The following is a 144179-nucleotide window of genomic DNA, read 5'->3' on the forward strand; positions in this document are numbered from 1 at the left end:
TATGACCTCCCTACAACACCTGGGCATGCTCCTGATGAAGTGGCAGATGCTCTCCTGATGGATCTCCTCCCAGACTCCAGGACTAAAGCATCTGCCCACTCCTGGACATTTTGTGGTGCAGTTGGTGGATGGAGCGAGACATAATGTCCCAGATGTCCTCAATTGGATTCAGTTCTGGGGAATGGGCGGGCCAGTCCACAGCATCAATGCCTTCGTCTTGCAGGAACTGCTGACACACTCCAGCCACATGAGGTCTAGGATTGTCTTGCATTAGGAGGAACCCGGGGCCAACCGCACCAGCATATGGTCTCACAAGGGGTCTGAGGATCTCATCTCAGTACCTAATGGCAGTCAGGCTACCTCTGCCGAACACATGGAGGGCTGTGCTGCTCCCCAAAGAAATGCCACCCCACACCAAAACTGACCCACTGCCAAACTCATGCTGGAGGATGTTGCAGGAAGCAGAAGGTTCTCCACGGCGTCTCCAGACTGTCACAAGTGCTCAGTGTGAACCTGCTTTCATCTGTGAGGAGCACAGGGCGCCAGTGGCAAAGTTGCCAATCTTTGTGTTGTCTGGCAAATGCCAAACATACGGCACTGTGTTGGGCTGTAAGCACAACCCCACCTGTGGACGTCGGGCCCTCATACCACCCTCATGGAGTCCATTTCTGACCGTTTGAGCGGACGTGCACATTTGTGGCCTGCTGGAGGTCATTTTGCACAGCTCTGGCCTTTCTTTCCTACCCCACAGTACCTTCCCTTACCATTTGTTTCCTACTCTTTTACTTCTTCTTTGATGACGGTTGTCTTTCTAGATAAGCAATTTCATTTGCTCTGGGGCGAGTCAATGGCTCGGGTGCATTCTGGGACTGTCAGTTCACCAGTGTGCTGGCATGCTTCTTAACAAACACACCACTACAGCAAACATCTCAGTTGTACTTGTTGATTTCTTCGACAAAACACTGAACAAAAAATTTACTTGTGAGTGTGCTGCCTGGTGCTTTTAAATTTTGTGATTATTTGAGCAGCCCAGAAAGCATCCCATAAATTAAATTATGTTATCGTATCTGAACATGTACACTAGTCATTAAATTAGATGGGAAAGAATGATTCAGGGTAAACAACTGCACCAAGGAAATTCCATTTTTCTTCTCAAAATGTAAAATGTCTGTTGAAAAATCACATTGAACAGAGATGTGATTAACTTTTTATTTTACCAAACATAACATCAATGATGACACAATCAGTCTTCATCAGAAGTGCTCAAATCACTCTCAGTGGCATCGTCTGGAATGTCCTCCTCCTCCTCCGAGTCCATTTCCAGGAGTGGTTGGTGGCTGAGGATTCTCTTGTACATGTCCTTTACTTTGAGCATTTCAGCTTTCAGTTCACTTTGTTTTTTTAAAACCAGGCTACAGAGTCCCTTCTGTGCATCCTCCGACATGCCAACAAAGGAGGCTGTAAAAAGAACAAAACAAATAAATATGAGAAAAGTAAAAAAAACAAACAACAAAAAAACATCACCTCATAAACACAATGAATTAGGATGCTGTAATTAAACATTTTTTTAAAAGGGAGAAGGCAGTGTTAGCTAGCAATCTAGATATAGGTAAAAGATCCAGTAAGACTTTAGCATCTGCTCTTATTTTCAATCGATTCATCAAAAAATTAATAAATAAATAAAGTGCTTACAGTCTGAGGAGATTGTCCCCAACACCACAGAACGCATTCGCAACACTGTCCAGTGATGCCGCATCTCCCTGCAAAGGATCATCTCCTCCTCTCTCAGGCGCCTCACAGCCATCACCTTCTCAAAGACCTTTCTCTTTGTCCGGAGGTCAGCAGCAGCTACAGTTTAACAACATCAGATGGGAAAACATAGCAGCATATTATGATTCAAGAACAAAACATTCAACTACTGCTCAGATACTGGGAGCTTGTTTAAAAAGGATATTTATAAATCAAGAGCTTACGTTCACTTGTGCTCTGCCAGGGCCAAATATCGGTCTGCATGAGGGCATCACTGGATACGATTTGCTTTGTTGGTTCAGCGAGCTTGTTGTAGTCGTCAACAGCAGCCGCCAAGCGTTTCTTCTCAACTAAGATGACCTTGCGAATTCTGTGTCGCCTCTTGTTGCTATCTGTAAATAATCATAAAAAATTCACACCTTCACATAATGTATATAGTTTCATTTTAATCTACACTCATCAATTTGTTTGCTAGAACAAATCACATCCAGCTTAAACAAACCTGGATCTGATTTGATTCTGTTTACAAAGTAGCTGTACAAGCTGTACAAACTGAGCATCAAACGGTCCGTTTCAAAGAAACTGGGACGTACCATTTTGTCTGTAAAGACTTTGTGTTCGCACTCTGATGATGACGACAAGCTCCTCTATTCGTGCCTGCAACGCTCCAAGGCTGCCATCAGTTTGATCACTTTCTAAGTGAGAGGAATATTAATCAGAATACAGGATGAGTAACAGTCACCAAACTACAGTGGACTCTGTAATCACTGACTTGATGACATTCATTATAAGACATCTGGAGCCTTCATGTGCTGCTATCTCATGATAATCATGAGATAACAAGTATGTTGGTGTTCAGGTTTATAAAACCAACTAGTACGACATCATTTCAACCCAGGTTCTATCCAATTTGATGAAACGCAACAACTCTGCCATAAATTTGCTTTTCCAAGGCTTATTTTTCATTGTTTGTTGACACTGTCAGAAAGATCTTAACTCTAAGTTCTTTAATGAGGCCATGGTGGGTCCTATTGTTAGACATGAGTGCATTATATTGAGACTCACCTTCAGCCCATTTCTGCACATCGGCCACCCATTGCTGCAGTGTGTCGTCATCCACACCCAGCTCATTTCTGGTCGCATTCAGGCTCTCCACTTGTTCTCTAAGGATCCTTATGATCTAAGAATGCATTCATAAATGTCATTCATATTGACATTAAAAGAGTACTGGTGTTTTCCCCCCATTACCACACACATTAAAATGGGTGTTGAAAAAATGACCTTTAGATATCGCTGGCTCAAAGTGCGGCCCAGTTGTTCCACTTTCCTTTTGTTCCACCCCAAAGCCAGGAGGGTCAGCATGTCTGTTCGCCCTGCATTTCAGTTAGTATACAAATTAGAATTAATGAGCAGGAGACTGAGTGGAATCTCAGACACGGACACACACCTGCTTTAGACATGTACTTCGTTGTGATGGCCGCCCTAGACAGGAAACTGTTTACTTGTTCCACCTCTTCTCCAACTGTTGAACCGGCCCCATCCTGAAACGCACCTCCCCATTTGATCTATAGAAAGGAGGTCACAATACATGACTGCTGAATTCATTCAACCTTATAACAAAATGTCTCAAACTAATCCAAAACTACAAGCTGCAGTATACCTCGCATTTCCAAGTGTGAGCCTTTGCATGCATGACGGAGAGAAAAGGACGCATTGACAAGAGGTTCCTCAGCTCAGGGCACTGCTGAGCCACCTTGGTTAAATAGGGGAAATATTTACAGGCCACATCGGAGCAAAGGAACGTAATATGTCCTGGGATGCTAGCTGCCAACTTCCTCTGGAGAAAAAGGGGGTAAGCAAAGATCTCCCCTCGAAACATGTTCAATGCAGCTAAGAGGACTCCGTGGCGACAAACAGCTATTTCCATGCCCTCCTCATCCAACTTCCCAGTGGACTTTTTGGACGACTCCTTTGCTGCAGTCCAAGATGAAGATCCGCACAACCCTTTCCCCGGGACCTATACACTCAAAGATTTTAACATAAAAGACATGACATGATTAAGCCCTATCAGGGACAAACTTTTTAAAACAAACGCATAACAATTAGCTGAATTAGCCTCGAGTCACACAAGACCTCAGATCTCCCCAGGACAGCACTGATAACACAAAATAAAAATCATGTTGTTTTTTTTAAATACACATGGTGACAAAATTAAGTAAACATTAAGATAAAATAAAGTAAATAGTATTACGACAACACCAAGAGAAAAATAAAAAAAATATCGACCCATCCATATATGTCTACACACACACACACACACACACACACACACGTATATGGTTACGGCATTAACGTCATTTTAACAAGATTAACGCTAACAGCACTAATATATATATGTGTATCTTACATGATTTGTGTGTCTCTGGATGTATTTCACAAACTCAGCAACTTCCTCATCTTTTTCAATGAAGACACCTTCAAAGTTCCCCTGCTCTGAAGTGCTGAACGAACACAGTGACAGTTGTTTGAAAAGAAACATTAAAATACATTTTTCTACAAATCCATATTTGACTTATGTACACAATGCATAACGTACCTTGCATTAGACTGAAAGCGATAAAGCTTGCGGTTTCCATCAACTGAGACGGCAAGCATGTCTGGAGTGCAGGCAGGGCAGCTAAAGCATGGCTCCTTGCACATCTTGTCCACCTCAAACTTTACAGCACTCCACTCCAAGAAACTTTTACTGAAGGCATCAGCTGATATTCGGCCATTCTTTTACATAGAGGACATACAACAGAATATTCAAGGACAGTCATCATAAACATTGATTTGCACAATTTCCTTAAACTTAGCAAATTTAGAAACTCACCCTTCCAAAATGGGCTGTTCGTTCATCCAGCATTTTGACAAATGCCTTAAGTGACATCCCTGGTGCAGCCTTCTTAATGTCATAGAAAGACTGAAAGACATCCATTGAAAACAGGGTGCAGAAATTTAAGGTGCCAGGCCAATATCCACTACCCAGGATGTCCTTAACTGAGGGGGACCACATTAGGCCACAGCTGGTGCAGCTCACCACTGGCAGTGCAAGGTTATAACGGCCTTTAGAAAGGATAAGGATAAATTCAGTCATGGCTCAAAGCATTCATTTTTTTCATGTTGTTTTCAAATCGGTCTGGTAAATCCAAATGACCTTTGACAGGTGCCCACATATACTGCGGGCCGAGGGTAATTAAAACCAAGATAGCAATGCACAATTTGCAATAAAACCTCCAAACACATCTATTGTGTATGTAGTGTGTGACAAAAGGGCAACTTACCATTTATGGTTACAAGAGCCACAATTGCGCCGGGTGAAACCTCAACGTTACCTGCTGGGCAGTCACACACATGGTCTGGCCTTTGCACAGGCAACAGCCGAACTAACATTAAAACACACAATATATATAAAAAGAATTAGAAATTAACTGATACACAATAAATATACAATAACAGCACCCACTCATACTCATACATAGCAAGAAATGCATAAGACTTAAAAACTGTACCTATTGGCTTGTGAAACTCTGATGAAGGCTGCAAAAACCCTCCTGTTACTGCCTCTCTGTTGTGCAGGACAAAGCGTGTGTGAACTGCAATATCACAGTCAGCACAAAGGAATGGAAGAGGCAGGCAGTCCAGACACCTCACAACTACTTGTTTGCCACACTGACACACACGGTGTGACTGTGGATCCAGAGTAGCTAACATATTGTCTATAAGACAAGGCCTGGCCTCTTTCCACTTTTGCGAGGACACCATATTTCTGATCGCCCAGTGAGTAGCAGCTGACTCAGACGACGTCTCACAAGTCATGGCTGCGTCCTCTTCTCCATCCTCCAACAACTGAAGGAGCTCCTGACGAAGCACCTCAGTTCCATACACTAACAGAAAAAAAATAAAGAAAGGAAGAAACTCTGAAAAACACTCTAGGCAGTATGTTTCTTAGGACTCCACAAAAGCCCTGCATAACTCAACTATAACAACAAATATAAAAGTAAACAGAAATCACAATATATACAAGAAGGTAAAGTACCTTTTGTTGGGTTGACACTGGCAACATAACTAGGTTCTTCACGTGGACATTGATGCTGCTCTCTGGACACTGGGGGGGGGGGGGGGGGGGGGGGGGGGAATGAAGAATATTTACTTACTGAAATTCTTTGGTGAAAACAAGTTGTGAGATAAAATCAATGGTTGTGTGAACACTGACCACGTGGCATGCAACTAGTACTTCGACTGGTTGATGGTCTTTGAGGAATAAAAGCTCCCTGTCTGTCACGTTTTTTCCAGCGCACTGGTCTTGGCTGAGGTTCACTCTGTGCATCATTCTACGCAATTAACAAGGAAAAAAGGGAACACCTAAAATACAGTCTATGATTAAAGCAAAGATTATCAAACATCTTAAGTTAACCAACTTAATTTGACATAAACTTTAAAAAAAATTCAAATAACATAACGTTTACTCCGTACAAAATATTAGACAAGCGTGTTCCCTCTTTAACAACTGTTTCCACTAAAAATGTTACCTGCATATCTTGAAGGAGTTCGTCAGCAGCCTGAAGCTCTTCCTCCAGCTCGGGATCCTCTGAATCACTCATTTTCAAGCTAAAGAGGAAAGAGATTTTTGCAGAACTCAGTGACATAAACACATAACTAACGCAATTCAAATGATTTTCAGTCTTGGCGCTCCGGTTAATGTTAGCAATTAACGTTAGCATCATCAGTTTGTAAAGAGCTAGCAGAACTCTTAGCGCAAAAACTGCTTTACGCACCATGTGAGGGTATTTTGCAGCACACAAGTCCTTTAACGTTTGTAATAGATTTAATCCATCATCGTTGGATTAAATGGCTAATGCTGCAGTAGACAGTGTAGTGTTACCTAGCAAGCATGCTGACGGTAGCTGTAGCCATTTTTAAATACATTACACCGTTTCCGAGATCAGTCACCTCTGTTTGTTTGAAGCGTTTATGAAAAAACAAGCTTTGAAACACACATCAAGGTATTACTTTAAATATATGTATTTTTTACATACCTGCATTAGAATCAATCAGTTCCGCCTTGAAGGAAAAAATGTCCATCCCGGTTTTCCCTCCAAGGCACGAGCGATAAGCAGAGTTCTGTCCTTTCCTTCTAAGATTCCTAATTATTTAAAGTAACACTCAGGTATGCCATTCAGCTGGGTTAGTTACGACGTCGGGAGCAGCTTGGGAGAACAAGGAAACACAGACTGCTTCAGGTTGTCTTCCCAAATCGACTCAAAGGTTTATTTAGTACATAACAGCTTATATAGAGAAAAAAAAGGTTCGTGTGTCAGCAAGTTCTCAGTTCAAACCGGTACAGACCAAATAAGGAAACGTCTTCCTGCCTTGTGAGCAAAGAAGTATCCTGTGTGTAGTTTATCAGTTCAGCTACAATTTATGATCATCCCAGCAAAATACACTCCTAGACATAGAATACAGAGTTCTTTCATTAGTGAATTCTGAAACAAACCACCTGGCCTTTAACGAGCCTTTTCCAGGAGATAAAGAAAAAGGGAGGATGGGAGTAAGGAAGTGGTCTCGTCTCTGTGGTGTTTTCGACCTTGGGGTACCAGCCTGTGAGTCTTACACATTAATTCTTGGGTCACAGAGAAAGAGAAAAACAACTAGTAGATGGGCCTTATTGAGTAACAGTTTTCCTGTATAAAACAATATCCTGTAAATGCTAACCGTGGTATCAAAATATCACAACAGTTCTCTCCTTTTATCATGAAATGATAACATAGTATAAAGACAGAATGTAATAACATAATATAAAGACAAATCATAACTGTAACTGGTCCTTCGAGCAAGCTTAATATCAAAAATTCTGAGAGCGTATACATGGTATCACACAACAGACAATAATCATCAAAAACATGCTGCAACGGTTACAAAGGCTACAATTAGTTCCTTCCATCTTCCAAACGTGTCCTGTAGCCACTTATGTAGCCACTGACCGTGGCCTGTATTGGCAATTAGTTCTATCTTCAATGCTTCAAGTCTATTCATAGCTTGTGTGAATGAACCGTTAGGAGCGGTATTATTGGGAATGAAAGTACAGCATACATCAACGGTTACTAGACCACAGGTACCGGTCCAATTAACAGGTAAAGCTAATCTAAGGGTATTATTGCACAACCAATAAGCATGTGGGATTGGTCTGGTCAGGCGCGTGACCATGTGTGATTTAACTAACTCCCCCCAGTCAGTGTCATTTAATACACCGTCTGGGGGAACAATGATCGATTCTCCGCTCGAACTTGAACTGTGTGTGTGTTCCTCCAGATATGATACAACTTCAGCCATAGAGACAGCTAGCCATGTCTCATTACAGCGTGCACCTGGGGAGTCAGAGAAAAATGTATAGTTATCCTTTGTATAATCTATGTGTGTGTCTGGGCCAGTTAACTTTAGTCTGCGCAGACATATCATACTAGTATTAAAATGGAGAGGGATCTGTCCTAAGGGCAGTGAGGGCTTTAACCTATTCTTGGGGCGTTTCATTGGGGCGCAGGTCCCTGCGGTGTCATTAGATAACTTCAATAATTCGCCTAATGGAGTCTCAGGGTTAGTTGGTGTGTGTGTGTGTCTAAGTAGGCAGTCGAGAGGGCTCAGAGTCAACTGTAAAGCGTCTTTAAGGAGAGCATTATCTCCGCCGATTTCCTCTAGTCCCTCAGTGAGGGGGAAACCGGATATGGGGTATCCTACTATTACCTGTTCTGGATTAGCCTTTGAACAGACATAACAGTTACTGTTTCCTAAATCACGAGCGGCTGTTCTGGCATTTTCATACCAGGCGTTAGCTCCTGCTCTATGGGGTGCATAAAATCGTTTATTAGTGGCGTTTATGTTGTCATTTACTGATTTTAGGGAACGTGAGGAGTGCATTAAGTAGGTGTCTTGCAAAATAGAGCATGAGGTATCGTCAGCAAAATATGACCTGCAGAAATATGAACATGGTTGCAGTTTACAATACAAAATAGCAAAGAGAAATCCTAAGGTTAATGCGATAGATATGATAGATAACCTAAATATATAAGAAAGACAGTTCTTCAGTCGTCTTCTGGCCTGGTCCCAGGTTCGAGAGACACAGAATAAGCGTCGTGTGATGACAATGGGCATTTCATTTTCTCCATTATCAGGATGGAATGAGTCTAGCTTTATCAGGTTAGACATCATGTGGTACTTTTAGCTTTCTGTTCCTGCTGGATGTTTGAGTACCTTGTTGTTGTTCTTTCAGACGTTGTGTGTTAATCAGTGATTGCGTGTGTGTGTATGTACATTGGATCCGGGCGCTGGCTCGCCGGAGATGTCGTCTACCCGTGTGTGTTTATTTGCTCTAGTTCCGGGCGTTGGCCCGCCGGAGATGTCATCTGCTTGATCCGACGCCTGAGATGGTCCGATTGGGCTGGTCTTAACCCTGCTGGCATGAATCCACTGAGGTTGTCCGTCTGTGAGGATGCTGGTTCTTCGTCACTGCCAGTACAGTCTGGGGCTGGAACACGCGCGGCCTCCCAGAGTGTCCTTGGTTTTAGTGACTTCTCCAACACGCATCTCCTTGTCTCCACTGGTGGAACTGTGGAGGGGAAAGGCTGAGAGAGACAAACTTTCTGATAGTTATTATTCAGTGTTTCTACCAGGTTGTGAACATCAGTGGACAATGCAATATACATCACCTTCTACTAGCGGTGCCCCTCTGGAAGCTGACCATGGTGTTGGAAATAATCTTATTTCAAATGGAGATAATTTGGTTACTGCAGATGGAGTCATTCTAATCTCACAGAGGACTTGAGGAAGTAATTTGACCCAGGTCATTAAAGTTTTAGCACACTTTTGAATTACTTCTAATGTGAATGAAGATCCTCTATCACTGTTAATCTGGTGAGGTATTCCGAATCTGGGTATTATTTCATTGCTCAACTTTTGACAGACTACTTCTGCAGTTTCTTTTGATGTTGGATAAGCTTCTACTCATTTACTAAATTGATCCACTATTACCAGTAAGTACTTGATGCTTCCTTGCGCTGGCATATGTGTAAAATCAATTTGTAATGTATGAAATGGAAAATCTGGTTGTGGTAAATGCTGATGTTTTGCTTTTGATTTTCCTACATTAGTTCGTGCACATGTTAGACAGGTTGCTAATATGCTTTTTACTGCATGCAATGTTTTCTCAATTACAAATCTTGATTTTATTGCCCCTATTACCCCTCTTTGTCCGACATGACTCACACAGTGAAAATGTCGGGCAAGGACTGGCATCAGGGAATATGGGAGGGCAATCAAACCCTCAAGGTTTTTATATAGGCCATCTCTGTCATCTAAGGTACAGTCATTATTCTATGCAGAGGCTTGCTCTTGTATGAATTTTAAATCAACATTTGTTTCTAAATAGTCTGGGAGTTTAACAAGTGACAGCTGTAGGGGCACAGATAATACTTCCTGCGGAGGTGGGAGCTGTGATGCAGCTGCAGCTTTGGCTGTCACGTCTGCTAGAGCATTACCTGTTGCTTCGTCTGTGTCAGCTGTACTGTGTCCTTTCGTTTTTTTACAACTGCAACGGCCGATGGCAGCTGTATAGCCTGAAAAAGTCTTTGCACAAAATCAGAATTTAGCAATTTATTTTCCATCAGCAGATCTAAATCCTCTTTGTCTCCACAATGTGCCAAAGTCATGCACAACGCCAAATGCATAGCGGCTGTCTGTGTAAATTGTCACATGCTTATCCAAATGTAGCTCACAGGCGCGTATTAAAGCCATGAGCTCTGCTTTTTGTGCTGAGTGAAATGGTAATGAGTGAGCCTCTAGTATGATGTCAGGCAATGTCACCACTGAATAGCCACAAAGAAATGAGTTGTCATTCGGCCTTGAACAGGACCCGTCCACATAAACCGTGGCTGAGTCTGGGATAGGTGTTTGCTCTAAATCTGGACGTGGTGCTGTGGATTCCTGTATACGTGTCATGCAGTCATGATCGTCAAGCCTGTCTGAGCCATCCTGTCGGTCATAAGAACACAGCATAGGATCAATAAATGTGCTGGCGAATTGGGTGTGCTGCTCGCTTTTATAGTGAGATTTGCATATGTTGTGTAGTTATGTTTGCTAGAATGGTCGTGACCTGGTGATTGGTGTGTAGAATAGTGTCATGTGAGAGTGTGAGCTTCTCGCAGTCCCTTATCATGATAGAGCAAGCTGCTACTGCCCTCAGGCAGGCCGGCATTCCCTGAACAACCACGGACAGCACCTTTGAGTGGCGGAGATCAGCACTCCCTTTAATGCATTGAAAGAGGCAGGCATTTCTGTGGACCACAGTATTCGAGGAGGCTTGTCTTTTTTACAACAGTCACGCAGAATGTGGTCATGAAAAGAACAGTCTGGTATCCACTGTCTGCAATAGTTCACCATGCCCAGGAAGGACAACATTTCCTTCTGTGTAGTGGGACGAGGGACGGAGGTCACAGCTTTGACCCTGTCTGCAGTCATGGAACGTTTTCCGTGAGACAGTGTGAATCCCAAATATTGAACAGAAGTCTGACAGTACTGCATTTTCTTTGCTGATGCTTTGTGGCCAGTCTTTTGGAGGTGCTGGAGAAGCATGTGTGTAGCAGTTTGACATAGTTTTTCACTTTCAGCACAGAGGAGGAGGTCATCCACATGTGGATCAGGGTGCAGCCCTGGAGGAGTGAAGCACCATTGAGAAAGCAGCAGAGCTGTCTATCATGCCTTGGGGCAAACGAGTCCAAGTGTACTGCTTATTTCTATGTGTGAATGCAAATAACGGCTGTGTGTCTTCATGCACAGGTACTGAGAAAAAGGAGCGGAGCATAAATCCACCACGGTAAAATGTGTATGCAATGCATGTCAATATGCTGTGAACATCTGAAACGAGAGGTGGCAGAAGAATGTTGACTGCATTAATTTGCCTTAAGTCTTGTATGAAACGCCATACGCCAGGTTTGTTAGGCTTTGGCACAGGATTGACAGGAGTGTGGGCTTTATTACTCCTGTAGTCAATAAATCTCCTATCATGACATCTAGGGCTGCGGCTTTTTCGGCAGAAATGGGATGTTGCTTGACATATACTGGCTTGTTGTGTTTTTGTACGTGATAAAGTGTACAGTCAATAAATCCTATATCATTCTCACTTTTAGACCACAATGTCATATTCTGGTATTCAGCTGGCAACGTAAGTGCAGAAATAGTACAGTCGATAGGGTAGGTTAGATCTATGTGACGACATGGTGTAGTTATGTCATAACCTATGTCTGAGTTATGTGACAAAATCACTGTTTGACCTTCACTTGTGTGAGCAGTTATCATGTTGTTGAAAAGTGTGAGAGAAACAAAAGTGTGGCTCCCAGTCATGGGATTACCTGGTAGTGGCGTCTGTACACGTTTTTTTGGCACAGTGTGTGACATAGAGTACCGGACAAAAAGGATGTTGAGTTCATTCTCTGCTGAGGGTCCAGCTGACACAGAGGATGTTCCTTCTCCATCATGTCGGTACATAGGGCAGAGAAAACATAAGCTGTTATCAGTGTCAGCAAACATTTCACCCTTTATGTTAAATGAAATACACAAATTCATTTTTGCTCTGGGTGTCTGCGGCTGCTGGAAAACTGAGCTAAATTTGCACCTGTGGGGCCATTATTGCATGCTTCCCTTTGTTGCCAGTTACCTTGTCTGGAAGAGCTCCGCTGACGCCTAGTGGCAGGAACTTGTACTGCGTTCTGTGGTCGAGGCGCGTGTGCCCTGTTGGTGGCTGCAAAGCGACATTCTCTGGACCAGTGTCCTACCATTCCACAGCAAAAACACACATCTCTACTTTTATCCTTCCGTCCTCTGAAACTTCCTTGCTGTGCTGGAGCGGGTAATCCTGCATACATTAGTTTCTCACTTTCCTCTGAGCCTTCTACATCAAAATTCAACATTATCTTAACACTTTTAGCTTTCGTGGTAGTATCTGCACTGGCCTTCAGTTTTACTGACCTGTTTTCTGGCGATAATCGTTCGGGATAGGGCTCCGGAAATAAATTAGAATGCATTGAACTTACAGTCCGTAAGTTGTAAACAAAGTCAGTCACATAAGCACTTCCGCATGTTCTGGATACGTGATCATGGACGTCTTCACCGATTCGCGGACGTAGGTTACACGTAACCGGAAATGGGAGGCGCACTGAGCCGTTATTTGAGACTTTATTTTGTATTTTATTAATTTTTGGTTTTACAGGTACTTTAGATTTTTTATCGGACCTGTCTGTGGTCTTTGAATTATTCTGACCCATGTTCAGTGATTTCCAGAGGGGTTTACACGCTAGGAGGATTTAGGTTAGTATTTTCGCTGCGGCACAGCTGAGGTCACTTTAAATTTATTGCTAGCAATTTTTGTTTGGGTGAGCAACTCTCACTTAACGAGCAACTTCTCGCAAAACAACAGGCAACTCCCTGTGTCTTTCTGCTTTTAATTTACTGCTTTTAACCCTTGAGACCCGTGTTTTTTTTTTGTTTTTTTTTTTCAAAAGAAAAATTAAACAATTAATTATTATTATTATTATTTTTACGTATAAATGTGTTGTGTCTTTCCACTTGATTATAACTGATTTATTTATAACATTTTATATAAAAGAAAAACGAGAAGCACATTAATTCATAGTAATTTAACATAAAATTGTTTGATAGTGTTAATTTGGAAAGCCACAACTAGCGGGTCCACCAACACCACACAAGGGTTAATTTACTTTATTCGGGGACTGAGGAAGTCGTCAGTGTATCTCTCTGGATCACTAAGTGAAACTTCGTCAGCATATCCCGTTTTTTTTATGGATCGATCACTGAGAGAGGTATAATACGGTCTTTATATAAATATGAAAGACGCATATTTACCTTCTGTCAGTCAATCCCACTTCTGACGCCAAATTGAAGGAAAAAATGTCCATCCCGGTTTTCCCTCCAAGGCACGAGCGATAAGCAGAGTTCTGTCCTTTCCTTCTAAGATTCCTAATTATTTAAAGTAACACTCAGGTATGCCATTCAGCTGGGTTAGTTACGACGTCGGGAGCAGCTTGGGAGAACAAGGAAACACAGACTGCTTCAGGTTGTCTTCCCAAATCGACTCAAAGGTTTATTTAGTACATAACAGCTTATATAGAGAAAAAAAAGGTTCGTGTGTCAGCAAGTTCTCAGTTCAAACCGGTACAGACCAAATAAGGAAACGTCTTCCTGCCTTGTGAGCAAAGAAGTATCCTGTGTGTAGTTTATCAGTTCAGCTACAATTTATGATCATCCCAGCAAAATACACTCCTAGACATAGAATACAGAGTTCTTTCATTAGTGAATTCTGAAACAAACCACCTGGCCTTTAACGAGCCTTTTTCTAAGAGATAAGGAAGGGAGGATGGGAGTAAGGAAGTGGTCTCGTCTCTGTGGTGTTTTCGACCTTGGGGTACCAGCCTGTGAGTCTTACACATTAATTCTTGGGTCACAGAGAAAGAGAAAAACAACTAGTAGATGGGCCTTATTGAGTAACAGTTTTCCTGTATAAAACAATATCCTGTAAATGCTAACCGTGGTATCAAAATATCACAACACGCCTCATTTTCTTATTCTTATAAATGGGTCTCTCCGTTCTCCCATCAGCCTTTGCTTACACAGGTTGCGTCTGATTGGCTGGAGCCGAGCGCGTCCAAAACTAACAGGAGTGGTGAATGAATCTATAAATGTGTTTTACGTGTGAAATGAAAATAATAAACCTAACAAAGGATTATGTACGTTAAATCTGCGCACTTTCAGATCGTGAATCAGTTTGGAAAACACTGTGTGATGGCCACAACATGAAGCGATTTTATTGTTGAATTATCAGTGATACTTTCGTGTTTTTGTTGAGAAATGTTAACGATGTCATTAAAAGAAAGCATTAAATTAGGGAGAAAAACCCGTTCGCGGAGAGGGTCCCCGGTTCTCCAGTTAGATTGTGCTTCACGGCGTCATGTTTCGCCGTGACGGGGTTATTATTGGAGTAAATGGATGGCTGGAGCCTCTGCTCGAAGCGTCTCTGATCGCCGCGAGCGGGTTCATATTGGAATGAATTGACAACCCACAGCGTCACATAAAAACGTGGAAGGGTACCTTAGGCGTCAGCATGAGAAGTTAAGGGACGTGACAAATCGTCATTATTTTACGCGTCGGGAGTGAGAACGGGTTGGTGTTCGCTCAGACACATGAAAAATTAGAGGGAACATTGGACCCAAGCTTCGCCCCCACAACAGGGTCCTCAACCGTCCTGGAAGAAAGTCTAGTGTGGTATTCTACTGATCAACTGAGCATGCCACCTTTCCCAGTTTGTGTCCATAAACCTCTTTGTGTGCTCCCCTGTTGATCTTCTCTCATTCCTACACTGCTCTTTTGATGGTCATGTGATCTGTACACCTAAATACAGCCCAGTTATTGTTGTTGTTCACACCTGACGCCTGGGCTCATAAGTTGTCCTCAATATCTTGCATTTCCATCCCCCGTTTCTGACTCCCTGCCATCTGTCTTCTCCTTGATATTCTTCTATAATGAAACCTGCAATCATTGCAATCACCAATGAGTCAGCTGAATGGCTAGCTTATCACTTTAACTGAAACACTGTTCAGTCTCAACTTTGCAGTTACTATTTTCATCATTTATGTTACAAGCATTTGTAAGTGCAATTTGTTTGGAGGCACAATCGTCTGATTTTTGTGTGTGACAACATTTCTGCATCTCAAGAACGGTTTAGTTTGGACTACTTGCACAATTTTGCGCTTTAAACTGACCTGCAGTTTGGTTTGGCTAAAAACTTCAGAGCAGACATTTGCCCAAATTTCTGGGCGCTTTCTTGGGTCAGCACAGCTTCTCAGTTTAATATATGAAGTGCCAGATCTTTTTGCATGTCCACTTAATTTCAGAATTTAAGAAACAATCCATGTGGCTGAGGCCTGGTATCAGCTTGGCATCCTTTCATCTCTCTAGCCTTTTAGTTAATTATGCCTTACTAAAAACGTGTAAAACAGAGAGCACAATCTGTGATTAGGTATTGAAACAGCTGTTTACTCCCCAGATGTTTGTGTCCTCAAAGAAATTCCATTTTGATTTATGTGAATGTATTGTGCAGGTACTTTCTCTGCTTCGCCCTCATTGCTTGCTTTATCTGAGAACATAATCTGCCTTCTTTTAGCTTGGGGTAGGCCTCACTTTATGTTTTAAATTAAAACGCTTGAAGACAAAGTGAACTCTGGACAAGCGTGCGACCTAACTGAAGTCCAGGTGGGCTTGTTGATAATCACATTTTCACACTCATCTCGGGGCAGACCTGTGGTGTTCTGGTGCCAACCTGTCCCCTCCGTTTTTTGAGTGCCCCCCCCCCCCCCCCCCCCCCCACATATAAAAAGAGACGGTTTATTTTATAATATTTTAGACAACAGCATATAAAACACCATTTGCTTGCACTTGTGTGTGTGTGTGTGTGTGTGTGTGTGTAAAAACTGAGATGTTCAGAGGTCTTGCTTCATGGTATCGAGCAGCTCACACAAAACAGGGTCTTTGTATTTTAATGTAGGTGCTGATGTAAACCACAATTTTCAGCAAACATCTATCAGGTCATTGCACTTTTCTTTATTTTTAAAGCTTAAGTATGCGTACATGGGATATATTAAAAACTGACAAGTTGTTTGAACATATGATGTGAAATCACTTAATTAACCTGCTGGATTTGCTAAAAGTTAAAATATTTATACTACTTTGGCTAATGGGTTTTGCACATTACTCTTAGCTTAGTAAGTGGCTATTAGTGAGGGTCATGATAATCAATTCAATTGCGTAATGGGCTGACTAAGTATTTCCAGACTAAGAGAAAAAGTCAGTGAACATATCCGTTGGTTTAGGTGTAGGCTTAATCCATTTCTGAGAAAACTGAAGAGCATAAGTGACGTTCTTACTTCGATTCGTCCAAATTCATGTGAGTTTCAGTCTGTTCAGCCTGTTTCTGTGTAGCACCAAGCAGTAGACCTAAACCTGGATGTGCTTCTGGGTTCTGCCTCTAATGAAAACAGACGAGTGTAAAATGCAACCATTGTTTGTAGTTTGCTGCCACCTACTGAGTGAAAAAAGAACTGAAGCTGTAAAAAGCAAACACGTTACAATAAAGTTGCTCCTAAATTCCTAATGATAGGCTTTATTTTGTTTCAGTTTCAGCTCACCATTCAGCTCATCAGACTGTTTTCCCTTTACATTTTGATATAATAATGATGGATTGCATTTATATAGCACTTTTCTAGGCACCCAAAGTGCTTTACAATTCCACTATTCATTCACTCTCATATTCACACACTGGTGGAGGCATCCCCAGAGCCACGGTCGCCCCATAATAGCTTTTTTGTACTACTGATACACATATTGTTAATTAATTACTGCCTTTTTCTTCCATTAGAGTAATATTTTCTTGAGCTGTGTAACTGGATTTGTTCAAATATTGTCCTTCAAGAGAAGGACATTTGCTCTCAACTCTTTCCTTGTTGAAATGTTATTCCAAGGAAGTGAGTTTCCTACAGGGTATGGAGGGTTAGTATGTGTTAATGATTTCAGTGTCATGCAGGGGAAAGTAGCATTCAGTGGAAGCTTCTCGGTGATTGTTTTAAATCCAAATGTGACCCTTATTTGTGGCGCATGTTAGCATACAGTCAGCTCAGGAGTTAGTATCAGTGATCTGGTTGTAAAATGAGTAAAAACAACCTCAGATTATCACATATTGACTACATCTATGTTTATGTAGCAAAAGTTGAGTCAAAATGCAGAAGCAGTATGTGAAAAACTATACTGTTACTGTTTCCATGGGAATTAAAAGGGTAAGAAGCAGTCATTTGCTGCTAATAATTTAATGCAAATGCTCTAGATTGACTTGTTGCACACTCTGTGCATCTGTCTTTAATAAAGAAGTGGAACAGCCTGACTCCTCGTTTCTCTCAGATGAGTGACATGAGGGGGTGGAGCTTCATTCAGCTTCCACTTATTTCACTCAGGTGTGCCCACATCCTCATTTTAGGTTTGACAGTGGCTGTATCCCAATTCAGGGTCTGCACTCTGCAGCCTTAAAGTACGCAGCCTTAACGGTCCACAAGGACCGCGTACTCAAAGACCGCTAAGGCCAGAAGTGCGAGGCCTGTGAAATGGGACGGTCCAGCCTCTGTCTCGCTGCCCAGGTTGCCCAGCAACCATGATACGAACTGCTGGAAACGTTTCAAACAGCTTTGTTTGACAGAAATGAAGGAGAAAATCTTTTGTTCATTTGTTTGTTTGTGTCAACATGAGCTTTGCGTGATTTGATAAGTATCTGAGGCTGAGACCAGAGGACTGTAAAACATGATTGTTGGGCTTCATGTTTGTACTGAACAGTCATTTTAGGATTAGTTAGTAAATAACAATTAGCTAATGTTGTTCATGAGACTAAAGTCATCTCACTTTGGTAATGTAAATATAATATGGCCAATATTAAAGTTAGTATTATATTAATCAATATTAGTTATTACAGCTTCAGTAAAGATTCAAGTTGCAGTTATTTATATTTCCTATCACCTTAAATCTTCACTCAAAGACAAGTATCTCTCACAGTTTATATATACACACACATGTATTATATATAAGAGACAAATATTGTTCTTTTAACATGTTGGCTCAATGCTTACATTAATGTGTAAAAAGAAAATGTACGAGCTGTGATAACTGTTTCTGATAGAATGAAGAGTAGACTGATATATTAAATATTCCTTTATTGGGTGAGAAAATCAGACCATGTCATAACTGCTTTAAGTCACACAGAATAGATATCAGAGCCTTAAACAGGCTGACTTCTGCTAAATGGGTCTAACTGGGCAGAAAGTATACAAACACATAATATCCTTATAGAATATGATGTAACACTATAGATCAACTTACCTCAGAATATATAAAGCATATAAACAATTACAGTAATGTGATGCAACAAACACAGCAGTGCTACTAATCCAAAATACTCAAAGCTTCATAGAACTGAAACAAACATTTATTTTTAGGTCCATTCTGCTGCTGATACATACTTTATGTTTCTGAATATTAAACTTGTTGCTGCCTTTCATAGTGTGTAACTTGAAGGCCCTGAGTACTTTCTCCCACACTGAAAACACTGGGATGATAACATTATTTGAACATTACCTAATAAGACTGATTCAGGACAGACAATTAGTTATTTTAAACTTTTCTAGCAGTCCTTCACAAACAGGGAACAGTCTGTCTATTCTCTCCATCTGTCAGCTGCTGCTGGCTCTTCCTCCTCTGCTTCCTCACACACTGCTGAGTTTGTCCTGATGGATCATCAGGGGTGCAAAGCCTCACAGATGATGTGCAGCAGTGGGTCCCTCAGTCTGTCTGCAGTTGTCACACATGGAAATCAAATGTGTGAGAAGCTGCAGGATTCAAACACAAGTGTAACTTATAAATACATGTTCATACTTTTATTACACAATCAGAAAGAAAGACAAAGAGAGAGAGTGCAGGACAGACAGACAGGTGACAGTCTCAGGTGTACACACTGCTACAAACAGCACAAGAGAAGGAGGATTTGGTGTTTGTGTTATTACAAGTGCTAAACAAGAAGAGTTCCCAGATGATTCAGTGGACACATGTGTGACTCCTGTGATTAAAGCATCTTTCTTTCAGCTTAACGAGTGAACCGCCAGCTCGTTCAAAGACACGTTAAAGTCTGTTTGGTTCGACATCACCGAACAGAGGCAGCAATATAACATAGCTAAAGTTAACAGTGCAGTGAATCCTGCTTGTGCCGTGATATTCAGGACTGCAAACCGAGCAGCATCACTGACTTTCAGCTTGTTGTGTTTGTGGATATATGACTGACTTTAATTATCCATAAAAACATCAAATTCTCTGTAAGACTAAGGTTGACTGTTGAGCGGAGTATATTTGAAAGCTTCAGCCGTCTGCCGTTTTTTCTGGCAAAATTATCCACACCCACCGCCATGCTATGAAGTCTGGGATATGTTGGGCCATGAAGGATACACATACCCATCCTTAAAATTCAGGGAAATGAAGGATGCATTTGAGGGCCGCATTTCGAGCTGCCTTCGAATTGGGACAGCCTTTGTCGCGTCGCTGTGACGTAATTGGCCTTAAAATGAATTTGAATTAATGATGGTGCCTTGTATGTGGGGCTGTCCAAATTCATGGGCTGCATCCTCCTGAGGCCGCATTTGTAGGCCTACAATCACTTGACCCATCCTTCAAATTCGGGGAAAAGGAGGACGCATTTGTAGACTGCATTTGGAGGAGTCTACGAATTTGGACAGTCTTTGTCGCGTCGCTGTAACGTAATAGGCCTACAAGCCGGGAGCGAGCTGGAAAAAAGCACACGCATTTTTGAGAAGGAGGCGGCTGCTCAGCCCCGGCTGTGTAGTCCAGAAAGGTCAAGTCAAGTCAGAAAAGCTGGTCTGTTGAGTGCAATTACCAAAGTCACCTTGAATTTGGTTTTTATTAAACCTTTATTCATCCAGGTAAAAAAAATCTCATTAAAAATCTAATTCCCAAGAGAGATCTGGCATCGTGGCAACAAAAGTCAAAATACACATACGACATAAGGATAAGGTTGCTACTTTTATTATCGAGATTACGGTAAGGGTGCTGAGTAGCTGAATAAGAAGTCTGTGCTGCAATTTTGAAACTGTTAATTTATTTGCAAAAGTTTCATTCTGCTACTTAATTCAATACAGGTTTTTATAATAAATTATTATGCATACATTATAAATCATAACTGTAGTTGCAATTCCTTTACTTTTGAAAGATCAAACGTCCCACAACTTAAAGTCCACAAGCCACTGCTGCATTGAGGTAATATTTCGTACGCAGGCAAAAGAAGTCCATTGTCCAAACATTTTAGTTGAGAGTTTTGGTTTATTTATCCATCTTGGCAAGCAATAACAAGATCCTTCCTGCTGCTTCTCCTGCTCTGGTAAAAAACCACAGGCCCACCCCAATGCATGCTGGTCCTATACCAGTCTCTTTATTCATAGAAACAAAATGGCCCTACAGCTCTTACTAATTTAACAAAATAACAACAAACAAAACAAATCATTTAACCCTTGTGTGGTGTTCATATCTTTATTACTCAGCCAGTGTTCATGGGTCTGGTGGACCCGCTAGAGTTTTGGCTTTCCAAATTAACACTATCAAACAATTTTATGTTAAATTACTCAACAGATGTTTACTTCATCCCAATTACAAGCCATATGAACAGCAAACATGGTTAATTTTTTCCCTTTACCTTTGTTAGATCACATTTATGAATTAATGTGCTTCTCTTTTTTCTTTCTTTCTTTTTTTTATAAAATGTTATAAAAAGCCCCTCTCTCTTCCAAAATCAATTGGATGGCCCTCGCCATCTTTTGCCATCTTGTTCAGTTGTGATAAAGAACCACACTGGCAAAGTATTATTTATAATATTTATGCCCCTAATTTGCCAGTGTGGGACAGGGTATGAGAGAATAAAATTTGGATCCCTCAAGAAAGAGGGTAAAATGTGTGAGGTGTAAGAGCAGACGGTGTTGATAGTTGAATTTTCAACAATGTTGCAACTTTGTGCGGGAGCAGGAGGGGAAGAAAACACTATCAGCAGCACCAGAAAGGAGGAAGACAGAGTGTGGGAACACAGGACCTGCACTTTCAACACTTTTATTAGACCTGGGTCCAGTGGACCCGAACACCTTGTATGTAATGTAAATGTGTGGGGGGAGGTACAGTATGAGGCCATTGAAAATTAGTTCGGATTTATGTTCTTCACAGAAAATAAGCCAAAGCCAATGAATTTCAGGTTGAAAAAATAATTAATTGTTTAATTTTTCTTTTGAAAAAAACTGAAAACGGGTCTCACAGACCCGAACACCATACAAGGGTTAAAACAAAATATTAACCGACAAATAAACCCCAAAATATAAGTAAACTAACAACAAACTTTAACTAATTTAAAAAAAAATAAATAAAGAACAAATAGCTCCAACAATAACAAAAATGTAATGAGTCATAAATCATGTAATACGTAAATCCTTAAGAGCTGACGACAAATCTGTAAAGAAATTCCATTTTGACTTTCATTCTATCGACAATTACTATTGATTGATTTTCATTACAAAAAAGATTTAATAGGTTCCTTTAAATAATAATAATAATAATAATAATAATAATAATAATAATAATAATAATAATAATAAAGAAGGAAAGAAGTCAAAAGTTATCTCGATGAATTATCAGATGAGTGCGTCATAAACTTTAACTCACCAAACTAGCAGCATAAATTATGAAACCAGATAAGGTTTTATCAAACTTAATTTAAATCTCTTCTTTCAGCCAATTGGAAACTGTCAATCACATGCTAGCTTTCTAAATTGCCACTCAGCCACCAAAACAAAAATGTTGTAAAAGGGCAGGGAGATGCAGAACTCAAGAGAAAAACTTTATCGCTCTGTTTCTTTTGAAGCTGATATAAAATTGTATCAAAAACTCACACAGATGCAAAAGATTTGGACGTTTTTGGAATTCTAGCAAGTGTGAAATGACTTGCTATTGTTGGGATTTCTGGTTTATATATTGGGGATTTTACCTTGCAATATAAGTCCTTTCATACAACACAATAAAACACAACAGAAATCAGAAGGTTTTTGTGATTTGGATTTTTATTTATTTATTCATTTTTTCTCTTCTTTTTTGGTCAGGTTAGTACGGTGGCCCTCAGAGGCCAAACGGACTGCAACTTTAGAAAACACCAGCGATAAGAAAAATGCTGTTTTGTTTTTCCTATTTCCGTTGTGTTTTGTGTGCTTTTGCAGCATTTTTCTTACTGCTGGTGTCCGTTTGGCCTCTCAGGGCCACCGTAGGGTTAGAGATTTTGATTAATTTCATTGGAGTATACTTTAGTTTTATTGTTTTACTTTGATGCTATAATAGATGTTTAGAAAATTCAGTTATATTTAAGATTATATAGCATCATGGCAAAACAACAGTCTCCTCAAGCTGCTTTATACTGTAAGGTGAAAACACTACAGAAAAAGCCAGAAAACCCCAACAATCCAAAGATCCCCTTTGAGCAAGCACTGGGCGACAGTGGGGAGGAAAAACTCCCTTTAGGAAGAAACCTCCAGCAGAACCAGGCTCAAGAAGGGGCGGCCATCTGCTGCGACCGGTTGGGGGTGATGGAAAGAGAATAGAGGGAGACAAGATGAAGTATACTTCTAATGGCCTATTCCAATTGGTGGTAATACATCATAAGAATTGAGGAAAGGTGGTGTTGATGGAGACTCTGGGGAAGGCCTTCGTCTGCCAGGGTGTTTTGGAGCCACTTGAATAAATTTAGTTTGCACTGGAGGTGGACGAGGTTTAATCTGTGGAAAGATCTGAGACGGAGTCTCCCCATAACATCTCCCCATCACGCCTCTATGGACCAACGGTGCGAGCTTTTGTCCTTTCTGTTTTTCTAATTTAAGCTGGAGTTGAACGTCTTTCACTCTAGATTTTAGATGACCTATCTCTTTTTCTTCATTGCCAGCTTTTCTGATCATCTGGTTCACTGGTCCAATGAGCTCCTGTTTTTGTTTGAATAAAGCGTATTCGGAAGACTTTACCATATCATTGTACTGCTTTTTAAATGATTCCAGCTCCCGTGTTTTATCTAGTAAAGCTGCATCTAGATCCTTGCATCTGGTACGTAGACAGTTCAGCTGTTTTTCAAGAAACAGCTGAACTGTTCCAACAAAGGGGATGCCTTCCACACCGTCTACGTATTTCTTTTTCAAGTTGAGGAATTTATCCCTAAATTCCACCTTTTCTTTTTCTCTGAAGTGACCTGCATGTGGAAATGCCTTTTCAAAGGACAAAACGCACTGGTACAATTCCTCTTGGAAGTGGCGCTTTTTCTTTTCCAGGCAATTCGTTTTGTGTGTGAATATTTCTGTTTGCTTTTTTGTGGCGCGCAGTTGCTCTTCCAGTGAGATCTTTTCAGCCAGTGCCTGATTGTGTGCCGTTTTTACTTTATGCCTGTCCACTGCTGTCTTTCTGTGGTTTTCCTGCTCTGTGCTTAGGGCCTTTTTTAGGTCTTCATTTTTCTTTTTCAAAGAATCAACTTCATCTTCGACCATAGCCTTCATTTTCTTTTCAAAGGCCAGAGCCCTAATATTTCTCTGACATTTCTGTTTGATCTCCATATTCTGGGCCTTTTGGTTGTCTATTACTTTGCCCATTTGATCTTTCTCGTCTGTTAATTCTTTCACGGTTTTATCCATCAATTCATTTTTGTCCTGTAACTTTGTATTACGTGTCAGAAGACCCTCAATCCAACACTGCGAGGATTGATGTTGTTCCTCGCGTTCTTTAACCGCATTGACGGCCACACCTCTACTATTTTTTACTGTTCTCTCAAGCTTTTCTATTTTGGAATCATACATTTCCATGACCTCTTCTAACTTTCTGTCTGCAGCATTGGCTTTGTCTTCGAGTTTTTTTTAGTATTTTCCTCGTAAAATTGCTGCATCTTATTTTTTTTCCTCTTTGTGGCGTTTCAATAATAATTCAACAACTTGGCTGTTGTGAAATTCCTGACGTACCACCTTTTCTTTTGCTGTTTCCAGCAGTCCTTGCAGGACTTCGACTTCGTCCTCATCATCTGTGATTAGGTATTGAAACAGCTGTTTACTCCCCAGATGTTTGTGTCCTCAAAGAAATTCCATTTAGATTTATGTGAATGTATTGTGCAGGTACTTTCTCTGCTTCGCCCTCATTGCTTGCTTTATCTGAGAACATAATCTGCCTTCTTTTAGCTTGGGGTAGGCCTCAGTTTATGTTTTAAATTAAAAAGCTTGAAGACAAAGTGAACTCTGGACAAGCGTGCGGCCTACCTGAAGCCCAGGTGGGCTTCTTGATAATCACATTTTCACACTCATCTCGGGGCACATCCGTGGTGTTCTGGTGCCAGCCTGTCCCCTCTGTTTTTGTGGGGGTTTTCCCCACATACGAAAATGGCCGCTTCTGCCTGGAGGGAGTTTTTTATTTTTGCTTTGCAGCTGCACAGGATCTGTATAGAAGTTTTAAACACTTCTACTTTAGGCAAATTTATAATATTTTAGACGACAGCACTGTTACGAGTTCAAAAATTGGGGATGGAGACAAGAGGAAAAACCACAATAACAACACTGGTCCGGCCGGGTTAAGTCAAACGATGATTTTAATGATCACACGCGTGGGAGATGGACACTGTATGCAGACAGCCTCAGATCTCAAAATGGTGGAGCATTGATCAAACTCTTATAGCCTCTGGTGCCCCCACCTTATCATAAAAGCCTAAACATTCACATGCTTTCTCTCACACGGCGCCTAAGCTACGACCTTGGCTCCCTGTTTATCTGCTCCTGCTGAGATGGGGCAGAAAACTCCAGCATGTTCCGTTCTCTTCTAATCAGACAAATAAGGCGATGACTTTTCTGCAAACAGTATTTCTTATAACTCAGCAGTATAATGCATCATGAAACAATATCATCCATTCACAATAAATCAGCAGTGTAATGCAAATCAGTTTAATAAATGCAATAGTTATCACCCTCTCCTAATTCAGGAGAATAATGCAAACTAAAACTACATAATAATTCACAATCTTTAATTAGGGGTCTAACATGGCATAAAATAATATTATAAACCTCACAGCACATAAAACACTGTTTGCTTGGATGCGTGTGTTTGTGTGTAAAAAGTGAGATGTTCAGAGGTCTTGCTTCATGGTATCGAACAGCCCACACAAAACAGGTTCTTTATGATTTAATTTAAGTGCTGATGTAAACCACAATGTTCAGCAAACATCTATCAGGTCATTGGACTGTATTTTTTTAAAGCTTAAGTATGCGCACATGGGATATATTAAAAACTGACAAGCCGTTTGAACACATGATGTGAAATCACTTAATCAACCTGCTGGATTTTCCAAAAGTTAAAATATTTATACTACTTTGGCACATTGCTCTTAACTTATTAAGGTGGCTATTAGTGAGGGTCATGATAATCAATTCAATTGAGCAGAAGTGACATTCTTACTTCGATTCGTCCAAATTCATGTGAGTTCCAGTCTGTTCAGCCTGTTTCTGTGTAGCACCAAGCAGTAGACCTAAACCTGGATGTGCTTCTGGGTTCTGCCTCTAATGAAAACGGATGAGTGTAAAATGCAACCATTGTTTGTAGTTTGCTGCCACCTAAAGAAACTGATGGACATTATGAACAATGCTGGGCATCCTCTGCACACGGCCATAAACAATCAGAAGAGTCTGTTCAGTGACAGGTTGCTTCTCCCCAAGACAAGAACTAACAGACTTAAAAACTCCTTTGTCCCACACGCCATCAAACTGTTTAACTCCTCTCGGGAGGGGAGAGGGAGGGGAAACAGGAGGACAAAGGAGGGGGGAACAACTAAGCTGTAGTGCCTCTTCACCTCACTGTACAATACCTTGTGCAATACTTTTTGTAAATAGTCAACAGTGCAATAGACTCAATACTTGAAATGTGCAATTCACTTGTATTTTTATTTTTTATTCCTATTTATCCCCTTTGTATATTTTATTTATATTTGTCTCTGTATTTATATATATGTGTGTGTGTGTGTGTGTGTGTATATATATATATATATATAACAATTCTGTAACTGTAACTTCGGTCGTTGCTGTGCTTTTTGGAAGTCGAATTTCCCAGAGGAACCCACCCGAGGGATTAATAAAGTTCTATCTTATCTTATCTTATCTCTTACCTACTGAGTGAAAAAAGAACTGAAGTTGTAAAAAGTCACTATTCCTAATGATAGGCTTCGTTTTGTTTCAGTTTCAGTTCACTATACAGCTCATCAAACTGTTTTCCCTTTACGTTTTGATATAATAGCTTTTTAGTACTACTGAGACACATACTGCCTTTTTCTTCCGTTAGAGTAATATTTTCTTGAGCTGTGTAACTGGATTTGTTCAAACATAGAGGTAGTTTGGATTCACTGACACAGGAGCCATACGCCCTTTCTGCAGTTTCTATGCTTCCTTAGCTCGTTTATGTCGCCATTGTTAATCCTGTCCTGTGCAAAGAAAAGCCCAAGCTACACTTGTCTGACTGACAGAAGGTTCAAGAGAAGGACATTTGCTCTCAACTCTTTCCCTGTTGAAATGTTATTCCAAGCAAGTGAGTTTCCTACAGGGTATGGAGGGTTAGTATGTGTTAATGATTTCAGTGTCATGCAGGGGAAAGTAGCATTCAGTGGAAGCTTCTCGGTGATTGTTTTAAATCCAAATATGACCCTTATTTGTGGCGCATGTTAGCATACAGTCAGCTCAGGAGTTAGTATCAGTCATGTGGTTGTCACGAGGTTGCGCACAGCATCACCGGCAAGAGGGCTTGGTTTGAGAGGTTTTTGGCATCTGTGATGTGATTTACAACCATCCACCCATGTACAGTAAGAAGCTGCACTCACAACCGTGGGCATCAGCAAGTTGGTGAAATTTAAACAAAACAGCATTACATCTGAAACTCTCTTATTGTACCCAAAATACAAATTTTAGTGATTACATGTGGCTTCATTAATTATGTTCAAAAGGATGAATACATAACGCAAGTAATAACTTTATGATCAGTCAGTGAATGAAGGAGCTCAAGAGTGCAAATATAGTTGCAATAAAGTGACAAATATGCCCTTTTATGTCAAAGACCGAAATAAGTGGCATCAGTGTGAGGATGAAAATGAGCGATCCAACCTCACACTGCAGATATCAGGGCAACGCACAGTGGGGGGGCGGGGGGTTGCAGTCTGCGCGCACAAGAGGGCTAACAACGCTGTGAGTGACAGAATCCACCCAAACTGAGGAACAGCTTCTTCCCCAGAGCTGAAGCCTGCACTGTTTGCACTATAATATAATATAATATAATATGTTGCTATTTAATGTTTTTTGTTCGTGTTGCAGCTGCTCTGTGAGCCAAGCTTTCGTTGTCTAAATTCAATGGAAATATATCTCTGCACCACACGATGGCGATAGATTCTCACAGTCTGTGCTCTGCTTCCGCCACCAGTCATCTTTAAATCTTTTTTTTTTTAATTCAATGAAACCTTTAACTCGCAGCATTACTTTAAAAAAAATCATATTTAAATACAAAAAAAATTAAATACATGAACGACAGTAGTAGAAAATTGATAAAATAACACCAAATAAATATATTTACAAATGATAGCAACATCAATGGAATAAAAGCATGAACACCAGCAGAAGGAGAAAGAGGCCTGTATCTACATTATTACTCTGGCAGCTCTCAGGCTCCATACAGACAGGACACGTTGCAGCGTAATTGCAGACAGGTGCGTGGGCCTGAGCTCCGCCCAGGCAGAATGACGAGTGGAAGAAAGCAGCAACACAATAAACATATGTAGCCTTGCGGAGCCGGCCGGGCAGACATCGAGACCGTGACAGAGTGCAAAACTTTTATACTTGACAACTGTTAAGAGTTCAAATATTGAGGAAGGAGAGTAAAAACAACCATGGTCCAGAAGAGCTTGGTCAAACAATTGATTTTAATGAACACACGCGTGGGGGGAGTAGTCGGAGTTTCCTGTCACTCTGACTTTGCACAGAGTGTACTCAGAATCAACAGAATCAGCACATACACACTTAAGATTATAACAAGCATTCAATCAAAAGCATTTATTATAGATTCAACTCAACAGTTTAAATTGGTTATAACTGCACCTGTAACAAAGGCTAATTGGGTGCCAATATGTTTAAACATCTGAATGCAATATCAGTGCTGTAGATTATATTATTAATGCAATGGTAATGATGATGATTATTAACAATAGCAATAACAATTAACAATAACATCCTCTGGCTCAGCAAATCAGACAACCTCATGTCATCTAGGTGGTCCAATAATAAAATGCCAGCTCCCACTTGAGAACACTCCATGCGTAAGATTAGGTTTTTTCTGCGTCCCTCTCGTGGTCCATCAGGCCTCGGGCCTCCAGGATCCTCACCCCCCTGTGGTCGCCGAGATCTTCTGCAAAGGAAACAAAACAGCTTTTCCTGCGCCTCCCTAACTTATCATGTTTGGGACTCTTTAATCAAAAGCATGATCCTAATTATGTTCTTGACTTATTGACTTGTATATACACACACACACACACACACATATATACTCTTCAACGTTACTCATTTTAAGCGCTGCTTTCACGTCCCTGCATGTTTCCTATTGCTCGCCTTATCTGATCATCAACATCCTGTACACAAAACTGTCGCTGCTGCAAGTGCCTTAACTCTGATCTAAAGTCACCTTTCACAAGAAAATCATTATAAGCGCCTATTCTACTAAAAGATCCAAGAGAGAACAACCATTTTAATCAATTAAGTTTAAGCATATAAGCAATTACTCATGCATACATTTTATCATAGCTAAACGCTGCCTAAAAACAACTCCTGTGTGTTAACACCAACTTCATTTTAACACTCACATTTCCTATGTTATAACCCGTTTTTGGTATAGCCTTTTTATTTCATTTTGCTCCTTTTAATGTAACAATACCTTCTAATTCTAGTTTATCAGACTTAACCAAAATAAATGCTTTCCTTCCTTTGGTCCTTCTTTAAAGCAAGAAACTCTTATCCAGTTCCTCTTTTCTGTCACTTGTTACAGGGCCAGCTCAAGTTCAGTTACAAGCTAAATGAATTTCAGGCCTCTGGCCTGACAGGTTTATGGATTCTATGTGTTTGTAAGCATGTGCGGCCTTCTATGCTCCAGTCACTTAGCACAATAGATTGCCTGGACATTCGCGCCAAACAAAGCTTTTGACCTTCATTTTAATAGACTGAGCCACAACTCCTTAATAAGCATCAAAATGCAATGTATATAAAATCATTTCTACGTATAAGCTCTCCCCTCTATCCTAAAAATAAATCTGTAATAACATTATAACCACTTCTTCTAGAAATCAAAAAGAACTCAGACATTTTCTACTCCTACAACTTTCACTAGTTTTCCCCAAAGCATATCTTTTTGTCAAAGTGTCCCACAATTTCCCTCTAAGATTTGTATACAGCTTTAAAAACACCGGCATTGTATCTTCTAAACAGGATTCAGTTCACTTTAATCCTTTAACCTTAACATAAAAATAACAATTTCTGCTTCAGTTTTACCATATCTAAATGATCAAAAACCCCAAAAGTTATAAAATAATCCTAAAACCCATTTCAAATTAAACCTTAAATTCCCCCTTTTTTGACACATCTCATGTGTCAAACTAAAAATGCTCCACCCAAGCTTAGGAAATTAAAAGAAAAATACAGTTAGTCATATCATCCCTCAAAACACCTCAGCAATCCTCCTCTCAGGTATATTTGCTCCGACCCTGCAAACCTGTCTTTAAGGAATGAAATCCATTTAATCATCATGTCACATCTTTTCGAACTCCCAGCTCTATCCACAGCCTGCATCCTTGGAACTTCCTAAAAACAAAACCTGAACTTCACATTCCATACTCAGTTTTCCCCCTTATGATCCAATCTGTGTTATAAAAATAAACTTAGAACAGTTATCAGTCATGTGTTTCTTCAGTTAATGGTAACATGAGTTATATCAAAAAAAATGTTTCCCCTTTAGCATTCTCCCAACAATATACTATAATACCATAATCTAACCCCAGTCAATAAAACAGAAATTTTCTCAAAGCAAACATCAGCAACCCAAAATCAACATCGCCAGAATTAAGCCTTCCACTCCTCCTGCTTATGGCAAAAGCAAAGCAAAGCATACCCTTTCTCTTGCTGGCATGGCAAGTGGTTTGTCCACATTTATTCATCCCCACCGTCATCCAGTCACACACATCCACACCATGTATTCACACCAGGTATTGCTAATAGTGGAGCCTCCCGCGCAAGTAATCAGATTCTCCACTCTCAGCAAAATGAGCTCATTCATTTGTTTTATTTGTCATAGTAAAATAGTTCTTTATGCTTTTGGACTGGATTGACTCGCTATTATTGTCCCGATTCGTATTTTGAAGAAAAGACAAACGACTACAAAGTCCCAATAAGGTGCGTCAAAACAAGGATTTTATTGAAATATATATGGGGGGGGGGGGGGGGGGGGGGGAGTAGAGCACGATCACTCAAACAGCGGCGATCTTCCCCGAACAATACTTGGGGTGTAACATGCATATGATGACCAGTAATATGCGTCACCGCAGATGAAAAACAACATGCATGTTCCCCCCCAGTTGTTCTGCAAAGCCCACCATGGCGTCCCTGGTAAGGTTTGAGAGCCTCAGCAAATTATAATGAACATAATTAATGCGATCAACATTTTTATTTGGAGTTATCCATAGGAACACACTTTCAAATCCTGCTGCTATTTGGTTAACTAATTTATATTCATCAGGAACTCCCCTGGGAACTCCAATCGAGTCAATCCAGGTAGGCGAGTCAGTTCTCGGGTCATAAATCTGTGTACCCGTTGTGCTTCTTTCCCTCAACATGCGTCTCCTACATCTGACTGTCAATGTACGCGTGTCATGTTGTGGAATGGCTTTTACCCTACTCCCTATTAGCATCAATGGTGCTCCTAACAGCACCATAGCACGTCCCCACACTCCCCAAAGGAACACGCACCAAAAGGGTGTGATGTCCACAGTAATAATACAACCCACCTCTAGCCCATGTACCTATTATGGTGTTTGGGTCACTTACATTATTTGTGGTCCTTCCCGTGAGCGTCCTCTCACACCAACTAGGGTCAATTTCTCCCAGAGTGTATTTCACGGCGTCCGTAGAAAATTCAAAACATGTGTAATTATTTTGTTTAGGTATGAATGAACCTGTCTGCGTACGCTTGTCAATTGGTGGATATAAACTTGACAGTGTGATGCAGTCACCCGTGGCCACAGCTTCTCTAGTTAATCTCAACATGCAATTATAACCCCACTCATCCTCTGGATACAGAGGCGCAGGCTCAGTAAACAAACGAGGTCTAGCTGTAGCACAGGCAACACAATCATCTACATGCTGTTCCCTAGCATTTTGAGCCACCCAATCCAGCCAGAGATTGCTGTCACTGAATCCGGTGGCACGTTCAATTAAATCTTTTCAGGCAAGTGTAGTCAACTGCAACTACCTTCCTATCTGAGTTTTGGTTAATTTTTATCAGTGATGTCCCATTGTCCCTTACTACAGGCCTCATTGGTTTAGCTTTACTAAGAAAATTAACTTTTATTAACCTTTTTGGATCTATCCCTACAGTTTCCACACCCAGAACTAAATATAAGGAATTTTGACGCCACCAGTTCCCCATTGACAAGGTCAATGGATTCTGGGCCGGACTATAATCTCTCTGAAGTTTTAGCTCATTCTCTGGCCCCTGCTCTGACGCCTCCCAATCTTCCCCAGTGTAACCTTTTACCTGATCCCAGTTCCGACACCAATTGGCATAAGGACGACTTCCCCTTTCACAATATGTGTTCACAGCATAATCCCAACACACCCACACATTAAATCCCCTCCAGCTACTGTCAGCTCCCTTACAGATAAAAACGTTGCACAAATCAAACGTGAATGAAGTGGTGGACCCATTAACATAGTCTAATTCTAGTCCACCATATATGCTGAGGCACTCATCCCTTTTACCTGAGACTTCACGCTTAACCTTCCTTGGCAACGCAATCAATTTGGACTCTGAAGCGGGTAGACCTCTGCGTCTGGGCAATTCACCTGTCTGCCAAAAAACAAAGAAACATTAGAACACTCACGCACGCCAACACCCCAGTTATTTTCCAATCTCCCCACAAGCCCATGGTTTTGGTTCCCCTACTCTCCTCTAACTCTAGACTGGAGCCCCAGCCTATCACGCTTCACGCCTCTTTGGCACCTCCTCTTTGAGTGAAGAGACGCCCCGGATCCTTCTCTTCTTTCTTCGACTTCCCAGGTAGACTATTTGGGGATGAGCTTGTCTCCACCAAGCTCTCGTCTGCCACTGCACATTGAGACCAATGGAACCAGGTCTGGCCTTTCCCCTTCAACTGGACCGCTGTTGTGGTACGAGCGTTCACTTCAAATGGCCCCGTCCACCTCGGGTCTTTCCACTTTCGCTTGATGACCTTCAGCCACACCACCTTGGCGTCGGGTGCGGACCTGTCCACCGTGGTCACTCCTGCTGCAACCTGTTGTGTGAAACTAGACACAAGAGCTTTTAATTCTTTCCAATATTCTGCATGCGTTCTGTTACTTTTTATACTCTCTTCAGCCGGGACTGCCGTCCAGGGACCTGGAAACTGTCGTCCTGTCAACAGCTCGTACGGCGTGAAGCCTGTGGATTGGTTAACAGAACATCTTATGATCATTAATGCAATGGGCAGGGATGCGACCCAATTTAGCCCCGTCTGAGCACAAATTTTGTTCTTCAAATTTAGATTCATCCTTTCTACTTTCCCTTGGGACTGAGGATGATACACAGTTCCAAACGTGTGTTGCACCCCCAGCCTCTGTTCTGCCTCCGCCAAATCTTTGTTTTTAAAATGGGTCCCATTATCTGACCGAATTCGCTTGGGGAACCCATACCTCCTTTTAGACAGGGACTTTCAATCTGATCAGGTCCCCACTGGTAGCCTTCTCCTCAGCCAGTTGTAATCTGGAAAGCCCACCTTATATTTGCTCTCCCGAGAATTTGTCACCGCTGTTATTCACTGTTGCAGGCCTGCTTAGAACAAAAATGAGAAAAAAAAAGAGAGCTGATTATTAGCTCATCAAAGCACCTGACAGGTTTTCTTTAAGTGCACTGTTACAAAAATAATGGGCCCCTTCTTAGACGTCCATGTTTAATAAAACTCCCTCTATTAAAAACAAAAACAACCCAAACCTAACTGACAGAATCAACCCATCTCCACAACAACCTCAAAAATCTTAAACAAAAAGTTGTGCCACCAGAGTCCTGACACTCCCAGGTCAACTCATGTAATTTCACCTCCTCAATACACCGAAAGTCTTGTTAAAACCACACAATTTGCACACAACAATCGCCCCCTTTATGCACTTTAACATACTTAGATTCAGCATAAGATAACCCCATTACAACAACGTATCAACACTAAACTATAAATTTCCTATCCAAATCTGCTATGCTTCCTCTCCTGAAAGAGAGGCGCACACACACACACACAGTCATCTCTCAATAAGTTGCTGTGACAAGACAAATACATGTTCAAACATTACCACCTTGTTAAATTATTTTATTTCTTTCTACAGTGATCACTGGTTTTGATCACTCAGTACGAGGGCACTCCTAAGTCACTCTTTTAAAACTACTTCAATCACTTTTTCTTTTTTCCATAATTCACTCCCTTGTCATATAGCTTCTTTTGAGTTATTCCTCAACTTCAAACTCAAGTGCATTTTATTCTTTTTTTTTGCCTGTCCCGTTTGGTTCTTTGGCCATCAGAATTATTGTCTGAAGGCGAGAAAAGATGCCCAACGGATTTACTTTACCAAATTGACCATCCCAGCCTTGCCGTAATGGTCTATTTGATTCATCTTTTATGGTTTATTTTCACTCGCTTTGCCCATTTGCTCTCTCATCTGTTAAATCTTCAGTTTGGTCCTGTAACTTTGTATTACAGGTCAAAAGACCCTCAATCCACACTGCGAGGATTGATGTTGTTCCTCGCGTTCTTTAACCGCATTGACGGCCACACTACTATTTTTTACTGTTCTCTTAAGCTTTATTTTGGAATCATACATTTCAATGACCTCTTCTAACTTTCTGTCTGCAGCATTGGCTTTGTCTTCCAGTTTTTTAGTATTTTCCTCGTAAAATTGCTGCATCTTATTTTATTATTTTCACTCGCTAGATACGGGACTGACTTGAATGAGGAAAAGAAAAGGGAGAAAGGAAGAGGGGGGAGAAACAGTGGAGAAGAGGGACGGGGATAAAGGGCAGAAAAAACCTCGCGTTTTATGGTGACTCCTGAATTTCCTCCACTTCCTCCTCATCCTTAAAATACTCCGGATGAGTGTCCACAGCATTGTTCAGTCTGATGGCATCCTCCATGACCTGGACAACATGATACCATTAGAATGACATCATAGAATGAGGGGTGTGACCAGAGCCAGAAATGCACTCATTGATCCTTTTGTTGATTTATTGCTATCATACACTACTAATCAACTAATCGAAGTGCAAGTGTCACAGTCTGTTATTTATTCTCCCTCCATGCAAGGCAACATCCAGGGGTGGTGCTGTGGGTTCAGCATGGCTGGCAGCCATTGTTCAATCATGCCTCCCCTATTTCAGTTGGAACGCTGGGGCCTGGAGGAGAGAGCTGCGGACTGCCATGCACCATGAGCAGCCGATGGGAGCGAGAACAGTCGCAGTTCTTGCTTTTTCTGTTGGGGAGGCCCAAATAGTGCCATTCAACCTTCAGCAGCAGCAGCAGCAGCAAGGGGCTGTTTTTACAATGTCTGCCAGGTAATTCTACACCGACTGGGTAGAGGGCATCAGAGGGCCACTACTGCCATTTCTGAGGAGGACAGATGGAGCTGGGGGACAGGCCCTTCGCATATGCTAATGCACAATGCAGTAGCCAAAGACCACTGGAAATTAAACCAAGGGGCAAAATATACAGCCCAAGGCTGCGGTTCGCTCCTGCGTGTGTAACGGAGCAAAGGTGATTTTATTTTTTCCACAGTGTTTTTAAAGGAGGGAAACCTTCCTCCAAACGGACAGAGCAGTGGAGTCGCCAAGGGAAAGCACACAAATTAAAAACTGTGGAGCCTGCGGCTTAATTTGACTCAACATGGGAAACCTCACCCGGCCACGGAAAGGATTGACAGATTGATATTTATAGTTAAAAATATAAAATGAATTAAAACAACCCTGGCCAGGGGACAACACAATAAAAATCAATAAAACACAACATTAAAAGTCCAGTGGCGTCCGCCACGGTACACTAAAACAAAAAAACAACTCTTTAAATGAACAAAAAAAAAAAAAAAAAAAAAAATCATGGAAAGAATTTCCACGTGATTAAATTGCTTTATTTTAGCATTATGCAATTCTGTTACTCCAACTTAATGCACTCAAGTCGGACCAACTTAATTAAAGATTGATTCATCAATGTATTTACTGCATTTTGATCCAATATATTTTAATAGTGTTGATCCAACAAAGAGTTTTGTTCCAACTCAATTCAGGTTTTCTCCAACTAATTTACTAAATTTGGTCCCAGCTTAAGTTAATTGAGTTAAACCAACTCATACAAATTAAGTTATTCCAACACAAGTCTTTAATGCTAATAGAAAGCACTTTAATCACATGGAAATTCTTTCCATGATTATTTGAAGTTAATTTAAAGAGTAATTTTTTGGAGCATTTAACAAAGTCTAGAGTCTGGTTAACATACATTTCACTATTACATCTAAAAGGTAAATACAAATTTGTCATACACATCTTTTTGTTTTCTCCAATTTCTAGCAAATTTCAGGTTCAGTGAATAGACCAGACCAAGCAACATTGTCACTGCAAAAACTACATTGCCCAACTCACCCATCACTTCCACCCCCTCTAGAACAATCATAACATCCTGAGGGTCATCGCCAGGCTCCGCACCCTCTGACCGAATGACACAGATTCCAAAGACTGTCTCTGCTATGGCAGTGGCCATGCTTTCTATCAACTTCCTGTGACAATAAAACAAACAAATTTAAAAAAAAAATATAATGATTTCTCACTAATGTCCATTGCAAACAGTTTTAAAAGTACATCTGTTTTACATTAATGTAAAATACCTAAAAGCTTTATTCATTCAAGCCTTATAATAATGTAAATGTAATCAAAAATGACTGCCCGATATTTTTCCTCACTCAAGAGAAGTTCATTCAATACCTCAACAATGTTCTGTCTTTCAAAATCTTGAGTTGTGATAGGGGTGACTGTGGCACAGGAGGTAGAGCAAGTTGTCTACTGCTTTAATCCCTGGCTTCTCTAATCTGATACTAAAACTATCAATGGGTAACACACTGAACCCCAAGTTGCTCCTGATACATCCATTGAAGTGTAAATGTTACATAAAAATCTTGTATGAATGAGGTTGTTATAATGATATTATAATAATGATAGTATAAAACACTCAAGAATGCTGCGTGTAGTTAGGGCTGCTCAATTAATCGAATTTTAATCACGATTACGATCTGGGCTTTCAACTAGGGCTGAACGATATATCGCATTTGCGATAATATCGCGACATGATCAAGTGCAATTTTCTAACCGCAAAGGCTGCGATTATAAGGCTGTCCAAATAACTACCATATCCCAGAATTCATAGCGCGGCCCAGCCAAACTCCAGTTTCCAGCAATGGCGGCCGCTACTAAGTTTTAAAATTACTCATACTAATCTTTCTGGGTCACAAAATAAACTTTTAACATATTTTCAGGCGAGAAAGTAGTTGTGTAAACATCAAATATCTGCTCGGTTTATCAAGATATCCCATATTTGCAAAAGTGCTTCGACGTTTTCAGAGGCGTCTGCTACCCACCAGCTCGACAGCTAGCCGGGAGCTCGAGGATTACTGATGCGGCCGAGAACGGCACAACTCCCGGCACATTATTTTCAGATCACCGCGGAGTTTCGCTGCTCGGGTTAAACGTAATATATAAGTCACTTAGACAACCTAAAAATGTTATTGTTGGGCTTTTTTCAGTGTTTTGTTTGTTCGTGAGTAAATCGGTTTGGCTGAGATTAAAGTTATTAGATTAGATAAAATAAAACTTTATTAATCCCCCGGGTGGGTTCCTCCTTGGTTTTCACACAGCTGACTAAACGTCAAACAGAAAACTTATTAAACAGAAGTATGAGACAGTCGAGAATTTACACCAGTGTCTGGTTATATTTTAGATAGCAAGAAGCAGACGTCCGAGTTTATTAAACTCCACCGAGACAGCGGTGACGCTAATCAGAACTAGCCTTCTGATTCAGAAGGCTAGACCGTCCAATTTCACGCCTTTAAACTTTAAAGGCGTGTTTGTGTGTGTGTTTATACAATTGCTATTATGTTTGCACTTTATGTGTAATGTTACTGACTGCAGAGATCAGTAAGATGTGTGTATTTTTTATTTATTAGTTTTATTTATTTAATATTATTTTTTAATTGAATGACTGTCTAGTAGTTCACAGATGTCGAAAAACTGAGTGTGGTAAAGCCACTGATTTTTTTTTTTTATGTATATTTCTGCAATCTGCACATTGTACTGACTTTCATTTTAATGTTTACACCAGGGTTCCTTGTCAGCACTTTATGCTCAGATGTTTGTAAGCTAAAAATAAACTATTGTGTATGTTCAAATATACTGTTGTGATTGAAGAAGTTAAATAAAAATGTCAGTCATCAATTCATGCATCACCTCATGTCATCATAACAGAGGTCTGTCTTCCAGGAAAGAACAGTTTAAAATTAATGTAATATAGTATTGGCCATACTATATGATGTATTGCTTGTCTTTGTTTAATAATACAGAAGACAAAGACCTTTAAAAAAATAATAATCGCATCGCAATCGCAGTATTGGGGCAAAAAAAAAAAATCGCAATTAGATTATTTTCCATAATCGTTCAGCCCTACTTTCAACGATCATTAAAAGTGACTGAGCCGATTATTAGCCCCTCCCTCGTGCTTTACTCTCGCGCTGCTCCGTGTGGCAAATCGAGCGCACCTCTTGTTTCCAACACGTGTCACAACAATTAAGAGGACCCGAGGGAAGCTCGGAAAGCTAAGCAGAAGTTATTTGGAGAGGAGAGTGACTGCCGTTGGTTGAAAAGAGGGGTAAAAAAACAAAAACAAAAAAAACTTCAGTGGTGTGGAAACATTATGGGTTCGCCGAGTCAGACATCGTGTGTAAACTTTGCTACGGTGTTGTAGCTGCACCACTGCAAAGTTCACTAAACAGATGTTCACATTTATTTCTTATATTGCAAACATTTGCACTGTTATCAGTATTTGCACACTATTTTATATTATTTGTTAAAGTCATTATTCAATACATTGTTATTGTTAACCTTTACAGTCAGAGCGGGCATGCTCCGTTTTGCGTAACTATTTTTAAATCCCTGTAGAACCGGAACCGCGTAAGCTAGCGCAATAATTTTTTGCATATGAAACCAGAGGAGTTGTACTTACATCTTATGCTATCAGCTTGTCCTAGGTCACGGTTGCAAAAATTGCACAAAACGCACTAGCAGGAACAAACACAATATTCCAGAAACACGCTTTGCCGATTTGATCAGCTGTTCGCAACACTTCCCACATTGAAACAGACGTCAGCGCGAACTATCGCACGTCCGCCATTTCCTGCCAGAAACCCGAAGTGACGTCATCTTCGCGGAAACTGTAGTTTTTTTACTTGTAGGCCTTAAACACCTATACTGGTGTTTTTATAAGTCATGTTAGACTTTACTGAATAGTTTCTGGGATGCTTAGAACTCATATTGCACTGCTGGAAATAGTTTATTTTGATGCACATGCTGTTTTCTTTGCAAATTTGAATCATAGGATTGTTTTTCCTGCAGTATATAAAAATTGCTTTATCTCCAAAATAAAACTATGAAGACACTCAAAATAAATTTCCTGTTGTTGTAAACTATTTTTTGCATTTAAAGTTTTGAGGGATAAACCTCTTAAATTTCTCCAAGTAGAAATATATGTAAAAAACCATTTTCAATTTTTTTGTAGTTTATTGCACTTTTTGCAATTAATCAGAATCAGAATACTTTATTGATCCCTGGGGGAAATTATTTTTTGTTACAGTGCTCCATTTTAATGTAGTTACTATGGACTTAATGCATACATATTATTAAAATATGGGCTATAACAGTTGTATTGATGTATAGCAACTTGAAATGCTCCCAATGGCACTATAACATGTAAAAAAATAATATAAGCTCTGGCGGACTGTTCTATAGTAGGTCTTAAAGGGTTAAATATCGTCAAATAATCGAGACCTCAATTTCAGTGAAAATAATCGTGATTATCATTTTTGCCATAATCGAGTAGCCCTACGTGTAGTATCCAGTGAGAAACTTAAAGCTCTTACTTTTCCCATTTTAAAAGCTATTTTTTTACAGCCACCGGTAATTTATAGGAAAACCCCATCCCCTGAAACTTTTTGCATGTAGTTCAAGCTTATCTTTGATCATCTCCTTAGTTAAGGATACAGGCAAGTTAACATACCAGGTAATCCTTCACCAGCTCAGGATCTTCATTCAGGTACACGCAAAGACCTTTGGCAATGTATTCTCTTCTGATTTCAACAGCATCAGTACACAGAGTGGGGGGGGGAGGGGGGGGGGAAACAAATATATACGGAAATCCATCTCAACGACCTAGCAGTGGGATTAAAGAACTTTTAACTGAATTACCAGGAATTTGTGAGAAATACAGAGGCTATTGTTTTACAGTCTTAATCTTTTCAAATAGTATTCATGCATTTTAGACAATTCTGTCATTCTAATATTGTTTTTTACTTTGTATTAATTTAATCATGCCATACCCCCAATTCAAGAAAGTTTAGATGTGTACATAAAATCAGAATGCAATGTTTTCTTGGTCTCAAAACTATGTCACTTACAAATGAATATATTAAATTTTTAACATGGGAATGTGATAATTTAAGAAAAATATTAGCTCACCATGAATTTGATGAACGGGCCTGCCAGCTCTCCAGACCTTTCACCACCTGATAAGATTAAACATTTATTATCTTTACAGGAGGGAACTGCAAGTCTAAGTTTAAGTAGAAAAATATTTAATTTAAAAAACAAAAAACAAAACAGGAAAACATATCTGTTCATGTTTTGTCTTTCCTCCTCAGTGTACTAAAAACACAAGTTGTTAAATAAACCACTCTCCATCAGTTGCAACTTACAAATTTCAACAACCCACACGTAAAATGTAAATTTATCACAACAGTCTCTGTGGTAGAGCCAAACTAGCTTATGTGCAGAGTTTAAGTTATAAACAATATCTATATTTGGAGTAGCTAAGTCTTTCATATTAGGCTATCATGACATTGTGCTATATTCTTGCACTAATGTGTTAGCTAGCTATCCATCCATCCATCCATCCATTCGCTTCCGCTTATCCTTTTCAGGGTCGCTGGAGCCTATCCCAGCTGTCATAGGGCGAAAGGCGGGGTACACCCTGGACAGGTCGCCAGTCTGTCGCAGAGCTAACACACAGGGACAGACAACCATTCACACTCACATTCACTCGCACATTCACACCTAGTGGCAATTTGGATTATCCAATTAACCTATCCCCACAAGCTGCATGTCTTTGGACGGTGGGAGGAAGCCGGAGTACCCGGAGAGAACCCACGCAAACACGGGGAGAACATGCAAACTCCACACAGAAAGACCCCGGCCTGATGTTGGAATTGAACTCAGGACCTTCTTGCTGTGAGGCAACAGTGCTAACCACCGTGCTGCCGTGTTAGCTAGCTAGAATGGCATAAACAGATTTAAAAAAAACAACAACAACAGAACAAATGTGAATAAATAGAACTGAAAAGAATCGACAAACTAATGATACCTTTGTGCAAAAAGTATTTTCATCAAGATGGATGAAGATAGATTCACTCTTACCTTTCCAAGATGACTGTGGAGCAAACCATGTGCTTTCCTGCCTCTTGTTTAGAATCTCACGTGATCTTGTGATATCGCGAGTCTTTAAGGCAGCTAACCACTCTTGTTAGATTTTATCATGTCATATCAACAAGAATTTAAGAGGTGCTAGTTGGTGAATTTCATGTAGATCTTATATGATTTTATTACGTTCACCTTAGAAACATAAATTCATTGTGTTCAAATTACATGTTAGAGTCTTGTAAATGCAATAAACCACCAAATTTCACTTTGAGTGTATAAGAGTCACTAAGAATTAAAAATCCAGTGAAGCGGTGCAGGAGGGAAACCCGGCGGCGTCCTCGCCTTCCTCTCCGCGTTCTGCGCCCCGGTGCGCTAAAGAAAGGAAGGCAGCGGTAGTCACTATTCTTTTAGGCAGCTATAATTCATTAAAGGGGACAAGTCAAAAGACTTACCCCGGGTGGGCAGAGCTCTTAACTCTGCCCGCCGCTTCTTTGTAACCGCCAATCGGCACCGGCCCGCCTCGCCGCCTCTAATTCCCTGCAGACACGTAATCTGGCCTCCTGTTGCTGCAGCAGTCGGACCGCTCGCTCCGTGTTGCTGGCACTGTATCCTCCTCTCCTGAACGCCAAGCTCCACCAGCCCTCCGGGCTTGCAGGCGCCGCCGCCTGACACCACTCACGCCTGCCCGTCTCTCAAGCCTCTTTCTCCATGGTCTGCCAGGCCCTCTTATTGGCCTCTGTGACCTCCCAGGTGTGATCAGGTTTATAATCAGGTAGGGGCGGAGTCTTTCCAGGACAAGTCACCAAATAAATACCATAAAAAACATGCAGTAAAACTCATAAAAATAAACCAGTGTACAATATTAAAATATTGAAAAGGTAAAACACAGCAAAACATGCATAGTAAAAAACCCTAGATAACTTGTCCCTTTCCACCCCGTGACACGTGACACACACCTTGACTTTGGGAACAGATTGATGTGATTGCTGTGATTGATGCGATATTTGGCCACATTGCTATAACGACACCACTCGATTACTTCACACGCATGCTACCAATAATCCATAAATTGCTGCTTAAGGAACTAAGGACAATACATTTAAATGCAAGTTCTTTTTTCTAATGTGTTGTACAACTATCAAATTCATTTTTTTATGTTACATAGTAATATGGTCCTTACCGATTGTGAAACTAAATTAATTCGTTTCATAGATCTAATCCATACTGCTCCTTTAAGGCAGCAAACTCGCTATATTCTATTCATTATACCAATTAATAACACCAGTGGTAAACAAAAACACTACTTTAAAACAACTCAGTGCAAATAGGCATGGATGTTCATTTGCTTTCAACTCACAACAACAACTCAACTTCCAAACCAAAACACCAACACAAAGGAGTGTGAGTTTAGACAGCACCAGTTAGCTAATCACATAGAACTGTAATCTTTGACATTTGTTTACCAAGTGAACAGCTTTAACATTTAAGCAGCTGTAACTGTTAGTGCAAACACTGTGTATTTATAAGGAAAGAGCTTCAAGTCTCCAGATCTACTAGCTAACAAAAGACACATTACGCTTTCACCTGCTTCTCTGCTTCAACAGCAACAATGTTCCTCTTACGTCAGAGGCACAGCTACAGCAAGTGTAGAGCCAAGCAGCCTCACCAGCGTAACCAGTGTTGCTCTTTTAGCTTTGAATGTTTTAACTTAAATGCATTAACAACTTGTGTAATAATTCTAAAAAAAGGTTTCTAACTTTTATCTGTTTGTAACCCTGGGCTACACAACATCCATAAACAACATGTATCCATTCAATATCAATCCAACCAACAAACCTGCATTAACCCAACTATCCATAAAGCCAGCAACCATCCAGCCAACATGCATCAACCCAAAACTCCAACCAGACAGCATGCATCATAGTAAGACTAGGTGGACTGCTGTGGATTCATTTGAATCTTACTCTGCACAGCTGCAGAACACTGTTGATGTAGCTCTCGTCCTTTTCGACCTTATTCCTGAAAAGGCTGGTTTGTTTCTTGTCAGCAGGGTCGATGTCCTTGGGCCACCCCCCTCCACTTGGTTTACTCCACAGCTTCTTGTCTTGTGAAGTTTTGTGTTCACCTGAAAACAACAAGTAGCACCTGAGATTCACACAGACAGGCAATTCACACAGTGCACTGTTAATCAGGAGGTAGAGCAGGTCACTAATCAGAAGGTTGGTGGTTCAGTCCTTGGCTGCATCCCTTGGGCAAGATACTGAACCCTGAATTGCTTTCTGATGCATTCATCAGAGTGTGATAAAAAACACAGAAAAGTTGCTTTTATGAATGGGTGAATGAGGCATGTTCTGTATATAAGAACCACTCTCTTTACTCTGTATGTAATTTCAACCCTTTTGGCAATCCAGTTCAAGCTGTGTGTAGGTGATCAGTTACTGCAGGAGCGTCACACTCATTTTAGCTCATGGACTGCTTCTAGCTTGATTTATCCTAGCCCAATACTAATAAGATAATAATAATAATGAATACTGTATTGATCCCCGAGGGAAAATCCCTCTCTGCATTTAACCCATTCACTCAGAGAAGGAGTGGGAAGACACTGGGCACCCAAAGAGCAGTGCGTAGAGACAGCACCTTGCTCAGGGGTACCTCGGGGGAGCCGTTCAGTGGATTCGAACCCCCAACCTTCCAATCATAGGGCCACCACTGTACCTACTGAGCTATCCCTGCCCATAACTCTAGAGCATTCACATTTCTCTGTGTAAAGGCAGCTGATCTGTACGGAGCCCCTCTGATGACATGGTACAAAAAATAAATAAATTGTGGCCACGAAATACCATTTCAAGGCCACGAAATAGGTATAACGTGCCCACGAAACACTTGATGATATATATATATATATATCATCCCAGGGCACATTCACTAGAGCCTGCGTCAGCCATAGTACGGAGTCCTTGCTGTTGGTGATGTCCTTAAGGTGAGTGTATTATATTTTATATTTATTTCATATTGTTATCCCGCAATTCGGCAGTTATTTATTCAGACCTATATTGTTACTATGTTCTAAATTGTATCTGCTGACGTTTCAAATGTTGTATCCTCATGTTGCTACTACACGTTGTTTTGTTGTGCTAATATGTAGCCGTAAACTCATTTTTAACTGTAGGACGTTTCAAAGTAGAGCAAGGCTGAAGGCTACTAATAAACGAGGTATGTTCAACATAAAACCTTAGTTCTCTGTGTCACGAAGTTGTCTCTCTTTTACCCTGGCCACATCACCATACTAGCTGGTGCAACTAATCTGGTCTGGACAATAATAACAGTTTTAGACGGAAAGCATCTTAAAATTGCCTCTTTTTTTCGCTGAACATCTCCTTTGAAAGTAGCATCATGTGAGTCACACTTGTCAAGGTAATGCATGCTAAATGAGCCGTAGCTTTCAATGCATCACCGGATGAAGCCTTGCAGTTACAGTAGCTCACTGCAGGTATCACGTTGCCAAGGGAACTAATAAAGCATACAGTGATCAGAATGATTTTGTATTGATGCAGGTTGCCATTGCTAATACTGAACTACTTAAACTCCAAGTAGACAATCGCTCCATTCCTCATTACCATAGATAATATCTAAGTAATAAAACAATCATTATCAAATTCTGATTTGCCATATATAAAGTGATTTTATAGGTAGGCTATCATGTAAAAATCTGCTACATAAAATTTATAACCGAGTGTAAAAATACTAATTTCATTTTCATGTGGTTTGGAGGTCAGCTATGGATACTCGGCTGCGAGAATTTTTAACAGAGCGTAAAGTTGAAGAAGATGTGATCAAGAAACTTGAAGATGAGAATGTAAGCCACTGCAGCTGTTGCTGTGTGCGTGTGTCTGTGTGTTTGTTTTTGAACGGAGAGCCGCAATCCACAATTTACTATGCACATTCTAAAATAAATTATTGAATTTCATATTTTGGTTTAATCAATGACATTAATTAATGACATGATATGTTTAAAGAGTAATTTAAAAAGTAATTTTTGTTCATCTTATGTTGGACAAATGTGTACCACATTACCAAAAGTATCTGTTATCAAAAGTAGATAGCAAAAAACAACTCTAAAATATGCAGTTGTATGTATTCATTGTTTTTTTAATATTGACACTTTTATTAATTTGTTATTTATATTTTTCAGATTGATGAAACTCTCATTCCCTTAATGACAGACAGTGACCTGGCAAAGTACATCCCCAAAGTTGGCGATAGAGTCTCCACTGTGGCCTTCTGCAGACAAGCAACACGTCACCATCCAGGAAAGAATCTATACTCTCAAGGCTACGACAAAGACTGACAGGAGCTGAGGGAATGCCTCCTAAAAAGAAATTGTCTCAGTGGGCAGAAAATACAAATGCAAAACGAACAGTGAGACGAATTGAGGTTGGCTGGATGGATTTTGATGAGGAGAAGGGTGGGTTCAAACAGGTGACGTGTGTAAGTGGTGGTGGAACAATAATGGATTGGATTTATATAGTGCTTTTCAAGGCACCCAAAGTGCTTTACAATGCCACTATTCATTCACTCTCACATTCACACACACTGGTGGAGGCAGCTACAGTTGTAGCCACAGCTGCCCTGGGGCAGACTGACAGAAGCGAGGCTGCCATATCGCGCCATCGGCCCCTCTGGCCAACACCAGTAGGCAGTAGGGTAAAGTGTCTTGCCCAAGGACACAACGACCAGGACAGAGAGCCCAGGGATCGAACCGGCGACCTTCTGGTATCCCAGATACGCTTCCCAACCCCCTGAGCCATGGTCGCCCCAACAAGGCATTTATCTGTAGATAAAAATGAAACAGTGTCAAATATCAAACTTATGGCTGAAAATCAGTTTTTCCCCAATGGCACCTCAAAAAAAACCAAAAGTCTTTCACACTATTCAACTCATATTGAGAGCTCACAGATGCATGTGGATGCTTCCAGTACAGTTGATGAGTTGTATAAGCAAAGTAAGGTCAAAATTCTGCGACTTTATCTGTGTACCAGAAAGAAAACACAACAGCAGCCTCAAGACGTAGAGGCCGATCATGCAATAACCCAGCCCTCTGTGGTAGATCTCACTGACAATGAACCTAATCAGGCCGCTGATGATCTGTTGGTGGAAAACGTGAATTCAGAACCATCAAACTTTGTAATTAATGATGGAGCTTCCATAAGTGGATATTTGGAACTGAATGACACATTACCATGGGATGGTCTGCCAAATGTAGGTGAAAGTGAAGATTCTGATGCAGTTGTTATTATTAGTGGGGATAACAGGGTGGATATTAGTGTGGTTGAACTAAACCCTGAAACACTGTTTACAGAAAAAGAGTCTGATCCACCTCATCACACATTGTCTCTCTCACCGGGGCTGACAGGAGAGGCCAATATTCCTGACCAAGCACCCCCTGAACCACGATCTTGTCCCGTAATACTAACTGTTAGAAGAGGTCATTGTCTTACTGATTTGATCAGTGCCTTTGAGGACTCAAACATTATTTCATCTGAGGTCAATATCACAGATAGGACACAAAGTACTTATTCAGGCCCCAATGTTTGTAATCAAGTGCTGGCGTCCCGTTGTGGGTTCTGTAGCTGGTTTACTCCCACCAGAAGGACTGCATCATTTCATTGCAGAAAAAAAACCAACTGTAAAAACAGTGAAGGAGCTTCTAATCTTTCCAGAGGAGATGACAGCTGCCCAGTCAACAGTTTCTCGTTACCTGAAAAGGTACATTGGAGAAATTGATATCTTCAGCTTTTCCTGCGGTTCTGTACAGGATCCAATCTGTTCGATAAAGCCATACTAATTGAGTTCATAGAAACTACAGATTTCCTCTGCAGACCACAATCCCACACATGTGGATGTGTGCTAAAGCTGCCCCTTGGTTATCACAGCTAACCAGACTTTCGCAGTGAATTTAACAGCATTCTCGCAAGCTCTATGTGGGTGATGGATGTGGTGTAGGTCAGTGTTACCCAACCATGGTCCTCAAGGCACTCTGCCCTACACGTTTTAGGTTTTCCACCCTAACAGTTCATAGAAACACGGGTGTAGTTAACAGTAACATGAAGGAATGAATGTGAATGTTCAATAGACTGGGCCGTTAAGTTCTCTTAACGGTGTAGCCCGTTGTGCCTTTTTCATGTGCAGCCTTTTTTTTCATCTGGTCAGTAAGTGCTTTCTTAGTTTCTCCCGCTAATTAAAATAGTAAGCTAAAGGGAATGTTCAGGTTATTTGAAGTGGAGTTGCCTGTAGTAGACAGCACTTAGCACTCTGACTTTGCAGAAGCAGCAGTTAGATATTGGGGACAAAATAAGGCAACAAATTGCTTGGGGAATGAGACCACAAAACAACACCAGTTGAAAATACATATACATATTTAAATGATTTTAATTTTCAGTGCTTCACCTGGCAGGAATCCGTACACTAAACATAGAAGTGCATCTGTTCCTGCTGCACACATTGTTACTGTGTTTTTGGCTAGTGCCAAAATAAATGACTAATTTTAACATTCTAATACTTTTTTACTACAGGAAGAGTAACAAATATTTCCAATATAGCATACAGTAACAGTTCTACAAACTGGAAGATTGCTGAGTGCTGTCTACTGTATATACAAACATAAGTACAACACCATTACAAATACCATATTCCAACTGATTAAGCATGTTCTATATTAAAGTATTTCAGATGTTTGCAGAAATCTTAATAGAAACAAGAATGTGAACCTTTATGTTCCTAATGGGTTTAGAAGAAAAGTTGTCAATTACAGAGATTGGTTACATTGTGAAGAGGTTTGTATAACCTCTTCACAATGTAACTGTTATTTTAGCCTGTTATTATATGCAAAATACAACCTGTTTTTGAGTATGGTGTATTTTGAAAGACACCAGTAAACCATTCTCATTTGTACAAAACATTGTCCTCTCTGTTACATTCTATACATCTTTAAACATGAACATGTCTAATGACACCGCTGAAAGTTATTTAATTACTCATTCTATAATGTCATACACGTGCTGTGATTTTTAAGAAAAGAAGCCGTTCTTTATCAAACATGGGATTGCTTTAATCTATTCCACAATAACAAAAATATAGGCTCAAGAAACATTTGGAGCATTGGTGACACAACTATGATTCTACACTTTAGCCTACTTGGTCTTCTTGTCTAATTGATCACAACATTAGCTATATTGCCAGTCTATGTGGTTGTTATCCAAGGTGCTCTTGTTTTTGTTAGAAATGAACACATTTTTGCTACCAAAAACTATTATGAACAACTTTTGATGCTTTAACAGTTTGATAAGTTTAACTCAATCCCAAAAGGATTTATTTTTTTCTAACCTGTATCATATTTTAGTTTAATACTCCACGCTTTGTAGCTACTGTGAGATTATTCTGTTATCATATGTTATCTTATATCTGTAGTTAAAGTAGTTGAATTATGTTAACAGCTGTAGAACATATATGTATCCCTTAGTCTAGATTGTGTGCAAAGTATGTAGCTTAGTTTCCCTTATATTTTTAGGTTAAAAGAATGTGACCATTTTTGGATTTGTTAGACAGGTGTGGATTACCCTGTACCCTTGATCTGCTGTGAATGTGTTACACTGTTTCTTGACATTTCATACTGCTGAATCATGAAGAGAATGTTGTGTGCAGAGGACCTTGTGCCGATAATAGAAGAGACAGACCACATTCCATACCCCCACCTTTACAGAGAGCAGAAAGACAGGGAGCCGAGGTCATAACTTAGGCGCCGTAACAGAGAAAGAATGTGAATGTTTAGGCTTTTACGACTAGGTGGGGGCCACTAGAGGCTATAAGAAGCGGAGTAGCCCGTCACCATTTTGAGATTTGCTGTGACCCTCTTCATGCATGTCTCCCCATCATGATGGCTTATGCTCATAAAGTGTTGGATTGTATGGAAATAAAAGATTGTTGATTGAGCATTTATACACCGAGTATTGTCCTTCCTTCAGCCCAAAGATTCAAAGAATTGGGAGATTTTAACACTACCAAGAGCAAGCAACACTTCATGATGAGTTAATTTACTGACATGGATAAAATGAAAATTATGTTATACAGTCTTTTCTGATAATTTTGATACAAAGACAAGATAAGTACACACTGGAGAAAAATAATTACTTAATAATAAGTACATTAAGCTGTAGGAATACGTACTGAAGTACAAAATGTACTACATTTGTATGTTTGTGTCCATTTAAGTAGCCTCAAATAACTGTGAACGAACTGTATCCCTGAGATGAAAATATAAATCAAGGGCCTGGGACATGGTAGATGGGAATTCCAAGCTTGATTCCTCCATTATTATTGTGCACAAATCAAACACTTGCACATCACATGGGCCTGAACTAACAAAAGTGCAACTATTTTTACACAAGGTCAAATCTTCTGTCAGTGGAACGAGACAGTCTTCTGCACCCCAAAGGTGAGGGGCCATGTACATGACATCAGGTATCCCACAGGGCACGTTGTTATTCTTTGAGGGCCTTATACGGTGAGCATTCCAAACACTCCGGATGTCATTCAATACCTCCTGATGAAGAAACAAGAATTAGGTCAGAGCTGTAATACAAGGCATTTTTAAAATGGTCGACAATAAGTGTGGTGCATCCTTAAATGAATTGAAAAGCAGCAATGTTTGGATGCAGTTTAATGAAAACCAAAGGAAGAGGGAGTGATTGCAAAAAAAGAAAAGAAAGAACTGAAGGAAACGGTTTCCAGGGCCTAATCCGTGGATCGACTTCCTTCGAGGCGTGGACGTCTATCAGCAGAGAATGTCCCTTAGTCTGTAACACAGTCAAATATATTCTCAAGCAATATTCAAGCATGCCATTCAGCGTGTTAGTACGAGCTCGGGAGCAGCTTGGGAGAACAAGAAAACAGAGACTGCTTCAGGTTGTCTTCCCAAATTGACTCAACTTTATTCACAAGTACAACAGTTTATATAGAGGGTAAAATTCATGAGACAGCAGATTATCAGTTTAAACCAGTACAGACCAAGATAAGGCAGCGTCTTCCTGCCCTTGGGTGAAGAAGCATCCTTTGTGTAGTGTATCAGTTCAGCTACAATTGTGATTATCTCAGCGACATATTTTCAAGGCACAAAACAAAGAGTTCTTACATTAGTGAAATCTGAAACAAACCATTTGGCCTCAACAGGCGTCTCCTAAAAGATTAAGAAACTAATGTAGCTGAGGGAGTGATCTCTGTGGTATTTCAACCTTGTACCAGCCTGTGATTCTCACACATCAATTCTTGGGTCAAAGAGAAAAATAACTAAAACAAAGGGGCCTTATTGAATGACAGAGTTTTCCTGCATAATGTCACTATAAAACAATATCCAGTAAATGCTACCATGGTACTAAAATACCTAACAGTTGTCGTCAGGTTTCCGTGTGACAGCAGACTTTCAAGGCGTGTGTTACAACCAGCAGCGCGTCTAGCCGAGCCCAGGCGGATAAATGAAGAGCGCGCACCCCAATCTTTTCTGGCAAGAATTTTGTGTTTTTGTTGTTTCCTTTATCTTTTCTGAGTTCTCTCTTTGTTACGAGAAAATATTGTTTGGTTTCTTTAAGTACCCCATGCACAGGGAAAACGAATTTTATTTCATTAATTTATTGATATTATTGGCTAAATTTCATACACATAAGTCGAAATTTTCTAACGCAAAACCATCCTTTCAGTGCTTTTTAAATGAAACCAAACAATATGTTAAAACCATACAACATTCTCAAAATCTAAACGCTGTCAAAACCATAAACTAATGTTCCCTGTTCAATATCATGTGATTCTTTAATAGACTGTCTATTTTGGGTTTTTTTTTATACAAACCCCCTGAAATTGTGTTTGCTATTTTGTATTTGTATATCTGTATTTTGTGCTTTGTCAATAAAGTGTATTCAAAGAAAGAAAAAAGGGCGCACCCCGCCCGCGTTAGGTGTCGCGCAGAGGCGGAGGAAAGGCAGAGTTGATGTTCGAATCTTTTGTTTAACAGTCTTACTGTACATGGGTGGATGGTTGTAAATCACATCACAGATGCCAAAAACCTCTCAAACCAAGCCCTCTTGCCGGTGATGCTGTGCGCAACCTCGTGACAACCACATGACTGATACTAACTCCTGAGCTGACTGTATGCTAACATGCGCCACAAATAAGGGTCATATTTGGATTTAAAACAATCACCGAGAAGCTTCCACTGAATGCTACTTTCCCCTGCATGACACTGAAATCATTAACACATACTAACCCTCCATACCCTGTAGGAAACTCACTTGCTTGGAATAACATTTCAACAGGGAAAGAGTTGAGAGCAAATGTCCTTCTCTTGAACCTTCTGTCAGTCAGACAAGTGTAGCTTGGGCTTTTCTTTGCACAGGACAGGATTAACAATGGCGACATAAACGAGCTAAGGAAGCATAGAAACTGCAGAAAGGGCGTATGGCTCCTGTGTCAGTGAATCCAAACTACCTCTATGTTTGAACAAATCCAGTTACACAGCTCAAGAAAATATTACTCTAACGGAAGAAAAAGGCAGTATGTGTCTCAGTAGTACTAAAAAGCTATTATATCAAAACGTAAAGGGAAAACAGTTTGATGAGCTGTATAGTGAACTGAAACTGAAACAAAACGAAGCCTATCATTAGGAATAGTGACTTTTTACAACTTCAGTTCTTTTTTCACTCAGTAGGTAAGAGATAAGATAAGATAAGATAGAACTTTATTAATCCCTCGGGTGGGTTCCTCTGGGAAATTCAACTTCCAAAAAGCACAGCAACGACCGAAGTTACAGTTACAGAATTGTTATATATATATATATATATATATATATATATATATACACACATACACACACACACACACATATATATAAATACAGAGACAAATATAAATAAAATATACAAAGGGGATAAATAGAATAAATAGGAATAAAAAATAAAAATACAAGTGAATTGCACATTTCAAGTATTGAGTCTACTGCACTGTTGACTATTTACAAAAAGTATTGCACAAGGTATTGTACAGTGAGGTGAAGAGGCACTACAGCTTAGTTGTTCCCCCCTCCTTTGTCCTCCTGTTTCCCCTCCCTCTCCCCTCCCGAGAGGAGTTAAACAGTTTGATGGCGTGTGGGACAAAGGAGTTTTTAAGTCTGTTAGTTCTTGTCTTGGGGAGAAGCAACCTGTCACTGAACAGACTCTTCTGATTGTTTATGGCCGTGTGCAGAGGATGCCCAGCATTGTTCATAATGTCCATCAGTTTCTTTAGGTGGCAGCAAACTACAAACAATGGTTGCATTTTACACTCATCCGTTTTCATTAGAGGCAGAACCCAGAAGCACATCCAGGTTTAGGTCTACTGCTTGGTGCTACACAGAAACAGGCTAAACAGACTGGAACTCACATGAATTTGGACGAATCGAAGTAAGAATGTCACTTCTGCTCAATTGAATTGATTATCATGACCCTCACTAATAGCCACCTTAATAAGTTAAGAGCAATGTGCCAAAGTAGTATAAATATTTTAACTTTTGGAAAATCCAGCAGGTTGATTAAGTGATTTCACATCATGTGTTCAAACGGCTTGTCAGTTTTTAATATATCCCATGTGCGCATACTTAAGCTTTAAAAAAATACAGTCCAATGACCTGATAGATGTTTGCTGAACATTGTGGTTTACATCAGCACTTAAATTAAATCATAAAGAACCTGTTTTGTGTGGGCTGTTCGATACCATGAAACAAGACCTCTGAACATCTCACTTTTTACACACAAACACACGCATCCAAGCAAACAGTGTTTTATGTGCTGTGAGGTTTATAATATTATTTTATGCCATGTTAGACCCCTAATTAAAGATTGTGAATTATTATGTAGTTTTAGTTTGCATTATTCTCCTGAATTAGGAGAGGGTGATAACTATTGCATTTGTTAAACTGATTTGCATTACACTGCTGATTTATTGTGAATGGATGATATTGTTTCATGATGCATTATACTGCTGAGTTATAAGAAATACTGTTTGCAGAAAAGTCATCGCCTTATTTGTCTGATTAGAAGAGAACGGAACATGCTGGAGTTTTCTGCCCCATCTCAGCAGGAGCAGATAAACAGGGAGCCAAGGTCGTAGCTTAGGCGCCGTGTGAGAGAAAGCATGTGAATGTTTAGGCTTTTATGATAAGGTGGGGGCACCAGAGGCTATAAGAGTTTGATCAATGCTCCACCATTTTGAGATCTGAGGCTGTCTGCATACAGTGTCCATCTCCCACGCGTGTGATCATTAAAATCATCGTTTGACTTAACCCGGCCGGACCAGTGTTGTTATTGTGGTTTTTCCTCTTGTCTCCATCCCCAATTTTTGAACTCGTAACAGTGCTGTCGTCTAAAATATTATAAATTTGCCTAAAGTAGAAGTGTTTAAAACTTCTATACAGATCCTGTGCAGCTGCAAAGCAAAAATAAAAAACTCCCTCCAGGCAGAAGCGGCCATTTTCGTATGTGGGGAAAACCCCCACAAAAACAGAGGGGACAGGCTGGCACCAGAACACCACGGATGTGCCCCGAGATGAGTGTGAAAATGTGATTATCAAGAAGCCCACCTGGGCTTCAGGTAGGCCGCACGCTTGTCCAGAGTTCACTTTGTCTTCAAGCTTTTTAATTTAAAACATAAACTGAGGCCTACCCCAAGCTAAAAGAAGGCAGATTATGTTCTCAGATAAAGCAAGCAATGAGGGCGAAGCAGAGAAAGTACCTGCACAATACATTCACATAAATCTAAATGGAATTTCTTTGAGGACACAAACATCTGGGGAGTAAACAGCTGTTTCAATACCTAATCACAGATGATGAGGACGAAGTCGAAGTCCTGCAAGGACTGCTGGAAACAGCAAAAGAAAAGGTGGTACGTCAGGAATTTCACAACAGCCAAGTTGTTGAATTATTATTGAAACGCCACAAAGAGGAAAAAAATAAGATGCAGCAATTTTACGAGGAAAATACTAAAAAAACTCGAAGACAAAGCCAATGCTGCAGACAGAAAGTTAGAAGAGGTCATGGAAATGTATGATTCCAAAATAGAAAAGCTTGAGAGAACAGTAAAAAATAGTAGAGGTGTGGCCGTCAATGCGGTTAAAGAACGCGAGGAACAACATCAATCCTCGCAGTGTTGGATTGAGGGTCTTCTGACACGTAATACAAAGTTACAGGACGAAAATGAATTGATGGATAAAACCGTGAAAGAATTAACAGACGAGAAAGATCAAATGGGCAAAGTAATAGACAACCAAAAGGCCCAGAATATGGAGATCAAACGGAAATGTCAGAGAAATATTAGGGCTCTGGCCTTTGAAAAGAAAATGAAGGCTATGGTCGAAGATGAAGTTGATTCTTTGAAAAAGAAAAATGAAGACCTAAAAAAGGCCCTAAGCACAGAGCAGGAAAACCACAGAAAGACAGCAGTGGACAGGCATAAAATAAAAACGGCACACAATCAGGCACTGGCTGAAAAGATCTCACTGGAAGAGCAACTGCGCGCCACAAAAAAGCAAACAGAAATATTCACACAAAAAACGAATTGCCTGGAAAAGAAAAAGCGCCACTTCCAAGAGGAATTGTACCAGTGCGTTTTGTCCTTTGAAAAGGCATTTCCACATGCAGGTCACTTCAGAGAAAAAGAAAAGGTGGAATTTAGGGATAAATTCCTCAACTTGAAAAAGAAATACGTAGACGGTGTGGAAGGCATCCCCTTTGTTGGAACAGTTCAGCTGTTTCTTGAAAAACAGCTGAACTGTCTACGTACCAGATGCAAGGATCTAGATGCAGCTTTACTAGATAAAACACGGGAGCTGGAATCATTTAAAAAGCAGTACAATGATATGGTAAAGTCTTCCGAATACGCTTTATTCAAACAAAAACAGGAGCTCATTGGACCAGTGAACCAGATGATCAGAAAAGCTGGCAATGAAGAAAAAGAGATAGGTCATCTAAAATCTAGAGTGAAAGACGTTCAACTCCAGCTTAAATTAGAAAAACAGAAAGGACAAAAGCTCGCACCGTTGGTCCATAGAGGCGTGATGGGGAGATGTTATGGGGAGACTCCGACTCCGTCTCAGATCTTTCCACAGATTAAACCTCGTCCACCTCCAGTGCAAACTAAATTTATTCAAGTGGCTCCAAAACACCCTGGCAGACGAAGGCCTTCCCCAGAGTCTCCATCAACACCACCTTTCCTCAATTCTTATGATGTATTACCACCAATTGGAATAGGCCATTAGAAGTATACTTCATCTTGTCTCCCTCTATTCTCTTTCCATCACCCCCAACCGGTCGCAGCAGATGGCCGCCCCTTCTTGAGCCTGGTTCTGCTGGAGGTTTCTTCCTAAAGGGAGTTTTTCCTCCCCACTGTCGCCCAGTGCTTGCTCAAAGGGGATCTTTGGATTGTTGGGGTTTTCTGGCTTTTTCTGTAGTGTTTTCACCTTACAGTATAAAGCAGCTTGAGGAGACTGTTGTTTTGCCATGATGCTATATAATCTTAAATATAACTGAATTTTCTAAACATCTATTATAGCATCAAAGTAAAACAATAAAACTAAAGTATACTTCAATGAAATTAATCAAAATCTCTAACCCTACGGTGGCCCTGAGAGGCCAAACGGACACCAGCAGTAAGAAAAATGCTGCAAAAGCACACAAAACACAACGGAAATAGGAAAAACAAAACAGCATTTTTCTTATCGCTGGTGTTTTCTAAAGTTGCAGTCCGTTTGGCCTCTGAGGGCCACCGTACTAACCTGACCAAAAAAGAAGAGAAAAAATGAATAAATAAATAAAAATCCAAATCACAAAAACCTTCTGATTTCTGTTGTGTTTTATTGTGTTGTATGAAAGGACTTATATTGCAAGGTAAAATCCCCAATATATAAACCAGAAATCCCAACAATAGCAAGTCATTTCACACTTGCTAGAATTCCAAAAACGTCCAAATCTTTTGCATCTGTGTGAGTTTTTGATACAATTTTATATCAGCTTCAAAAGAAACAGAGCGATAAAGTTTTTCTCTTGAGTTCTGCATCTCCCTGCCCTTTTACAACATTTTTGTTTTGGTGGCTGAGTGGCAATTTAGAAAGCTAGCATGTGATTGACAGTTTCCAATTGGCTGAAAGAAGAGATTTAAATTAAGTTTGATAAAACCTTATCTGGTTTCATAATTTATGCTGCTAGTTTGGTGAGTTAAAGTTTATGACGCACTCATCTGATAATTCATCGAGATAACTTTTGACTTCTTTCCTTCTTTATTATTATTATTATTATTATTATTATTATTATTATTATTATTATTATTTAAAGGAACCTATTAAATCTTTTTTGTAATGAAAATCAATCAATAGTAATTGTCGATAGAATGAAAGTCAAAATGGAATTTCTTTACAGATTTGTCGTCAGCTCTTAAGGATTTACGTATTACATGATTTATGACTCATTACATTTTTGTTATTGTTGGAGCTATTTGTTCTTTATTTATTTTTTTTTAAATTAGTTAAAGTTTGTTGTTAGTTTACTTATATTTTGGGGTTTATTTGTCGGTTAATATTTTGTTTTAACCCTTGTATGGTGTTCGGGTCTGTGAGACCCGTTTTCAGTTTTTTTCAAAAGAAAAATTAAACAATTAATTATTTTTTCAACCTGAAATTCATTGGCTTTGGCTTATTTTCTGTGAAGAACATAAATCCGAACTAATTTTCAATGGCCTCATACTGTACCTCCCCCCACACATTTACATTACATACAAGGTGTTCGGGTCCACTGGACCCAGGTCTAATAAAAGTGTTGAAAGTGCAGGTCCTGTGTTCCCACACTCTGTCTTCCTCCTTTCTGGTGCTGCTGATAGTGTTTTCTTCCCCTCCTGCTCCCGCACAAAGTTGCAACATTGTTGAAAATTCAACTATCAACACCGTCTGCTCTTACACCTCACACATTTTACCCTCTTTCTTGAGGGATCCAAATTTTATTCTCTCATACCCTGTCCCACACTGGCAAATTAGGGGCATAAATATTATAAATAAGACTTTGCCAGTGTGGTTCTTTATCACAACTGAACAAGATGGCAAAAGATGGCGAGGGCCATCCAATTGATTTTGGAAGAGAGAGGGGCTTTTTATAACATTTTATAAAAAAAAGAAAGAAAGAAAAAAGAGAAGCACATTAATTCATAAATGTGATCTAACAAAGGTAAAGGGAAAAAATTAACCATGTTTGCTGTTCATATGGCTTGTAATTGGGATGAAGTAAACATCTGTTGAGTAATTTAACATAAAATTGTTTGATAGTGTTAATTTGGAAAGCCAAAACTCTAGCGGGTCCACCAGACCCATGAACACTTGCTGAGTAATAAAGATATGAACACCACACAAGGGTTAAATGATTTGTTTTGTTTGTTGTTATTTTGTTAAATTAGTAAGAGCTGTAGGGCCATTTTGTTTCTATGAATAAAGAGACTGGTATAGGACCAGCATGCATTGGGGTGGGCCTGTGGTTTTTTACCAGAGCAGGAGAAGCAGCAGGAAGGATCTTGTTATTGCTTGCCAAGATGGATAAATAAACCAAAACTCTCAACTAAAATGTTTGGACAATGGACTTCTTTTGCCTGCGTACGAAATATTACCTCAATGCAGCAGTGGCTTGTGGACTTTAAGTTGTGGGACGTTTGATCTTTCAAAAGTAAAGGAATTGCAACTACAGTTATGATTTATAATGTATGCATAATAATTTATTATAAAAACCTGTATTGAATTAAGTAGCAGAATGAAACTTTTGCAAATAAATTAACAGTTTCAAAATTGCAGCACAGACTTCTTATTCAGCTACTCAGCACCCTTACCGTAATCTCGATAATAAAAGTAGCAACCTTATCCTTATGTCGTATGTGTATTTTGACTTTTGTTGCCACGATGCCAGATCTCTCTTGGGAATTAGATTTTTAATGAGATTTTTTTTACCTGGATGAATAAAGGTTTAATAAAAACCAAATTCAAGGTGACTTTGGTAATTGCACTCAACAGACCAGCTTTTCTGACTTGACTTGACCTTTCTGGACTACACAGCCGGGGCTGAGCAGCCGCCTCCTTCTCAAAAATGCGTGTGCTTTTTTCCAGCTCGCTCCCGGCTTGTAGGCCTATTACGTTACAGCGACGCGACAAAGACTGTCCAAATTCGTAGACTCCTCCAAATGCAGTCTACAAATGCGTCCTCCTTTTCCCCGAATTTGAAGGATGGGTCAAGTGATTGTAGGCCTACAAATGCGGCCTCAGGAGGATGCAGCCCATGAATTTGGACAGCCCCACATACAAGGCACCATCATTAATTCAAATTCATTTTAAGGCCAATTACGTCACAGCGACGCGACAAAGGCTGTCCCAATTCGAAGGCGGCTCGAAATGCGGCCCTCAAATGCATCCTTCATTTCCCTGAATTTTAAGGATGGGTATGTGTATCCTTCATGGCCCAACATATCCCAGACTTCATAGCATGGCGGTGGGTGTGGATAATTTTGCCAGAAAAAACGGCAGACGGCTGAAGCTTTCAAATATACTCCGCTCAATAGTCAACCTTAGTCTTACAGAGAATTTGATGTTTTTATGGATAATTAAAGTCAGTCATATATCCACAAACACAACAAGCTGAAAGTCAGTGATGCTGCTCGGTTTGCAGTCCTGAATATCACGGCACAAGCAGGATTCACTGCACTGTTAACTTTAGCTATGTTATATTGCTGCCTCTGTTCGGTGATGTCGAACCAAACAGACTTTAACGTGTCGTTGAACGAGCTGGCGGTTCACTCGTTAAGCTGAAAGAAAGATGCTTTAATCACAGGAGTCACACATGTGTCCACTGAATCATCTGGGAACTCTTCTTGTTTAGCACTTGTAATAACACAAACACCAAATCCTCCTTCTCTTGTGCTGTTTGTAGCAGTGTGTACACCTGAGACTGTCACCTGTCTGTCTGTCCTGCACTCTCTCTCTTTGTCTTTCTTTCTGATTGTGTAATAAAAGTATGAACATGTATTTATAAGTTACACTTGTGTTTGAATCCTGCAGCTTCTCACACATTTGATTTCCATGTGTGACAACTGCAGACAGACTGAGGGACCCACTGCTGCACATCATCTGTGAGGCTTTGCACCCCTGATGATCCATCAGGACAAACTCAGCAGTGTGTGAGGAAGCAGAGGAGGAAGAGCCAGCAGCAGCTGACAGATGGAGAGAATAGACAGACTGTTCCCTGTTTGTGAAGGACTGCTAGAAAAGTTTAAAATAACTAATTGTCTGTCCTGAATCAGTCTTATTAGGTAATGTTCAAATAATGTTATCATCCCAGTGTTTTCAGTGTGGGAGAAAGTACTCAGGGCCTTCAAGTTACACACTATGAAAGGCAGCAACAAGTTTAATATTCAGAAACATAAAGTATGTATCAGCAGCAGAATGGACCTAAAAATAAATGTTTGTTTCAGTTCTATGAAGCTTTGAGTATTTTGGATTAGTAGCACTGCTGTGTTTGTTGCATCACATTACTGTAATTGTATGCTTTATATATTCTGAGGTAAGTTGATCTATAGTGTTACATCATATTCTATAAGGATATTATGTGTTTGTATACTTTCTGCCCAGTTAGACCCATTTAGCAGAAGTCAGCCTGTTTAAGGCTCTGATATCTATTCTGTGTGACTTAAAGCAGTTATGACATGGTCTGATTTTCTCACCCAATAAAGGAATATTTAATATATCAGTCTACTCTTCATTCTATCAGAAACAGTTATCACAGCTCGTACATTTTCTTTTTACACATTAATGTAAGCATTGAGCCAACATGTTAAAAGAACAATATTTGTCTCTTATATATAATACATGTGTGTATATATAAACTGTGAGAGATACTTGTCTTTGAGTGAAGATTTAAGGTGATAGGAAATATAAATAACTGCAACTTGAATCTTTACTGAAGCTGTAATAACTAATATTGATTAATATAATACTAACTTTAATATTGGCCATATTATATTTACATTACCAAAGTGAGATGACTTTAGTCTCATGAACAACATTAGCTAATTGTTATTTACTAACTAATCCTAAAATGACTGTTCAGTACAACCATGAAGCCCAACAATCATGTTTTGCAGTCCTCTGGTCTCAGCCTCAGATACTTATCAAATCACGCAAAGCTCATGTTGACACAAACAAACAAATGAACAAAAGATTTTCTCCTTCATTTCTGTCAAACAAAGCTGTTTGAAACGTTTCCAGCAGTTCGTATCATGGTTGCTGGGCAACCTGGGCAGCGCGACAGAGGCTGGACCGTCCCATTTCACAGGCCTCGCACCTCTGGCCTTAGCGGTCTTTGAGTACGCGGCCCTTGTGGACCGTTAAGGCTGCGTACTTTAAGGCTGCAGAGTGCAGACCCTGAATTGGGATACAGCCACTGTCAAACCTAAAATGAGGATGTGGGCACACCTGAGTGAAATAAGTGGAAGCTGAATGAAGCTCCACCCCCTCATGTCACTCATCTGAGAGAAACGAGGAGTCAGGCTGTTCCACTTCTTTATTAAAGACAGATGCACAGAGTGTGCAACAAGTCAATCTAGAGCATTTGCATTAAATTATTAGCAGCAAATGACTGCTTCTTACCCTTTTAATTCCCATGGAAACAGTAACAGTATAGTTTTTCACATACTGCTTCTGCATTTTGACTCAACTTTTGCTACATAAACATAGATGTAGTCAATATGTGATAATCTGAGGTTGTTTTTACTCATTTTACAACCAGATCACTGATACTAACTCCTGAGCTGACTGTATGCTAACATGCGCCACAAATAAGGGTCACATTTGGATTTAAAACAATCACCGAGAAGCTTCCACTGAATGCTACTTTCCCCTGCATGACACTGAAATCATTAACACATACTAACCCTCCATACCCTGTAGGAAACTCACTTCCTTGGAATAACATTTCAACAAGGAAAGAGTTGAGAGCAAATGTCCTTCTCTTGAAGGACAATATTTGAACAAATCCAGTTACACAGCTCAAGAAAATATTACTCTAATGGAAGAAAAAGGCAGTAATTAATTAACAATATGTGTATCAGTAGTACAAAAAAGCTATTATGGGGCGACCGTGGCTCTGGGGATGCCTCCACCAGTGTGTGAATATGAGAGTGAATGAATAGTGGAATTGTAAAGCACTTTGGGTGCCTAGAAAAGTGCTATATAAATGCAATCCATCATTATTATATCAAAATGTAAAGGGAAAACAGTCTGATGAGCTGAATGGTGAGCTGAAACTGAAACAAAATAAAGCCTATCATTAGGAATTTAGGAGCAACTTTATTGTAACGTGTTTGCTTTTTACAGCTTCAGTTCTTTTTTCACTCAGTAGGTGGCAGCAAACTACAAACAATGGTTGCATTTTACACTCGTCTGTTTTCATTAGAGGCAGAACCCAGAAGCACATCCAGGTTTAGGTCTACTGCTTGGTGCTACACAGAAACAGGCTGAACAGACTGGAACTCACATGAATTTGGACGAATCGAAGTAAGAACGTCACTTATGCTCTTCAGTTTTCTCAGAAATGGATTAAGCCTACACCTAAACCAACGGATATGTTGACTGACTTTTTCTCTTAGTCTGGAAATACTTAGTCAGCCCATTACGCAATTGAATTGATTATCATGACCCTCACTAATAGCCACTTACTAAGCTAAGAGTAATGTGCAAAACCCATTAGCCAAAGTAGTATAAATATTTTAACTTTTAGCAAATCCAGCAGGTTAATTAAGTGATTTCACATCATATGTTCAAACAACTTGTCAGTTTTTAATATATCCCATGTACGCATACTTAAGCTTTAAAAATAAAGAAAAGTGCAATGACCTGATAGATGTTTGCTGAAAATTGTGGTTTACATCAGCACCTACATTAAAATACAAAGACCCTGTTTTGTGTGAGCTGCTCGATACCATGAAGCAAGACCTCTGAACATCTCAGTTTTTACACACACACACACACACACACACACACACACACACACACACACACACACACACACACACACACACACACACACACAAGTGCAAGCAAATGGTGTTTTATATGCTGTTGTCTAAAATATTATAAAATAAACCGTCTCTTTTTATATGTGGGGGGGGGGGGGCACTCAAAAAACGGAGGGGACAGGTTGGCACCAGAACACCACAGGTCTGCCCCGAGATGAGTGTGAAAATGTGATTATCAACAAGCCCACCTGGACTTCAGTTAGGTCGCACGCTTGTCCAGAGTTCACTTTGTCTTCAAGCGTTTTAATTTAAAACATAAAGTGAGGCCTACCCCAAGCTAAAAGAAGGCAGATTATGTTCTCAGATAAAGCAAGCAATGAGGGCGAAGCAGAGAAAGTACCTGCACAATACATTCACATAGATCTAAATGGAATTTCTTTGAGGACACAAACATCTGGGGAGTAAACAGCTGTTTCAATACCTAATCACAGATTGTGCTCTCTGTTTTACATGTTTTTAGTAAGGCATAATTAACTAAAAGGCTAGAGAGATGAAAGGATGCCAAGCTGATACCAGGCCTCAGTCACATGGATTGTTTCTTAAATTCTGAAATTAAGTGGACATGCAAAAAGATCTGGCACTTCATATATTAAACTGAGAAGCTGTGCTGACCCAAGAAAGCGCCCAGAAATTTGGGCAAATGTCTGCTCTGAAGTTTTTAGCCAAACCAAACTGCAGGTCAGTTTAAAGCGCAAAATTGTGCAAGTAGTCCAAACTAAACCGTTCTTGAGATGCAGAAATGTTGTCACACACAAAAATCAGACGATTGTGCCTCCAAACAAATTGCACTTACAAATGCTTGTAACATAAATGATGAAAATAGTAACTGCAAAGTTGAGACTGAACAGTGTTTCAGTTAAAGTGATAAGCTAGCCATTCAGCTGACTCATTGGTGATTGCAATGATTGCAGGTTTCATTATAGAAGAATATCAAGGAGAAGACAGATGGCAGGGAGTCAGAAACGGGGGATGGAAATGCAAGATATTGAGGACAACTTATGAGCCCAGGCGTCAGGTGTGAACAACAACAATAACTGGGCTGTATTTAGGTGTACAGATCACATGACCATCAAAAGAGCAGTGTAGGAATGAGAGAAGATCAACAGGGGAGAACACAAAGAGGTTTATGGACACAAACTGGGAAAGGTGGCATGCTCAGTTGATCAGTAGAATACCACACTAGACTTTCTTCCAGGACGGTTGAGGACCCTGTTGTGGGGGCGAAGCTTGGGTCCAATGTTCCCTCTAATTTTTCATGTGTCTGAGCGAACACACAAACTCTCTGAGCGGTCCCTTGGACCACTGTGAGCAACAGCAGGCGTGTGCACTGTGGTCACGTCAGCATTGAATCCATCCAAGTTACATGGTTTATTAAAATAATCAAATTACAACATTTAAATTTATGTTAGACTTTTTTTTAATTAACTCCTTTAGCCCACTTACAACAAAAATTCAAAAAAAAATCTTGTTCATGACCTGTGTAGTATGTTAACACTATTGGAAGTAAAAATAACTTGAACTCCAATTTTGAAAACGCAACTTTCTTTTTAAAAAAAAAAAAAAAAAAAAAAAAAAGCTCTGACTTGTATTATGAGTATGAGTCTGTGGTCTGGGAGAGAGTCCTGTAACTCTCTGTCTGCAAAATACAGTATATAATGACCAATGTTGGGCAATTAATTATATAATTACGTCTTCAAAAAAGTAACTGATCTATGCAAACAAAGTTTTTTGCAGCTGTTTACTTAAAATGCAGCCAAGGCGTTTTTTTAAATAAACATTTCAAACTATTTACAGAACAATCAGCTGTTCTGCATCAAATTTGATGCCACACAAATTATTTGTGCCACTCCAAAAATAATTTCAAATCAAGATCAAATCAAATCACTTTTATTGTCACATCACATGTGCAGGTACATTGGTACAGCACATGTGAGTGAAATTCTTGTGTGCGAGCTTCACAAGCAACAGAGTTGTGCAAAATACAATAATGTAAACAAGCAAAATACAAGAATGGCTACATCTGAAACTAATAAATATATGTACAATATATAATAGTATATGCATTTCTGGATGTGTATACTAAATATTTTTCTACGTGTGTGTGTGTGTGTGTGTGTGTGTGTGTGTGTGTGTGTGTGTGTGTGTGTGTGTGTGTGTGTGTGTGTGTGTGTGTGTGTGTGTGTGTACACATATTTTACAAATTAAATAGAGTCAACAATAAATAAAATATATAAAAATATACAGAGTTGAGACATGTGCAAAACAGTGGCGTTACTGTACAGTATGGAGTGCATAATGTTAAAGTTCCAGTAGTGAAGGTGAGGTGTCTATGAAGTGTTCAGCAGTCTGATGGCCTGATGGAAGAAGCTGTCTCTCAGTCTGCTGGTACGGGACCGGATGCTGCAGAACCTCCTTCCTGATGGAAGCAGTCTGAACAGTTTATGGCTGGGGTGACTGGAGTCCTTGATGATCCTCCCCGCTTTCCTCAGGCACTGCTTCCTGTAGATGTCTTGGAGGGAGGGAAGCTCACCTCCAATTATCCGTTCAGAGCACCGCACTACTCGCTGGAGAGCTTTGCAGTTGTAGGCGGTGCTGTTGCCATACCAGGTGGTGATGCATCCAGTGAGGATGCTCTCAATGGCACAGTGATAGAAGGTCCTGAGGATGCGGGGGCTCATGCCGAATCTTTTCAGTCTCCTGAGAAAGAAGAGGCGCTGCTGCGCCTTCTTCACTGTTTTGTTTGTGTGTACTGACCACGTAAGATCCTCAGCCAGATGTACACCAAGGAACCGGAAGCTGCTCACTCTCTCCACAGCAGCGCTGTTGATGGTGATGGGGGTGTGTACTTCTCTGCACCTCCAGAAGTCCACTATCAACTCCTTTGTCTTTGCGACGTTGAGTGTGAGATGGTTGTCTTGACACCAGTGGGTCAGGGCGCTGACCTCCTCCCTGTAAGCCGTCTCATCACTGTTGGTGATAAGACCCACCACTGTAGTGTCGTCCGCAAACTTCACAATGATGTTGGAGTTGTTAGTGGCCGTGCAGTCGTAGGTGTAGAGTGAGTACAGGAGAGGGCTCAGTACACACCCCTGTGGAGCACCAGTGTTCAGTGTGATGGGGGATGAGGTGATGCTGCCCATTCTGACCACTTGGCGTCTGTCAGACAGGAAGCTAAGGATCCAGCTGCAGAGGGAGCTGCTCAGTCCTAGATCCTGCAGTTTCCTGTCCAGCTTCGAGGGAACGATGGTATTGAATGCTGAGCTGTAATCTACAAACAGCATTCTCACATACGTGTCTCTCTTCTCCAGGTGTGACAGGGCAGTATGTAGTGTCAGGGCTATGGCATCATCAGTGGACCTGTTGTGGCGGTATGCGAACTGTAGAGGGTCCAGTGAGTCGGGTAGTGCAGAACAGATGAAGTCCCTGACCAGCTTCTCGAAGCATTTGCTTACGATGGGGGTCAGGGCTACAGGTCGCCAGTCGTTCAATGAGGAGATGGTGGAGGATTTGGGTACAGGGACGATGGTGGCCATTTTGAAGCAGGCTGGGACTACAGACAGAGAGAGGGAAAGGTTGAAGATGTGCGTGAACACTGCAGCCAGCTGAGCCGTGCATGACTTGAGGAATTTCTGTCCACTATGAGATAAAGGAGAACAACAGGAGATGTATCACTCCTGTAACACCTGTAACATTCAACAGTCGCCTCATTGTTCTGACACACACAACAAAACTATTGACTACACTACACAAGTTTTGCGCTAAATGTCTCAAATCTCTCACATTTCAATGGTTTGATTTTTGCTCACAGGCTTTTGAACGTTTTCCTTATAAAACGCAGTTTTTACTGTTTCTTTTTGCAGTAAATATAAACAGCGATAGTATTCAGGAAGAAAAACAAACATTGCATATATTTTTAGCATAACTCTGGTTTTACGTGGCCTATCAACACAATTTAAAAACTAGTATAAAGTCCACACTTTTCCATCAATTGATCTGTCTGTCCTGCTCACATCTCCAATGGTTGTACACGGTGTCATTAACGTGGTTTCACAAACACCGGTTTTAGCCTTTGCTGCATTTTTAGGTAAAAGATTGCATGTAACTTTGTTGTTTGCAAAACTTGTGGATACATTTTTAAATTAAAAATTTCTATTTGCATTTCAAGTTATGAAGATATTTTGTTAAAAATGTTTGTGGTGTTACAGTAAAAACGTAACTTTTTTTCTACTGGTCTGACATGGTTGCTGGCGACTTCAACCACACCAACTTAAAGACAGTCCTCCCCAGATTCCACCAACATGTCTCCTGCCACACCAGAGGAGACAAGACTTTAGACCAGGGCTGCCCAATCCCGGTCCTCGAGAGCTACTATCCTGCAGCTTTTAGATGCATCCCTACTCCAACACAGCTGAATCAAATGGTTTGATTACCTCTTCAGCATGCCATCATGTTTGGCAAAGGCCTGATAACAAGCCATTCATTTGATTCAGCTGTGTGGGAACAAGGATGCATCTAAAAGCTGCAGGACGGTAGCTCTCGAGGACCGGGATTGGGCACCCCTGCTTTAGACCATGTGTATTCCAACCTGGCTGGAGCCTACAAAGCCACACCCCTCCCCCACATTGGACAATCGGACCATCTCTCCCTGTTCCTCACACCTAGGTATTCACCACTCATCCAACGTGTGAAACCTGCTGTGAGGACAATTAAAGTGTGGCCAGAGGGGACAGACGAAGTGCTCCAGGACAGATTTAAAAACACAGACTGGAATATGTTTACCCACACAGACCTGGACCAGTACGCCTCATCTGTACTGGATTACATCTCCGAAACCACAGACAGTGTCACCACCCAGAAACGGATCACCATGTACCCCAACCAGAAGCCTTGGATGAACCGGGATGTTCGTCTCCTCCTGAAGGCCCGCAACACCGCCTTTAGGTCAGGAGATGCACACGCCTACAGTACAGCCAGGACTAATCTAAAGAAGGGCATCAAAAAAGCCAAACACCATTACAAAAAGAAGGTAGAAGAACACTTCTCCAACTCCAACCCCCGACGCATGTGGCAAGGACTCCAGACCATTACAGACTACAGGACCACCAAACCCTCCCCCGCATCCTCTGATGTCTCCTTCCTCAACGAGCTCAACAACTTTTATGCTCGTTTTGAGCGAGGGAACCCCACAACCACAACCAAAGCAGACGTGACGCCAGACCACCAACCTCTGACTCTCTCCCCTACCGATGTAGGAGCGGTGCTGAGCAGGATCAATGTCCACAAGGCTGCAGGTCCTGATGGCATCCCCGGGCGTGTTCTCAGAGTGTGTTCTGGGGAGCTTGCAGGAGTGCTGACAGACATATTCAACCTGTCCATGGCCCTCGCTGTGGTACCGGCCTGCTTCAAATCCACCTCCATCGTCCCGATACCCAAAAACTCCAACCCATCTTGCCTCAATGACTACCGCCCAGTAGCACTCACCCCCATCATCACTAAGTGCTTAGAGCAGCTGGTCCTAGCACACTTCAAATCCTGTCTCCCCCCCACCCTGGACCCCCACCAATTCACATACCGCCAGAACAGGAGCACAGAGGATGCAGTCTCCATTGCACTGCACTCTGTCCTCTCACACCTGGACAACAACAACACCTACGCCAGAATGCTGTTAATAGACTTCAGCTCAGCATTCAATACAATCCACCCCTCACAACTCATCAGGAAACTGACAGACCTGGGCATCAGTTCCCCCATCTGCAAATGGTTACTGGACTTCCTGACCAACCGCCCCCAACATGTCCGGCTGGATAACCACTGCTCATCTACCATCACAATGAACACCGGTGTACCACAAGGCTGTGTGATGAGCCCTTTCCTCTATTCCCTCTTCACCCATGACTGCAGACCTGCTGATGGTTCCAACACCATCATTAAGTTTGCAGATGACACCACGGTGATTGGCCTCATCAGTGACAACGATGAGGCTGCCTACAGGGAGGAGGTGGATCGTCTGGCTGAGTGGTGCGACAGAAACAACCTGCTGCTTAACACCGAGAAGACCAAGGAGCTCATCGTGGACTACAGGAGGAATGCTGACCCACATCCACCCATCCACATTAAGGGGACGGCTGTGGAGCGTGTGAGCAGCTTCAAGTTCCTGGGAGTCCACATCTCCGAGGATCTCACCTGGACGACCAACTGCTCCAAGCTGGTCAAGAAGGCTCACCAGTGCCTCCTCTTCTTGAGGACTCTGAGGAAGAACCACCTGTCCTCAGACATCCTGGTGAACTTCTATCGCTGCACCATCGAGAGCATCCTGACCAACTGTATAACAGTCTGGTACGGGAACTGCTCTGCCTCGGACCGGAAGGCGTTGCAGAGGGTCGTGAAAACTGCCCAGCGCATCGCCGGAGCACCACTTCCTGCCATGAAAGACATCTACAGGAAGCGGTGTCTGAAAAGGGCTGGGAAAATCATCAAAGACCCCAGTCACCCATCACATGGACTCTTCACCCTCCTGCCCTCTGGGAGGCGCTACAGGAGCCTCCGGACTAAGACCACCAGGTACCGGAACAGCTTCTTCCCCACAGCTGTCAGACTCCTGAACTCTGCCTCCTGACATCTGACCCACGTTAAACTCATGGACTGAACACACACACACACACACAATGGACAACTGTACCCTCAAACACACAATAATAACATGGACTGAACCACCACTCACAACCACTAGCACTTTATATAGCCTCTGTAGGAATTATATCTCACTTATCTTAACTGCACTACTGTATAGTTCTGTGTAAATAATCATTCTGTACATTCGATAATTTTTAACCCTACAACTGTTTACAACTTGCATAGTTCCCATTTCTGTATAGCTGTATATCTCAGATTTCTGTAAAGTTATTTATTTCATATTCTGTATAGTTTTTCATATTTATATCCTGTTCATATCCTGTACATAGCTTGTACTCACTACAGCCTGTACATACTTATAGTTATAGAATATTCACAACATAGTTCATACCGTGTACATTATAACATACCATAATAGACCCATTTCTGTAATATACTCACATATCTATATTATTGCTAATATATATTGTAATATATCTATATCACTAAAGCACTTCTGGATGGATGCAAACTGCATTTCGTTGCCCTGTACCTGTGCATGTGCAATGACAATAAAGTTGAATTCTATTCTATTCTATTCTATTCTATTCTATTCTATTCTATGACCTCAAACTCTGACAGGCGATAACTTCCAGTTCAGGTTAGACCCAATCTCTCTGATTGGTCAAAGCAAGAGTCTGCCTACCTGAAATTGCTCTATTGATCACTGTTGTTTTTTTTTTTTAATGGTAAAGGGTAGGGCCACCTCTAGTTTAAATTGCTTTATCGCTGGATCGGGAGGAGGAGCCACAGCTCAGGGTTTGCTTCGTGAGTCAACGAGATTGTCATTTTTACCTACACTGGCCGATCTGTGAAGACGCACCTGCCTCTCTTGGGGATTCTCGCTCCAATACAATCACCTCACAATGTGTTGGAGCATGTGTAGACTGACTAATTCAGATTTTGTCATGGTCGGGTGAGTTCTGGATTTTTCCAGCGTGCCGGTTAGTGATGTGCGGATCGATCCTGAAATATCGATTCCTCCGATACCAGTCATTTATGTTCTAGAATCGATTCTCACATTAAAATATCGATATTTTAGTAATTTAGGGTAAATTTGTAGTTTATCATTAACAGGAACACAGTGGAAAGAAACTATCCGGTTGTTCAGTCTGACGTCACTAGCCGTGTCTGGGTCTAAACTTCGCTGCAGGTCCATATATCAAACGATCACTATGGCATTACTGAGAGTTGAAAAACTGTCTAAAGTCTTTCATCTTTAATAAAATGATCAGTGTTCTGCTCTACCGGGTGTAACAATTGAGTTTAACATCCAGGCATCCATGAAAACGGAATTTATGACATTTAACGGAGTTAGAAGTTAGCAGGGAGTTAGCTCGCTAGCTTCTATCTAAATACAATATAGCATGTCCTGACTGCGGGGTTTTGGAAACAAATTCAAACATACAGCTCTGTTATCACTTCCAACATAAATGAAGACAGAAAACTAAACAGCAGTGACGATTGTTGGGTTACTGAAGTTTGGCTAGCTGGTATATAATGATGTGCTACGTGACCGCTAGCGACACAGCTATGTTAGCATAATATAAACAAGCTAACTTTTTTTCCACTCGATAAAAGTTAACGTGAGTGTTCTCGGTGGTCAGGAAGAAATGTAATCGCATGGCAGGATGCTGTAAAAGGACCAGACTTCAGCCAGGAGAACAACTGAGATAATCCATCCACAATACGAGGTTAGTCATTCATATACTGCTGCATGGGCTGGGCTGTAGCTAGTTTTAAAAACTGAGCTTAAATAAATGATTAGTGGTAATAAAAGCCGAGGGAGGTCAACAGTGATCACTGACTGTTTTAGGAGCTTTTTGAGACTAAATAGAAGAAAATACATAACATTAAACATGTTAACAACACAAAAGCCATATTAAACGCAGACTACTTTAGACCCGGAAGTAGGATTCGTCGCGTCATCACTGAACAACCGGATAACATTCGGATTGTCTACACTCAAAGGAACTACTTCCTCTTCCGCCTTTCATAGTCATTTGCGAAATAGGCTGTCTGTCTTGCAGCCCCTTGGCGTGCGCACTCACAACAATGGCTGAGCGTAATTGGAGTCATGTGCAAACCTATTTTACCTCCACAAAAACTGACACGTGGTTTGCGATACATGTGGCAAAAACGTGAGGTGTCGTGGCCACACTAGGGAGACAAAGGCTGTTGGGGGGATAAATACATTTTACAGTGTTTATTTATCGGATAAAATACATTAAATGTCCGGAAACAGCGGGGGTGTCCAAATTCAGAGGCTGGTTCCACCTGAGGGCCCGGCCTTCGTGGTCTAAAGAAAGCTGGGTAGTACGGCACGAGCTCCCTCGGTGGAGTGAAACTGCCGTCAGCTCCTTGCTATCTAAAATATAACCGGACACTGGTGTAAACTCTCGACCGTCTCACACTTCTGTTTAATCAGTTTTCTGTTTGACGTTTATTTAGCTGTGTGAAAACCCTCCTGAGGGATTAATAAAGTTACATTTTATTTAATCTAATCTAATAACTTTAATCTCAGCCAAACTGATTTACTCACAAACAAATAAAACACTGAAAAAGCCAAACAATAACATTTTTAAGTTATCTAAGTGACTTATATATCATGTTTAACCCGAGTAGTGAAAGACCACAGGGGTTTGAAAACAATGTGTCGATGGGCTCAGATATTTTGAAGTTTACATTCTCACCTGAAAATATGTTAAAAGTTTTTTTGCGACCCAGAAAGAGAAATAAGAGTAATATTAAAACTAAGCATTGTTGGAAACAAGTACTCTGATGTCCTGTAGTCATTATGATGCTATAATTTGAGATACAATCAATAAAATAAGTTTTTGTACAAAGTATCGGTATCGGATCAGTATCGTCGATACCACCCTGAATGGTATCGACGATACTTTGTATCGGATCGGAAAGGAAATCAGTGGTATCGCACATCACTAGTGCCGGTGTTCTCAAACATTCAGTGCCAGGATGTCGACTAACCCTCGTTAGTGAAGGCTTCAGTCATAGAACCTCGTCATAGTTAAACTCTGTTTTAATTGTTTTCCCCTGTGCTCTCAGCAGCCCGCTGGATGCCAGCTCTTCACCTCCATATTCCTGACCTCAGTCCGACGCCGGTCTGCTCGCAGCTTCTTTGTTCCACGCACCTGCCTCTCTACCCAGCTTGCAACAGTTTTTGTGTTTTCGGACTCCATTCACACCTCACCCGGACCCCTCTCCTTTCCCATCTACGTCTCGCCTCCGCCTGCACAACTAAGACTGTTACTAATTACTGCCCATCACATACCACAGAACGTGGTGACGTTTAATGACATTACGTCACAGAACGTGGTGATGTCATAGTGACAGTCCTTTCATCCTTTGATGTTCAAGTCCTTAAATAGACGAAACCTGTCAAAGTGGATTGATTATTGAGCTATCGTTTTGTTGGAGTGATACAGCACATAAAAAGCAGAAATGAGTTTGAAACCTAACAAAGAAAAAGATGTTAATTTCTTGAAAACAATGGTTAACAAAAGTGAAAAAGAAACATATGCCAGACAGTTCGACCACAGACTGCATCCAATGATCGATGAGGTTGAAAAGCTTAAAACTGAGCTTGACTGCTTCAAAAAACTCCATACAGTCAATAAGAAATGGATCGAGGATCTAACAAAAGAAAACAATGAACTTTTGCAGAATAATAAGATGCTGGGTTCGGTCTGTGTGCCCTCTATGTATTTATGAGCCCTCGTCTCCCTTTGTGGTTGTTTCATGTTTTCCCAGCCCGTTATGTCTGTGTTTTCCCCGTGCTCTCTCTCTCCTCCTGTCTGAACCTCTGTGCACTTCCTGTTTACTTTGTGACTCTCACGCCCGTACATGTCATGTTCAGTTCACCCCGCCCTGTCTCGTTATGATTATCAGTGTCACCTGTGTTCCCCGTGTGTTCCCACTTTCCTCGTTAACCCTCTGTGTATTTCTGTCTGCGTCTCCCTCTGTTCAGCGTGACGTCGTCCCTCATGCTGTGTGTGATTCCCCCGTGTTTCCTGGTGAGCTTTATGTTAGTTTTTCCCAGTTTAGTTTTGTATCTCCTATTATCTTTGGTCAGCAATAAAGCTGCTTTTTGAGTTCATCCCCGTGTGTGTGAGTTTTGCATTTTGGGTCCTCCTCCTGCCTGCCACACAGCCGAGCCTTGACATTTGCTGGAAACAGAAAAAGAAAAGGTGGCACGTCAGGAATTTCGCAACAGCCAAGTTGTTGAATTATTATTGAAACGCCACAAAGAGGAAAAAAATAAGATGCAGCAATTTTACGAGGAAAATACTAAAAAAACTCGAAGACAAAGCTAATGCTGCAGAAAGAAAGTTAGAAAAGCTCATAGAAATGTATGATAACCAAATAGAAAAGCTTGAGAGAACAGTAAAAATTAGTACAGGTGTGACCGCCAATGCGGTTAAAGAACGCGAGGAGGAACATCAATCCTCGCAGTATTGGATTGAGGGTCTTTTGACACATAATACAAAGTTACAGGACGAAAATGAATTAATGGGTAAAACCGTGAAAGAATTAACAGACGAGAAAGATCAAATGGGCAAAGTAATAGACAACCAAAAGGCCCAGAATATGGAGATCAAACGGAAATGTCAGAGTAATATTAGAGCTCTGGCCTTGGAAAAGAAAATGAAGGCTATGGTCGAAGATGAAGTTGATTCTTTGAAAAAGAAAAATGAAGACCTAAAAAAGGCCCTAAGCACAGAGCAGGAAAACCACAGAAAGACAGCAGTGGACAGGTATAAAGTAAAAACGGCACATAATCAAGCACTGGGTGAAAAGGTGGGTCTCGAAGAGAAACTGTGCTCCACAATAAAGCAAAGAGAAAAATTTATACACAAAGCTAATTGGCTGGAGAAGAAAGAGCACTACTTCCAAGAAGAACTGTAAAGTGCATTTTGTCCTTTGGAAAGGCATTTCCAAATGCAGTTCACTTCAGGGAAAAGAAAAGGTGAAATTTAGGGATATGTTCCTCAACTTGAAAAAGAAATGCATAGACGGTGTGGAAGGCATCCCCTTTGTTGGAATAACAAAGGAGTTTCTTGAAAAACAGCTGAACTGTCTATGTACCAGATGCAAATATCTAGAGACAGCTTTACTAGATAAAAAACGGGAGCTGGAATAGTTTCAAAAGAAGTACAATGGTATGGTAAAGACAGGAGCTCATTGGACCAGTGAACCAAATTATCGAAAAGGCTGGCAATGAAGTATAAGAGATAGGTCATCTAAAATCTAGAGTGAAAGACATTCAACTCAAGCTTAAATTAGAAAAACAGAAAAGACATAATTTCCCTTACATTGCTTCACCCATCAAAAAGTCACGGAAGCGAATATATATATCAATTTTTTAATGAATAGTTGGGTTGCGGTCACGTGGTTCTGATGACGTGCGGAGGCAGCGCGATTTTTGAGTGGAGGGCGGAAGTAAACATGGAGGACACTGTGGAGAGTCAGGAGAGCAGCTATTGTGCAACTTTAGACCCCGTTTCTCGGGAGAGATATAAACAGATAGTTAAAAAATATATCGGACGTGATCCGTATTCTTTGAAAATGTCCGAATACACCACAGAAGTAAAGGATTTGCCTACTATCGAGGCTGTGGATATCACCAACTACTTGGTCCTCCAGACTTCTTACTACACTAGGCAGCAAATGAAAGCTTTCAAGAGTCTGGAGGCGTACAATTTTTTTGTCAGCGGGTGGGTCCACAACCTTGGAACAAAACGTCTCCGTGATGGATACAGTTTGGTGTTTGCAAGGGTGAGTGTTTGTTCTTATATTGCTTTATCTTAAACACGCTAACAGTTAGCGGTAGCGGCTTTAACGTCAACAAACATGCCACATCCTTAGGACTTCGTTAGAGTGACTGAAGGAAATTGCCTTCCCGGGTTTCCTCCGTGGCGTGAGCGATAAGCAGAGTTTGTCCTTTCCTTATAAGACTCCTAATTATTCAAAGTAACACTCAGGTATGCCGTTCAGCGGGGTTAGTTACGATATCGGGAGCAGCTAGGAGAACAAAGTGATACAGAAACTGTTCAGATTGCTTTCCCAGAATCAACTCAAAGGTTTATTTGATACACAGCAGTTTATATAGAGAAAAAAAAGGTTCGTGTGTCGGCTTTCCCAGTTCAAACCGGTACAGACTAAATAAGGAAACGTCTTCCTGCCTTCTGAGCAAAGTATCCCTTGTGTAGTTTATCAGTTCAGCTATAATTTATGATCATCCCAGCAAAATACACTCCTAGACATAAAATACAGAGTTCTTTCATTAGTGAATTCTGAGACAAACCACCTAGCCTTTAACGAGCCTTTTTCTAAGAGATAAGGAAGGGAGGATGGGAGTAAGGAAGTGGTCTCATCTCTGTGGTGTTTTCGACCTTGGGGTACCAGCTTGTGAGTCCTACACATTAATTCTTGGGTCACAGAGAAAGAGAAAAACAACTAGTAGATGAGCCTTATTGAGTAACAGTTTTCCTGTATAAAACAATATCCTGTAAATGCTTACCGTGGTATCAAAATATCATAACAGTTCTCCCCTTTTATCATGTAATGATAACATAGTATAAAGACAGAATGTAATAACATAATATAAAGATAAATCATAAATGTGAAACAAATCATAAATGTAACTAGTCCTTCGAGTGAGCTTAATATCAAAATCTTAAAAACAAGAAAAGAAGAACAAGAAAACGACATTCTCTTCTTGGACAATCGAGTAATTCACAATCTAATGCTCAATACATACATCAGGATCATCACCGATGACATCTGACACATAATCTGGGTCAATTTGTGCCAATTGCAAATACATTCAAGTAGCTGTACTAGTAGCTATACGGGTTATCATTGAACGTACACAGGGTACCACACAACAGGCAATAATCATCAAAAACAAAATAATACATGCTACAATGGTTACAAAAGCTACAATTAGTTCCTTCCATTTTCCAAACGTGTCCTGCAGCCACTTGTCTATCCACTGACCGTGACCTGCATTGGCTCTTAGTTCTATCTGCAATGCTTCAAGTTTATTCATAGCTTGTGTGAATGAACCGTTAGGGGCTGTATTATTGGGAATGAAAGTACAACAAACATCTCCGAACATCGCGCAAACACCTCCTTTCTCAGCTAACAGCATGTCTAAGGCCATCCTATTTTGCATGGTCATTAAAGAGGTAGCCGACATCTGTTCTCCTAGGGCCTTAAGGGCCGTATTGGTCAAATTAGTAAGTCTTTGCTGATTGTAATAAACATAATTGATCCAGGCTACATTTTTGTTTACCTGTATATGCGGTATTAGTGAGACAAACCCTGCGGATATTTCCCCTTGTGCCTTCAATTCCCTTGGTATCCCGCGTGGAACCCCTATAGCATCTATGTAAACGTTATGTGAGTAAGTGGAGCGTCTTGTACGTTTGCTGGATACAGGCAGATCTGAGGTTTGTTGTATTAGTAGTTCTTGAGCTAAAGTTACTAGACCGCAGGTACCGGTCCAATTAACAGGTAAAGCCACTCTAAGGGTATTATTGCACATCCAATAAGCATGTGGGATTGGTCTGGTCAGGCGCGAAGCTGTAAAGCCTTTTAATATGCCTCCCCAGTACGAGTCGTTTAGTGTGTTGGGCGAATGCAGGATTGTGGAGTTATCTGAATGCGTACTTATATATGCATATAGATAAAAAAACATATGTCTATGTTGTGTCCTGTCAACACTCGCTGCTAGCCATGTTTCGTTACAGCGTGCTCCTGGAGAGTCAGAAAAAAATGTATAGTTTTGCGCGTCATAATTTATGTTTTCAAGTTTTGGTCGGTGTATGCATGTCATCAAGATATTTGGGTGATGGCGCACCTGTTTTGGGGGCGAAAGAGGTTCAGTGCGGTCTTCGGGGCGATTCATTGGGTTACAGGGGTGGGTAGAGTCGTTAATCATGCTAACATCCTTACTAGAGACTTGTCCTGTGTATATGAGTAGACAATCTAAAGGACTTAGTTCCACTCGCACCGCTTCAATCAGGGTTACTGTTAAGGGCCCCTTTTCATCATTTTTGAATAGCATCTTTGTCAGGGGAAAACCTGAGATTGGGTATCCCACTATAACCTGTTCTGGATTACCCTTTGAACAGACATAACAATTGCTGTTTCCTAAATCACGAGCAGCTGTTCTAGCATTTTCATACCAGGAGTTGACTCCTACTCTAGAGGGTGCATAAAATGGTTTATTAGTGGCGTCTATGTTGTCATTTACTGATTTTAGGGAACGTGAAGAGTGCATTAAGTAGGTGTCTCGCAAAATAGAGCATGAAGTATCGTCAGCAAAATATGACCTGCAGAAATGTGAACATGGTTGCAGTTTACAATACAAAATAGCAAAGAAAAATCCTAAGGTTAATGCGATAAGTATGATAAATAACCTAAATATATAAGAAAAACAGTTCTTCAGTCGTCTTCTGGCCTGGTCCCAGGTTCGAGAGACATCGAATAAGCGCCGTATGATGACAATGGGCATTTCATTTTCTTCATTATCAGGATGGAGTGAGTCTAGCTTTATCAGGTTAGACATCATGTGGTACTTTTGGCTTTCTATTCCTGCTGGATGTTCGAGTACCTTGCTGTGGCTCTTTCAGACGTTGTGTGTTAATCAGTGATTGCGTGTGTGCACTGGATCCGGGCGCTGGCTCGCCTGAGATGTCATCTACCCGTGTGTGTTTATTTGCTCTAGTTCCGGGCGCTGGCTCGCCGGAGATGTCGTCTGCTTGATCCGACGCCTGAGATGGTCCGATTGGGCTGGTCTTAACCCTGCTGGCATGAATCCACTGAGGTTGTCCGTCCGTAAGGATGCTGGTTCTCGTCACTGCCAGTACAGTCTGGGGGCTGGAAAACGCGGCCTCCCCGAGTGTTCTTGGTTTTAGTGACTTCACTAGCACCGCGTCCCCTGGTCTCCACTTGTGGGTTGGATCTGTGGAGGGGAGAGGCTGGGAGAGACAAACTTTCTGATAGTTATTATTCAGTGTTTCTACCAGATTGTGGACATAGTCGGACAATGCAGTGTCTATGTCCCCTTCCAATAGCGGTGCCCCTCTGGAAGCTGACCATGGTGTTGGAAATGGTCTTCCCATGATTATTTCAAATGGAGATAATTTGGTTGCTGCGGATGGAGTCATTCTAATCTCACAGAGGATTTGAGGAAGTAGTTTGATCCAGGTCATTCCTGTTTCTATCATTGCTTTAGTCAGGCGATTTTTTATGGTCCTATTCATTCTTTCTACAACTCCTGAACTCTGAGGATGGTATGGCACATGATATTTCCAGTCTATTCCTAGAGTTTTAGTACACTTTTGAATTACTTCTGATGTAAATGAAGGTCCTCTATCACTGTTAATTTGGTGAGGTATTCCGAATCTGGGTATTATTTCATTGCACAACTTTTGACAGACTACTTCTGCAGTTTCTTTTGAGGTTGGATAAGCTTCTACCCATTTACTAAATTGATCCACTATTACCAGTAAGTACTTGATGCTTCCTTGTGCTGGCATGTGTGTGAAATCAATTTGTAATGTATGAAATGGAAAATCTGGTTGTGGTAAATGCTGATGTTCTGCTTTTGGTCTTCCTACATTAGTTCGTGCACATGTTAGACAGGTTGCTAATATGCTTTTTACTGCATGCAATGTTTTCTCAATTACAAATCTTGATTTTATTGCCCCTATTACCCCTCCTTGTCCGACATGACTCACACCGTGAAAATGTCGGACAAGGACTGGCAGCAGGGAAGATGGGAGGGCAATCAAACCCTCAAGGTTTTTATATAGGCCATCTCTGTCATCTAAGGTACAGCCATTATTCTCCCAATAGGTGTAATCACAGGCAGATGCTTGCGCTTGTATGAATTTTAAATCAACATTTGTTTCGAAATAGTCTGGGAGTGTAACAAGTGGCAGCTGTAGGGGCACAGATAATACTTCCTGTGGAGGTGGGAGCTGCGATGCAGCTGCAGCCTTGGCTGTCACGTCTGCTAAGGCATTACCTGTTGCTTCGTCTGTGTCAGCTGTACTGTGTCCTTTCGTTTTTACAACTGCAACGGCCGATGGCAGCTGTATAGCCTGCAAAAGTCTCTGCACAAGATCAGAATTAGCAATCGGTTTTCCATCAGCAGATCTAAATCCTCTTTGTCTCCACAATGTGCCAAAGTCATGTACGACGCCAAACGCATAGCGGCTGTCTGTGTAAATTGTCACACGCTTATCCAAATGGAGCTCACAGGCGCGTATTAAAGCCATGAGCTCTGCTTTTTGTGCTGAGTGAAATGGTAATGAGTGAGCCTCTAGTATGATGTCAGGCAATGTCACCACTGAATAGCCACAAAGAAATGAGTTGTCATTCGGCCTTGAACAGGACCCGTCCACATAAACCGTGGCTGAGTCTGGGATAGGTGTTTGCTCTAAATCTGGACGTGGTGCTGTGGATTCCTGTATACGTGTCATGCAGTCATGAACATCAAGCCTGTCTGAGCCATCCTGTCGGTCAGAAGAACACAGCATATGGATCAATAAATGTGCTGGCGAATTGGGTGTGCTGCTTGCTTTTATGGTGAGGTTTGCTGTGGAGGTCAGTGTAGCTTCATAACCTGAGCGACGTTGTGCAGTCATGTGTTGTGTAGTTATGTTTGCTAGAATGGTCGTGACCTGGTGATTGGTGTGTAGAATAGTGTCATGTGAGAGTGTAAGCTTCTCGCAGTCCCTTATCATGATAGAGCAAGCTGCTACTGCTCTCAGGCAGGCCGGCATCCCCTGAACTACTGCTGGCAATACCTTTGAATAGAAGGCTACTGGACGGTAGCCACTGCCATGCTCTTGGGCCAGTACACCTGTGCAGGTCGTGCCGTTCTCTGTAACGTACAGATGGAAAGGTAAGTGGTAGTCAGGCAGACCCAAACAAGGGGCGGAGGTCAGCGCTCCCTTCAATGCATTGAAAGAGGCAGTCATTTCTGTGGACCACAGTATTCGAGGAAGCTTGTCTTTTTTGCAGCATTCACGCAGAATGTGGTCATGAAAAGAACAGTCTGGTATCCACTGTCTGCAATAGTTCACCATGCCTAAGAAGGACAGCATTTCCTTCTGTGTAGTAGGCCGAGGGACGGAGGTCACAGCTTTGACCCTGTCTGCAGTCATGGAACGTTTTCCGTGAGACAGTGTAAATCCCAAATATTGAACAGAAGTCTGACAGTACTGCATTTTCTTTGCAGATGCTTTGTGGCCAGTCTTTTGGAGGTGCTGGAGAAGCATGTGTGTAGCAGTTTGACACAATTCCTCACTCGGAGCACAGAGGAGGAGATCGTCCACATACTGGATCAGAGTACAGCCCTCAGGAGGAGTAAAGCTGTCCAGGGTAGCACGGATCACCATTGAGAAAGCAGCAGGGCTGTCTATCATGCCTTGAGGCAGACGAGTCCAAGTGTACTGCTTATTTCTATGTGTAAATGCAAATAACGGCTGTGTATCTTCATGCACAGGCACTGAGAAAAAGGCAGAGCATAAATCCACCACGGTAAAATGTGTGGCTGTGGATGGAATACATGTCAATATGCTGGGGACATCTGGGACCAGAGGTGGCAAAGGGATAATGACTGCATTAATTTGTCTTAAGTCTTGTGTGAAACGCCATACGCCAGGTTTGTTAGGCTTTGGCACAGGATTGACAGGAGTATTATATGGAGATACTGTAGGCTTTATTACTCCTGTAGTCAATAAATCTCCTATGATGACATCTAGGGCTGAGGCTTTTTCGGCAGAAATGGGATATTGCTTGACATATACTGGCTTGTTGTTTTTTAGCTGTGCGTGATAAGGTATACAGTCAATAAATCCTACATCATTCTCACCTTTAGACCACAATGTCATATTCTGGTATTCAGCTGGCAACGTAAGTGCAGAAATAGTACAGTGGATAGGATAGGTTAGATCTATGTGACGACATGGTGTAGTTATGTCATAACCTATGTCTGAGTTATGTGACAAAACCACTGTTTGGCCTTCACTTGTGTGAGCAGTTATCATGTTGTTGAACAGTGTGAGAGAAACAAAAGTGTGGCTCCCAGATATGGGATTACCTGGCAGTGGTTTTTGAACACGTCTTTGGCACAGTGTGTGTCGTGGAATACCAGACAAAAAGGTGTTGAGTTCATTCTCTGCTGAGCCGTCCAGCTGACACAGAGGCTGTTCCTTCTCCATGGTACATAAGGCAGAGAAAACATAGCTGTTATCAGTATCAGCAAACATTTCACCCTTTGTGTTAAATGAAATACACAAATTCATTTTTGCCATTAAATCTCTGCCTAATAAATTCACAGGCGAGTTTGGAATAATTACAAATGGATGATATGTGATTTCATCTGGTTTAGAGCCCCAACGTGTCTTTAGAGAATGAGTTTTAGGGCATTGCACTACAGTTCCATTAATTCCCATAGTGTTGATGCACACAGAGGACACAGGCCCATTATAGAATTTCCCAGACAGTGAACTTTTAGTGGCTCCACTATCCACTAAAAATGGGTATTTTTTACCATCTATTTCTACTTGTAGCATGGGCAAATGTTCTGTGTTAGGGGACAGCTGCAGATGCAGCATCGTGTGTAGTGCTTCACACTGCTGTCCCTCATCCTCACCTGGGCCTCCCTAGTAGCGACCCAGCCGGGGATTATCAGGTGATGGGAAAAGATCATGGTGAGAATTGTAACGCACCCTTTCCCATTCTGATTCATGCTCTGGGTGTCTGCGGTTACTGGAAAACTGAGCTAAATTTGCACCTCTAGCTTGTCTGCCTTGTGGGTTATAATGTGGGTTGTAAGGCTGCGGCCTAGATGTGGGGCCATTATTGCATGTTTCTTGTGGTTGCCAGTTACCTTGACTGGAAGAGCTCTGCTGACGCCTAGTGGCGGGAACTTGTACTGCGTTCTGTGGTTGAGGCGTGTGTGCCCTGTTGGTGGCTGCAAAGCGACACTCTCTGGACCAGTGTCCTACCCTTCCACAATAAAAACAAACATCTCTATTCTTACCATTCCGTCCTCTGAAACTTCCTTGCTGTGCTGGAGCGGGTAGTCCTGCATACATTAATTTCTCACTTTCCTCTGAGCCTTGAACATCAAAATTCAACATCATCTTAACACTGTTAGCTCTTGTGATAGTAGGAAAAAGGTCTGCACTGGCCTTCACTTGTACAAGCTTTAAGAAAGCATCTTTACTCAATTCGTAGAGATTATCAGTAGCTGTCACTTTTAGCAACTGAGAGCACTCAGGGTGGATATTGTTCAAAAAGGTGGTGATGAAAATCTGATCATTACCATCCTCTGGCATGCATGCCTCATCAGTCCAACAGTGCATAAAGCGTTTTATGAATACTAGGATAGATTCATCAGGCTTCTGTTTACACATAGTTACTGCATTTAAGTCAATTTTGTCTCTGGACATTGTGAGCAGGAATTTCTTTAGATTCTTAAAGAAATCGGCGACTTTGTCATTATTTACCCACAAAAACTCTGCAGTTGTGGATGCTTTATCATGCTTTGGGTCTAATTCACCTATCTCTCTTATGAGTTGTGACTCGGTTACTCCAGGAATGCATTGACACAATATGTACCTGTAATCCGGACCACCCAAATGGTGATATCTGGTACTTCTCTGTAGTGCAGAGACAAAGGCTGTAGGATTTTTAAGAGGATTGGGAAGCTCTTTAATAGTTGTCACTAATTCTGAGATTTTAGGGGGCTGAATACAACACTGATCTCCTATTATCATAAAGGGGTAAGCGTCATTGACGTCACTAGATTTTGGGTTTGTTTGTTTACTACCGCGAGTGTTGGCGTGAGGACCTTTGTCATTCCGGCTTTGTTTTTCCTTTTTTCCTTTTAGATAAGTCTTTATTAAAGTTCGGGTAACAGGTATTTCTTTAGCTACCTCTAAACCTCTAGCTACGATATCGTGGCGTTTCATGTGGGTGTCTATTGTGGACACTGCCTGATGCAAAAGTTTTTCTTCATAGACGTCTAAATTGTTTTTCATAAGTTCCTCACATTCTTCTTTCAAAAGTTTTTCTCTCTTTCTATGTTCTGCTAATTCTTCCTCGCGGCGTATATATTGTTTTTCCTGATCTTGTTCAATTAGGTGTCTAAGATCCGTTGCATGTGATTCAGGTTCTGTGTCACTGTCTTTTAAGCTGGTTGGATCAAAGCGCTGACGTTGTTTGCATGCGGCTGCTGCAGCAACTATTAATTCGGTCTCATCTTCGTAAGGCGGCGGGGCTGTGGGCTGAATGGCTGAGCATGCAAGACTAGCTTTTCCCGCAGTAGATTTATTTTCTTTGCTAGAGCCTGCACTAGTTTTATTTGATGTTAAAGTATCTACGCCTGGTTCCGGTCCTTTTGTCCATAGCGGTAACATTTGATGCATCACGTCGCGGCATTCTATCATATTTTCTACAGGACTTTTTAAGCAGACTACTTTTCTTATCACAAATGATATTCAACATTTCTACTGACCTGGTTTCTGGCGATAATCGTTCGGGATAAGGCTCCGAAAAGAGATTAGAATGCATTGTACTCACAGTCCGTAAGTTGTAAACAAAGTCAGTCACATAAGCACTTCCGCATGTTCTGGATACGTAATCATGGAAGTCTTCGCCGATTCGTGGACGTGGGTTACACGTAACTGGAAATGGGAGTCGTACTGAGCTGTTGTTTGAGACTTTAAATTTAATTTTTGTTGGTTTTACAGGTAATTTTGATTTTTTATCGGACTTGTCTGTGGTTTTTGAATTATTCTGACCCATGTTCAGTGATTTCCAGAGGGGTTTACACGCTTGAAGGATTTATGTTAGTATTTTCGCTGCGGCACAGCTGAGGTTACTTTAAATTTATTGCTAGCAATTTTTTGTTTGTGTGAGCAACTCTCACTTAGCGAGCAACTTCTCGCTTAACGAGCAACTTCTCGTAAAACAACAGGCAACTTCCTGTGTCTTTCTGCTTTTAATTTACTGCTTTTAACCCTTGTATGGTAATCGGATCTGTGAGACCCGTTTTCAGTTTTCTTTTGTTTTTTTTTTTTTGTTTTTTTAACAAAATTAAATTTAATTATTTACTAGCTTTCTGTGAGTGAGCAACTTCTCACTTTTTAACGTACGTTTCAAGATAACAGGCAATCTTCCTGTGTCACTCTTTCTGAGCAACTTCTGACTTAACGAGAAGTATTTAAGACAACAGGCGACTTCCTGTGTCACTTTTTCTGAGTGAGCAACTTCTCACTTTTTAACGTACGTTTAATTAAACAATTAATTATTATTATTTTTTAAACAAAATTAAAATATTCAAGACAACAGGCAACTTCCTGTGTCCACCAACACCACACAAGGGTTAATTTACTTTACTCGGGGACTGAGGAAGTCAGTCAGTGTATCTCTCTGGATCACTAAGTGAAACTTCGTCAGCATATCCCGTTTCTTTATGGATCGATCACTGAGAGAGGTATAATAGGTCTTTATATAAATATGAAAGACGCATATTTACCTTCTGTCAGGAATCCCACTTCTGACACCAAAATTGAAGGAAATTGCCTTCCCGGGTTTCCTCCGTGGCGTGAGCGATAAGCAGAGTTTGTCCTTTCCTTATAAGACTCCTAATTATTCAAAGTAACACTCAGGTATGCCGTTCAGCGGGGTTAGTTACGATATCGGGAGCAGCTAGGAGAACAAAGTGATACAGAAACTGTTCAGATTGCTTTCCCAGAATCAACTCAAAGGTTTATTTGATACACAGCAGTTTATATAGAGAAAAAAAAGGTTCGTGTGTCGGCTTTCCCAGTTCAAACCGGTACAGACTAAATAAGGAAACGTCTTCCTGCCTTCTGAGCAAAGTATCCCTTGTGTAGTTTATCAGTTCAGCTATAATTTATGATCATCCCAGCAAAATACACTCCTAGACATAAAATACAGAGTTCTTTCATTAGTGAATTCTGAGACAAACCACCTAGCCTTTAACGAGCCTTTTTCTAAGAGATAAGGAAGGGAGGATGGGAGTAAGGAAGTGGTCTCATCTCTGTGGTGTTTTCGACCTTGGGGTACCAGCTTGTGAGTCCTACACATTAATTCTTGGGTCACAGAGAAAGAGAAAAACAACTAGTAGATGAGCCTTATTGAGTAACAGTTTTCCTGTATAAAACAATATCCTGTAAATGCTTACCGTGGTATCAAAATATCATAACAGTGACAGTTGTTTGTTTCAAGGTAAACCATTCTCAGCGGTCTAACGAGACACCTCTGAAGACTTGGGTAATTGCAAAGGAGGATGGAGAGGTGATTGCAGCTCATTGCAATTGTATGGCAGGGTTAGTAGCCTAATTAAGTAGGATGTTATTGCAATGAGAACACACACACACACACACACACACACACATATACGCATAGGGCACTGCTAGCATTTTGCAGGTGTACTTCAGTAGTAGTGGGGAGAGAGTGTTTTCGTTTAGCTAAGAATTCATCAGCTAAGAATTTGTGTGATTGCCTTAGATCCCTCATGACACTCAGATGCATTTTTCAGATAGAGGGTAGAACTATTCAGTCATGTCATCACCTAGATAATGATTTCTCTATAGGCTGTTGAGAAAGAGTTAATGAATAAACATGTTACTTCAAATAAAGTGCCATTGCACATTAGTATTAGTAAGCTATGCATCATCAAAATGTACTGTAAATATTGCATTTCATGTTAAAAAGATTATGTGCTCTATTTCCAGACTATCAGAATCATGCTCGCACGTTGGAGCTGTTCTTTTTGCAGTTGAAGCTGGGGTGAAAATGAGAGCGACATGCACATCAGAGCAGTGCAAGTGGCTGATGCCATCTCATGTTAAAAAGGTAAGCCAAAAAGCAAAATGTAGGATAAAGAATGTTATATTGGGACTTCATGTGACAGTAGGATAAAATATCTTCCCCTATACTGCTACCTTGTCGTGGTGGGGAAGCTTGAGTGCCTCAATGACCCTGTAGGCTATACCGGCGGGGGCTTCAAGCTGGTAGATCTAATCAAGCCGGGCAGGTTGCAGGTGAGGGGTCAGACAAAAGGCAGTACTTTAATAAATGAAGAGTTCTATTCCAAAACGCTATAACAGCATTTAAAAGCCATTTCCTTTTTCATGACTAACATAACCATGACTGCAGAACCGTATACTGTATATCACACCCTTCTCATGCATGCCTCAACACCCTAGCACTTGTTTTCTGCGCACACACACACCTGACTGCAGCACTTTATATATTCACATTTCTCATGCATTCCTCAATACTCACAACTCCTCACACCACATTTTCATCAACATGGAACTGCTTACTTTCCACTCCTTTTATACCCAGCACATGGCACCTCCATCCCCACCCAACATACACACACACACTTCACTGCCAACCAACCACTATACCCAGCCTAAAACACACATACTCACTCCACTGCCATCACTGTTCAATTTCGAATATTTTTGGAAACGAATATATAGCGTTTTGGAAAAGAGCTTTTTAAATTTTAATGATCTTCTTTGGCTTAATTTTTCCAGATTCCTGCTTGCCCAGTAACTCTGATTGACTTCTCTTCAGCAAAGTCAAAAAAACGAAAGCTTGAGTGTTCCATTGATGGCTGCACAAGTACACAAAAGGTTGGGAAATCACTTCCATGCCCAAGAGTGCAGAGAGATTCAGAGACATACTGTAGGTTTTTTGAGAGTTTAAGCAAAAACTGTCCAAGGAGTGCAGCACTGATGTCTAGGGAACCTTACCACAAAGAATTTGTCCCCCAGTCTAGCATGCTTCCTAAAACTGTGCCTGAGTACAGAACACCAGAGACACTGCAGCTCCCCCCCCAAAGACCTTGAAGAGCTATGCCTGGACTTCCAGCTTGAAGAGCTCACCCTGTCCCAAGTCCAGGCTGTAGAGAGGGCGACTCGAAGTCAGAGTGCAAGCAGTATTTGGTTTAGGCAAAGAGCTGGACGCGTAACTGCCTCTAAGCTGAAACAAGTTCTTAAGACCAACCCCCAGCAACCATCAAAGAGCTTGATCAAGGCCATATGCTATCCAGAGGCATATAGGTTCACCACAGCTGCTACAAGGTATTTAGGGTTTGATGTAGGGTAAGGCAGAGTTAAGATTTGGGGTATGAAACTGTCCATAACTGTAACTAAAAAAGTGTTATGAAGATGGAGGTTAGTTATAGGCTTATACGGCTAGGGTTATACAGGGTAAGAACTAAGTATAGTTTAGGGTAATGGCATATTGTATAATACATCACTTTACTGTTTTACACATCCAATACTAAGTAATAATTTCCTTTTCATGTTTGGCATGTGTTCTGTTTATAGTTATGGATGCAAACATGAAGCACAAGCCAGAGGAGCATATGAGAAGCTTATGAGCCAGGAGCATGCAGGCTTCTCATGTATGGACAGCGGTCTCTGGCTGAACCCCAAGTGGCCATACATGGGGTCCTCCCCTGATGGGATAGTCACTTGTGACTGTCATGGAACTGGCATCTGCGAGATTAAGGTATTGACTCTGTTGTAGTCAAGGCCATAGGTGTGACATCTTTCCATAAGAATCAGTGAACTGAGTAAAAATGCAGGAAATACCTTTTCTAATTTCTAATCTATTGTTCAATTAAGATAAGATGAGGCTTTATTGTCTGTGTCAAATAGACATTTGTTTTGGGCAATGAGAGATTATGATAACACAGACCACACCCATCATCTTTGCTTCTTCACTGTTTCATCAGATAAATCTTGATTGTTGTTCTCATCACTGTGATTTTAGTGCCCACACTCTCAGAAAGATGCGGTCAACCTGCACATGCGTGCTGGGGAGAAGGGCTTCTGCCTCATCAGTGACGGGGATAATGTCACACTGGACCCAACTCATGACTACTATTACCAAATTCAGGCACAGCTTCACATTGCAAATGCAGAGTACTGTGACTTTGTTGTGTGGAACCGCAATGACATATTTGTTGAAAGGATTTTGCCTGACCTTGAGTTTTGGGATGATGCGATTCCTAAAGTTGAGTGTTTTTTTAGAAACAGTATACTCCCAGAAATACTGGGACAGCAAGTTACAAACATACATGTGTAATGTGATAAAAGGACGACAACATAATGACATTTTGAATATTGTTATGACCTGATGGTAGTCATGAGTTCTGGCTATTGTATTTGCTCTGACGTAGCATTAGAGCACAAATTGTCATTTAATTTTATTGTACATTTAATTGTGTCATTTAAGTGTTGTGTAACACTACACAATGATTAAATGCTATTGAGGCAGCATAATAATACATTGGTGGTTTATTTACAAGATTAGACTTTTAAACAAATAAACAAAATAGATTGCAATCCATCTCACAGTATAATACTGTACAAACTGCCAGCACAATTTGACAGTTGGAGAAAAATATTTCATTTGAAAACATTTACAGACTAATCAGGAGTCAGGACTTAGGTACTACTATTACTCTACCCTGTTCTACTTATCACCAGAGCCAAGCAGCAGATACTGGACACTACTCTTCCTCTCCACCCCCTTCTGTGAGCCGTGACAGTGACAAGACATTTAATTTTTTTTAACTGATTGATTACCACCCACCCCCCTTACTCCAGTGGGACAACAGACTCGGAGAGATTTGATAAGGCACAACAAATTACCCCAATCTTGTCGATCAATGCATGTGTCTCACCTGGCTTTGTGGACATGTTCTCTATTGGCATAGCCCTGCTCTGCAGAATTTGATATTTCCTCCTGACTAAACCTATGACTCGCTCAACATGGATACGCAAATTGGCTATTTTCCTTGTCTCTGCCACTTCATAGGCTGACAGCTGTTTTCTCCCTTTAGTGAATGCCGGTGTCTGTAGTGAAGCACAGTAAAACCCCACATTATCGCCAATATTGAACCCACGATCTGCAAGGACAATATCTCCAGGTAACAAGTTATTTAGGAGGCCACTCTCTATTGTGATCTGCTTATCGCTAACTCTCCCTCCCCAGGCAGAAGATATGTAAGTGACGTAGCCTTGGGGGGCAACACCAATCAAAAATTTTACAGTGTGATGGTGCTTGTAGTTGGACCAAGTTTGAGCTTGTGCAAGAAGATTAGATGGTCTCTCAATAAAGACTTCAAAGCAATCAACAATCACAGCCACTTTACATCCAAATGCCTGTCTGAAACTCAGTGGCATCGTAGCTTGAAGAACATGTCGCTCTGGCCACTCAATTAGGAACTCTAACCTTTTATGAAGTATGTCAATTACTTTATGCCAAACTCTAGAAGCAGTGGACAGAGAAATATTGAACCTGAAAGCTAAATCTTTCAGGGGCAGATTTAGTCTCAGCCTCAGCAAAACTAGTATGAATTGTTCAAATTTGGACAACAAAGACATAGGTCCCGAGGTGATATAGGGCTCGCACAGTTCAAAAATCTGAATTAAAACTAAGAAGTTGGGGAGCCCTGTGTAGAACTTTGTCTTGTCTTCATTTTTTTCAAAAGCCTCCTGGCTGAACTGTGTGTCCAGAGCCTTGCTCCGAAGATCAACCAGCTCTGCTGTGTTCTGTCTCAAAACATCCTCCATCTTCTCGATGTCATCCATCGTCAGCTCTGTCTGGCATCCAGCATCCGCACAGCCTGCAATATAACAGTGGGGGAGCATAATCAGCATAATAGAGGCAACCTCAATTTTTACTCATTTTCACTGTAGGAGTTTTTTTAGTGGGCTATTAGAATCTGGTGTAATGTGTTTAATTCACTATGTTAATTTAATGTAATTATTTTTTTTAATCAACAAAAAAACATGTTGCGTCTAAACAAAAAATATATTTATATGTTTCTCACCACAGAAACCTTACATTACGGATATCTTTACTTATCTGTGAAAGGAGACTGTCTGGAATCTGGCAATATAAGAACCATAGCAGTGTACAAAAACCTGTGGTGTGTGCCTGACGGTAATAAGTGCCACTTTTTCTTTTTTTCTGAATAAAATGGTATGGATTTACTCTGTGATTAAAAAAAATCACAAACATGTAATATGTAACTTGGACCATAATCATTACAGATAATGGCATCTTTTTCTCTTTGACATGATTCTTGTTTGTTTTACATCTCAGCACAATATCTTACCTGGATAAGTGAATGTCTCATTCACACTGAAGTCTTCTGGTTGTGGATTCTCAGCTGGAAGCTGCAGTTCGGGGTTCTCCACTGTCACTAGGCTCAAATCCGGGCTCTCAGCCGTCTGTTGCATATCCAAAATCGCCTCTGCACATCGATGCTGTTCTGCCTTAAGCTTCATTCTTTTCTCTCGTTTGAGAACTGATTCCGATCTGGGTTTTCGTTCGTAGCCGAGATTGACCGTCGGAGCCCAGTCCTCCGACTCGTCGTCATCCAAAGCACTTGGGCAGCCTATAGTCCCAATCAAGTCAATATTAGACTACTAACTTAAAAGCACTAAGTAAACGAGAATTTAACGACAACCTAATGCTAATAAGTTCGTTTGCAAACATAACATTACCTCTGACGAAGTGGTCGCTGCAGACACGGGCATTGGCAGACTCTGCTCCTCCCAACTGTAAACGTAAATTTAAAATCCATTTTTTCCTACGTTTTTCGGTTAGAATTTTCCATTTTTCTCCTCTTCGTTGGGCTATTTTTGGTACCCTAAAATACCGTTTATCAGTTTCTCTGGTCGACCTACTGGAGCATCCGTAAACACAACAGGACATAGGCATTTTGCGTACTGTCTGTCTGTGATTTTGCGCTTATCTTTTTCACTTGGGGTTAATTTTCTACGTAACATGAGCTGAGAAGCAGCAGCAACGCTAGGCTAATGCTAGGCTAACAAGCTGGCTAGCTAGCAAGTTCAAAACCTGGTTCTAAACTGAAAGAAGGTACAAAAACAGTTTACTTCCAAGCCAGAGTATCACGCAAAAAATCACAGAAATTATCTCTTGAGCTCAAGCTGCTCCATCTGAACCCAGGTTTGCTCAAACTAATGCAATAAAAAAATGTGGGTGCCATGAACATGCAGACTGATCTGTGCAAAGTGAGGAGGATAGCAGTGACATGGCATTTTCAAACCATATCTTTTAAAAGCCTGCACTGAGAAGCAAAATTTCTAGCTTACTTAGTTTTTCCAATTCAAGACAACTCAAATAAACTGGGTTGATCAGCTTTTTGAATAAAAACTACTGGTAACTTATTTAAACAAACTGATAAAAATTGAGTTTAGTATATCCTTACATTTTTTAATTAAACACAATGTTAGATTTTACAGTGTACATGATAATGGAGTGCTGCTGGAATAAAATAATAAAATCTTTATGTTTCTTGGGGCTTAAATTGCAAAATGTGAACAAATGCCTAAAAACGTTCCAGAAGCTCGTCGTCCAAACTGCAGTGTAATTATAAAACAGAAAACCTCTGTTAAATAACAGAAAATGCCCTATTTAATTATTTTGTGTGGACATATTCTCAACAAAAACATTTTTATATTTCATAACACTTTACAGATATTTTTTAAAACTTTATTAATCCAGAAGGAAACTTGTGTGGTCAGCATTTACTTTATAAAACTAAATACTGAATACAAAACGTATTAATAAATAATCATTACATTGAAATTTTCTTCAGGAAATGCATTGTCTAGTTCTATAAAATCATGAGTTTTTTTCAGGTTTAAGGCTGGCAGTTTGCTATCACACACAACACTGAATAATAATTAAATACGTGTTTTTAAATAACACAAAATTCAAGTCGTTCTTTCATAAAAGTCTTTTTTTTGTTGTTTTGCTGTGATAGAGCTCCTGACCCAGGCCAAGCTGGCTCTCTAGGAAGACAAGGAAAAACTCCCAGGTGCCAGATGATGGGAAGAAACCTCGGGAAAGTGTGCACAAATTCCACTTGACAACACAATAAAACGCAACATAGCACAAAAGGTCACGGAGGATCTCATAACAAGGACAGAGCAGGATGAATAGGATAATCACAGGAAAGGAACAAAATCACGAAAAAATTAACGGAAAGGACAAATAAGAAGGGGGTGCCATAACAATAGAAAAATAAGGATGGATAATGGAAAAGACATTACAGAAGGAGGTGCCAGAAAAATAATAAAAACAAAAAAAGCCTAAGCTAACACAGGACAAACATTAAAGATACTGAACAAAAAAACCCCCAATAAAACAGAAATCGAGTGGGAGGAGACACAGCACACTATAAAAGGAGGGGCAGAGAAGAGTTTCTTCATTTTAATTTGGCCAGCGACGCATGTGCACACCCTGAAGAAGGCACAGCCCAGCCGAAATGTAGCTACAGCCATGCGTCAGCGCTAAAAAGTGTTTTTGCTTGTTGTTTTAGTTTGTTATTTTTTTTTTGGGGGGGGGGGGGGGTTTCTTTTGATGTTTTTTTCATTTACATATTGATTTACTGGCCTAAAAATTGGAATATCATAAATTTATAACCTAAAAATTGGATAATTTATGGATAAAAACAGTTTAAAAGCCTAAAAATTGGAATTAAAAATGACACAGACTAAATTCATTGAGAAATCAAATTTTATTAAAACACAGTTAGAAACCTAAAAAAACAGGACAAATAAAACACAACTTTGGTAAAATTAAACATAATTTGGTACTTACCTGAACCTGAAAAAGAAAAGGACGGTACTTACCTCAATTCGGACCTGGGGATTGCCGGATACGGTAGATGGGATGGTGGGTCTCGGGAAGGGTCATGGTGCGGAGCGTGCACCTACTCCTGCCCTCCTTGTGCAGAGAGGAATTTCCATTCCCCTAACCTAACCCACCCTAATAGTGATGGGATTTCCGGCTCTTTTTAGAGATCCGGCTCTTTTGGTTGGGCTCACTAAAAAGAGCCGGCTCTTTCGGCTCCAAACCGGCTCTTCGGGTTGTTTTGTTGCTTTAATTAATTTATTATTAACAATAATATAAAATTATGCACAAAAGGAATTACTAGCGTAAAAAAAGTGGTTTTATTCATATATGTTTATATATAAATATATGCGGTGGCCCCTAGAGACAAAACACGTAAAAACTTCAAAACACATTTCTAGCATGAACTGAACTTCCAAAGCAGAGCTACTAGATCACTTAAATTACACAATTAAAAGCATGTGTGTATTGTTTGTGTATTTATACACACGCACTCATATATATCCAAATAATTTAAAAAAAAAGTTCATTTACCTGTTACTACCACACACCAAATCCGGTCGTTGGTACTTGCTGGCTTGTGTAGCCACTAGGTAACAAAAGCTCAACACTGCGCCCAGCATCCTGGAGCACTTCTGTTGTCTTTTGTACGTGTTTTGAGTTTTTACGTGCTTCAGAGTTTTTACGTGCTTCAGAGTTTTTACGTGTTTTGGAGTTTGTATGTGCTTCAGAGTTCATACGTGATTTGAAGTTTGTATGTGCTTTGTCTGTAGGGGCAACCGTAAATATACTTTTTATTCACTTCACATAAAATGTAATAAATAAATCATATAATACAAAAATCAAATATTCACATTTCAACTTTTAACTATTTAAATTTTCAGCTTTTTCCTTTTACAAATTTAAAGTGAAACAACACAAAACACTGCAAACCACAAAACAATTAAATATAGATTAAAATATGAAAACAAAAAGAAGATGCATATTCTGCTGTCTTTCTGTGGTTTTCCTGCTCTGTGCTTAGGGCCTTTTTTAGGTCTTCATTTTTCTTTTTCAAAGAATCAACTTCATCTTCGACCATAGCCTTCATTTTCTTTTCCAAGGCCAGAGCTCTAGTATTACTCTGACATTTCCGTTTGATCTCCATATTCTGGGCCTTTTGGTTGTCTATTACTTTGCCCATTTGATCTTTCTCGTCTGTTAATTCTTTCACGGTTTTATCCATCAATTCATTTTGGTCCTGTAACTTTGTATTACGTGTCAGAAGACCCTCAATCCAACACTGCGAGGATTGATGTTGTTCCTCGCGTTCTTTAACCGCATTGACGGCCACACCTCTACTATTTTTTACTGTTCTCTCAAGCTTTTCTATTTTGGAATCATACATTTCCATGACCTCTTCTAACTTTCTGTCTGCAGCATTGGCTTTGTCTTCGAGTTTTTTTTAGTATTTTCCTCGTAAAATTGCTGCATCTTATTTTTTTCCTCTTTGTGGCGTTTCAATAATAATTCAACAACTTGGCTGTTGTGAAATTCCTGACGTACCACCTTTTCTTTTGCTGTTTCCAGCAGTCCTTGCAGGACTTCGACTTCGTCCTCATCATCTGTGATTAGGTATTGAAACAGCTGTTTACTCCCCAGATGTTTGTGTCCTCAAAGAAATTCCATTTTGATTTATGTGAATGTATTGTGCAGGTACTTTCTCTGCTTCGCCCTCATTGCTTGCTTTATCTGAGAACATAATCTGCCTTCTTTTAGCTTGGGGTAGGCCAACCCCACGACTCTCCACTGCTTCCACAAAGTAAGCTCCGATAACCTTTGGGTCACTGTTAGTGTGTGCGGCCCGCAGCCAAATGATGTTGCGTGAGAAACCGTCGATGCATCCATTAATACATATCCCATATGGCTTTAGTTTGTCATAAGAGTCTATGTGCCACACAAAGTTAGGCCCCTGAGCAAAATATTGCCTCCTTCTGAGACGTGTGGTCTGGCGAACCTGGGAACCTAATGGGTCCAGTAAAGAGATGAGGATCCTGACGTCTTCTTTCCTGATCGCAGTGCCGTGTTGTTTGCACTTTGTAAACATCCACCGATAACCGTGATCCTTCCCAGGCCCTTGCAGTTGGTTCACAATAAAATCTATCCCGGCGTCCAGGTCGTACTTACGTCTGTAAAGCGACTTGGCTCTCAATATCCGGTTTAAATGTCTCTCCGTAATGATGGTTCCTTGCATTGCCAGGCTTTTCAAAATGCGTTTGTAGCTCATTCCCAGCCTAAAATAAAACTCAATCAGACTGTCTCTGTCCATGGTGTATAGGTTTAGCTTCTTTTAGCTTGGGGTAGGCCTCAGTTTATGTTTTAAATTAAAACGCTTGAAGACAAAGTGAACTCTGGACAAGCGTGCGGCCTACCTGAAGCCCAGGTGGGCTTGTTGATAATCACATTTTCACACTCATCTCGGGGCACATCCGTGGTGTTCTGGTGCCAGCCTGAAAACGGGTCTCACAGACCCGAACACCATACAAGGGTTAAAACAAAATATTAACCGACAAATAAACCCCAAAATATAAGTAAACTAACAACAAACTTTAACTAATTTCAAAAAAAATAAATAAAGAACAAATAGCTCCAACAATAACAAAAATGTAATGAGTCATAAATCATGTAATACGTAAATCCTTAAGAGCTGACGACAAATCTGTAAAGAAATTCCATTTTGACTTTCATTCTATCGACAATTACTATTGATTGATTTTCATTACAAAAAAGATTTAATAGGTTCCTTTAAATAATAATAATAATAATAATAAAGAAGGAAAGAAGTCAAAAGTTATCTCGATGAATTATCAGATGAGTGCGTCATAAACTTTAACTCACCAAACTAGCAGCATAAATTATGAAACCAGATAAGGTTTTATCAAACTTAATTTAAATCTCTTCTTTCAGCCAATTGGAAACTGTCAATCACATGCTAGCTTTCTAAATTGCCACTCAGCCACCAAAACAAAAATGTTGTAAAAGGGCAGGGAGATGCAGAACTCAAGAGAAAAACTTTATCGCTCTGTTTCTTTTGAAGCTGATATAAAATTGTATCAAAAACTCACACAGATGCAAAAGATTTGGACGTTTTTGGAATTCTAGCAAGTGTGAAATGACTTGCTATTGTTGGGATTTCTGGTTTATATATTGGGGATTTTACCTTGCAATATAAGTCCTTTCATACAACACAATAAAACACAACAGAAATCAGAAGGTTTTTGTGATTTGGATTTTTATTTATTTATTCATTTTTTCTCTTCTTTTTTGGTCAGGTTAGTACGGTGGCCCTCAGAGGCCAAACGGACTGCAACTTTAGAAAACACCAGCGATAAGAAAAATGCTGTTTTGTTTTTCCTATTTCCGTTGTGTTTTGTGTGCTTTTGCAGCATTTTTCTTACTGCTGGTGTCCGTTTGGCCTCTCAGGGCCACCGTAGGGTTAGAGATTTTGATTAATTTCATTGAAGTATACTTTAGTTTTATTGTTTTACTTTGATGCTATAATAGATGTTTAGGAAATTCAGTTATATTTAAGATTATATAGCATCATGGCAAAACAACAGTCTCCTCAAGCTGCTTTATACTGTAAGGTGAAAACACTACAGAAAAAGCCAGAAAACCCCAACAATCCAAAGATCCCCTTTGAGCAAGCACTGGGCGACAGTGGGGAGGAAAAACTCCCTTTAGGAAGAAACCTCCAGCAGAACCAGGCTCAAGAAGGGGCGGCCATCTGCTGCGACCGGTTGGGGGTGATGGAAAGAGAATAGAGGGAGACAAGATGAAGTATACTTCTAATGGCCTATTCCAATTGGTGGTAATACATCATAAGAATTGAGGAAAGGTGGTGTTGATGGAGACTCTGGGGAAGGCCTTCGTCTGCCAGGGTGTTTTGGAGCCACTTGAATAAATTTAGTTTGCACTGGAGGTGGACGAGGTTTAATCTGTGGAAAGATCTGAGACGGAGTCGGAGTCTCCCCATAACATCTCCCCATCACGCCTCTATGGACCAACGGTGCGAGCTTTTGTCCTTTCTGTTTTTCTAATTTAAGCTGGAGTTGAACGTCTTTCACTCTAGATTTTAGATGACCTATCTCTTTTTCTTCATTGCCAGCTTTTCTGATCATCTGGTTCACTGGTCCAATGAGCTCCTGTTTTTGTTTGAATAAAGCGTATTCGGAAGACTTTACCATATCATTGTACTGCTTTTTAAATGATTCCAGCTCCCGTGTTTTATCTAGTAAAGCTGCATCTAGATCCTTGCATCTGGTACGTAGACAGTTCAGCTGTTTTTCAAGAAACTCCTTCGTTGTTCCAACAAAGGGGATGCCTTCCACACCGTCTACGTATTTCTTTTTCAAGTTGTGGAATATATCCCTAAATTCCACCTTTTCTTTTTCTCTGAAGTGACCTGCATGTGGAAATGCCTTTTCAAAGGACAAAACGCACTGGTACAATTCCTCTTGGAAGTGGCGCTTTTTCTTTTCCAGGCAATTCGTTTTTTGTGTGAATATTTCTGTTTGCTTTTTTGTGGCGCGCAGTTGCTCTTCCAGTGAGATCTTTTCAGCCAGTGCCTGATTGTGTGCCGTTTTTACTTTATACCTGTCCACTGCTGTCTTTCTGTGGTTTTCCTGCTCTGTGCTTAGGGCCTTTTTTAGGTCTTCATTTTTCTTTTTCAAAGAATCAACTTCATCTTCGACCATAGCCTTCATTTTCTTTTCAAAGGCCAGAGCCCTAATATTTCTCTGACATTTCTGTTTGATCTCCATATTCTGGGCCTTTTGGTTGTCTATTACTTTGCCCATTTGATCTTTCTCGTCTGTTAATTCTTTCACGGTTTTATCCATCAATTCATTTTCGTCCTGTAACTTTGTATTACGTGTCAGAAGACCCTCAATCCAACACTGCGAGGATTGATGTTGTTCCTCGCGTTCTTTAACCGCATTGACGGCCACACCTCTACTATTTTTTACTGTTCTCTCAAGCTTTTCTATTTTGGAATCATACATTTCCATGACCTCTTCTAACTTTCTGTCTGCAGCATTGGCTTTGTCTTCGAGTTTTTTTTAGTATTTTCCTCGTAAAATTGCTGCATCTTATTTTTTTCCTCTTTGTGGCATTTCAATAATAATTCAACAACTTGGCTGTTGTGAAATTCCTGACGTACCACCTTTTCTTTTGCTGTTTCCAGCAGTCCTTGCAGGACTTCGACTTCGTCCTCATCATCTGTGATTAGGTATTGAAACAGCTGTTTACTCCCCAGATGTTTGTGTCCTCAAAGAAATTCCATTTTGATTTATGTGAATGTATTGTGCAGGTACTTTCTCTGCTTCGCCCTCATTGCTTGCTTTATCTGAGAACATAATCTGCCTTCTTTTAGCTTGGGGTAGGCCAACCCCACGACTCTCCACTGCTTCCACAAAGTAAGCTCCGATAACCTTTGGGTCACTGTTAGTGTGTGCGGCCCGCAGCCAAATGATGTTGCGTGAGAAACCGTCGATGCATCCATTAATACATATCCCATATGGCTTTAGTTTGTCATAAGAGTCTATGTGCCACACAAAGTTAGGCCCCTGAGCAAAATATTGCCTCCTTCTGAGACGTGTGGTCTGGCGAACCTGGGAACCTAATGGGTCCAGTAAAGAGATGAGGATCCTGACGTCTTCTTTCCTGATCGCAGTGCCGTGTTGTTTGCACTTTGTAAACATCCACCGATAACCGTGATCCTTCCCAGGCCCTTGCAGTTGGTTCACAATAAAATCTATCCCGGCGTCCAGGTCGTACTTACGTCTGTAAAGCGACTTGGCTCTCAATATCCGGTTTAAATGTCTCTCCGTAATGATGGTTCCTTGCATTGCCAGGCTTTTCAAAATGCGTTTGTAGCTCATTCCCAGCCTAAAATAAAACTCAATCAGACTGTCTCTGTCCATGGTGTATAGGTTTAGCTTCTTTTAGCTTGGGGTAGGCCTCAGTTTATGTTTTAAATTAAAACGCTTGAAGACAAAGTGAACTCTGGACAAGCGTGCGGCCTACCTGAAGCCCAGGTGGGCTTGTTGATAATCACATTTTCACACTCATCTCGGGGCACATCCGTGGTGTTCTGGTGCCAGCCTGAAAACGGGTCTCACAGACCCGAACACCATACAAGGGTTAAAACAAAATATTAACCGACAAATAAACCCCAAAATATAAGTAAACTAACAACAAACTTTAACTAATTTCAAAAAAAATAAATAAAGAACAAATAGCTCCAACAATAACAAAAATGTAATGAGTCATAAATCATGTAATACGTAAATCCTTAAGAGCTGACGACAAATCTGTAAAGAAATTCCATTTTGACTTTCATTCTATCGACAATTACTATTGATTGATTTTCATTACAAAAAAGATTTAATAGGTTCCTTTAAATAATAATAATAATAATAATAAAGAAGGAAAGAAGTCAAAAGTTATCTCGATGAATTATCAGATGAGTGCGTCATAAACTTTAACTCACCAAACTAGCAGCATAAATTATGAAACCAGATAAGGTTTTATCAAACTTAATTTAAATCTCTTCTTTCAGCCAATTGGAAACTGTCAATCACATGCTAGCTTTCTAAATTGCCACTCAGCCACCAAAACAAAAATGTTGTAAAAGGGCAGGGAGATGCAGAACTCAAGAGAAAAACTTTATCGCTCTGTTTCTTTTGAAGCTGATATAAAATTGTATCAAAAACTCACACAGATGCAAAAGATTTGGACGTTTTTGGAATTCTAGCAAGTGTGAAATGACTTGCTATTGTTGGGATTTCTGGTTTATATATTGGGGATTTTACCTTGCAATATAAGTCCTTTCATACAACACAATAAAACACAACAGAAATCAGAAGGTTTTTGTGATTTGGATTTTTATTTATTTATTCATTTTTTCTCTTCTTTTTTGGTCAGGTTAGTACGGTGGCCCTCAGAGGCCAAACGGACTGCAACTTTAGAAAACACCAGCGATAAGAAAAATGCTGTTTTGTTTTTCCTATTTCCGTTGTGTTTTGTGTGCTTTTGCAGCATTTTTCTTACTGCTGGTGTCCGTTTGGCCTCTCAGGGCCACCGTAGGGTTAGAGATTTTGATTAATTTCATTGAAGTATACTTTAGTTTTATTGTTTTACTTTGATGCTATAATAGATGTTTAGGAAATTCAGTTATATTTAAGATTATATAGCATCATGGCAAAACAACAGTCTCCTCAAGCTGCTTTATACTGTAAGGTGAAAACACTACAGAAAAAGCCAGAAAACCCCAACAATCCAAAGATCCCCTTTGAGCAAGCACTGGGCGACAGTGGGGAGGAAAAACTCCCTTTAGGAAGAAACCTCCAGCAGAACCAGGCTCAAGAAGGGGCGGCCATCTGCTGCGACCGGTTGGGGGTGATGGAAAGAGAATAGAGGGAGACAAGATGAAGTATACTTCTAATGGCCTATTCCAATTGGTGGTAATACATCATAAGAATTGAGGAAAGGTGGTGTTGATGGAGACTCTGGGGAAGGCCTTCGTCTGCCAGGGTGTTTTGGAGCCACTTGAATAAATTTAGTTTGCACTGGAGGTGGACGAGGTTTAATCTGTGGAAAGATCTGAGACGGAGTCGGAGTCTCCCCATAACATCTCCCCATCACGCCTCTATGGACCAACGGTGCGAGCTTTTGTCCTTTCTGTTTTTCTAATTTAAGCTGGAGTTGAACGTCTTTCACTCTAGATTTTAGATGACCTATCTCTTTTTCTTCATTGCCAGCTTTTCTGATCATCTGGTTCACTGGTCCAATGAGCTCCTGTTTTTGTTTGAATAAAGCGTATTCGGAAGACTTTACCATATCATTGTACTGCTTTTTAAATGATTCCAGCTCCCGTGTTTTATCTAGTAAAGCTGCATCTAGATCCTTGCATCTGGTACGTAGACAGTTCAGCTGTTTTTCAAGAAACTCCTTCGTTGTTCCAACAAAGGGGATGCCTTCCACACCGTCTACGTATTTCTTTTTCAAGTTGTGGAATATATCCCTAAATTCCACCTTTTCTTTTTCTCTCAAGTGACCTGCATGTGGAAATGCCTTTTCAAAGGACAAAACGCACTGGTACAATTCCTCTTGGAAGTGGCGCTTTTTCTTTTCCAGGCAATTCGTTTTTTGTGTGAATATTTCTGTTTGCTTTTTTGTGGCGCGCAGTTGCTCTTCCAGTGAGATCTTTTCAGCCAGTGCCTGATTGTGTGCCGTTTTTACTTTATACCTGTCCACTGCTGTCTTTCTGTGGTTTTCCTGCTCTGTGCTTAGGGCCTTTTTTAGGTCTTCATTTTTCTTTTTCAAAGAATCAACTTCATCTTCGACCATAGCCTTCATTTTCTTTTCAAAGGCCAGAGCCCTAATATTTCTCTGACATTTCTGTTTGATCTCCATATTCTGGGCCTTTTGGTTGTCTATTACTTTGCCCATTTGATCTTTCTCGTCTGTTAATTCTTTCACGGTTTTATCCATCAATTCATTTTCGTCCTGTAACTTTGTATTACGTGTCAGAAGACCCTCAATCCAACACTGCGAGGATTGATGTTGTTCCTCGCGTTCTTTAACCGCATTGACGGCCACACCTCTACTATTTTTTACTGTTCTCTCAAGCTTTTCTATTTTGGAATCATACATTTCCATGACCTCTTCTAACTTTCTGTCTGCAGCATTGGCTTTGTCTTCGAGTTTTTTTTAGTATTTTCCTCGTAAAATTGCTGCATCTTATTTTTTTCCTCTTTGTGGCGTTTCAATAATAATTCAACAACTTGGCTGTTGTGAAATTCCTGACGTACCACCTTTTCTTTTGCTGTTTCCAGCAGTCCTTGCAGGACTTCGACTTCGTCCTCATCATCTGTGATTAGGTATTGAAACAGCTGTTTACTCCCCAGATGTTTGTGTCCTCAAAGAAATTCCATTTTGATTTATGTGAATGTATTGTGCAGGTACTTTCTCTGCTTCGCCCTCATTGCTTGCTTTATCTGAGAACATAATCTGCCTTCTTTTAGCTTGGGGTAGGCCAACCCCACGACTCTCCACTGCTTCCACAAAGTAAGCTCCGATAACCTTTGGGTCACTGTTAGTGTGTGCGGCCCGCAGCCAAATGATGTTGCGTGAGAAACCGTCGATGCATCCATTAATACATATCCCATATGGCTTTAGTTTGTCATAAGAGTCTATGTGCCACACAAAGTTAGGCCCCTGAGCAAAATATTGCCTCCTTCTGAGACGTGTGGTCTGGCGAACCTGGGAACCTAATGGGTCCAGTAAAGAGATGAGGATCCTGACGTCTTCTTTCCTGATCGCAGTGCCGTGTTGTTTGCACTTTGTAAACATCCACCGATAACCGTGATCCTTCCCAGGCCCTTGCAGTTGGTTCACAATAAAATCTATCCCGGCGTCCAGGTCGTACTTACGTCTGTAAAGCGACTTGGCTCTCAATATCCGGTTTAAATGTCTCTCCGTAATGATGGTTCCTTGCATTGCCAGGCTTTTCAAAATGCGTTTGTAGCTCATTCCCAGCCTAAAATAAAACTCAATCAGACTGTCTCTGTCCATGGTGTATAGGTTTAGCTTCTTTTAGCTTGGGGTAGGCCTCAGTTTATGTTTTAAATTAAAACGCTTGAAGACAAAGTGAACTCTGGACAAGCGTGCGGCCTACCTGAAGCCCAGGTGGGCTTGTTGATAATCACATTTTCACACTCATCTCGGGGCACATCCGTGGTGTTCTGGTGCCAGCCTGAAAACGGGTCTCACAGACCCGAACACCATACAAGGGTTAAAACAAAATATTAACCGACAAATAAACCCCAAAATATAAGTAAACTAACAACAAACTTTAACTAATTTCAAAAAAAATAAATAAAGAACAAATAGCTCCAACAATAACAAAAATGTAATGAGTCATAAATCATGTAATACGTAAATCCTTAAGAGCTGACGACAAATCTGTAAAGAAATTCCATTTTGACTTTCATTCTATCGACAATTACTATTGATTGATTTTCATTACAAAAAAGATTTAATAGGTTCCTTTAAATAATAATAATAATAATAATAATAATAATAAAGAAGGAAAGAAGTCAAAAGTTATCTCGATGAATTATCAGATGAGTGCGTCATAAACTTTAACTCACCAAACTAGCAGCATAAATTATGAAACCAGATAAGGTTTTATCAAACTTAATTTAAATCTCTTCTTTCAGCCAATTGGAAACTGTCAATCACATGCTAGCTTTCTAAATTGCCACTCAGCCACCAAAACAAAAATGTTGTAAAAGGGCAGGGAGATGCAGAACTCAAGAGAAAAACTTTATCGCTCTGTTTCTTTTGAAGCTGATATAAAATTGTATCAAAAACTCACACAGATGCAAAAGATTTGGACGTTTTTGGAATTCTAGCAAGTGTGAAATGACTTGCTATTGTTGGGATTTCTGGTTTATATATTGGGGATTTTACCTTGCAATATAAGTCCTTTCATACAACACAATAAAACACAACAGAAATCAGAAGGTTTTTGTGATTTGGATTTTTATTTATTTATTCATTTTTTCTCTTCTTTTTTGGTCAGGTTAGTACGGTGGCCCTCAGAGGCCAAACGGACTGCAACTTTAGAAAACACCAGCGATAAGAAAAATGCTGTTTTGTTTTTCCTATTTCCGTTGTGTTTTGTGTGCTTTTGCAGCATTTTTCTTACTGCTGGTGTCCGTTTGGCCTCTCAGGGCCACCGTAGGGTTAGAGATTTTGATTAATTTCATTGAAGTATACTTTAGTTTTATTGTTTTACTTTGATGCTATAATAGATGTTTAGAAAATTCAGTTATATTTAAGATTATATAGCATCATGGCAAAACAACAGTCTCCTCAAGCTGCTTTATACTGTAAGGTGAAAACACTACAGAAAAAGCCAGAAAACCCCAACAATCCAAAGATCCCCTTTGAGCAAGCACTGGGCGACAGTGGGGAGGAAAAACTCCCTTTAGGAAGAAACCTCCAGCAGAACCAGGCTCAAGAAGGGGCGGCCATCTGCTGCGACCGGTTGGGGGTGATGGAAAGAGAATAGAGGGAGACAAGATGAAGTATACTTCTAATGGCCTATTCCAATTGGTGGTAATACATCATAAGAATTGAGGAAAGGTGGTGTTGATGGAGACTCTGGGGAAGGCCTTCGTCTGCCAGGGTGTTTTGGAGCCACTTGAATAAATTTAGTTTGCACTGGAGGTGGACGAGGTTTAATCTGTGGAAAGATCTGAGACGGAGTCGGAGTCTCCCCATAACATCTCCCCATCACGCCTCTATGGACCAACGGTGCGAGCTTTTGTCCTTTCTGTTTTTCTAATTTAAGCTGGAGTTGAACGTCTTTCACTCTAGATTTTAGATGACCTATCTCTTTTTCTTCATTGCCAGCTTTTCTGATCATCTGGTTCACTGGTCCAATGAGCTCCTGTTTTTGTTTGAATAAAGCGTATTCGGAAGACTTTACCATATCACTGTACTGCTTTTTAAATGATTCCAGCTCCCGTGTTTTATCTAGTAAAGCTGCATCTAGATCCTTGCATCTGGTACGTAGACAGTTCAGCTGTTTTTCAAGAAACTCCTTCGTTGTTCCAACAAAGGGGATGCCTTCCACACCGTCTACGTATTTCTTTTTCAAGTTGTGGAATATATCCCTAAATTCCACCTTTTCTTTTTCTCTGAAGTGACCTGCATGTGGAAATGCCTTTTCAAAGGACAAAACGCACTGGTACAATTCCTCTTGGAAGTGGCGCTTTTTCTTTTCCAGGCAATTCGTTTTTTGTGTGAATATTTCTGTTTGCTTTTTTGTGGCGCGCAGTTGCTCTTCCAGTGAGATCTTTTCAGCCAGTGCCTGATTGTGTGCCGTTTTTACTTTATACCTGTCCACTGCTGTCTTTCTGTGGTTTTCCTGCTCTGTGCTTAGGGCCTTTTTTAGGTCTTCATTTTTCTTTTTCAAAGAATCAACTTCATCTTCGACCATAGCCTTCATTTTCTTTTCAAAGGCCAGAGCCCTAATATTTCTCTGACATTTCTGTTTGATCTCCATATTCTGGGCCTTTTGGTTGTCTATTACTTTGCCCATTTGATCTTTCTCGTCTGTTAATTCTTTCACGGTTTTATCCATCAATTCATTTTCGTCCTGTAACTTTGTATTACGTGTCAGAAGACCCTCAATCCAACACTGCGAGGATTGATGTTGTTCCTCGCGTTCTTTAACCGCATTGACGGCCACACCTCTACTATTTTTTACTGTTCTCTCAAGCTTTTCTATTTTGGAATCATACATTTCCATGACCTCTTCTAACTTTCTGTCTGCAGCATTGGCTTTGTCTTCGAGTTTTTTTTAGTATTTTCCTCGTAAAATTGCTGCATCTTATTTTTTTCCTCTTTGTGGCGTTTCAATAATAATTCAACAACTTGGCTGTTGTGAAATTCCTGACGTACCACCTTTTCTTTTGCTGTTTCCAGCAGTCCTTGCAGGACTTCGACTTCGTCCTCATCATCTGTGATTAGGTATTGAAACAGCTGTTTACTCCCCAGATGTTTGTGTCCTCAAAGAAATTCCATTTTGATTTATGTGAATGTATTGTGCAGGTACTTTCTCTGCTTCGCCCTCATTGCTTGCTTTATCTGAGAACATAATCTGCCTTCTTTTAGCTTGGGGTAGGCCAACCCCACGACTCTCCACTGCTTCCACAAAGTAAGCTCCGATAACCTTTGGGTCACTGTTAGTGTGTGCGGCCCGCAGCCAAATGATGTTGCGTGAGAAACCGTCGATGCATCCATTAATACATATCCCATATGGCTTTAGTTTGTCATAAGAGTCTATGTGCCACACAAAGTTAGGCCCCTGAGCAAAATATTGCCTCCTTCTGAGACGTGTGGTCTGGCGAACCTGGGAACCTAATGGGTCCAGTAAAGAGATGAGGATCCTGACGTCTTCTTTCCTGATCGCAGTGCCGTGTTGTTTGCACTTTGTAAACATCCACCGATAACCGTGATCCTTCCCAGGCCCTTGCAGTTGGTTCACAATAAAATCTATCCCGGCGTCCAGGTCGTACTTACGTCTGTAAAGCGACTTGGCTCTCAATATCCGGTTTAAATGTCTCTCCGTAATGATGGTTCCTTGCATTGCCAGGCTTTTCAAAATGCGTTTGTAGCTCATTCCCAGCCTAAAATAAAACTCAATCAGACTGTCTCTGTCCATGGTGTATAGGTTTAGCTTCTTTTAGCTTGGGGTAGGCCTCAGTTTATGTTTTAAATTAAAACGCTTGAAGACAAAGTGAACTCTGGACAAGCGTGCGGCCTACCTGAAGCCCAGGTGGGCTTGTTGATAATCACATTTTCACACTCATCTCGGGGCACATCCGTGGTGTTCTGGTGCCAGCCTGTCCCCTCTGTTTTTGTGGGGGTCTTCCCCACATACGAAAATGGCCGCTTCTGCCTGGAGGGAGTTTTTTATTTTTGCTTTGCAGCTGCACAGGATCTGTATAGAAGTTTTAAACACTTCTATTTTAGGCAAATTTATAATATTTTAGACGACAGCACTGTTACGAGTTCAAAAATTGGGGATGGAGACAAGAGGAAAAACCACAATAACAACACTGGTCCGGCCGGGTTAAGTCAAACGATGATTTTAATGATCACACGCGTGGATCGAGGGCATTTTGACGCATAATGCAAAGCTGCAGGACCAAAACAAATTAATAGGCAAAACGGTGAAAGATTTAACAGATGAGAAAGCTCAAATGGGGAAGACCATCAACGAAAAAACGGCCCAGCAAATGGAGATGAAACAAAAATGTCAGAGAAATATTAGGGCTCTGGCCTTTGAAAAGAAAACGAAGGCACTGGCTGAAAAGATCTCACTGGAAGAGCAACTGCGCGCCACAAAAAAGCAAACAGAAATATTCACACAAAAAACGAATTGCCTGGAAAAGAAAAAGCGCCACTTCCAAGAGGAATTGTACCAGTGCGTTTTGTCCTTTGAAAAGGCATTTCCACATGCAGGTCACTTGAGAGAAAAAGAAAAGGTGGAATTTGGGGATATATTCCACAACTTGAAAAAGAAATACGTAGACGGTGTCATGGTCCTGAGTCTGAGGACTCAGTGTTTTGTGTTTCCTTATGCTTTTGTTCATTCCGAGTGTGTATTCTGTTGTTATTTTGCCATTTGTTAGGTTTCTGTTCTTTGCCTGCCTGCTCCCACTTCTCTGTGTTCCCTCTGTCTGTCCATGGTGTTTTTGTGTCTGCTCATGAGTCTGCCTGTCAAGTTCAGTGTCCTGTCTGGTTCTCTGTCTGTTAATTTCCTGTTTTATTCTGAAGGTTCATGTCTGATGTGAGTGTGTTCAGTTTACATTTCCCCTGTCCCGTCAGCTCTGATTTCTCCCAGCTGTGTTGCCCTCCTGTCTCTTATCCCCTGATTACTGGTGTGTGTATTTAAGCCCTGTGTGTTCTCCTGCCTGTTGCCGGTTCGTCTGTATTACTCCATGTAAGTCCGCGCTTTTCTGCATTCATCTGTGTCTCTCTGCGTCTCTGTATCCTCCGTCAGTCTGCGTCTCTCTGCCTTTCTCCCCGTGTCCTGTGGATTTCTAGTTGCTCTTTAGTTTAGGTTTCCGTTAGTTTGTCTCATTATTCGTTTTCTGTTCCTGCCACTGACACCTTGTAAATAAACTCCACTAATCTTTTCATACACTGCTTGCTCTTGGGTCCTTTTTCCAACTCCACACGGCTCGCCTCGGCAGCCGTGACAGACGGTGTGGAAGGCATCCCCTTTGTTGGAACGACCGAGTTTCTTGAAAAACAGCTGAACTGTCTACGTACCAGATGCAAGGATCTAGATGCAGCTTTACTAGATAAAACACGGGAGCTGGAATCATTTAAAAAGCAGTACAATGATATGGTAAAGTCTTCCGAATACGCTTTATTCAAACAAAAACAGGAGCTCATTGGACCAGTGAACCAGATGATCAGAAAGGCTGGCAATGAAGAAAAAGAGATGGGTCATCTAAAATCTAGAGTGAAAGACGTTCAACTCCAGCTTAAATTAGAAAAACAGAAAGGACAAAAGCTCGCACCGTTGGTCCATAGAGGCGTGATGGGGAGATGTTATGGGGAGACTCCGACTCCGTCTCAGATCTTTCCACAGATTAAACCTCGTCCACCTCCAGTGCAAACTAAATTTATTCAAGTGGCTCCAAAACACCCTGGCAGACGAAGGCCTTCCCCAGAGTCTCCATCAACACCACCTTTCCTCAATTCTTATGATGTATTACCACCAATTGGAATAGGCCATTAGAAGTATACTTCATCTTGTCTCCCTCTATTCTCTTTCCATCACCCCCAACCGGTCGCAGCAGATGGCCGCCCCTTCTTGAGCCTGGTTCTGCCGGAGGTTTCTTCCTAAAGGGAGTTTTTCCTCCCCACTGTCGCCCAGTGCTTGCTCAAAGGGGATCATTGGATTGTTGGGGTTTTCTGGCTTTTTCTGTAGTGTTTTCACCTTACAGTATAAAGCAGCTTGAGGAGACTGTTGTTTTGCCATGATGCAATATAGTATTAAATATTACTAAATTTTAAAAACATCTATTATAGCATCAAAGTAAAACAAAAAAACTAAAGTATACTTCAATGAAATTAATCAAAATGTCTAATCTGGCAAAAAAAAGAAAAGAAAAAAGGTTTCACCTTTAAATAAAAATCCAAATCACAAAAATTCAGATTTTTGTTGTGTGTGGGGGTTTTTGTGTGTGTTGTCAAGTATAAAAGTTTTGCACTCTGTCACGGTCTCGATGTCTGCCCGGCCGGCTCCGCAAGGTTACATATGTTTATTGTGTTGCTGCTTTCTTCCACTCGTCATTCTGCCTGGGCGGAGCTCAGGCCCACGCACCTGTCTGCAATTACGCTGCAACGTGTCCTGTCTGTATGGAGCCTGAGAGCTGCCAGAGTAATAATGTAGATACAGGCCTCTTTCTCCTTCTGCTGGTGTTCATGGTTTTATTCCATTGATGTTGCTATCATTTGTAAATATATTTATTTGGTGTTATTTTATCAATTTTCTACTACTGTCGTTCATGTATTTATTTTTTTTTTGTATTTAAATATGATTTTTTTAAAGTAATGCTGCGAGTTAAAGGTTTCATTGAATAAAAAAAAAGATTTAAAGATGACTGGTGGCGGAAGCAGAGCACAGACTGTGAGAATCTATCGCCATCGTGTGGTGCAGAGATATATTTCCATTGAATTTAGACAACGAAAGCTTGGCTCACAGAGCAGCTGCAACACGAACAAAAAACATTAAATAGCAACATATTATATTATATTATATTATAGTGCAAACAGTGCAGGCTTCAGCTCTGGGGAAGAAGCTGTTCCTCAGTTTGGGTGGATTCTGTCACTCATAGCGTTGTTAGCCCTCTTGTGCGCGCAGACTGCAACCCCCCTCCCCCGCCCCCCCACTGTGCGTTGCCCTGATATCTGCAGTGTGAGGTTGGATCGCTCATTTTCATCCTCACACTGATGCCACTTATTTCGGTCTTTGTTTGACATAAAAGGGCATATTTGTCACTTTATTGCAACTATATTTGCACTCTTGAGCTCCTTCATTCACTGACTGATTATAAAGTTATTACTTGCGTTATGTATTCATCCTTTTGAACATAATTAATGAAGCCACATGTAATCACTAAAATTTGTATTTTGGGTACAATAAGAGTTTCAGATGTAATGCTGTTTTGTTTTGTTTAAATTTCACCAACTTGCTGATGCCCACGGTTGTGAGTGCAGCTTCTTACAGTACATGGGTGGATGGTTGTAAATCACATCACAGATGCCAAAAACCTCTCAAACCAAGCCCTCTTGCCGGTGATGCTGTGCGCAACCTCGTGACAACCACATGACTGATACTAACTCCTGAGCTGACTGTATGCTAACATGCGCCACAAATAAGGGTCATATTTGGATTTAAAACAATCACCGAGAAGCTTCCACTGAATGCTACTTTCCCCTGCATGACACTGAAATCATTAACACATACTAACCCTCCATACCCTGTAGGAAACTAACTTGCTTGGAATAACATTTCAACAGGGAAAGAGTTGAGAGCAAATGTCCTTCTCTTGAACCTTCTGTCAGTCAGACAAGTGTAGCTTGGGCTTTTCTTTGCACAGGACAGGATTAACAATGGCGACATAAACGAGCTAAGGAAGCATAGAAACTGCAGAAAGGGCGTATGGCTCCTGTGTCAGTGAATCCAAACTACCTCTATGTTTGAACAAATCCAGTTACACAGCTCAAGAAAATATTACTCTAACGGAAGAAAAAGGCAGTATGTGTCTCAGTAGTACTAAAAAGCTATTATATCAAAACGTAAAGGGAAAACAGTTTGATGAGCTGTATAGTGAACTGAAACTGAAAAAAAACGAAGCCTATCATTAGGAATACTGACTTTTTACAACTTCAGTTCTTTTTTCACTCAGTAGGTGGCAGCAAACTACAAACAATGGTTGCATTTTACACTCATCCGTTTTCATTAGAGGCAGAACCCAGAAGCACATCCAGGTTTAGGTCTACTGCTTGGTGCTACACAGAAACAGGCTGAACAGACTGGAACTCACATGAATTTGGACGAATCGAAGTAAGAACGTCACTTCTGCTCAATTGAATTGATTATCATGACCCTCACTAATAGCCACCTTAATAAGTTAAGAGCAATGTGCCAAAGTAGTATAAATATTTTAACTTTTGGCAAATCCAGCAGGTTGATTAAGTGATTTCACATCATGTGTTCAAACGGCTTGTCAGTTTTTAATATATCCCATGTGCGCATACTTAAGCTTTAAAAAAATACAGTCCAATGACCTGATAGATGTTTGCTGAACATTGTGGTTTACATCAGCACTTAAATTAAATCATAAAGAACCTGTTTTGTGTGGGCTGTTCGATACCATGAAGCAAGACCTCTGAACATCTCACTTTTTACACACAAACACACGCACGCAAGCAAACAGTGTTTTATGTTCTGTCGTCTAAAATATTATAAATTTGCCCAAAATAGAAGTGTTTAAAACTTCTATACAGATCCTGTGCAGCTGCAAAGCAAAAATAAAAAACTCCCTCCAGGCAGAAGCGGCCATTTTCGTATGTGGGGAAAACCCCCACAAAAACAGAGGGGACAGGCTGGCACCAGAACACCACGGATGTGCCCCGAGATGAGTGTGAAAATGTGATTATCAACAAGCCCACCTGGGCTTCAGGTAGGCCGCACGCTTGTCCAGAGTTCACTTTGTCTTCAAGCGTTTTAATTTAAAACATAAACTGAGGCCTACCCCAAGCTAAAAGAAGCTAAACCTATACACCATGGACAGAGACAGTCTGATTGAGTTTTATTTTAGGCTGGGAATGAGCTACAAACGCATTTTGAAAAGCCTGGCAATGCAAGGAACCATCATTACGGAGAGACATTTAAACCGGATATTGAGAGCCAAGTCGCTTTACAGACGTAAGTACGACCTGGACGCCGGGATAGATTTTATTGTGAACCAACTGCAAGGGCCTGGGAAGGATCACGGTTATCGGTGGATGTTTACAAAGTGCAAACAACACGGCACTGCGATCAGGAAAGAAGACGTCAGGATCCTCATCTCTTTACTGGACCCATTAGGTTCCCAGGTTCGCCAGACCACACGTCTCAGAAGGAGGCAATATTTTGCTCAGGGGCCTAACTTTGTGTGGCACATAGACTCTTATGACAAACTAAAGCCATATGGGATATGTATTAATGGATGCATCGACGGTTTCTCACGCAACATCATTTGGCTGCGGGCCGCACACACTAACAGTGACCCAAAGGTTATCGGAGCTTACTTTGTGGAAGCAGTGGAGAGTCGTGGGGGTTTCCCCAGGCTCGTACGAACTGACATGGGCACTGAGAACGTGTTGGTCAGAGACCTCCAGCGTTATTTACAGAGAAATGACGGGGATGATAGAGCAGGAGACAGAAGCTATGTCACAGGAGCAAGTACGGCAAACCAGAGAATTGAGAGCTGGTGGGCAGTGATGAGAAAAGAAGGAGTCGAGTCATGGATCAAGCTTCTAGGAGAACTGAAGGACGAAGGATTCTTCTTTGGGGATTTCATTGACAAAGCTCTGTCACAGTTCTGCTTCATGTCAATCATTCAGGTAAATGACCCATATTATGATAACCAGTGGTGGTAATTAATTACATTAAATTACGCTGTTTTAGCAGTAAGGGTAACAAAATAATCGTTTACATACCGTAGTTAAAACGACATTACCTTTACCGAACGGTAAATGCAATGTATTCCTAACGTTGTTGAAGTAGGTCAACTGCACTCTGTATGTGCGTAATGGAGGCTGAAGCATCGACCCAGCCAAAGTTTTTAAATCAGGGAACACTTTGCCAATTGAACTGATCAGAAGTCAGCACGACTTAAATGTTGTTTTTTTCTGATCGGAGGACATTATCCTTGTCTGCGCTCATTCTGCATCAGCAGTTATGCTGCAGCTACCGATCTGTCACTGCCAGTCTGTCAAAAGCAGTCAGAGGCTTCACGCATCAGTAACTCTTCAGCGCTCTATCATTGGTACATTCAGGACTCAGATGATATTGGATCCCCTCATGGGATTGAAAAATATTGATTTTGTCACCTGTATTATGCGCATAAAGTTGAAAAGCTTTGCGCATCCGGACCAAGATTAGTATTAGTATTAGTATAAAGCCCAGATCCCACAACTCAGTGGTTTGCCTGGTGTGGTTCTTTCTTTTCTTTTTTTGCAATCACTCCCTCTTCCTTTGGTTTTCATTAAACTGCATCCAAACATTGCTGCTTTTCAATTCATTTAAGGATGCACCACACTTATTGTCGACCATTTTAAAAATGCCTTGTATTACAGCTCTGACCTAATTCTTGTTTCTTCATCAGGAGGTATTGAATGACATCCGGAGTGTTTGGAATGCTCACCGTATAAGGCCCTCAAAGAATAACAACGTGCCCTGTGGGATACCTGATGTCATGTACATGGCCCCTCACCTTTGGGGTGCAGAAGACTGTCTCGTTCCACTGACAGAAGATTTGACCTTGTGTAAAAATAGCTGCACTTTTGTTAGTTCAGTCCCATGTGATGTGCAAGTGTTTGATTTGTGCACAATAATAATGGAGGAATCAAGCTTGGAATTCCCATCTACCATGTCCCAGGCCCTTGATTTATATTTTCATCTCAGGGATACAGTTCGTTCACAGTTATTTGAGGCTACTTAAATGGACACAAACATACAAATGTAGTACATTTTGTACTTCAGTACGTATTCCTACAGCTTAATGTACTTATTATTAAGTAATTATTTTTCTCCAGTGTGTACTTATCTTGTCTTTGTATCAAAATTATCAGAAAAGACTGTATAACATAATTTTCATTTTATCCATGTCAGTAAATTAACTCATCATGAAGTGTTGCTTGCTCTTGGTAGTGTTAAAATCTCCCAATTCTTTGAATCTTTGGGCTGAAGGAAGGACAATACTCGGTGTATAAATGCTCAATCAACAATCTTTTATTTCCATACAATCCAACACTTTATGAGCATAAGCCATCATGATGGGGAGACATGCATGAAGAGGGTCACAGCAAATCTCAAAATGGTGACGGGCTACTCCGCTTCTTATAGCCTCTAGTGGCCCCCACCTAGTCGTAAAAGCCTAAACATTCACATTCTTTCTCTGTTACGGCGCCTAAGTTATGACCTCGGCTCCCTGTCTTTCTGCTCTCTGTAAAGGTGGGGGTATGGAATGTGGTCTGTCTCTTCTATTATCGGCACAAGGTCCTCTGCACACAACATTCTCTTCATGATTCAGCAGTATGAAATGTCAAGAAACAGTGTAACACATTCACAGCAGATCAAGGGTACAGGGTAATCCACACCTGTCTAACAAATCCAAAAATGGTCACATTCTTTTAACCTAAAAATATAAGGGAAACTAAGCTACATACTTTGCACACAATCTAGACTAAGGGATACATATATGTTCTACAGCTGTTAACATAATTCAACTACTTTAACTACAGATATAAGATAACATATGATAACAGAATAATCTCACAGTAGCTACAAAGCGTGGAGTATTAAACTAAAATATGATACAGGTTAGAAAAAAATAAATCCTTTTGGGATTGAGTTAAACTTATCAAACTGTTAAAGCATCAAAAGTTGTTCATAATAGTTTTTGGTAGCAAAAATGTGTTCATTTCTAACAAAAACAAGAGCACCTTGGATAACAACCACATAGACTGGCAATATAGCTAATGTTGTGATCAATTAGACAAGAAGACCAAGTAGGCTAAAGTGTAGAATCATAGTTGTGTCACCAATGCTCCAAATGTTTCTTGAGCCTATATTTTTGTTATTGTGGAATAGATTAAAGCAATCCCATGTTTGATAAAGAACGGCTTCTTTTCTTAAAAATCACAGCACGTGTATGATATTATAGAATGAGTAATTAAATAACTTTCAGCGGTGTCATTAGACATGTTCATGTTTAAAGATGTATAGAATGTAACAGAGAGGACAATGTTTTGTACAAATGAGAATGGTTTACTGGTGTCTTTCAAAATACACCATACTCAAAAACAGGTTGTATTTTGCATATAATAACAGGCTAAAATAACAGTTACATTGTGAAGAGGTTATACAAACCTCTTCACAATGTAACCAATCTCTGTAATTGACAACTTTTCTTCTAAACCCATTAGGAACATAAAGGTTCACATTCTTGTTTCTATTAAGATTTCTGCAAACATCTGAAATACTTTAATATAGAACATGCTTAATCAGTTGGAATATGGTATTTGTAATGGTGTTGTACTTATGTTTGTATATACAGTAGACAGCACTCAGCAATCTTCCAGTTTGTAGAACTGTTACTGTATGCTATATTGGAAATATTTGTTACTCTTCCTGTAGTAAAAAAGTATTAGAATGTTAAAATTAGTCATTTATTTTGGCACTAGCCAAAAACACAGTAACAATGTGTGCAGCAGGAACAGATGCACTTCTATGTTTAGTGTACGGATTCCTGCCAGGTGAAGCACTGAAAATTAAAATCATTTAAATATGTATATGTATTTTCAACTGGTGTTGTTTTGTGGTCTCATTCCCCAAGCAATTTGTTGCCTTATTTTGTCCCCAATATCTAACTGCTGCTTCTGCAAAGTCAGAGTGCTAAGTGCTGTCTACTACAGGCAACTCCACTTCAAATAACCTGAACATTCCCTTTAGCTTACTATTTTAATTAGCGGGAGAAACTAAGAAAGCACTTACTGACCAGATGAAAAAAAAGGCTGCACATGAAAAAGGCACAACGGGCTACACCGTTAAGAGAACTTAACGGCCCAGTCTATTGAACATTCACATTCATTCCTTCATGTTACTGTTAACTACACCCGTGTTTCTATGAACTGTTAGGGTGGAAAACCTAAAACGTGTAGGGCAGAGTGCCTTGAGGACCATGGTTGGGTAACACTGACCTACACCACATCCATCACCCACATAGAGCTTGCGAGAATGCTGTTAAATTCACTGCGAAAGTCTGGTTAGCTGTGATAACCAAGGGGCAGCTTTAGCACACATCCACATGTGTGGGATTGTGGTCTGCAGAGGAAATCTGTAGTTTCTATGAACTCAATTAGTATGGCTTTATCGAACAGATTGGATCCTGTACAGAACCGCAGGAAAAGCTGAAGATATCAATTTCTCCAATGTACCTTTTCAGGTAACGAGAAACTGTTGACTGGGCAGCTGTCATCTCCTCTGGAAAGATTAGAAGCTCCTTCACTGTTTTTACAGTTGGTTTTTTTTCTGCAATGAAATGATGCAGTCCTTCTGGTGGGAGTAAACCAGCTACAGAACCCACAACGGGACGCCAGCACTTGATTACAAACATTGGGGCCTGAATAAGTACTTTGTGTCCTATCTGTGATATTGACCTCAGATGAAATAATGTTTGAGTCCTCAAAGGCACTGATCAAATCAGTAAGACAATGACCTCTTCTAACAGTTAGTATTACGGGACAAGATCGTGGTTCAGGGGGTGCTTGGTCAGGAATATTGGCCTCTCCTGTCAGCCCCGGTGAGAGAGACAATGTGTGATGAGGTGGATCAGACTCTTTTTCTGTAAACAGTGTTTCAGGGTTTAGTTCAACCACACTAATATCCACCCTGTTATCCCCACTAATAATAACAACTGCATCAGAATCTTCACTTTCACCTACATTTGGCAGACCATCCCATGGTAATGTGTCATTCAGTTCCAAATATCCACTTATGGAAGCTCCATCATTAATTACAAAGTTTGATGGTTCTGAATTCACGTTTTCCACCAACAGATCATCAGCGGCCTGATTAGGTTCATTGTCAGTGAGATCTACCACAGAGGGCTGGGTTATTGCATGATCGGCCTCTACGTCTTGAGGCTGCTGTTGTGTTTTCTTTCTGGTACACAGATAAAGTCGCAGAATTTTGACCTTACTTTGCTTATACAACTCATCAACTGTACTGGAAGCATCCACATGCATCTGTGAGCTCTCAATATGAGTTGAATAGTGTGAAAGACTTTTGGTTTTTTTTGAGGTGCCATTGGGGAAAAACTGATTTTCAGCCATAAGTTTGATATTTGACACTGTTTCATTTTTATCTACAGATAAATGCCTTGTTGGGGCGACCATGGCTCAGGGGGTTGGGAAGCGTATCTGGGATACCAGAAGGTCGCCGGTTCGATCCCTGGGCTCTCTGTCCTGGTCGTTGTGTCCTTGGGCAAGACACTTTACCCTACTGCCTACTGGTGTTGGCCAGAGGGGCCGATGGCGCGATATGGCAGCCTCGCTTCTGTCAGTCTGCCCCAGGGCAGCTGTGGCTACAACTGTAGCTGCCTCCACCAGTGTGTGTGAATGTGAGAGTGAATGAATAGTGGCATTGTAAAGCACTTTGGGTGCCTTGAAAAGCACTATATAAATCCAATCCATTATTGTTCCACCACCACTTACACACGTCACCTGTTTGAACCCACCCTTCTCCTCATCAAAATCCATCCAGCCAACCTCAATTCGTCTCACTGTTCGTTTTGCATTTGTATTTTCTGCCCACTGAGACAATTTCTTTTTAGGAGGCATTCCCTCAGCTCCTGTCAGTCTTTGTCGTAGCCTTGAGAGTATAGATTCTTTCCTGGATGGTGACGTGTTGCTTGTCTGCAGAAGGCCACAGTGGAGACTCTATCGCCAACTTTGGGGATGTACTTTGCCAGGTCACTGTCTGTCATTAAGGGAATGAGAGTTTCATCAATCTGAAAAATATAAATAACAAATTAATAAAAGTGTCAATATTAAAAAAACAATGAATACATACAACTGCATATTTTAGAGTTGTTTTTTGCTATCTACTTTTGATAACAGATACTTTTGGTAATGTGGTACACATTTGTCCAACATAAGATGAACAAAAATTACTTTTTAAATTACTCTTTAAACATATCATGTCATTAATTAATGTCATTGATTAAACCAAAATATGAAATTCAATAATTTATTTTAGAATGTGCATAGTAAATTGTGGATTGCGGCTCTCCGTTCAAAAACAAACACACAGACACACGCACACAGCAACAGCTGCAGTGGCTTACATTCTCATCTTCAAGTTTCTTGATCACATCTTCTTCAACTTTACGCTCTGTTAAAAATTCTCGCAGCCGAGTATCCATAGCTGACCTCCAAACCACATGAAAATGAAATTAGTATTTTTACACTCGGTTATAAATTTTATGTAGCAGATTTTTACATGATAGCCTACCTATAAAATCACTTTATATATGGCAAATCAGAATTTGATAATGATTGTTTTATTACTTAGATATTATCTATGGTAATGAGGAATGGAGCGATTGTCTACTTGGAGTTTAAGTAGTTCAGTATTAGCAATGGCAACCTGCATCAATACAAAATCATTCTGATCACTGTATGCTTTATTAGTTCCCTTGGCAACGTGATACCTGCAGTGAGCTACTGTAACTGCAAGGCTTCATCCGGTGATGCATTGAAAGCTACGGCTCATTTAGCATGCATTACCTTGACAAGTGTGACTCACATGATGCTACTTTCAAAGGAGATGTTCAGCGAAAAAAAGAGGCAATTTTAAGATGCTTTCCGTCTAAAACTGTTATTATTGTCCAGACCAGATTAGTTGCACCAGCTAGTATGGTGATGTGGCCAGGGTAAAAGAGAGACAACTTCGTGACACAGAGAACTAAGGTTTTATGTTGAACATACCTCGTTTATTAGTAGCCTTCAGCCTTGCTCTACTTTGAAACGTCCTACAGTTAAAAATGAGTTTACGGCTACATATTAGCACAACAAAACAACGTGTAGTAGCAACATGAGGATACAACATTTGAAACGTCAGCAGATACAATTTAGAACATAGTAACAATATAGGTCTGAATAAATAACTGCCGAATTGCGGGATAACAATATGAAATAAATATAAAATATAATACACTCACCTTAAGGACATCACCAACAGCAAGGACTCCGTACTATGGCTGACGCAGGCTCTAGTGAATGTGCCCTGGGATGATATATATATATATATATCATCAAGTGTTTCGTGGGCACGTTATACCTATTTCGTGGCCTTGAAATGGTATTTCGTGGCCACAATTTATTTATTTTTTGTACCATGTCATCAGAGGGGCTCCGTACAGATCAGCTGCCTTTACACAGAGAAATGTGAATGCTCTAGAGTTATGGGCAGGGATAGCTCAGTAGGTACAGTGGTGGCCCTATGATTGGAAGGTTGGGGGTTCGAATCCACTGAACGGCTCCCCCGAGGTACCCCTGAGCAAGGTGCTGTCTCTACGCACTGCTCTTTGGGTGCCCAGTGTCTTCCCACTCCTTCTCTGAGTGAATGGGTTAAATGCAGAGAGGGATTTTCCCTCGGGGATCAATACAGTATTCATTATTATTATTATCTTATTAGTATTGGGCTAGGATAAATCAAGCTAGAAGCAGTCCATGAGCTAAAATGAGTGTGACGCTCCTGCAGTAACTGATCACCTACACACAGCTTGAACTGGATTGCCAAAAGGGTTGAAATTACATACAGAGTAAAGAGAGTGGTTCTTATATACAGAACATGCCTCATTCACCCATTCATAAAAGCAACTTTTCTGTGTTTTTTATCACACTCTGATGAATGCATCAGAAAGCAATTCAGGGTTCAGTATCTTGCCCAAGGGATGCAGCCAAGGACTGAACCACCAACCTTCTGATTAGTGACCTGCTCTACCTCCTGATTAACAGTGCACTGTGTGAATTGCCTGTCTGTGTGAATCTCAGGTGCTACTTGTTGTTTTCAGGTGAACACAAAACTTCACAAGACAAGAAGCTGTGGAGTAAACCAAGTGGAGGGGGGTGGCCCAAGGACATCGACCCTGCTGACAAGAAACAAACCAGCCTTTTCAGGAATAAGGTCGAAAAGGACGAGAGCTACATCAACAGTGTTCTGCAGCTGTGCAGAGTAAGATTCAAATGAATCCACAGCAGTCCACCTAGTCTTACTATGATGCATGCTGTCTGGTTGGAGTTTTGGGTTGATGCATGTTGGCTGGATGGTTGCTGGCTTTATGGATAGTTGGGTTAATGCAGGTTTGTTGGTTGGATTGATATTGAATGGATACATGTTGTTTATGGATGTTGTGTAGCCCAGGGTTACAAACAGATAAAAGTTAGAAACCTTTTTTTAGAATTATTACACAAGTTGTTAATGCATTTAAGTTAAAACATTCAAAGCTAAAAGAGCAACACTGGTTACGCTGGTGAGGCTGCTTGGCTCTACACTTGCTGTAGCTGTGCCTCTGACGTAAGAGGAACATTGTTGCTGTTGAAGCAGAGAAGCAGGTGAAAGCGTAATGTGTCTTTTGTTAGCTAGTAGATCTGGAGACTTGAAGCTCTTTCCTTATAAATACACAGTGTTTGCACTAACAGTTACAGCTGCTTAAATGTTAAAGCTGTTCACTTGGTAAACAAATGTCAAAGATTACAGTTCTATGTGATTAGCTAACTGGTGCTGTCTAAACTCACACTCCTTTGTGTTGGTGTTTTGGTTTGGAAGTTGAGTTGTTGTTGTGAGTTGAAAGCAAATGAACATCCATGCCTATTTGCACTGAGTTGTTTTAAAGTAGTGTTTTTGTTTACCACTGGTGTTATTAATTGGTATAATGAATAGAATATAGCGAGTTTGCTGCCTTAAAGGAGCAGTATGGATTAGATCTATGAAACGAATTAATTTAGTTTCACAATCGGTAAGGACCATATTACTATGTAACATAAAAAAATGAATTTGATAGTTGTACAACACATTAGAAAAAAGAACTTGCATTTAAATGTATTGTCCTTAGTTCCTTAAGCAGCAATTTATGGATTATTGGTAGCATGCGTGTGAAGTAATCGAGTGGTGTCGTTATAGCAATGTGGCCAAATATCGCATCAATCACAGCAATCACATCAATCTGTTCCCAAAGTCAAGGTGTGTGTCACGTGTCACGGGGTGGAAAGGGACAAGTTATCTAGGGTTTTTTACTATGCATGTTTTGCTGTGTTTTACCTTTTCAATATTTTAATATTGTACACTGGTTTATTTTTATGAGTTTTACTGCATGTTTTTTATGGTATTTATTTGGTGACTTGTCCTGGAAAGACTCCGCCCCTACCTGATTATAAACCTGATCACACCTGGGAGGTCACAGAGGCCAATAAGAGGGCCTGGCAGACCATGGAGAAAGAGGCTTGAGAGACGGGCAGGCGTGAGTGGTGTCAGGCGGCGGCGCCTGCAAGCCCGGAGGGCTGGTGGAGCTTGGCGTTCAGGAGAGGAGGATACAGTGCCAGCAACACGGAGCGAGCGGTCCGACTGCTGCAGCAACAGGAGGCCAGATTACGTGTCTGCAGGGAATTAGAGGCGGCGAGGCGGGCCGGTGCCGATTGGCGGTTACAAAGAAGCGGCGGGCAGAGTTAAGAGCTCTGCCCACCCGGGGTAAGTCTTTTGACTTGTCCCCTTTAATGAATTATAGCTGCCTAAAAGAATAGTGACTACCGCTGCCTTCCTTTCTTTAGCGCACCGGGGCGCAGAACGCGGAGAGGAAGGCGAGGACGCCGCCGGGTTTCCCTCCTGCACCGCTTCACTGGATTTTTAATTCTTAGTGACTCTTATACACTCAAAGTGAAATTTGGTGGTTTATTGCATTTACAAGACTCTAACATGTAATTTGAACACAATGAATTTATGTTTCTAAGGTGAACGTAATAAAATCATATAAGATCTACATGAAATTCACCAACTAGCACCTCTTAAATTCTTGTTGATATGACATGATAAAATCTAACAAGAGTGGTTAGCTGCCTTAAAGACTCGCGATATCACAAGATCACGTGAGATTCTAAACAAGAGGCAGGAAAGCACATGGTTTGCTCCACAGTCATCTTGGAAAGGTAAGAGTGAATCTATCTTCATCCATCTTGATGAAAATACTTTTTGCACAAAGGTATCATTAGTTTGTCGATTCTTTTCAGTTCTATTTATTCACATTTGTTCTGTTGTTGTTGTTTTTTTTAAATCTGTTTATGCCATTCTAGCTAGCTAACACGGCAGCACGGTGGTTAGCACTGTTGCCTCACAGCAAGAAGGTCCTGAGTTCAATTCCAACATCAGGCCGGGGTCTTTCTGTGTGGAGTTTGCATGTTCTCCCCGTGTTTGCGTGGGTTCTCTCCGGGTACTCCGGCTTCCTCCCACCGTCCAAAGACATGCAGCTTGTGGGGATAGGTTAATTGGATAATCCAAATTGCCACTAGGTGTGAATGTGCGAGTGAATGTGAGTGTGAATGGTTGTCTGTCCCTGTGTGTTAGCTCTGCGACAGACTGGCGACCTGTCCAGGGTGTACCCCGCCTTTCGCCCTATGACAGCTGGGATAGGCTCCAGCGACCCTGAAAAGGATAAGCGGAAGCGAATGGATGGATGGATGGATGGATAGCTAGCTAACACATTAGTGCAAGAATATAGCACAATGTCATGATAGCCTAATATGAAAGACTTAGCTACTCCAAATATAGATATTGTTTATAACTTAAACTCTGCACATAAGCTAGTTTGGCTCTACCACAGAGACTGTTGTGATAAATTTACATTTTACGTGTGGGTTGTTGAAATTTGTAAGTTGCAACTGATGGAGAGTGGTTTATTTAACAACTTGTGTTTTTAGTACACTGAGGAGGAAAGACAAAACATGAACAGATATGTTTTCCTGTTTTGTTTTTTGTTTTTTAAATTAAATATTTTTCTACTTAAACTTAGACTTGCAGTTCCCTCCTGTAAAGATAATAAATGTTTAATCTTATCAGGTGGTGAAAGGTCTGGAGAGCTGGCAGGCCCGTTCATCAAATTCATGGTGAGCTAATATTTTTCTTAAATTATCACATTCCCATGTTAAAAATTTAATATATTCATTTGTAAGTGACATAGTTTTGAGACCAAGAAAACATTGCATTCTGATTTTATGTACACATCTAAACTTTCTTGAATTGGGGGTATGGCATGATTAAATTAATACAAAGTAAAAAACAATATTAGAATGACAGAATTGTCTAAAATGCATGAATACTATTTGAAAAGATTAAGACTGTAAAACAATAGCCTCTGTATTTCTCACAAATTCCTGGTAATTCAGTTAAAAGTTCTTTAATCCCACTGCTAGGTCGTTGAGATGGATTTCCGTATATATTTGTTTCCCCCCCCCCCTCCCCCCCCCACTCTGTGTACTGATGCTGTTGAAATCAGAAGAGAATACATTGCCAAAGGTCTTTGCGTGTACCTGAATGAAGATCCTGAGCTGGTGAAGGATTACCTGGTATGTTAACTTGCCTGTATCCTTAACTAAGGAGATGATCAAAGATAAGCTTGAACTACATGCAAAAAGTTTCAGGGGATGGGGTTTTCCTATAAATTACCGGTGGCTGTAAAAAAATAGCTTTTAAAATGGGAAAAGTAAGAGCTTTAAGTTTCTCACTGGATACTACACGTAGGGCTACTCGATTATGGCAAAAATGATAATCACGATTATTTTCACTGAAATTGAGGTCTCGATTATTTGACGATATTTAACCCTTTAAGACCTACTATAGAACAGTCCGCCAGAGCTTATATTATTTTTTTACATGTTATAGTGCCATTGGGAGCATTTCAAGTTGCTATACATCAATACAACTGTTATAGCCCATATTTTAATAATATGTATGCATTAAGTCCATAGTAACTACATTAAAATGGAGCACTGTAACAAAAAATAATTTCCCCCAGGGATCAATAAAGTATTCTGATTCTGATTAATTGCAAAAAGTGCAATAAACTACAAAAAAATTGAAAATGGTTTTTTACATATATTTCTACTTGGAGAAATTTAAGAGGTTTATCCCTCAAAACTTTAAATGCAAAAAATAGTTTACAACAACAGGAAATTTATTTTGAGTGTCTTCATAGTTTTATTTTGGAGATAAAGCAATTTTTATATACTGCAGGAAAAACAATCCTATGATTCAAATTTGCAAAGAAAACAGCATGTGCATCAAAATAAACTATTTCCAGCAGTGCAATATGAGTTCTAAGCATCCCAGAAACTATTCAGTAAAGTCTAACATGACTTATAAAAACACCAGTATAGGTGTTTAAGGCCTACAAGTAAAAAAACTACAGTTTCCGCGAAGATGACGTCACTTCGGGTTTCTGGCAGGAAATGGCGGACGTGCGATAGTTCGCGCTGACGTCTGTTTCAATGTGGGAAGTGTTGCGAACAGCTGATCAAATCGGCAAAGCGTGTTTCTGGAATATTGTGTTTGTTCCTGCTAGTGCGTTTTGTGCAATTTTTGCAACCGTGACCTAGGACAAGCTGATAGCATAAGATGTAAGTACAACTCCTCTGGTTTCATATGCAAAAAATTATTGCGCTAGCTTACGCGGTTCCGGTTCTACAGGGATTTAAAAATAGTTACGCAAAACGGAGCATGCCCGCTCTGACTGTAAAGGTTAACAATAACAATGTATTGAATAATGACTTTAACAAATAATATAAAATAGTGTGCAAATACTGATAACAGTGCAAATGTTTGCAATATAAGAAATAAATGTGAACATCTGTTTAGTGAACTTTGCAGTGGTGCAGCTACAACACCGTAGCAAAGTTTACACACGATGTCTGACTCGGCGAACCCATAATGTTTCCACACCACTGAAGTTTTTTTTGTTTTTGTTTTTTTACCCCTCTTTTCAACCAACGGCAGTCACTCTCCTCTCCAAATAACTTCTGCTTAGCTTTCCGAGCTTCCCTCGGGTCCTCTTAATTGTTGTGACACGTGTTGGAAACAAGAGGTGCGCTCGATTTGCCACACGGAGCAGCGCGAGAGTAAAGCACGAGGGAGGGGCTAATAATCGGCTCAGTCACTTTTAATGATCGTTGAAAGTAGGGCTGAACGATTATGGAAAATAATCTAATTGCGATTTTTTTTTTTTGCCCCAATACTGCGATTGCGATGCGATTATTATTTTTTTAAGGTCTTTGTCTTCTGTATTATTAAACAAAGACAAGCAATACATCATATAGTATGGCCAATACTATATTACATTAATTTTAAACTGTTCTTTCCTGGAAGACAGACCTCTGTTATGATGACATGAGGTGATGCATGAATTGATGACTGACATTTTTATTTAACTTCTTCAATCACAACAGTATATTTGAACATACACAATAGTTTATTTTTAGCTTACAAACATCTGAGCATAAAGTGCTGACAAGGAACCCTGGTGTAAACATTAAAATGAAAGTCAGTACAATGTGCAGATTGCAGAAATATACATAAAAAAAAAAAAAAAAAAAATCAGTGGCTTTACCACACTCAGTTTTTCGACATCTGTGAACTACTAGACAGTCATTCAATTAAAAAATAATATTAAATAAATAAAACTAATAAATAAAAAATACACACATCTTACTGATCTCTGCAGTCAGTAACATTACACATAAAGTGCAAACATAATAGCAATTGTATAAACACACACACAAACACGCCTTTAAAGTTTAAAGGCGTGAAATTGGACGGTCTAGCCTTCTGAATCAGAAGGCTAGTTCTGATTAGCGTCACCGCTGTCTCGGTGGAGTTTAATAAACTCGGACGTCTGCTTCTTGCTATCTAAAATATAACCAGACACTGGTGTAAATTCTCGACTGTCTCATACTTCTGTTTAATAAGTTTTCTGTTTGACGTTTAGTCAGCTGTGTGAAAACCAAGGAGGAACCCACCCGGGGGATTAATAAAGTTTTATTTTATCTAATCTAATAACTTTAATCTCAGCCAAACCGATTTACTCACGAACAAACAAAACACTGAAAAAAGCCCAACAATAACATTTTTAGGTTGTCTAAGTGACTTATATATTACGTTTAACCCGAGCAGCGAAACTCCGCGGTGATCTGAAAATAATGTGCCGGGAGTTGTGCCGTTCTCGGCCGCATCAGTAATCCTCGAGCTCCCGGCTAGCTGTCGAGCTGGTGGGTAGCAGACGCCTCTGAAAACGTCGAAGCACTTTTGCAAATATGGGATATCTTGATAAACCGAGCAGATATTTGATGTTTACACAACTACTTTCTCGCCTGAAAATATGTTAAAAGTTTATTTTGTGACCCAGAAAGATTAGTATGAGTAATTTTAAAACTTAGTAGCGGCCGCCATTGCTGGAAACTGGAGTTTGGCTGGGCCGCGCTATGAATTCTGGGATATGGTAGTTATTTGGACAGCCTTATAATCGCAGCCTTTGCGGTTAGAAAATTGCACTTGATCATGTCGCGATATTATCGCAAATGCGATATATCGTTCAGCCCTAGTTGAAAGCCCAGATCGTAATCGTGATTAAAATTCGATTAATTGAGCAGCCCTAACTACACGCAGCATTCTTGAGTGTTTTATACTATCATTATTATAATATCATTATAACAACCTCATTCATACAAGATTTTTATGTAACATTTACACTTCAATGGATGTATCAGGAGCAACTTGGGGTTCAGTGTGTTACCCATTGATAGTTTTAGTATCAGATTAGAGAAGCCAGGGATTAAAGCAGTAGACAACTTGCTCTACCTCCTGTGCCACAGTCACCCCTATCACAACTCAAGATTTTGAAAGACAGAACATTGTTGAGGTATTGAATGAACTTCTCTTGAGTGAGGAAAAATATCGGGCAGTCATTTTTGATTACATTTACATTATTATAAGGCTTGAATGAATAAAGCTTTTAGGTATTTTACATTAATGTAAAACAGATGTACTTTTAAAACTGTTTGCAATGGACATTAGTGAGAAATCATTATCTTTTTTTTAAATTTGTTTGTTTTATTGTCACAGGAAGTTGATAGAAAGCATGGCCACTGCCATAGCAGAGACAGTCTTTGGAATCTGTGTCATTCGGTCAGAGGGTGCGGAGCCTGGCGATGACCCTCAGGATGTTATGATTGTTCTAGAGGGGGTGGAAGTGATGGGTGAGTTGGGCAATGTAGTTTTTGCAGTGACAATGTTGCTTGGTCTGGTCTATTCACTGAACCTGAAATTTGCTAGAAATTGGAGAAAACAAAAAGATGTGTATGACAAATTTGTATTTACCTTTTAGATGTAATAGTGAAATGTATGTTAACCAGACTCTAGACTTTGTTAAATGCTCCAAAAAATTACTCTTTAAATTAACTTCAAATAATCATGGAAAGAATTTCCATGTGATTAAAGTGCTTTCTATTAGCATTAAAGACTTGTGTTGGAATAACTTAATTTGTATGAGTTGGTTTAACTCAATTAACTTAAGCTGGGACCAAATTTAGTAAATTAGTTGGAGAAAACCTGAATTGAGTTGGAACAAAACTCTTTGTTGGATCAACACTATTAAAATATATTGGATCAAAATGCAGTAAATACATTGATGAATCAATCTTTAATTAAGTTGGTCCGACTTGAGTGCATTAAGTTGGAGTAACAGAATTGCATAATGCTAAAATAAAGCAATTTAATCACGTGGAAATTCTTTCCATGATTTTTTTTTTTTTTTTTTTTTTTTGTTCATTTAAAGAGTTGTTTTTTTGTTTTAGTGTACCGTGGCGGACGCCACTGGACTTTTAATGTTGTGTTTTATTGATTTTTATTGTGTTGTCCCCTGGCCAGGGTTGTTTTAATTCATTTTATATTTTTAACTATAAATATCAATCTGTCAATCCTTTCCGTGGCCGGGTGAGGTTTCCCATGTTGAGTCAAATTAAGCCGCAGGCTCCACAGTTTTTAATTTGTGTGCTTTCCCTTGGCGACTCCACTGCTCTGTCCGTTTGGAGGAAGGTTTCCCTCCTTTAAAAACACTGTGGAAAAAATAAAATCACCTTTGCTCCGTTACACACGCAGGAGCGAACCGCAGCCTTGGGCTGTATATTTTGCCCCTTGGTTTAATTTCCAGTGGTCTTTGGCTACTGCATTGTGCATTAGCATATGCGAAGGGCCTGTCCCCCAGCTCCATCTGTCCTCCTCAGAAATGGCAGTAGTGGCCCTCTGATGCCCTCTACCCAGTCGGTGTAGAATTACCTGGCAGACATTGTAAAAACAGCCCCTTGCTGCTGCTGCTGAAGGTTGAATGGCACTATTTGGGCCTCCCCAACAGAAAAAGCAAGAACTGCGACTGTTCTCGCTCCCATCGGCTGCTCATGGTGCATGGCAGTCCGCAGCTCTCTCCTCCAGGCCCCAGCGTTCCAACTGAAATAGGGGAGGCATGATTGAACAATGGCTGCCAGCCATGCTGAACCCACAGCACCACCCCTGGATGTTGCCTTGCATGGAGGGAGAATAAATAACAGACTGTGACACTTGCACTTCGATTAGTTGATTAGTAGTGTATGATAGCAATAAATCAACAAAAGGATCAATGAGTGCATTTCTGGCTCTGGTCACACCCCTCATTCTATGATGTCATTCTAATGGTATCATGTTGTCCAGGTCATGGAGGATGCCATCAGACTGAACAATGCTGTGGACACTCATCCGGAGTATTTTAAGGATGAGGAGGAAGTGGAGGAAATTCAGGAGTCACCATAAAACGCGAGGTTTTTTCTGCCCTTTATCCCCGTCCCTCTTCTCCACTGTTTCTCCCCCCTCTTCCTTTCTCCCTTTTCTTTTCCTCATTCAAGTCAGTCCCGTATCTAGCGAGTGAAAATAAAAAAATAAGATGCAGCAATTTTACGAGGAAAATACTAAAAAACTGGAAGACAAAGCCAATGCTGCAGACAGAAAGTTAGAAGAGGTCATTGAAATGTATGATTCCAAAATAAAGCTTAAGAGAACAGTAAAAAATAGTAGTGTGGCCGTCAATGCGGTTAAAGAACGCGAGGAACAACATCAATCCTCGCAGTGTGGATTGAGGGTCTTTTGACCTGTAATACAAAGTTACAGGACCAAACTGAAGATTTAACAGATGAGAGAGCAAATGGGCAAAGCGAGTGAAAATAAACCATAAAAGATGAATCAAATAGACCATTACGGCAAGGCTGGGATGGTCAATTTGGTAAAGTAAATCCGTTGGGCATCTTTTCTCGCCTTCAGACAATAATTCTGATGGCCAAAGAACCAAACGGGACAGGCAAAAAAAAAGAATAAAATGCACTTGAGTTTGAAGTTGAGGAATAACTCAAAAGAAGCTATATGACAAGGGAGTGAATTATGGAAAAAAGAAAAAGTGATTGAAGTAGTTTTAAAAGAGTGACTTAGGAGTGCCCTCGTACTGAGTGATCAAAACCAGTGATCACTGTAGAAAGAAATAAAATAATTTAACAAGGTGGTAATGTTTGAACATGTATTTGTCTTGTCACAGCAACTTATTGAGAGATGACTGTGTGTGTGTGTGCGCCTCTCTTTCAGGAGAGGAAGCATAGCAGATTTGGATAGGAAATTTATAGTTTAGTGTTGATACGTTGTTGTAATGGGGTTATCTTATGCTGAATCTAAGTATGTTAAAGTGCATAAAGGGGGCGATTGTTGTGTGCAAATTGTGTGGTTTTAACAAGACTTTCGGTGTATTGAGGAGGTGAAATTACATGAGTTGACCTGGGAGTGTCAGGACTCTGGTGGCACAACTTTTTGTTTAAGATTTTTGAGGTTGTTGTGGAGATGGGTTGATTCTGTCAGTTAGGTTTGGGTTGTTTTTGTTTTTAATAGAGGGAGTTTTATTAAACATGGACGTCTAAGAAGGGGCCCATTATTTTTGTAACAGTGCACTTAAAGAAAACCTGTCAGGTGCTTTGATGAGCTAATAATCAGCTCTCTTTTTTTTTCTCATTTTTGTTCTAAGCAGGCCTGCAACAGTGAATAACAGCGGTGACAAATTCTCGGGAGAGCAAATATAAGGTGGGCTTTCCAGATTACAACTGGCTGAGGAGAAGGCTACCAGTGGGGACCTGATCAGATTGAAAGTCCCTGTCTAAAAGGAGGTATGGGTTCCCCAAGCGAATTCGGTCAGATAATGGGACCCATTTTAAAAACAAAGATTTGGCGGAGGCAGAACAGAGGCTGGGGGTGCAACACACGTTTGGAACTGTGTATCATCCTCAGTCCCAAGGGAAAGTAGAAAGGATGAATCTAAATTTGAAGAACAAAATTTGTGCTCAGACGGGGCTAAATTGGGTCGCATCCCTGCCCATTGCATTAATGATCATAAGATGTTCTGTTAACCAATCCACAGGCTTCACGCCGTACGAGCTGTTGACAGGACGACAGTTTCCAGGTCCCTGGACGGCAGTCCCGGCTGAAGAGAGTATAAAAAGTAACAGAACGCATGCAGAATATTGGAAAGAATTAAAAGCTCTTGTGTCTAGTTTCACACAACAGGTTGCAGCAGGAGTGACCACGGTGGACAGGTCCGCACCCGACGCCAAGGTGGTGTGGCTGAAGGTCATCAAGCGAAAGTGGAAAGACCCGAGGTGGACGGGGCCATTTGAAGTGAACGCTCGTACCACAACAGCGGTCCAGTTGAAGGGGAAAGGCCAGACCTGGTTCCATTGGTCTCAATGTGCAGTGGCAGACGAGAGCTTGGTGGAGACAAGCTCATCCCCAAATAGTCTACCTGGGAAGTCGAAGAAAGAAGAGAAGGATCCGGGGCGTCTCTTCACTCAAAGAGGAGGTGCCAAAGAGGCGTGAAGCGTGATAGGCTGGGGCTCCAGTCTAGAGTTAGAGGAGAGTAGGGGAACCAAAACCATGGGCTTGTGGGGAGATTGGAAAATAACTGGGGTGTTGGCGTGCGTGAGTGTTCTAATGTTTCTTTGTTTTTTGGCAGACAGGTGAATTGCCCAGACGCAGAGGTCTACCCGCTTCAGAGTCCAAATTGATTGCGTTGCCAAGGAAGGTTAAGCGTGAAGTCTCAGGTAAAAGGGATGAGTGCCTCAGCATATATGGTGGACTAGAATTAGACTATGTTAATGGGTCCACCACTTCATTCACGTTTGATTTGTGCAACGTTTTTATCTGTAAGGGAGCTGACAGTAGCTGGAGGGGATTTAATGTGTGGGTGTGTTGGGATTATGCTGTGAACACATATTGTGAAAGGGGAAGTCGTCCTTATGCCAATTGGTGTCGGAACTGGGATCAGGTAAAAGGTTACACTGGGGAAGATTGGGAGGCGTCAGAGCAGGGGCCAGAGAATGAGCTAAAACTTCAGAGAGATTATAGTCCGGCCCAGAATCCATTGACCTTGTCAATGGGGAACTGGTGGCGTCAAAATTCCTTATATTTAGTTCTGGGTGTGGAAACTGTAGGGATAGATCCAAAAAGGTTAATAAAAGTTAATTTTCTTAGTAAAGCTAAACCAATGAGGCCTGTAGTAAGGGACAATGGGACATCACTGATAAAAATTAACCAAAACTCAGATAGGAAGGTAGTTGCAGTTGACTACACTTGCCTGAAAAGATTTAATTGAACGTGCCACCGGATTCAGTGACAGCAATCTCTGGCTGGATTGGGTGGCTCAAAATGCTAGGGAACAGCATGTAGATGATTGTGTTGCCTGTGCTACAGCTAGACCTCGTTTGTTTACTGAGCCTGCGCCTCTGTATCCAGAGGATGAGTGGGGTTATAATTGCATGTTGAGATTAACTAGAGAAGCTGTGGCCACGGGTGACTGCATCACACTGTCAAGTTTATATCCACCAATTGACAAGCGTACGCAGACAGGTTCATTCATACCTAAACAAAATAATTACACATGTTTTGAATTTTCTACGGACGCCGTGAAATACACTCTGGGAGAAATTGACCCTAGTTGGTGTGAGAGGACGCTCACGGGAAGGACCACAAATAATGTAAGTGACCCAAACACCATAATAGGTACATGGGCTAGAGGTGGGTTGTATTATTACTGTGGACATCACACCCTTTTGGTGCGTGTTCCTTTGGGGAGTGTGGGGACGTGCTATGGTGCTGTTAGGAGCACCATTGATGCTAATAGGGAGTAGGGTAAAAGCCATTCCACAACATGACACGCGTACATTGACAGTCAGATGTAGGAGACGCATGTTGAGGGAAAGAAGCACAACGGGTACACAGATTTATGACCCGAGAACTGACTCGCCTACCTGGATTGACTCGATTGGAGTTCCCAGGGGAGTTCCTGATGAATATAAATTAGTTAACCAAATAGCAGCAGGATTTGAAAGTGTGTTCCTATGGATAACTCCAAATAAAAATGTTGATCGCATTAATTATGTTCATTATAATTTGCTGAGGCTCTCAAACCTTACCAGGGACGCCATGGTGGGCTTTGCAGAACAACTGGGGGGGAACATGCATGTTGTTTTTCATCTGCGGTGACGCATATTACTGGTCATCATATGCATGTTACACCCCAAGTATTGTTCGGGGAAGATCGCCGCTGTTTGAGTGATCGTGCTCTACTCCCCCCCCCCCCCCCCCCCCCCATATATATTTCAATAAAATCCTTGTTTTGACGCACCTTATTGGGACTTTGTAGTCGTTTGTCTTTTCTTCAAAATACGAATCGGGACAATAATAGCGAGTCAATCCAGTCCAAAAGCATAAAGAACTATTTTACTATGACAAATAAAACAAATGAATGAGCTCATTTTGCTGAGAGTGGAGAATCTGATTACTTGCGCGGGAGGCTCCACTATTAGCAATACCTGGTGTGAATACATGGTGTGGATGTGTGTGACTGGATGACGGTGGGGATGAATAAATGTGGACAAACCACTTGCCATGCCAGCAAGAGAAAGGGTATGCTTTGCTTTGCTTTTGCCATAAGCAGGAGGAGTGGAAGGCTTAATTCTGGCGATGTTGATTTTGGGTTGCTGATGTTTGCTTTGAGAAAATTTCTGTTTTATTGACTGGGGTTAGATTATGGTATTATAGTATATTGTTGGGAGAATGCTAAAGGGGAAACATTTTTTTTGATATAACTCATGTTACCATTAACTGAAGAAACACATGACTGATAACTGTTCTAAGTTTATTTTTATAACACAGATTGGATCATAAGGGGGAAAACTGAGTATGGAATGTGAAGTTCAGGTTTTGTTTTTAGGAAGTTCCAAGGATGCAGGCTGTGGATAGAGCTGGGAGTTCGAAAAGATGTGACATGATGATTAAATGGATTTCATTCCTTAAAGACAGGTTTGCAGGGTCGGAGCAAATATACCTGAGAGGAGGATTGCTGAGGTGTTTTGAGGGATGATATGACTAACTGTATTTTTCTTTTAATTTCCTAAGCTTGGGTGGAGCATTTTTAGTTTGACACATGAGATGTGTCAAAAAAGGGGGAATTTAAGGTTTAATTTGAAATGGGTTTTAGGATTATTTTATAACTTTTGGGGTTTTTGATCATTTAGATATGGTAAAACTGAAGCAGAAATTGTTATTTTTATGTTAAGGTTAAAGGATTAAAGTGAACTGAATCCTGTTTAGAAGATACAATGCCGGTGTTTTTAAAGCTGTATACAAATCTTAGAGGGAAATTGTGGGACACTTTGACAAAAAGATATGCTTTGGGGAAAACTAGTGAAAGTTGTAGGAGTAGAAAATGTCTGAGTTCTTTTTGATTTCTAGAAGAAGTGGTTATAATGTTATTACAGATTTATTTTTAGGATAGAGGGGAGAGCTTATACGTAGAAATGATTTTATATACATTGCATTTTGATGCTTATTAAGGAGTTGTGGCTCAGTCTATTAAAATGAAGGTCAAAAGCTTTGTTTGGCGCGAATGTCCAGGCAATCTATTGTGCTAAGTGACTGGAGCATAGAAGGCCGCACATGCTTACAAACACATAGAATCCATAAACCTGTCAGGCCAGAGGCCTGAAATTCATTTAGCTTGTAACTGAACTTGAGCTGGCCCTGTAACAAGTGACAGAAAAGAGGAACTGGATAAGAGTTTCTTGCTTTAAAGAAGGACCAAAGGAAGGAAAGCATTTATTTTGGTTAAGTCTGATAAACTAGAATTAGAAGGTATTGTTACATTAAAAGGAGCAAAATGAAATAAAAAGGCTATACCAAAAATGGGTTATAACATAGGAAATGTGAGTGTTAAAATGAAGTTGGTGTTAACACACAGGAGTTGTTTTTAGGCAGCGTTTAGCTATGATAAAATGTATGCATGAGTAATTGCTTATATGCTTAAACTTAATTGATTAAAATGGTTGTTCTCTCTTGGATCTTTTAGTAGAATAGGCGCTTATAATGATTTTCTTGTGAAAGGTGACTTTAGATCAGAGTTAAGGCACTTGCAGCAGCGACAGTTTTGTGTACAGGATGTTGATGATCAGATAAGGCGAGCAATAGGAAACATGCAGGGACGTGAAAGCAGCGCTTAAAATGAGTAACGTTGAAGAGTATATATGTGTGTGTGTGTGTATATACAAGTCAATAAGTCAAGAACATAATTAGGATCATGCTTTTGATTAAAGAGTCCCAAACATGATAAGTTAGGGAGGCGCAGGAAAAGCTGTTTTGTTTCCTTTGCAGAAGATCTCGGCGACCACAGGGGGGTGAGGATCCTGGAGGCCCGAGGCCTGATGGACCACGAGAGGGACGCAGAAAAAACCTAATCTTACGCATGGAGTGTTCTCAAGTGGGAGCTGGCATTTTATTATTGGACCACCTAGATGACATGAGGTTGTCTGATTTGCTGAGCCAGAGGATGTTATTGTTAATTGTTATTGCTATTGTTAATAATCATCATCATTACCATTGCATTAATAATATAATCTACAGCACTGATATTGCATTCAGATGTTTAAACATATTGGCACCCAATTAGCCTTTGTTACAGGTGCAGTTATAACCAATTTAAACTGTTGAGTTGAATCTATAATAAATGCTTTTGATTGAATGCTTGTTATAATCTTAAGTGTGTATGTGCTGATTCTGTTGATTCTGAGTACACTCTGTGCAAAGTCAGAGTGACAGGAAACTCCGACTACTCCCCCCACGCGTGTGTTCATTAAAATCAATTGTTTGACCAAGCTCTTCTGGACCATGGTTGTTTTTACTCTCCTTCCTCAATATTTGAACTCTTAACAGTTGTCAAGTATAAAAGTTTTGCACTCTGTCACGGTCTCGATGTCTGCCCGGCCGGCTCCGCAAGGCTACATATGTTTATTGTGTTGCTGCTTTCTTCCACTCGTCATTCTGCCTGGGCGGAGCTCAGGCCCACGCACCTGTCTGCAATTACGCTGCAACGTGTCCTGTCTGTATGGAGCCTGAGAGCTGCCAGAGTAATAATGTAGATACAGGCCTCTTTCTCCTTCTGCTGGTGTTCATGCTTTTATTCCATTGATGTTGCTATCATTTGTAAATATATTTATTTGGTGTTATTTTATCAATTTTCTACTACTGTCGTTCATGTATTTAATTTTTTTTGTATTTAAATATGATTTTTTTTAAAGTAATGCTGCGAGTTAAAGGTTTCATTGAATTAAAAAAAAAAAGATTTAAAGATGACTGGTGGCGGAAGCAGAGCACAGACTGTGAGAATCTATCGCCATCGTGTGGTGCAGAGATATATTTCCATTGAATTTAGACAACGAAAGCTTGGCTCACAGAGCAGCTGCAACACGAACAAAAAACATTAAATAGCAACATATTATATTATATTATATTATAGTGCAAACAGTGCAGGCTTCAGCTCTGGGGAAGAAGCTGTTCCTCAGTTTGGGTGGATTCTGTCACTCACAGCGTTGTTAGCCCTCTTGTGCGCGCAGACTGCAACCCCCCGCCCCCCCACTGTGCGTTGCCCTGATATCTGCAGTGTGAGGTTGGATCGCTCATTTTCATCCTCACACTGATGCCACTTATTTCGGTCTTTGACATAAAAGGGCATATTTGTCACTTTATTGCAACTATATTTGCACTCTTGAGCTCCTTCATTCACTGACTGATTATAAAGTTATTACTTGCGTTATGTATTCATCCTTTTGAACATAATTAATGAAGCCACATGTAATCACTAAAATTTGTATTTTGGGTACAATAAGAGAGTTTCAGATGTAATGCTGTTTTGTTTAAATTTCACCAACTTGCTGATGCCCACGGTTGTGAGTGCAGCTTCTTACTGTACATGGGTGGATGGTTGTAAATCACATCACAGATGCCAAAAACCTCTCAAACCAAGCCCTCTTGCCGGTGATGCTGTGCGCAACCTCGTGACAACCACATGACTGATACTAACTCCTGAGCTGACTGTATGCTAACATGCGCCACAAATAAGGGTCATATTTGGATTTAAAACAATCACCGAGAAGCTTCCACTGAATGCTACTTTCCCCTGCATGACACTGAAATCATTAACACATACTAACCCTCCATACCCTGTAGGAAACTCACTTGCTTGGAATAACATTTCAACAGGGAAAGAGTTGAGAGCAAATGTCCTTCTCTTGAACCTTCTGTCAGTCAGACAAGTGTAGCTTGGGCTTTTCTTTGCACAGGACAGGATTAACAATGGCGACATAAACGAGCTAAGGAAGCATAGAAACTGCAGAAAGGGCGTATGGCTCCTGTGTCAGTGAATCCAAACTACCTCTATGTTTGAACAAATCCAGTTACACAGCTCAAGAAAATATTACTCTAACGGAAGAAAAAGGCAGTATGTGTCTCAGTAGTACTAAAAAGCTATTATATCAAAACGTAAAGGGAAAACAGTTTGATGAGCTGTATAGTGAACTGAAACTGAAACAAAACGAAGCCTATCATTAGGAATAGTGACTTTTTACAACTTCAGTTCTTTTTTCACTCAGTAGGTAAGAGATAAGATAAGATAGAACTTTATTAATCCCTCGGGTGGGTTCCTCTGGGAAATTCGACTTCCAAAAAGCACAGCAACGACCGAAGTTACAGTTACAGAATTGTTATATATATATATATATATATACACACACACACACACACACACACACACACACACACACACACACACACACACACACACATATATATAAATACAGAGACAAATATAAATAAAATATACAAAGGGGATAAATAGGAATAAAAAATAAAAATACAAGTGAATTGCACATTTCAAGTATTGAGTCTATTGCACTGTTGACTATTTACAAAAAGTATTGCACAAGGTATTGTACAGTGAGGTGAAGAGGCACTACAGCTTAGTTGTTCCCCCCTCCTTTGTCCTCCTGTTTCCCCTCCCTCTCCCCTCCCGAGAGGAGTTAAACAGTTTGATGGCGTGTGGGACAAAGGAGTTTTTAAGTCTGTTAGTTCTTGTCTTGGGGAGAAGCAACCTGTCACTGAACAGACTCTTCTGATTGTTTATGGCCGTGTGCAGAGGATGCCCAGCATTGTTCATAATGTCCATCAGTTTCTTTAGGTGGCAGCAAACTACAAACAATGGTTGCATTTTACACTCATCCGTTTTCATTAGAGGCAGAACCCAGAAGCACATCCAGGTTTAGGTCTACTGCTTGGTGCTACACAGAAACAGGCTGAACAGACTGGAACTCACATGAATTTGGACGAATCGAAGTAAGAATGTCACTTCTGCTCAATTGAATTGATTATCATGACCCTCACTAATAGCCACCTTAATAAGTTAAGAGCAATGTGCCAAAGTAGTATAAATATTTTAACTTTTGGAAAATCCAGCAGGTTGATTAAGTGATTTCACATCATGTGTTCAAACGGCTTGTCAGTTTTTAATATATCCCATGTGCGCATACTTAAGCTTTAAAAAAATACAGTCCAATGACCTGATAGATGTTTGCTGAACATTGTGGTTTACATCAGCACTTAAATTAAATCATAAAGAACCTGTTTTGTGTGGGCTGTTCGATACCATGAAGCAAGACCTCTGAACATCTCACTTTTTACACACAAACACACGCATCCAAGCAAACAGTGTTTTATGTGCTGTGAGGTTTATAATATTATTTTATGCCATGTTAGACCCCTAATTAAAGATTGTGAATTATTATGTAGTTTTAGTTTGCATTATTCTCCTGAATTAGGAGAGGGTGATAACTATTGCATTTGTTAAACTGATTTGCATTACACTGCTGATTTATTGTGAATGGATGATATTGTTTCATGATGCATTATACTGCTGAGTTATAAGAAATACTGTTTGCAGAAAAGTCATCGCCTTATTTGTCTGATTAGAAGAGAACGGAACATGCTGGAGTTTTCTGCCCCATCTCAGCAGGAGCAGATAAACAGGGAGCCAAGGTCGTAGCTTAGGCGCCGTGTGAGAGAAAGCATGTGAATGTTTAGGCTTTTATGATAAGGTGGGGGCACCAGAGGCTATAAGAGTTTGATCAATGCTCCACCATTTTGAGATCTGAGGCTGTCTGCATACAGTGTCCATCTCCCACGCGTGTGATCATTAAAATCATCGTTTGACTTAACCCGGCCGGACCAGTGTTGTTATTGTGGTTTTTCCTCTTGTCTCCATCCCCAATTTTTGAACTCGTAACAGTGCTGTCGTCTAAAATATTATAAATTTGCCTAAAGTAGAAGTGTTTAAAACTTCTATACAGATCCTGTGCAGCTGCAAAGCAAAAATAAAAAACTCCCTCCAGGCAGAAGCGGCCATTTTCGTATGTGGGGAAAACCCCCACAAAAACAGAGGGGACAGGCTGGCACCAGAACACCACGGATGTGCCCCGAGATGAGTGTGAAAATGTGATTATCAAGAAGCCCACCTGGGCTTCAGGTAGGCCGCACGCTTGTCCAGAGTTCACTTTGTCTTCAAGCTTTTTAATTTAAAACATAAACTGAGGCCTACCCCAAGCTAAAAGAAGGCAGATTATGTTCTCAGATAAAGCAAGCAATGAGGGCGAAGCAGAGAAAGTACCTGCACAATACATTCACATAAATCTAAATGGAATTTCTTTGAGGACACAAACATCTGGGGAGTAAACAGCTGTTTCAATACCTAATCACAGATGATGAGGACGAAGTCGAAGTCCTGCAAGGACTGCTGGAAACAGCAAAAGAAAAGGTGGTACGTCAGGAATTTCACAACAGCCAAGTTGTTGAATTATTATTGAAACGCCACAAAGAGGAAAAAAAATAAGATGCAGCAATTTTACGAGGAAAATACTAAAAAAAACTCGAAGACAAAGCCAATGCTGCAGACAGAAAGTTAGAAGAGGTCATGGAAATGTATGATTCCAAAATAGAAAAGCTTGAGAGAACAGTAAAAAATAGTAGAGGTGTGGCCGTCAATGCGGTTAAAGAACGCGAGGAACAACATCAATCCTCGCAGTGTTGGATTGAGGGTCTTCTGACACGTAATACAAAGTTACAGGACAAAAATGAATTGATGGATAAAACCGTGAAAGAATTAACAGACGAGAAAGATCAAATGGGCAAAGTAATAGACAACCAAAAGGCCCAGAATATGGAGATCAAACAGAAATGTCAGAGAAATATTAGGGCTCTGGCCTTTGAAAAGAAAATGAAGGCTATGGTCGAAGATGAAGTTGATTCTTTGAAAAAGAAAAATGAAGACCTAAAAAAGGCCCTAAGCACAGAGCAGGAAAACCACAGAAAGACAGCAGTGGACAGGCATAAAGTAAAAACGGCACACAATCAGGCACTGGCTGAAAAGATCTCACTGGAAGAGCAACTGCGCGCCACAAAAAAGCAAACAGAAATATTCACACACAAAACGAATTGCCTGGAAAAGAAAAAGCGCCACTTCCAAGAGGAATTGTACCAGTGCGTTTTGTCCTTTGAAAAGGCATTTCCACATGCAGGTCACTTCAGAGAAAAAGAAAAGGTGGAATTTAGGGATATATTCCACAACTTGAAAAAGAAATACGTAGACGGTGTGGAAGGCATCCCCTTTGTTGGAACAGTTCAGCTGTTTCTTGAAAAACAGCTGAACTGTCTACGTACCAGATGCAAGGATCTAGATGCAGCTTTACTAGATAAAACACGGGAGCTGGAATCATTTAAAAAGCAGTACAATGATATGGTAAAGTCTTCCGAATACGCTTTATTCAAACAAAAACAGGAGCTCATTGGACCAGTGAACCAGATGATCAGAAAAGCTGGCAATGAAGAAAAAGAGATAGGTCATCTAAAATCTAGAGTGAAAGACGTTCAACTCCAGCTTAAATTAGAAAAACAGAAAGGACAAAAGCTCGCACCGTTGGTCCATAGAGGCGTGATGGGGAGATGTTATGGGGAGACTCCGTCTCAGATCTTTCCACAGATTAAACCTCGTCCACCTCCAGTGCAAACTAAATTTATTCAAGTGGCTCCAAAACACCCTGGCAGACGAAGGCCTTCCCCAGAGTCTCCATCAACACCACCTTTCCTCAATTCTTATGATGTATTACCACCAATTGGAATAGGCCATTAGAAGTATACTTCATCTTGTCTCCCTCTATTCTCTTTCCATCACCCCCAACCGGTCGCAGCAGATGGCCGCCCCTTCTTGAGCCTGGTTCTGCTGGAGGTTTCTTCCTAAAGGGAGTTTTTCCTCCCCACTGTCGCCCAGTGCTTGCTCAAAGGGGATCTTTGGATTGTTGGGGTTTTCTGGCTTTTTCTGTAGTGTTTTCACCTTACAGTATAAAGCAGCTTGAGGAGACTGTTGTTTTGCCATGATGCTATATAATCTTAAATATAACTGAATTTTCTAAACATCTATTATAGCATCAAAGTAAAACAATAAAACTAAAGTATACTCCAATGAAATTAATCAAAATCTCTAACCCTACGGTGGCCCTGAGAGGCCAAACGGACACCAGCAGTAAGAAAAATGCTGCAAAAGCACACAAAACACAACGGAAATAGGAAAAACAAAACAGCATTTTTCTTATCGCTGGTGTTTTCTAAAGTTGCAGTCCGTTTGGCCTCTGAGGGCCACCGTACTAACCTGACCAAAAAAGAAGAGAAAAAATGAATAAATAAATAAAAATCCAAATCACAAAAACCTTCTGATTTCTGTTGTGTTTTATTGTGTTGTATGAAAGGACTTATATTGCAAGGTAAAATCCCCAATATATAAACCAGAAATCCCAACAATAGCAAGTCATTTCACACTTGCTAGAATTCCAAAAACGTCCAAATCTTTTGCATCTGTGTGAGTTTTTGATACAATTTTATATCAGCTTCAAAAGAAACAGAGCGATAAAGTTTTTCTCTTGAGTTCTGCATCTCCCTGCCCTTTTACAACATTTTTGTTTTGGTGGCTGAGTGGCAATTTAGAAAGCTAGCATGTGATTGACAGTTTCCAATTGGCTGAAAGAAGAGATTTAAATTAAGTTTGATAAAACCTTATCTGGTTTCATAATTTATGCTGCTAGTTTGGTGAGTTAAAGTTTATGACGCACTCATCTGATAATTCATCGAGATAACTTTTGACTTCTTTCCTTCTTTATTATTATTATTATTATTATTATTATTATTATTATTATTATTATTTAAAGGAACCTATTAAATCTTTTTTGTAATGAAAATCAATCAATAGTAATTGTCGATAGAATGAAAGTCAAAATGGAATTTCTTTACAGATTTGTCGTCAGCTCTTAAGGATTTACGTATTACATGATTTATGACTCATTACATTTTTGTTATTGTTGGAGCTATTTGTTCTTTATTTATTTTTTTTGAAATTAGTTAAAGTTTGTTGTTAGTTTACTTATATTTTGGGGTTTATTTGTCGGTTAATATTTTGTTTTAACCCTTGTATGGTGTTCGGGTCTGTGAGACCCGTTTTCAGTTTTTTTCAAAAGAAAAATTAAACAATTAATTATTTTTTCAATCTGAAATTCATTGGCTTTGGCTTATTTTCTGTGAAGAACATAAATCCGAACTAATTTTCAATGGCCTCATACTGTACCTCCCCCCACACATTTACATTACATACAAGGTGTTCGGGTCCACTGGACCCAGGTCTAATAAAAGTGTTGAAAGTGCAGGTCCTGTGTTCCCACACTCTGTCTTCCTCCTTTCTGGTGCTGCTGATAGTGTTTTCTTCCCCTCCTGCTCCCGCACAAAGTTGCAACATTGTTGAAAATTCAACTATCAACACCGTCTGCTCTTACACCTCACACATTTTACCCTCTTTCTTGAGGGATCCAAATTTTATTCTCTCATACCCTGTCCCACACTGGCAAATTAGGGGCATAAATATTATAAATAATACTTTGCCAGTGTGGTTCTTTATCACAACTGAACAAGATGGCAAAAGATGGCGAGGGCCATCCAATTGATTTTGGAAGAGAGAGGGGCTTTTTATAACATTTTATAAAAAAAAGAAAGAAAGAAAAAAGAGAAGCACATTAATTCATAAATGTGATCTAACAAAGGTAAAGGGAAAAAATTAACCATGTTTGCTGTTCATATGGCTTGTAATTGGGATGAAGTAAACATCTGTTGAGTAATTTAACATAAAATTGTTTGATAGTGTTAATTTGGAAAGCCAAAACTCTAGCGGGTCCACCAGACCCATGAACACTGGCTGAGTAATAAAGATATGAACACCACACAAGGGTTAAATGATTTGTTTTGTTTGTTGTTATTTTGTTAAATTAGTAAGAGCTGTAGGGCCATTTTGTTTCTATGAATAAAGAGACTGGTATAGGACCAGCATGCATTGGGGTGGGCCTGTGGTTTTTTACCAGAGCAGGAGAAGCAGCAGGAAGGATCTTGTTATTGCTTGCCAAGATGGATAAATAAACCAAAACTCTCAACTAAAATGTTTGGACAATGGACTTCTTTTGCCTGCGTACGAAATATTACCTCAATGCAGCAGTGGCTTGTGGACTTTAAGTTGTGGGACGTTTGATCTTTCAAAAGTAAAGGAATTGCAACTACAGTTATGATTTATAATGTATGCATAATAATTTATTATAAAAACCTGTATTGAATTAAGTAGCAGAATGAAACTTTTGCAAATAAATTAACAGTTTCAAAATTGCAGCACAGACTTCTTATTCAGCTACTCAGCACCCTTACCGTAATCTCGATAATAAAAGTAGCAACCTTATCCTTATGTCGTATGTGTATTTTGACTTTTGTTGCCACGATGCCAGATCTCTCTTGGGAATTAGATTTTTAATGAGATTTTTTTTACCTGGATGAATAAAGGTTTAATAAAAACCAAATTCAAGGTGACTTTGGTAATTGCACTCAACAGACCAGCTTTTCTGACTTGACTTGACCTTTCTGGACTACACAGCCGGGGCTGAGCAGCCGCCTCCTTCTCAAAAATGCGTGTGCTTTTTTCCAGCTCGCTCCCGGCTTGTAGGCCTATTACGTTACAGCGACGCGACAAAGACTGTCCAAATTCGTAGACTCCTCCAAATGCAGTCTACAAATGCGTCCTCCTTTTCCCCGAATTTGAAGGATGGGTCAAGTGATTGTAGGCCTACAAATGCGGCCTCAGGAGGATGCAGCCCATGAATTTGGACAGCCCCACATACAAGGCACCATCATTAATTCAAATTCATTTTAAGGCCAATTACGTCACAGCGACGCGACAAAGGCTGTCCCAATTCGAAGGCAGCTCGAAATGCGGCCCTCAAATGCATCCTTCATTTCCCTGAATTTTAAGGATGGGTATGTGTATCCTTCATGGCCCAACATATCCCAGACTTCATAGCATGGCGGTGGGTGTGGATAATTTTGCCAGAAAAAACGGCAGACGGCTGAAGCTTTCAAATATACTCCGCTCAATAGTCAACCTTAGTCTTACAGAGAATTTGATGTTTTTATGGATAATTAAAGTCAGTCATATATCCACAAACACAACAAGCTGAAAGTCAGTGATGCTGCTCGGTTTGCAGTCCTGAATATCACGGCACAAGCAGGATTCACTGCACTGTTAACTTTAGCTATGTTATATTGCTGCCTCTGTTCGGTGATGTCGAACCAAACAGACTTTAACGTGTCTTTGAACGAGCTGGCGGTTCACTCGTTAAGCTGAAAGAAAGATGCTTTAATCACAGGAGTCACACATGTGTCCACTGAATCATCTGGGAACTCTTCTTGTTTAGCACTTGTAATAACACAAACACCAAATCCTCCTTCTCTTGTGCTGTTTGTAGCAGTGTGTACACCTGAGACTGTCACCTGTCTGTCTGTCCTGCACTCTCTCTCTTTGTCTTTCTTTCTGATTGTGTAATAAAAGTATGAACATGTATTTATAAGTTACACTTGTGTTTGAATCCTGCAGCTTCTCACACATTTGATTTCCATGTGTGACAACTGCAGACAGACTGAGGGACCCACTGCTGCACATCATCTGTGAGGCTTTGCACCCCTGATGATCCATCAGGACAAACTCAGCAGTGTGTGAGGA

General features: G+C 40.5%; 4 protein-coding genes, 6 long non-coding RNA genes and 1 pseudogene across 16 annotated transcripts in view; 5 read left to right on the forward strand and 6 right to left on the reverse strand.

Moving 5' to 3' along the window:
- Positions 1 to 1203: 1203 nt before the first annotated feature.
- On the reverse strand, positions 1204 to 6854 carry LOC146671362 (uncharacterized). 4 transcript variants are annotated; one of them, XM_085403585.1, is made up of 17 exons: positions 6828 to 6854; positions 6321 to 6399; positions 6005 to 6122; positions 5828 to 5896; positions 5301 to 5675; positions 5073 to 5174; positions 4622 to 4854; positions 4346 to 4524; positions 4157 to 4250; positions 3410 to 3766; positions 3197 to 3314; positions 3031 to 3122; positions 2815 to 2929; positions 2343 to 2444; positions 1974 to 2141; positions 1693 to 1848; positions 1204 to 1458 (listed from the first exon to the last, which is right to left on the reverse strand). In XM_085403585.1, the coding sequence occupies exons 2-17, from the start codon at positions 6390 to 6392 to the stop codon at positions 1244 to 1246; spliced, it is 2565 nt and encodes an 854-aa protein (XP_085259711.1). In that variant the 5' UTR covers positions 6393 to 6399; positions 6828 to 6854; the 3' UTR covers positions 1204 to 1243. The 4 variants fall into 4 exon arrangements, with proteins under 4 accessions (XP_085259711.1, XP_085259712.1, XP_085259714.1 ...); XM_085403586.1 differs by lacking the exon at positions 6828 to 6854 and adding an exon at positions 6567 to 6630; XM_085403588.1 differs by lacking the exon at positions 6828 to 6854 and having other exon boundaries at positions 5828 to 5889; positions 6321 to 6342.
- A 3730-nt stretch (positions 6855 to 10584) lies between these two features.
- On the reverse strand, positions 10585 to 85231 carry LOC146671363 (uncharacterized). 3 transcript variants are annotated; one of them, XR_014911443.1, is made up of 2 exons: positions 83945 to 85231; positions 10585 to 12302 (listed from the first exon to the last, which is right to left on the reverse strand). It is a non-coding gene; the product is annotated as an uncharacterized LOC146671363 (long non-coding RNA). The 3 variants fall into 3 exon arrangements; XR_014911444.1 differs by lacking the exon at positions 83945 to 85231 and adding an exon at positions 12870 to 13385; XR_014911442.1 differs by lacking the exon at positions 83945 to 85231 and adding an exon at positions 12805 to 13385.
- LOC146671364 (uncharacterized) lies at positions 32126 to 34012 on the reverse strand. The gene is made up of 3 exons (XR_014911598.1): positions 33468 to 34012; positions 33145 to 33216; positions 32126 to 32998 (listed from the first exon to the last, which is right to left on the reverse strand). It is a non-coding gene; the product is annotated as an uncharacterized LOC146671364 (long non-coding RNA).
- On the reverse strand, positions 34752 to 40178 carry LOC146671365 (uncharacterized). Its single transcript, XR_014911599.1, has 3 exons — positions 40124 to 40178; positions 36448 to 36581; positions 34752 to 34956 (listed from the first exon to the last, which is right to left on the reverse strand). It is a non-coding gene; the product is annotated as an uncharacterized LOC146671365 (long non-coding RNA).
- Positions 78068 to 81656, reverse strand: LOC146671366 (uncharacterized). The gene is made up of 2 exons (XM_085403584.1): positions 79439 to 81656; positions 78068 to 78386 (listed from the first exon to the last, which is right to left on the reverse strand). Exons 1-2 carry the CDS (start codon positions 81639 to 81641, stop codon positions 78205 to 78207), a joined length of 2385 nt encoding a protein of 794 aa, XP_085259710.1. The 5' UTR covers positions 81642 to 81656; the 3' UTR covers positions 78068 to 78204.
- A 443-nt stretch (positions 85232 to 85674) lies between the features above and the next one.
- On the forward strand, positions 85675 to 88618 carry LOC146671367 (uncharacterized; annotated as a pseudogene). The gene is made up of 5 exons (XR_014911439.1): positions 85675 to 85784; positions 86193 to 86313; positions 87006 to 87554; positions 87804 to 87987; positions 88252 to 88618. The product of XR_014911439.1 is annotated as an uncharacterized LOC146671367 (transcript).
- A 280-nt stretch (positions 88619 to 88898) lies between these two features.
- LOC146671368 (uncharacterized) lies at positions 88899 to 91215 on the reverse strand. Its single transcript, XM_085403589.1, has 3 exons — positions 90999 to 91215; positions 90608 to 90889; positions 88899 to 90112 (listed from the first exon to the last, which is right to left on the reverse strand). The coding sequence occupies exons 1-3, from the start codon at positions 91213 to 91215 to the stop codon at positions 89082 to 89084; spliced, it is 1530 nt and encodes a 509-aa protein (XP_085259715.1). The 3' UTR covers positions 88899 to 89081.
- On the forward strand, positions 89310 to 90699 carry LOC146671369 (uncharacterized). Its single transcript, XR_014911447.1, has 3 exons — positions 89310 to 89413; positions 90325 to 90432; positions 90595 to 90699. It is a non-coding gene; the product is annotated as an uncharacterized LOC146671369 (long non-coding RNA).
- Positions 91216 to 111660: 20445 nt separating the features above from the next.
- On the forward strand, positions 111661 to 113507 carry LOC146671370 (uncharacterized). Its single transcript, XM_085405005.1, has 2 exons — positions 111661 to 112407; positions 113172 to 113507. Exons 1-2 carry the CDS (start codon positions 111661 to 111663, stop codon positions 113505 to 113507), a joined length of 1083 nt encoding a protein of 360 aa, XP_085261131.1.
- A 9624-nt stretch (positions 113508 to 123131) lies between these two features.
- Positions 123132 to 144179, forward strand: part of LOC146671371 (uncharacterized) — a 394396-nt gene continuing 373348 nt past the window's right edge. The window contains exons 1-3 of the long non-coding RNA XR_014911445.1: positions 123132 to 123186; positions 126734 to 126867; positions 128354 to 128460. This is a non-coding gene — a long non-coding RNA (uncharacterized LOC146671371). The remainder of the gene's footprint in view (positions 123187 to 126733; positions 126868 to 128353; positions 128461 to 144179) is intronic.
- On the forward strand, positions 129296 to 131182 carry LOC146671372 (uncharacterized). Its single transcript, XR_014911600.1, has 3 exons — positions 129296 to 129840; positions 130092 to 130163; positions 130310 to 131182. It is a non-coding gene; the product is annotated as an uncharacterized LOC146671372 (long non-coding RNA).

The sequence above is a fragment of the Rhamphochromis longiceps genome, linkage group LG4, assembly GCF_057381845.1.
Source record: "Rhamphochromis longiceps isolate RC_006_pf linkage group LG4, R_longiceps_female_GT1.1, whole genome shotgun sequence".
Classification (NCBI taxonomy): domain Eukaryota; kingdom Metazoa; phylum Chordata; class Actinopteri; order Cichliformes; family Cichlidae; genus Rhamphochromis; species Rhamphochromis longiceps.

Coding starts and splice junctions, on each gene's coding strand:
- LOC146671362 (XM_085403585.1), bottom strand. CDS start 6,392: ATGAGTGATTCAGAGGATCCCGAGCTGGAGGAAGAGCTTCAGGCTGCT. Junction 3,315..3,409: donor CTCACACTTGGAAATGCGAG/GTATACTGCAGC, acceptor TCCTTTCTATAG/ATCAAATGGGGAGGTGCGTT. Junction 2,930..3,030: donor TGAGCCAGCGATATCTAAAG/GTCATTTTTTCA, acceptor ATGCATTCTTAG/ATCATAAGGATCCTTAGAGA.
- LOC146671366 (XM_085403584.1), bottom strand. CDS start 81,641: ATGGAGAAGGAACAGCCTCTGTGTCAGCTGGACGGCTCAGCAGAGAAT. Junction 78,387..79,438: donor TGACACAGACGAAGCAACAG/GTAATGCCTTAG, acceptor TGTCTCTCCCAG/CCTCTCCCCTCCACAGATCC.
- LOC146671368 (XM_085403589.1), bottom strand. CDS start 91,215: ATGCCTATGTCCTGTTGTGTTTACGGATGCTCCAGTAGGTCGACCAGA. Junction 90,890..90,998: donor CAGCGACCACTTCGTCAGAG/GTAATGTTATGT, acceptor TTGGGACTATAG/GCTGCCCAAGTGCTTTGGAT. Junction 90,113..90,607: donor TGAGACATTCACTTATCCAG/GTAAGATATTGT, acceptor GTTATATTGCAG/GCTGTGCGGATGCTGGATGC.
- LOC146671370 (XM_085405005.1), top strand. CDS start 111,661: ATGCAAGGAACCATCATTACGGAGAGACATTTAAACCGGATATTGAGA. Junction 112,408..113,171: donor GCTTCATGTCAATCATTCAG/GTAAATGACCCA, acceptor TTTCTTCATCAG/GAGGTATTGAATGACATCCG.